Genomic DNA, 133,910 nt, shown 5'->3' with positions numbered 1-133,910 from the left:
GTAGAAATGTGAAGCAGGACATGACTAAAAAAGATCATGCTTGCTCAGCAAACTGTCCTCGGATAAATAAAGGTTAAAGAAATCTATGGGGGAATGTGAATTCTATAGGGTAGTAGCGATGCTATTCATAATCTTCTGGATAATGCAGTATGGTATTAGTTGCGGCAACTGGCAGAAAAATGAATTATGGGGGGACATTTGTATTTAAATCTACAGTATGTAGGACATAATAGAATTATCAAATCAATTATTCAGTAATTGTTTGATAGTACATTTATTCCACATAAATACAATTAATTAATAATGATTCAGTTATGTTACTGAATTGAATATGTATTCAGGTGTTTCCTGGCAATGAGATGTTTACTTGTGATTTATAAGTCATGATCATAAGGCAACTGATTCTGAAAGAAAAGCATACAAACGCTGTTTAGTGTGACCGACTGTGTTTTAGTGTGACTGACTATGTTTGAAAACATTTCTGAAAACATTTTGTGCCAGGCAGGGACCCCCGTAGCAGATTTGTGTTGTTAAAATGTTTCAAAAATATTTCCAATTCAGCATTTTTTTTCGACGCGTTGTGAGCTTGTGGATTGGCTATTTCGCCTATTCTAAAATGTTTTTAAAATAATATTAAAAAGCAATGGTTTTGCACATGCAAGGTTTGCACATACACCCGACAGGAACGATTTTGTTAAAGACGGGGTGCCGTGATTTTACCCCCCCCCCTAAAACATGATCATCAGGTATTATGGTTATACTAGGAGGAAGATTTTTTTCAAAAAAGTGTACAGAAAGTGTTAAAATTATGTTTTATGTGGACACGCCTCCAGTTCACACACACACACACACACACACACACACACACACACACACACACACACACACACACACACACACACACACAATATATATATACTTGAGTAAAATTCAAAGGTATGCCGCATTAAAACTACTTTTACAGATACAATATATTCAAAACGTTAATTAAAATGAGTACTACTACCCCACTACTATTACTAACAACCTCTGACAAATTTCCCACATGTATTGGACATTCCAGGCTTTAAATGCTCTCTGTTTACTCTCAACAATGTGAGGTTCGTTCAACATAACCGAACCTGTCATAAGCTTTCTATAGCAAGAATTCAACTGGCAGTCCAGAACGTCTAGGCAGACAAGTACACATTCTCTCAACCCCTTTCTCTCTCTCTCTCTCTCTCTCTCTCTCTCTCTCTCTCTCTCTGATGCTCTCTCTCTGATGCTCTCCTTAACACACACACACACACACACACACACACACACACACACACACACACACACACACACACACACACACACACACACACACACACACACACACACACACACACACACACACACAATCTTTGTGTTTTATCGTCGCTCACATTTTGTAGTGTGATGCGAGTTCATCCTTATCCCACAATGCAGACCCTGCAGGATGCTCTTTAATAACGCCTCCTTCAGTCCACAAGTCTCTGTCTCTCCACCCTATGTGAGTGCATGTGTGTATGCAATGTGTCAACCCTGTGTCTGCCTGGGTACACATCTGATACACAGGGTGGAGACACACGTGCAAACACCCGATAGCACGGAGCACAGCAAACAGCTCTTTTCTGGATTAAACAACAACGAAAACTGATATCCACATCGTGTGAGTGAAAGTTGGCCCAGTTTATTGTTGGCGTGGTCTGACTTGAATGGCTGAGTGCTGAAATTACAGATGGCCGTCATATTAGAATGTGCCGTCGCGTGCTGTGGGGATCCGTCAGCGCTAAGGCAAAGTGACAGTGTGCAGAGAGGTCCTAATTACTGCCTCAGCTGACTAATTGTTGTCTCCAAAGAATGGCTTCTCCCTGAGGACTGCAAGATCTTATTGACAGCGCAGCACAGACATATGGGCCTGTGTGGGCACTGGCAAACTATACTTAGTTTCAAAGGCCTTCACTTGTGAAATTTTGAATATATGTACAGTAATCAAAAAACAATCATTATTGTCTCCGGCAGGCCCGAAAGGCATGGCGAGAGAGTATGTTTTACCCCCTGTCCGTCTGTCCGTCCATCTGTCTGCGAGCGGCTAATCTCCGGCACCGTTGGCTCGGTCGCTGCGAAACTATGCACACACACTCCCTGGGCGCCAATTCAGAACCTCTGGCTCTGCCCCAAATTTTTCACATTTGTGCAAAACCGATTTTTGAATATTACTCCTACAGATTTTATCTGAACATCACGCAAATCGGTACACAGTATATCTATAGTCATGTGATCAAGACAGATCTGTCTGATATTTCATATTCCATCCTGATTGGCTAAGGTTGGCTTCCAAAGTTTGCAGGATTGGTCCGTTTTGAACAAAATGTCTCAAATCATGAACACAGCGTGCGCTTTCCGTGAAAATTTGCACACACATTCCCACTAGGCAGAGGAAGAAATGCCCCCCTTTTCACCTTGCCCTGTTATAGCACCACCAGCAGGTCTAATGTAGCAAAACACATTTTTGCAACAAAATGCCTCAAATCATGAATGCACGCACATTCCTACTAGGCCGAGGAAGAAATGCCACCCTTCTCACATTGGCCTATTATAGCGCCACCAGCTGTGCTCCGAGGAGCACTTTTTCTAGTTAAACTTGCAGTGCTGCATGGACTATAGTCATACGTGATGGCTGAATGAGTAAAATGTTATTTAAACCATCTGTATGGTACAGTATGCTAATGCAATATACTGTAACTAGCACATCAGTGGTTGAAGGTGGACTCCCTATACTCTTCCATTCAAAATTGTAGACCCTGGTGTCGGTTAGGTAGGGTTGACAGGTAGCCCTGTCTGAAGCTCATAATAAGTGCAATATCTTCCCTGGCAAGCGGTGATTGCCTTTTGCTTGAGTGGTAGAGGTGTGGTCTGTAATGCGAGAGACCCGGCTTTGACTCCCAAGTAGGACATGAAAGTTACAGAGTAATATTAATAGCTCGGATTTATATAGTGCTTTTCTAAGTACCCAAAGAGCAGAGCTTCTTTACCCCATCCTAACTATTAGGAAGAATGGGCATCTACAGGCCAGTGCCCATGGGGACCAGTTCCAGCTCATATGGCGAATGCCGTGGGGGCTGACAAGAGTATGTCCTCAAAATTGGGAACACAGGCAGTGGCTTAGGGGTTGAGTGGCCGGTAGAGCGGCCGGGTGGGAACCGGAAGGTTACCAGTTCGATCCCGGGCTCCCCCAGAGTTAGTGTCGAAGTGTCCTTGAGCAAGACACTGAACCCCTAATTGCACCCGATGAGCAGGTTGGTGCCTTACACGGTTTCCTCTGCCGTGAATGGGTGAATGTAATGCACAATCTATGTAAAGCACTTTGGATAAAAGTGCTATATAGATGCACACAGTGCATTGATATAGCGCCACAATGGGGTTCCAACTTATATATCCCTTATACTGTGCAGCAACAGTGCTTACCACTGAGCGCTAAGCCACACTGTGTGTGTGTGTGCTTGCTTGCGTGCGTGCGTGCGTGCGTATTACATGCGTCAGTGTACTCACCCTCACCAACTTATGCAGTCCATTTAGGCCTACTATACTATACTGTTACAATTAATTAACTGATTCTGAGGAGATTGGCTGATGGTTGTAGGTAATTAGTAGATAATTGTATTCATCTCAAAGAACATAGTGGAGCTGAGCATAACAGTAAACTGTACCTAAGAGAATAATTCTGTAGCCTAGAGACACAGCCTTTAGTGTGTGGGCTGGCAAAAGTGAATGAGCATCTTTGCTTTCAGGGTCTTACCATTCAAAGTGCATCATCTTGTTTCCATGGTTTCCTTGCCTTTGCCAGTCTTTCTTTTTCCACCAGCACCGGTGAGAGATCAGCAGAGGGCTTTTAGCACTCAGTGACTATCTATTTATTTGCTTAAAGCCCCTCAGCAGTAGTTGAATGGATATCACTGTACATTCAAATCTTGAAGCCTGCGTGGGTTATAAACGAGAATGGATTTGGAGTCTTCATTAAGAGTGACGCAGTGTCGTCGTCTCTGGTGTTTTGAACTGTGCCTTAATCACAACCTGCCATCCACCACAGCCTTTATTAGCCTATTAAACTAGGCTACTGTATAGCCTAGCTGGTTGGGAAGCTTAGCTAGTTGGAAGCGTGCATTCACCTCATCAGCATAGATCTAAAATCAGAATAAATCTGCCAAAAACTGATTGACCTGTTTATATACGCTTACAGCTGCTTTTATCTGGATTAAACAGTCTTAAACGTGCAAATAGCCTGGACATACAGTAGGCAACCCAGGTCACAATTCTGTCATAATGATGCTAAATTCATTGGTTTCACTGTTGCCTGTACCAGAACTGGTAATCAGCTATCACTGACTAGTCAAAGCAATCAGCAATTAGTAACTAGTCACAGCAATCTGCAATCACTGACCAGTCACAGCTTGGTTAAAGTAGTATTGTCAGCCTGTTGTAGACAGGTGAATGGTGTGGAGCACACACAGGAGCTGCTGCAGGTATTAGAGGCACAATTGTTTAAATCCTGAATTGACCAACTTTGATATATTGTATGATCAGTTAAAAACTGTTGTGATGCTGGTTTTTAGATTCCCAACTTCTCTGCTGATTGCTGGTGTCAATTCATCACCCTGTGACTGAAATCAAATTGCTGAATTGGTGAGTGAAACATGAGTTTGAAATGTTAAAGTTTTACTTCCAGTGTAATGTTGTGGTTTTGTTTAAAAACAATTAAGCTGGTTGTCATTTAGTTCAAACATTTTACATGCATGTATTTTACAAGTGGCCTTTATGTCATACAGGCCAGGTTTTTCTGAGACCACGAGTTCTCTGACTGCGGAGTTCTGATTTGTGTGTGAAGATGATGATGTCGAGCTAACCCACTAAGAGGGATTTCGAACGTGATCTTCAACACTACTCCGGACAACAGCTCTCCTTGTCCTGCCAGGGCGGGTAGGACAATCTGCAGCCAGCCAACACAGCATTCACCCAACTCCTATATCATACATACACAGCACATGCCCAGACTGAACACTGACTGACTTACTTAGGCTTGAGGATTGCAGTGAAGGCAGGGTTAAAGACTTATGTGGTTTCTTTATTGAAGGAGCAGTGGTTGGATTGTAGATATAGCCACGCCCTGAGGAAGACATTGTTTGTCCAAACCGGTTGGTGTCTAGTGGCATTTTATTGTTTTAATATGTAGTAGCCCTGTCCTCAAATTAAAGGCTTTTTAACTAAGTCCTTGCTCTATTGTGCTTGAAGTTCTCTTCATCACAGTGGTTGGATTTTGTTGAATATATTGAACTGTGAATGGCCATACTGTGTTGTTGTTGTCCTTATTTTTGCCTCTAATTTCAATACATGGAACAATACATATGAACGCTTGTTTTATTGTTGTATTGTTTATTGGATCTTGTTTAGTCGATACAATTATTTGTTTTAAGCTCCTGCTCATTTGATTGATTTAGCTATTGTCTCATCTGTTTAAGGAAATAGGTAGCTGATATATTGCACTTTTACCTTAGCGCTAGGTATACTCTTGGTTGCTTGTTTTTTCAGAAAATGCACTTAAAACCTCTGGTGATTAGTAGTTTTCGTTCCCTACCTATGTTGAATGCACTTATTGTAAGTCGCTTTGGATAAAAGCGTCTGCTAAAATGACTGTAATGTAATGGAACCATTTTTAACTGCATCAGTGTAATTTTACTCCATTATCACACCTATCTTCTGAGTGCAGCAGCTAGTTCAGTATTAGCTATCCTTTTCCAGTAAGCATATGCCTACCTTTTGTTGTAAACACATAGCCTGTTCAATATTTTCGACACTTGCGTCAAGATAAACAATGTATTACAATATTGCATTCAGTTTGGCGGCCTGTGATGCTACAGATTATCTGCACAAGCCTGACACAGAATCTGAGATCACTAACCGCCTGAAGCAGAGCCTAAGATACTGAGTTATTGCATGAACATAACATTGAACCCTTCAAGGGCACAAGTTAAGATACACAGATTTAACATACAATCCACACAATTAACATACTGACACAGTGAATAACTAAATACACAAAGGAGGAGGCTGGGGAGGTGGAGGGGGTTTGATCACTGATAAAGCTGCAGAAGAGTGCTGTGACCTATGCTAAGCATGAAGAGTGAACAGAGAACAGAAGAGTGCTCAAAAAGACCGCCTAGATTGAACCATTGAGGGTGTATGTGTTAGCTTGGTAGTGAATGAGGTTGGAGGGTGACTAAGCGTGGGGACCAGCCTGACTGTCGTGATGCTTGATACGGTATGTGGTAAGGATACAGGATAGGTGCGCACTAGGGACATCTGCACCTCGATATAAAATTGGCTATTCTGTCCAAAATGTTAAATTTAACATTTAAAAAATGGTCTTAAAGGGATAGTTCACCCCCAAAATGACTTTTCTTTTCTATTGATTAGTCACCTCACGGACACTTGAATTCATGGTTATTGTTTTGTTTTTGTCACATTCCTAAGCCAATCATTTGATGACCGGCAGCGGTTCCGGTAGGCGACACAAAGAGTCTCCTTTGTGTCTCCTACCGGAACCGCTGTCTACCGGTCCACTGTTCATCAAATTATTGGCTTAGGAATGCGACAAAAACAAAATGTCCAGTCTCCATGGGGTAACTAATCGATAGAAAAGTCATTTTGAGGGTGAACTATCCCCTTAAGTAATGTAAAGTATACATAATGTGAACATGCACGGTACATCATTATCAGACTTAATTTTATCCTTTAACTTCTTGTGTATGCCCCAAAGTACAGTCCAGTTTCCCAATATAGGCCTAAACAATTATATTATGCACACCAAACACATAAACATCAGAATATTATAGTAACATATTGTTAATAATTATGTAGCCTATGCCATGCCTGATTTAGATATGCAAACACTTCTCTGGCCACAATTGAGATTGTTCAAGTTATGTTTTTGTATTGTTTTTATTGACATTAAAGTTTCAAAAAGACATAGGCTACCTTTTCTATTAGCCAGACGAACATAGAATGATGTGTCCTTACACACAGGCTTTCTTGGGTTCAAAATCCTCTTAGCAGACCTTGTATTGAACTGTGCTTTTTTTGCAAACTAATAAAGGCTGACATATAACAGCTGCAGCAGACATAGGCTTTAACTGGGAAATCAGTTTTGGATAGACAATCACTTTTGATTGGGCCTATCACTGTTTCTTAACATCAGATCAGGTCTGGGGACCACCAGGGGTCCAAATGGACACTTGCGGGTCTGTAACTCGGTGTACAAATGGAACCAAATAGACTCTTATGGGTCCATTTGGTTCCATATTTGTACACTCGGATTTAAATAAACCCTAAGGATTTTAGAGTGTAGATTATAATTATGGGGGTCTGTGGCCACGAAAAAAGGTTGAGAAGCAATATGTATGCAATATGTCAGATTTAGGCCAGAGGGCGCTGTAACTGTAGAAAAATGCCAACACGTCAGCCGAGTCTTCTCTCCAGGCTCATTCCTTTCATGCTAGGAGTGAAGCTCTGTCGGCTTGCTGCCTGAAACCCTGATCTTTTCCCCATAATTATGCTAATAGACCAGATGGCACGATGATGAGCGCCTTGCACTCTGATACTCTCACATTGCAGTCAGAGAGTCGGTGTTTGCGGACCCAGGCAAACCAAAGTGCACCTTCACATGCACAAAACAGTCTCCCTTCCCCTCTACTCCACCGTTGTGAAATGAGTCCACATCCCGTCTTTAATTTGTAAGATTTTTGATGGATTAAACACAATACGTAACAACGAATGAACGAGTGCCACAGAAAGTGAGATATAGGCCTACTCCCACACATCTGCGCCTAAGGAAAGCACGCACGCGCGGATGCACACACACACACACACACACACACACACACACACACACACACACACACACACACACACACACACACTATGCAGCCATTCACACTTGACTTATATAGGGTAGGCCTACACTGTTGATGATCCAATGCGATCAAAGACTAGACTAGAGGATCAGATTGTTCTTAAGTCCTATAGCCCTCCACCCACTCAAAGCGGGGGATTGCTGTTATACATGAAAGATTGGCTCTTTGCAAAGCGCCCGAGAAGGCAAGAAGGGACGCTAACATATGGTGCACACTGCACGTGTAGCATTTACGCCGACGGGGAACCATGGATTTTTCGCCAAACTCGAGTTGGATATTTAGATAGGCCTAGAACAGTGGTTCTCATACTTTAAGATTTCAAGGACCCCCCTTAACTCTGACAGTATACAAATGGAACCAAATGTTGGACCCATTTGGTTCCATTTGTATACTGTCAGAGTCAGAGACTTGTACGGGTCAATTTAGAACCCCCTAAAAGAACCCTGAGATTCCCTGGACCCCACTTTGAGAACCACTGCTATAGAAACATTATAGGCCAACATACAGCCTTGAGAGGAATTCAATATAGTTTCCCTAATCAGCTCTGAGATCTCATCTGATTCGCACCGACACGTTCGCATGCGTCGGAGAAAGGGTTCAAAGTAGCGCGATAGTCTGTTGCTGGAAGGCTTTCAAGTGTAAAGTGGAGTTATTTGCATAGGTTACATATCCGTGCCTTCGAGCAGAGCGACTGTCGATATAAAGGATGTTCTGTTCTGCCCATTTCAATGCTTTCTTCCAAATCTTCCCAGATTTCTGCAATGAAAGCATAGCACACAGGCCTATATGTTTAAAAGAGATGCCGCTTGAATTCCTGTAAACACGATTTAGATTAAATTTGCAAATAACCACACACAAACTATAAGCCTAACTCACGAAAGTAAGTGTAAAGAATAACTACATCAATAGAGTGAAAATGGTCGTGCCCTCTTTGCACCAACGACAATGCATGAATGCTGCACACTGAATTGCCTCTTAATAGGCCAGATACAAGAATTATTATAACATCCTACTTAACCGACTTTTTTTAGGACAGCTCAAGCGAAGCGAGCTGTCCTCTATGGAGAGAGATGAAAGGCAACTGAGGTATGTGGGATGTAACCTCTGCAGGCTTATAAAGAGAGGAGGTGGCTTAGGCGAAAAAGGGGCGTAACGGGGCGTGATTTGGTCAGGGACTCTCTGTTTGTGGGAAAAAGTGGGCCGGCTTGCTAAAAAAGGGTCTGGTTGCCACCGATTGGTTGCTGCAACTTGGATTCATGCAGGGAGACGCCCCCTCTTTGCTCCAAACACCGATTGGTTGCTGCAACTTGGATTCATGCAGGGAGACGCCCCCTCTTTGCTCCGAAAAATTTGGAACGGCTGCCTGTTGTCACAGGCACTCAGGCACTGCAGAGAAGTAGACACAGTGGTGGAAAAAGTACTCAAATTCTTTACTTAAGTAAAAGTACCAATACTGCAATATAAAAATACTCCGTTACAAGTAAAAGTCCAGAATTAAAAATGTACTTGAGTAAAAGTACAAAAGTATTGGCATTAAAATGTACTTAAAGTACCAAAAGTAAAAGTACTAAATATTTGAAAATAGCCGATCTACAAATATTTGAAAATAGCCGATCTACAAGCTCACAAGGCGTCGCGATGCGACGCGTTGTGAGCTTGTAGATCTGCTATTTTCAAATAGCCTATAGGTATGAAATAGGGCTAAAGTGGTTAATGTATATTTCATTATATCATAGTTTATATCTGAAAAGTAACTAGTAACTAAAGTTTTCAACTAAATGTAGAGTAAAAGTGCAATATTTGCCTCTGAGATGTAGTGGAGTAGAAGTAAAAGTATTGTAAATTGGAAATACTCAAGTAAAGTACAAATACCTCAAAACTGTACTCAAGTACAGTACTTTAGTAAATGTACTTAGTTACTTTCCACCACTGAGTAGACATGTAGACTATAGACTATGGAGGCATCAGAATTTTGTATTAAATTATAGAATGCACCAAAACATTAATAAGTGTTGACTTGAATCTATTTAAGCCACAATAAAGCCCCGCTTTTATTTTTGATTTTTATTTGGGGTTTATTTAGCATAGTTTTAGATGATTTTCTGTGCACATTTCTTCATTTAAGCATCGCGAGCTGCGAACGGCCTTTTTGCATGTAGTTGAAGCGCAAGGGGCGGCGGGGGGGAGAGAGTCGCAGATAGACAGCTGGAGAGTTGAATAACCTCCTCTTCAAATAACCAGATTTATTTACCAAAGTAGCCTATGTAGGCGACCTACATGTTTATGTTTTAGCTTAGACACGGGTAGCCTACAATAGTTGGTAGATGATTGGTAAATTATTAACCATGACAACGACTCAAAGACTTTTATTTTGTACTTTCTTGAACCACAAGCATATCGCTGCACCAGTAGGCTACATGAGAGAGAAAAAGGGGGGGGGGACCACTTGATACACAAAAACAAAGCTGGCAATGTATTGCTAATATCCAGGGATGCTTTGTTAGGCTACAGAGTGCAAAGCACTACATTTAGCCAGTGAGAATTGCAGTGTACATAAAGTGCGCTCGGAAAGGTTTATTTTAGGAGCGCTTTGTGATGCACCGTGCAGTCAAATCCGCGGTGTCAATAAATTCCACTGCCCGCTCTTTGATGAGTCCTCCATCCTCCATGAATCGAATACAAACTGCAACTAGTTCCCGTTTGGAAAGCGGGAAATCTTTATACGCGAGTAGGCCTATTGCAAAATATTGTCCAATGTCCACTGAGTTCAGCCTTTATTTTACCAAGCAGGACTGATGCTGCAGCCTGAAGCAGCTTGCCCTGAAAGTGGTTTAGGCGACCGTTCGTTTAGGCGTCCTCGCGTCGCTGAGTTTGCTCTGGACAAACTTTTTTTTTTTACGCTGGTGCCATTGCTGCCTCTCTGCTGTCTCAAGAATCAAACATGAAGAGAACGAGGCCACTCAGGCCAGGACATGTGTGTGGTGTTTATATTGTGCGCTTATGTCAATAAACCGGTTCTGTGAATGAGGGACACAGACAGACACATTTCACACTCGAGTGTGAAATGGGATTCTGAGAATACACATTGGCTCAATTGCTCAAAAGACCCAACATCCTCCAGACACGCAGGACGTAGAGAGAGAATGGATGTGTATTACGTTATTTGTCAGCCTTAAGTATAGGGGCGATATTCATAGTAAATACACAAAAAGCTGTCTGGTGGAGTTAAGGCACAGTGGCCCTCATTTATCAACGCGGTGTAGCCCGAATAATGAACGTACGGCGATATCACCGCACCTTTCGGCATTTATCAATATATCCTGACGTGGGCTTCATCCTACTTTACGCTGAGATCTCACGTCTGGTCGAGACCAATTGTTGACGTTGGCTGCGCCCGTTTATTCCATTCTAGACCTGCGGAGCAGACGGTCTGACAGGCATCTGGACACATATATCCACTCCAAAATGTATATCTACACTAATAAATAATCCCTGTGAAAATATAACATTTTATAAAGTAATTTAAACAAACTGCTTTAACAGTCATTCGGTTAGGCTTGCAGATCTGCATGGCTGCGTTGGCTATTTGAAAATAGCAGATCTACAAGCTCACAACAGGTCCCATCACTACGCGTTGTGAGCTTGTAGATCTGCTATTTTCAGCGCAGCAGCGATTCTGCGAGATAATTTTCGGGAGCCCCGAGTCCCCGACATTCTTTTCATGGACAGTGAGGTCCAGAGAGAGAGAGAGAGAGAGAGAGAGAGAGAGAGAGAGAGAGAGAGAGAGAGAGAGAGAGAGAGAGAGAGAGAGAGATAACCACGATAACGCAATGGTGATTATGAACCACGTACCCAAACCCGTTAAAGGCTGCTTTTCCCAAGCTGAACTATACTATTGTTCAATGAAAAGCATTGTAATCCGATTAGTGGCCACTTTTTCATAATGTATTCGAGTGCAATACACCTACCAACCGATAGGGTCACTCTGTTAAAAGCATATGGCCACCGATCAGATTAAAATGCTTTTTATTGAACAATACGGATGATACAGGTACTTTTGAGAGCCCATATATACATGTAACCTCCGTCGCCATGGGATAAGCACTTTATCTTTGAAATATGAACGTTTATGTAGATGTACGGGTCATAAATGGAGAAAGTGCAAACACTAGGTTGAAGTTCATCCATGACGGTCGTGACAGTCGACCGTCGTGTATCCGTGGCTATTACTCCCTCTAACATTTCCCATGTTTTTAGCAGTGGTGGAAAAAGTACTCAAATTCTTTACTTAAGTAAAAGTACCAATACTGCAATATAGAAATACTCTTGTTACAAGTAAAAGTCCAGAATTCAAAATTTACTTGAGTAAAAGTACAAAAGTATTGGCATCAAAATGCACTTAAAGTACCAAAAGTAAAAGTACTAAATATTTGAAAATAGCAGATCTTCAAGCTCACAACGGGTCGCGATGCGACGCGTTGTGAGCTTGTAGACCGGCTAGGTATAAAATAGGGTTAAAGTGGTTAATGTATGTTTCATTATATCATAATTTATATCTGAAAAGTAACTAGTAACTAAAGTTTTCAAATACATGTAGTGGAGTAAAAGTACAATAGTTGCCTCTGAGATGTAGTGGAGTAGTAGTAAAAGTATTGGAAATTGGAAATACTCAAGTAAAGTACAGATACCTCAAAATTGTACTTATAAGTACAGTACTTGAGTAAATGTACTTAGTTACTTTCCACCACTGGTTTTTAGTGTATTGAAATAATGTCATGCATATTTGTCCAGTGCATAGCCTACTGCAGGCCTTGTTGACTAGATTTAGAATAGATTTTTAAGCTCTTGCTCCTGAAATGATCGATTATTTTTTAAGGGGAAACGCCATCATTTAACATGCAAGTCAATGGGTGAGAAGGACATTGCCAGGCACAAGTGTAGGTAATTAATGTATTTGTGCAAGATGACCCTGCTACTGTATATAAAATGTGTATATTACTCGTTCATCATGGTTCATGTTCAAATAGCTCAATCCAAAATATAATGCTGTAGGCCTAAGTGTTAGGCTGTATTTACGCACCTGCTTAATTGTAATTAATGCTTAAATATAGTTATGACCGGTATTTTTTATCAGATGTCTGATACATTTGATTCATTCCGGACATTGGGACCAGCAGGTTACAATCCTATATCGTAACCCCTGGTATTGACCACATTGCTTAGCAGAGTTCAGTGATGCAAATGCATGTCAAGTGGATCAACAGATTGTATTATTCTCCAATGCAATAACAGTACTGAAATGAAGGCTATAAGGGCAATAATGGGAGCCCTTTCTTTTTAAAAGTAACTTCAAAGTTACTTTTCACAGTAACGCATTACTTTTTGGTGTAAGTAACTAGTAAAGTAACTGAGTTACTTTTACATGACAAGTAACTAGTAATGGTAACTAGTCACTGGTTTTCAGTAACTAGCACACCACTAGCACAACACTACAACGGTGTCTAACCGAGAGTTATACTTCTCCAGTACAACGGTGTCTAACCGAGAGTTATACTTCTCCAGTACAACGGTGTCTAACCGAGAGTTATACTTCTCCAGTACAACGGTGTCTAACCGAGAGTTATACTTCTCCAGTACAACGGTGTCTAACCGAGAGTTATACTTCTCCAGTACAACGGTGTCTAACTGAGAGTCCATGCAGATCACAGTTGACAAATATTATATATTATCGGAGCTATTATTAATGTTATCGGTTTTATCGTGATGACGTCATAATTCCTGATATCGAACCGATAATTATCGGGCCGATACTTATCGTGCACTAATAATTTTATCGCAAATTATTGTCTCCGCCAGGCCGAAGGCATGGCGAAAGAGTATGTTTTACCCCCTGTCCGTCCGTGTGTCTGTGTGTGTGTGTGTCCGTGTGTCTGTGAACAGCTAATCTCTGGCACCGTTGGCTTGATCGCAGTGAAACTGTGCACACACACTCCCTGGATGCCAGAGCAGAACCTCTGCCCCAAATTTTTCACATGGGCCTTTTATAGCGCCACCAGGAGGCTGATTTGTGCAAAAGACATTTTTGGACAGTACTCCTACAGATTTTATCCAAACATCACGCAAATCGGTGCACAGTATCTCTATAGTCATGTGATCAACACAGATCTGCCTGATTTTCCATATTCCATCCTGATTGGCTAAGGTTGGCTTCCAAAGTTTGCAGGATTGGTCCATTTTGAACTAAATGCCTCAAATCATGAACGCAGCTTGTGATTTATGTGAAATTTAACACGCATGTTCCCACTAGGCCGAGGAAGAAATGCCATTTGAAAATGTTCAAATCAGCCTCATGGTGGCGCTATAAAAGGCAGATTTGTGTTTTTAACTATCTGCACCGATCTGCGTGAAACTTTGCACACATACTCCCTAGAGGCCAAGGAAAAATATCTGCCCTGCATTTTTCACATTAGCCTTTTATAGCGCCACCAGGAGGCCGACTTATGTAAAACTTTTTTTTTTTTAGATTAAGCCTTCACATTTTTTCCAAATTTCACGCAAATCGGTACACATGATCTCTATAGTCATGTGATCAAGATGCATCTGTTTGATATTTCATATTCCATCGTGATTGGCTAACATTGACATCTAAAGTTTGCAGGAGTGGCCCGCTTTGAACAAAATGCCGCAAATCATGAACACAGCGTCCAATTGTGGTGGAACTTTGCACGCACATTTGCACTACGTTGAAGAACAAACGCCACCCTTTTAACATTGCCCTATTATAGCGCCACCAGGAGGCAGATGTTTCTTTTTTATATTACTTTTAATTTTGTCCAAACATGCAAATCAGTACACATGATCTCTATAGTCAAGTGATCAAGATGGATCTGTCAAATTTTTTATATTCCATCCTGATTGGCGAATTCCGAAAATTGCTGGCCCACAATAACCTACCTGACCTGGCGGAGACCTGTGCTCCGAGGAGCACTTTTTCTGGTTTTTATATTTTTCTCTGTTGTTGGTGACAACTCTAGTGCGACGCCACGACGGCACGACGGTGTCATGAATGCGTCCTTTCACAATATTGTGCGTCAGCGACGCAGGACGCAGGCCTATGAGCATCTCTGCTCAGTGCGGCTGCAGAGTTCATGTGCAACATCGCATGGCTGTGGCTTTACAGTTTTCCTTCGCCGTGTCTGTAGGTCACCCCCAGGGACCCCCAAGGGTCTCCAGGGACCCCTAAGGGGGGGGGACGACCGCGGACCTCCTTTTTTTTTTTTTTTTTTTTTTTTCATCCCATGCTTTTGTACCCCCAAAACTATTTTCTTTTTTTTTGGGGGGGGGGGGGGGGGGGGTCCTGCGCTGTCCATCATGACATCTATGTCATTCTTTCTTGTTTTAAAACTACTCCATGTGATGCCTTGCCGTTTGCTGCGTCGCTGTCCTTGGTACTGAAAGCCTGTCTGATGAGTACCAGCGCTTCCAAAAGGGAGTTGATAAAAGCCTCAACTTCTGGAAGATTTTGAGAACGAAGTGAGTGTGTGTGTGTGTGTGTGTGTGTGTGTGTGTGTGTGTGTGTGTGTGTGTGTGTGTGTGTGTGTGAGATACTATCTTAATTGATTAAAGCTCTGCCTAAAACATAGCCTACTAGCTGGGCGCCTTTGGGCTAGTCTTGGAGGAAAATGTATACACTTTTAGTCTATACTACCCTAATGACTGACTACACAGACAGTAGCCTATACCTAATTATGTTTAAATAGTCTAATAACACTGCAATCGTCCCTTCACTGGTTGCAAGTTGGGATACATCAACTTAATTACTAGGATGTCATTGCAATTGTATTTTTAATGGATCGTATATTAGCCTACGTGACATTCCCTCTACCTCTGTTACTCAACTCTGTGTTTCTCTCTGTTATTTCTTTCTCTCTCTTGTCTCTCTCTCTTCTCTCTAGTCTACAGTATAGGGCTATATCTCTGACGCGCGCACACAGCACTAACCTTGGCTCGACGTCAGAGCCTGTGCAGCAGTGCAGCATAATGGGAGCGTAGGCAACCCAAAGTGCCTCGTATGTCGCTGCTATCGCGATCCTCCTCTGATTGGCGGTCCTTTCCCTCCCTTGACACTCCTGTGCGGATCCGTGCTTTTCACCTCAGCTAGCCCATGCTTGCATGGGCCCCCACCGGATTGTTCACTTCTCGACATGGATGTCCCACCGTCCCTTGGACCGGAGGATTGTTTCTTGGCGCAGTGAAGAGGAGGATCATGCCGGGACTGCTAATGGATTTGGGGGAAGCGCGAGTGACCATGCCGTGATCTTGCGCGTGGGTTACCGTCCACCCTGCCGAACGACCGTAGACGAACGACCGTAGGGGAATCAAACGCGTACGGGGGATTACCACTGTGCATTTTGACAAACAACATGAAGATTACCTCCCCTGTGATAACTAGTCTCGTTTTCAGTTTCAACCTCAGGCTGCTCCCGCTTTTGCTGCTGTTTCTTGGATACTCTCGCGGGATGCCACACGTTTTAAGATTTGGTAAGATAGTCTATTTGTTTATTTTAAGATGAGGGATATAGCCTACTGTTAATGATCTTAGATTAGGTTGTCTATTGACGCCTAACTGAAGGCTTTCCTTTTTCCTCATCCAAATGACATTCACAGGATTCAACAGCTGACCTTTCCTTTCTAGAGTTGACAAACCATGTTTACACACTCTCACCACTGTAACAATGTAGGCTAATGGGTGTTTTATCCATAACATTTCTAGTTTACCTCTTCATATTATTATGAATCTATATTTACCCCAGGTATCAAGGATCATAACTTGCAATAACTGATAAAAGATAAACTGCAAACTGTAGCCACACAAAATAGTCGTGTGCAACAGCTGAAGGCAGCAAATGAACATATAGGATAAGGTTTTTTTTTCAAGTAATGCATTGGTTCCTTAATACAAACGTTCTGGCTGGAGTGTAGGCCTACATTTTTGGCATGCATGGGAGAAAGAGTGTCAGTTTCCTCATGGTCAGTTGCCCTGTCAGTGGCCTCAAACTGCTGACACCTCAACATGTCCTCTGCAGTAAATGTTTACATGTAAACATTACCACAGAGTAGGGATCAATCACTCAGCCATAAGGCCAATCAATACACTTGGCAGCACTTTTCAACCTCCATTCGACTAAACCGCTATTGATTTGGGAATCCCGTGCTTTCACTTATTTTATTCCTTCGTCTAAATCTAATGAAGATTTGTCCATGGTTGCTTGAACCCCAGTGTCCCTATTCTGGGGCAAACATTTGACAAAAATACAGATCTACAAGCTCACTGTGAGCGTGTACATTGGCTATTTTCGGGAAGAGCTTTGGTATAGAGGGAAAAGGGAGCAGACCTGGTACAGAGCCCTGGGGGACCTTGATAAACTAATCAGGGTTTAAGTAGTTAAGCTTTTCCATTGCTTCCTCTTTGTTTGCATATGTGATGAGCGTCTCGGAGTGACGAAAGGATGTCATCAAACGTTGACAAGACATTCTTACAACCCCAGTCCCCCTGAGGGTCCTGTTTAAAAGTCAGGCCGCGTCCGCATGAGCCGCCTCTATGGCAACGGCATGTGCTTGAGCTCCCTCTCTGCCTCCTGCCTGCTGCATCCTCCCACTGTCCTCTCCTCTCTTACCGATTTCCCGTCTCACACGTTGTCTGACAGGGACGCTGGCTCTGCAACCAGCTTGCATCAATAGCTCGCCCGAGATAGCCATGTGAGATACATCTCCGGCGACGAGGTGATTCATGCCTCTGATATTGGGCTCTGGGTGAAAGGACATGCTCGTGCGGTTTCAGACCTGCGGCGTCCAACAGACATGTTATTGGCGATGGCTCTTCTCTCTGTGGCCTGTTGCTATTTTTCCCACAACACCGGCCGGCCCAGAAATTCAGGACACTCATGGATAAACTGCAACATCACCTGAGCAAATCGACGTTAAACAAATTGAAGCGGTTGAATAGCCAGTGGCTAGAGTGGCTGAATAGCCATACCAATGTGCAAGGGGCTTCAATGCAATTGTGTTTGTTCAGTTATTGAAAACATGGACACTTTGCTAAGGACTAGTGTATGCCGTGTCCCCAGAAAGCTTTTTTTTTTTATTAAAATGGTTTTCTGCTTATATTTGATCCCTGGTAGTGAATTATCACCTACTTTAGTTCTACTACATACAATATTTAAATCCATGTAGTCATTCCATGAAGGAATATCCTTATCTGTCCATATTTCCTTACAAAGGAACTTGATTTCACAAGAGGGACTGAGTTAGTTCTTCTCTCTGATGATGATAATTGATGATGATGTGTGTGCGTGTGCGTGGGCATGTGCGTGTGCGTGTGCGTGTGTACCTATTGTACGAGAAAGAGAGCGAGATAAAGACAGAGAGGACACAGAGCGGTTTAAAAAGAGACCTTGAGAGTAATAGAACCCATTTCATTTCCTTGTACCCATGTCACAGTACTACACAGACCATGCATGCTCAGCATGTTATCCCAGCTGGCCCAGAAAGCCACTGGGTAATGAGGGGGTCAGCTCCCCAGGGCCTGTGTGTCCCCTTCCTGCTTCAGCTCCGTCTTGCCCGGCCCTGGACTTGCATTGTATAACCGCTGTTCTGCTGTCACTCTGAGACCTTTACACATTGTAACACTGACACTTATTCAGCCTTGTGTATTCCCATGCAGCCCCGCTCTCCCTCCGAGTGTCAACTAGAAAATGCCCCGGTCACCAGTGGCAGACAAATTCTAATCCTACTCTAAAAAGCCCAGCCCAGGTTTTCATAAGAAATGAACAAATCGTATAAATGATATATTACCAATTGCTGTATATACTGTACGTAACCTTCTCATTATTAATGCTGAAGTCTGGATATTTTGTGAACCTACTTGACCGTGATAAGAGAGAGAAATACGATATATGAATGTTGTACTGAGTGTTTTTATTGAAAAAACAATATAAAAAAATATTTTAAAAAGAAGCCCAGTCCACACCAATGTTTCGTAATTCAACTACTGTAGTTGCAACTGCAACTACTTGCAACTCCTTGCAACTACTTGCAAACATTATCCCCAAATGGCACCGGTCTGCAACTGGTCAGTCCAGACCGCTGCAATTTCGTGCAACTGGTTTTTGCAAGTTGCGACTAGTTGCATTGGTGTGGACTGGCCTTTAGAATGATTGAAATGGCATTTCTAATGGGCAGAACTTATGCACAAGAAGCCACAACCATTATAGCTGCAATCTGTAATTTTCATGTCTTAACTGGGACTTACAAAGAAGAAGCTGCAACCATTAAAGCTGCCATCCGTAGGTTTCATGACTTGTGCTCCCCAGGATTTTAACCTGGCAGCACTCCCATGTGGGAGATCAAAGATCTACCCGCAACGTTGCATGCTGATGGGGAAATCAGTGAAAGTGATCAGTGATCAGGCGTAACTCGGACAGTGCTGAGTCGGCTGACGCGGACTTCGCAATGTTCAACACTGCAACTCACTAGCCTAACGGCTCACACGTCGGTACCTCTCTTGGCTTAAGTCCGCTTGAGCATTCTTTAACTGGTTTTTAGCAGAGCCGTCAACCTTTCTATGGCTTGGGTTTGAGAACGTGCACTTCCACATTCCAGGACGGCCGGGGTTATCGGGACTAAAAATGACGTAAGGGGTATATTTGGGCTAATGATCTGCATTGCAAACATCCATACACTCTGTTGAAAGTAGGCTGAGGCACCACCAGGAAACCTTTTTTTTAAACGGGATAGTTTGCCAAAACCTTTGCCAAACAGGAAAGCTACTTTCATTAAGTATCTTAACATCCAATTTCTTGTTTAGCAAGCAACTTCTTATGCAAGCCAAAATGTAACGTACACGTGAAATACAGTGTACTATAATTGTACATACTGTACTCATGTCTACGGTCTACCCCTTGTCTGGCATCTACAGTATACTATACTAGATGCCCATATGCTGCTGTCAGCAGAGATATATAATGGCTGAAATAACCCTTGCATTGTTTCAGTACACTGTAACTTGCTGTTTCTGTGGAAGTTCACCTTCCTCTGTATTTGTATGCCAGCAAGCAAGTTGGAATTTAATAAGGTTGATAGTTCAGGGATATTTTCAAAGACTGCAGCACCATATGACAGCTAAATGGATTCTTGGGCAAGTTAACGGCCCTAATTTTATAGCCACTTTATTCCATGAAGATGGCTTATGCATACTCGCAGTCATATAATCACCTGGTTTGTGTTTCATGCACTCTGGCGAAACATAACAATTGCAGTGGGTGCAGACTCTTTGGGACAGCACATTCATGATCTAATTTAGTTATCCCCATCACAAATGTTTAGTCACTAATAGAAATGAGTCAGCACCTGCCATTATGTCAGTTTGTACGTGATATGTTTTGTAAGTCACAAACTGTCTGAATTGGAGAACAATCATTGTGGAAAAATCCACAATGAAATTGAATTATTGTTTTAATTCCTCAATGCGGCTGTGCTGCGAGAGTTGTAGTATTAACACCATCCGCTGCCATGTCCCGGGGCTCTCTACACCTTCTTACAGTATCATTGACTTAGACAAAATACTTTGTTTACTTCCTGCTCATGTTTATATTTTCCCTCACTAAAGCAAAAATATGTTTTATTCTATTTGTTTTGGAAAGGATCTAAAGTCATTTTCAAGTCCCCACAGCAAATAAGGCACAGCCCATTCTGTTGTTTACCTAATACCTACTGTAGCTATTTACACAAAATTGAGCCAATATACAGGTCCCTCCCTTAGTTTTTCTAATGTTTAACATTCTTGTAATCCCTTGGTTGCATTGTGGGAGTGAAACTGTGGGGTGGACACATACAGGTGAGAGAATTAAATCCAAGTTTTTTCGTTTTTACTTAATTCACTTTAGTTGCTTTTGCTTTCTGCCTGTCTGAATTATCAGCTTGCCAGAGTTTAGCTTGGGATTGCAGGAATTATGGATAACACCCTGTGCCCTGGCCTGCTGCCAGCGCGTTCACAGCAAACATTTAAATAGGCACAAAGCTGCTTAAAATATTCATGTGTCACTCGGTGCCCGCCGTAGCTTATAGAAATATGAAACTATCTCCCCTCCGCTTGTAAATGATTTTTCATGGTTTAAAAATACCCACCACGGGTCTCAAGAACAAAGAGGAGATCTGTCTTGTATTAGCATGCAGCGCCACACATGGGTTTGAAGCAGGGAAGTATCTAGATGGATTTCTAAAACCTGTTTACAGGCCTGTGTCTTGTCTTTGAAGGTCTTGCTGCCATGCCTCAGTTACAAAAGGCTTTCTCAGCGGTGATTAATTCAGGCCCGTGCTCACCGTGCCATTTTGAAATGGAAAATATCTGCGAGGTGTGAAATTAGGAGATAAGAAGTCATCTTTCTGTGCTTAGCATTTAGTCTCCTTGCGCCGGTTTATTGGTCTTGTGTGCCGCAGTGGGGGTTGTTTGCGTAACAGGAAGCTTCAGATGACGGACAAACTCCCTGGCTTGCTTGATGAACCCTGCCATAACATGAGAAGTCAAGTCGTCCAAACCGTTTCCAACAAAGTGGTTGTTCGGCCTCTCTACTGCCACACAGGCTGCAGTCATGCATGTATGGTACACTATTGGTTCTCAAAGTGGGGTCTGGGGACCCCCAGGGGTCCTTGGGGGGGGTTCCAGGGGGTCGCCAGCAAAATGTGTTAATATATAGCATCACAATCATTTTAATCACTTTAACCTTTTATACTTTGGATATTCAAAAATCAGATATACAAGCTGAAAACGTGGCACGAGTGGCACGCTATGAGCTTGTAGATCTTCTTTTTTTTTATTGTGAAAAATTGTGCAAAAGTTTGAGAACCACTGCGCTACACAAGGAGCAAGTGGTTTTGACCAAGACCCCACAGGAGCTACTGTATTGTGCGGATTTGTGTCATGCAGGGGTTCTCCTGCTGTCTTGTCAGTGCCATGTTCTGTGGACAAGACTTTCATTCTATTCACAGCCCATCGCTCTTTGTCACTGCCAATCACACATTTTCCCTGGTGCGTCTGTGGGGTCAGGGGTTATATGTGTAATTGTTCTGTGAAACTGTCCCCAGAGAAGAGCCCTGTAGCTTGCCTTTGCCGCCTCACCGCCTTTGAGTGAAGAAGCTCAGAAGCAGGCTGAAGGTCAGGAATGAGAATGCACTTGAGGAGTCATTTCCTGACGTTTTTTCCACACATCTGTCATCATTCTCACAATCCCAACAAGTGAGGGAATGGGCTACGTATCAGTGTCTAAAAGGTATGAGGCACAGGTTTTCAAAGGGGGAGGGGTTACCTGGTACCTGGAAACGAGAGGGGTGTGGAGGGGCGAGGGAATCATACAAATATATACACATTTTAATTCCAATTCAAATGTCATTATTATTAGTACAAGAAAATAGTTCAAAACAGAAAAAAAATCACACCTGTGTGAAGGTAGCGGCGCCTGTGATACATTTTGTCATCAATATGTGTTTATAATGTGTTTATAGCCATGTTCTGACCAATCAGAACGTTGACAGACCTGACCAATCAGAACGTTGATGGAAAAGCGAGGTATAGAGCAGGACTATCGCCGTTAAAAATACACAAAAAGAAGGGGGAAAAGCATGAGAAAATAAAACTATATACAAAAAAAAACATGAGAAAATAAAAATATATACAAAAACTTGAGGAAATAAAAAATAAACCTTGACATCATAGTGATGTCATGAATAGTCCCTTTGCCTGATAAATCAGAACCTTGACGGGCCTGACCAATCAGAACCTTGACGGGCCTGACCAATCAGAACCTTGACGGGCCTGACCAATCAGAACCTTGACGGGCCTGACCAATCAAAACGTTGACGGAAAAGCCAGGTATAGAACCCTCAAATTCTCAAATGTGAGAATAAACCTAGTGTATACATGTGGTACCAGAAAGATATTTATGTTTTATGAAATAATGTATACATTTTATAAGCCGTACCCAGAGTCTTTATATTGACCTTAGTGTTATTAGCAAAGCATCGTGGTCTTTTGCTGTGTAGTATGAACTGTACAGAGATGGATGTGCAGTGACTTGTCCGTTGTTTCGGAAGTATGCGTGGTCTATGTGTCCTCCCTCAAAGTGGGTTGCTTCTTGTATGAGTTGAGTGAAGCCTAGTTTCTGAAGAGATTCTGATACGTGGTTGTTGGGGTTTTCACCAAGGCATATGTTGAGATCACCGCATATCAGAGTTGTTTTGATTGGGTCGATTAACTGTGTCAAACTCTGGATCGAGGATGTATGTCCTTTACTTTTGTAGACACTGATTATGTCTATGTCTGTTGAGACCATCATGGTGATTTGCATCGTGTCACTCGTGAAATCTGTGTGATGTTTTATTCTTGCTGTTCTGTAGTAAGTGGCTAATCCCTTGCCATGTCCAATACTGTTTAGATGGAGTGAAAACCCATCAATCTGCAGAGATGGGACATAGTTGTTGTGTGTGAGCCATGTTTCACTGAGGCATATAATGTCAGCATAAGCCAGAACAGGGTCTGCTTTAATTTCTTCCAATTTCGGTAGTTGTATAAAGGTTATGAATAGTGACCAATCCCAACGTTGATGGACCTGACCAATCAGAACGTTGGCGAGCCTGACCAATCAGAACGTTGACGGACCTGACCAATCAGAACGTTGGCGAGCCTGACCAATCAGAACGTTGACGGACCTGACCAATCAGAACGTTGGCGAGCCTGACCAATCAGAACGTTGACGGACCTGACCAATCAGAACGTTGGCGAGCCTGACCAATCAGAACGTTGACGGACCTGACCAATCAGAACGTTGGCGAGCCTGACCAATCAGAACGTTGACGGACCTGACCAATCAGAACATTGGCGAGCCTGACCAATCAGAACGTTGGCGAGCCTGACCAATCAGAACGTTGACGCAAAAGCCAGGTATAGAGGGCTACTATCCGCTCTATACCTAAAGGTATAGAGCGGCTAGCGCCGCTAAAAATGAGAGAGAGAGAGAGAGAGAGAGAGAGAGAGAGAGAGAGAGAGAGAGAGAGAGAGAGAGAGAGAGAGAGAGAGAGAGAGAGAGAGAGAGAGAGAGAGAGAGAGAGAGAGAGAGAGAGAGAGAGAGAGAGAGAGAGAGAGAGAGAGAGATTGAGATTTAAGGGAGGTAAAACTGGGTGTTGAGACCAGCAGCAGATACCACATTAGTTTGCCTCAGAGCGGTCCACTCTGTTCACTTTCCATCATGGCCCACTTTCCTCTAGTGTTTCCTGTGTGATAACCACTGTGAATTGAGATGGTGGGGAGTTATATGGTTGAGAGAGCTGTGGAGGCATAGTGGGAGGCCAGGACCAGAACACATTCAATGCAGAATATCCACCTTAACCCTGGCGTCCCTATTGTGGGCAAATGTTTCAAAAGCTCACAACGCATCACAATGTGACATGTTGTGAGTTTGTAAATTGGCTATTTTTGCCATTTGTCATATGACAAAGTATATAGGGTGTAGTGTAAGTGGATATTGCATACACACTGCGTGCTGCCTCTGGTGACTAAATTTCCCCCATGTGGTCAATTATAACGGTCTATCTACACGGACAGAATGGCAAGAATGTTGCACAAGTGCCCTGCAGATACAGTATGGGGCTATGGGGGGAAAGGTAAAATTAGGCAAAGATTGGTTTTAGGTTTGTTAGCCTAGTATTAAATTGCATTAAAAAAAATCACACCCAGTGTGAAGTGGGCGGTGTGTGGTCATCACAACATGACTCACTTAAAAAAAAAGATAAGTAACTTTTTTTTAAGTCCATACTGCTATTCATAGGGCTGTACATGTGTCATGTGTTTCGCTAGCCAATCACAGTCCTGAATTTGCAAAGTCAGCCAATCACATTACAGCTAGTGGTGATGACACTAGCTGTAATGTGATTGGCTGACTTTGCAAAAGTATAGATTTGCATTGACTGTGGAAGGGTTAGGGTTGTAGACTGCGTTGTAGACTATTGGCCAATCACGGTGCAGGATTGGTCAGTGTCCAAAACTCACTTATAGGGGGCGGTTACACCGCCCCAAAAAACAAGACTGGCAGCATTGCTACAGAGCATAATAATGCATAATTGCATGGGGATCTTCTTTACCAGGTAAATGCTGTACCTAGAAAACTTGTGGCTATCTAGAGATTTGGCATGCCCAAGAGAGAGTGTGTGTGTGTGTGTGTGTGTGTGTGTGTGTGTGTGTGTGTGTGTGTGTGTGTGTGTGTGTGTGTGTGTGTGTGTGTGTGTGTGTGTTTATTTACTGTTTAGTTTAGGCCTTTATTGATCCCACGAGGGAAATTCAGAGCATCAAACACGCATGCCATGTATAGTGTGTTTGCATTTGTACAGTGTGTGTTTATGTGTTTACGAAGGGCATTAATAAAGAATGTTCCTGTGAATTAATGATGACTTTAAACAGCTGCGAGACGCACAGACCAGACTACATGCTCTTGGTTGTTGTTGTTGTCTGTTTGCCAAACGATCTGTCGGAGCAGACATTGTGCTCAGTCTCGACCCAGTGTGAACCACTCATGCATCAAGGATCACATTCTCCCCCTCGCTCTTTAACAACCAGCAGAGAGAACCGTAGAAAAACAATTTATCAGCTTTAATGTTATGGTGTCTGCTCCCCCCATCACTTCTGATTTCGATTGTTGATCTGTATGCTGTATGAGTTCACTCTCTTGAATGGATAAAATTGGTTTCCTGGCCTGAAAATGTATTTTCTGTTTTACTATTAGTAGTCAATTCTTTTTTACCCCCTTTTTCTCCCCAATGTAGTTGTTATGCCAATGAATTCCTCCCCACACATATTTCTGTGTTGTCATTGCTGTCCTACTGACTCACCTGCCAGTGAGGAGCCCCCACCAGGAGGATGTAGAGCCTTCGTCCTACTCCTCCCGCCCAACACTCCCCGCTGACAGGTGCCGCCCCAGCCCGTCGGAGTACGTGCAATGACCAATATCACCCTCTCCGCCGGTGCCCGGTTTCCTTCCGCCGAACACAGGCCAATTGTGTTCGTACTGTATAGACGCCCGACAAAGCCGGATGCACCACGGTGGATTTGAACCAGAAACCTCTGTGGTGGTGGGCAGGGACTTTACCGCTGCGCCACCCGAGCACTGTTTACTATTCTCTACGGTCTCTCCAGTAACTGAAAAAAAAACACACTCTGTAGAAATGATTGATAAGAATATAGAACTATTTAACACTTACAACAACAACAACATCCAAAATATCACTTACAACATCTTTAACTCTTGAGAAGTGTCACCAAATGGTCACTTTATGGGTCAGGGTCCATTTGGTCACATTTTGTATACCCTCTCAGAGTTACGAATGGATAAATCAACGCTGAGGATTTTACTGTGAAGAGCTTCCCATCAGTTTGGAATGTGATGCTTTATGCTTGAGGTGGGCGTTAACATGTGAGGCATTTAGCTTTTGTGGCAGTTTAGCGGCAGTAATTAAGAGCTGCCAACTGACTGTTCTGGGAGAGGGAAACAAACACAGCTTGTCAATGGGAGCCGATGACAATGCTAATTAGTGGTCAGCGTGCGTTGTGCTTACTGTATGTTGGCTCTGTTATTAATGTCTGCAGGAGGCTAATGGCCTTCTGCGTGCCCGCGTCTGATGCCAGGGCTCACTTTTAATTATGCATTGATAATGGCCTCTGTGATGTGGTCCTGTGCTCAGAATAGGCTACTGTAACACGGTGCGGAAACACTCTGTAACTGTAATGCATACCATTTCCAAACACCAACCTGACACATTGCCATCAGAACTACAGCAGACTTAAAGTTATACAGTGCAGGTCCACAAATAACAATTTTTAGCAGCCTCTGCTGGTCATTAGCGTCACTGCAGACCGTTCGTTTATTCCTCTGTTACCCAGAATTCCATTTGTTTTCACCGGAAACCGGAAGCGTTTCAAAAAGCGATCTTTTAATTGTTTTATACAATCTGTGGATCGTTTCTCTTAGCCAGTGGAGCTTTAGTTACCGTGAGCTGTGTTTTCTTTTTCTGTTGTTTTTCCATCTTCAAATCATACAATCTCTTAAAATCAGCTTGAGTTTCCTTTTTGTTATTAGCGCGGTAGTTCCTGGCCAAACAGGAAACCGGTGCGGTAGTTCCTGGCCAAACAGGAAACCGGTGCATTTCCGCTTCCGTTTTCCGGCCAGATGACGTCATTTTCGCGGGAAAGTCCCCCCCGACACCGTTCAATAGAAAATATATAAATAAAAGGCTTTTGGGGGTGAAATTCATGGAGTGGGTTTTTGCCACTCACAAAAGATATACAATTTAACTTTATTTTATTGAAAAACTTACTTAGTATTACTTTAAGTTGTGGCAACAGTCGATTAGTGAAAGCCTTTCACATTTTTGTCTGTGATTGACTGATTAACCACCTTCATCCCCATTTTGGGCAAATCCCCTTTTTACTTCTTTGCTAGTTCACAAAGCATCGCAATGCTCTGCATTGTGAGCTGTTTTCACTTGTTGTATGATGAAGTATATACTGTAGGGCTGAAGTGGTTAAAGCTGCAATCCATAACCACCAAATATTTTACTGTAGAGCTGTCACGAAGAACACAAGTTAATTTGTTTCATGCAATAGTGAGCAATACCTCTTGACCACCAGTAGTGCCCGGCCCACAGATTGAGAACCACTGCTCTACCATATTGGTTAAAATAAAATGTTATTCTCACCAAAAAAAAAGAGTTTTCAGCTTTAAAGTAGCTCATGGTGAATCACCTTCACTGCCACCTTAAGTATCATTCATAGTCGGACGTAAGGATACGTAACGAGCGCCGGCGCTCCTTGCGTTGTCGTTTTTTACTCCCCCTCCGTCACTTACGGCTCCAGTTGTTCCGTCCGTTCAGTCGACTCACCGTCAGCCCGACGGACGTTCACTACGTTTTGCCTGTAGTTTCACTGGGCTACAATGCTAGTTTCATAGCATTGTAGCGTGACACAACCGGTTGCCAGATTTTGTGAGAGAAATAAGTAACCAGGTCTATGAAAACAAGCCCAAAAGAATCGACTAGGCCACATGAACAGTGGTGGAAAAAGTACTCAAATGTTTTACTTAAGTAAAAGTATCACTACTCCAATGCAGAAGTACTCTGTTACAAGTCAAAGTTTGGAATTAAAAATGTACTTGAGTAAAAGTACAAAAGTATTGGTATCAGAATGTACTTAAAGTACCAAAAGTAAAAGTACAAAAATGTTTGAAAATAGCCGATCTACAAGCTCACAAGGCGTCGCATCGGATCGGCTATTTTCAAATAGCCTATGTATAAAATTGGGCTAAAGTGGTTAATGTATGTTTCATATTATCATCATTTATATCTGAAAAGTAACTAGTAACTAAAGTTTTCAAATGATTGTAGTGGAGTAAAAGTACAATATTTGCCTCTGAGATGTAGTGGAGTAAAAGTAAAAGTATTGGAAATTGGAAATACTCAAGTAAAGTACAATTACCTAAAAATTTTACTTAAGTACAGTACTTAAGTAAATGTACTTAGTTACTTTACACCACTGCATATGAAAATAGCAGATCTACAATATATATTTGAGAATCACTGGTTTAAATAATAATTGGCCCAAATAAGCAACTACACTTTAGAAACAAGACCAAATAAAACCGCAACCACCAATAAAAAATTGCTTGTTTGTTTACAAGCAACTACACAGAAGAATAAGCCCAAAGTCGCTTATAATAAGCAGACATGGCAACATTGGGTACGTGCAATCTCTCTCTCCTAAATAACGTGAGCGAACCATGTATGTGTCCGTAAAGAACGGACGGAATGCCTCACCCCATGACGTACGTTTAGACACATCTAGGGACTATGAACGGGCCTTTAGAGGGGTTTAATCTCATTGTGAAGCCAACACACAGGGGGAGACATGCTCAGTTCAGTGGGTAGAAAGCTCGGTGGAGAGCTTACTTAAAATGATGTTCCTTGAATCAGCGTGACGCCCTATTGTCCACCGTCCACCGGGGCTATGCAAAAACATCTCTGTCTGCGTGAACCTTGAATTACATTTTCTTCCACCCTTTTATGCACCGAGAATTTTCAGAGGGATATTCCCCCCCGTTTTTTAAATGAGTTTGTCGGTGTCTTTGTCAGAGGATGTCATGAGAGAGGTGAGGAGAGAGGAGAGGAGAGGGTAGCGAGGCGCACACGCTCAAAACATCACATCATGGCAGAGTAAGACGGCATTGGATTGATTTTCCATCTAGTGCGGTCTCAAGCAGTCTGCCCAGTGTGGTTCTAGATATTGAGGAGATAAATAAAGAATAAACAGGAATCCAATAGGCCCCTGCCCGCCCGGGCAAAGCTTCCACGGAGACATTGCCCACACCCAGCCATCGGCTTTTATACAGCAGACATCACATCAATGACAAGTGCAGCGCCTCGCTCGCTCGGCGGGGTGTGAGCGAGTGAAGGACTGAGGTAATTGGTGAACTAAAGACTACAGTTTACAGTTCAGAACTTTTGGCCTCAACCCCATTCAATCCGGGAATGCATCTCTCTCATTTTAGATGTGTTTGGCTATTCAAAAATAGCAGATCTACAAGCTCATAGCGTGGCACAGAGTGCCGCGCTATGAGCTTGTAGATCTGCTATTTTTGAAAAATATTTTGAAAAATAGCTCAAATCTAAAATGACACAGATGCGTTCCCGGATTGAATGGGTTGAATGTCCAAAAGTCCTTTTTTTTTATTGAGATCATCACTTACCACTACTTGTCGGTATGCCTCCCATTTCATAACATTTCAGAATCAACTTTATCATCACATCACAGGTTTTAGGTTGTGAATAGAATTTTTTTCCCGTCTCATTTTTCAGAGTCTGTGTTTTCTCATGTATGTATTTATTTACGTCCATCTACAGTATAGATACATCTCGCCTCATCTATTGAGAGAGGCCATGTGATTGAATGTCAGTGTGGGGAGGGTGTGTTCAAACTAAAGCACGGAGGACGGAATTGACACATTGTCCTGTAGTTAACTACTGTATTCCAATAACTTTAACCTGTAGCTACAATGATACGAGGCCTGTGTACTGTACTGTACTGTACTGTACAGCGGCCAGTAAGACTAAGGAGACTGATGAAACTCAACCGCAAGCTGACATTTTTTCATCCCTGGAGCTGAGACAGAGGGTGGGCGATGCAGGTGTCCATTCAGGGCTAATGGGCCATCCATTCACTCGTTTAATTGAGTGTCCTTTGTCTGCCTCTGGTGACCTCTTTTATTCTCTCTCTCTCTCTCTCTCTCTTCTCTCTCTCTCTCTCTCTCTCTCTCTCTCTCTCTCTCTCTCTCTCTCTCTCTCTCTCTCTCTCTCTCTCTCTCTCTCTCTCTCTCTCTCTCTCTCTCTCTCTCCCCCCCAAACCAAACACATCACCCTGCCTCCTTTTCTCTGTTTTCATTCGGTCGCGAGTCGCTATCTCTCTCACCCATTCACCTTCCCACCAGTTTAGACAGCATACTGTATGCCGTCACCTGTTGTTTTCTGAGCACTGTTGTTTTCTGGGCACATTGTGTGTGTGTGTGTGTGTGTGTGTGTGTGTGTGTGTGTGTGTGTGTGTGTGTGTGTGTGTGTGTGTGTGTGTGTGTGTGTGTGTGTGTGTGTGTGTGTGTGTGTGTGTGTGTGTGTGTGTGTGTGTGTGTGTGCGCGCGCAATGCGTGACAGCGAAGTAGACCTTCGCTATCACCCGTTTCACAGCAGACATTTTGACGGGTGATCACAGCTGAAGATAAATATCATTAATTGTGAGTGTGTGTCATTTAGGTGTTACCATGTGCCAACAGCTCCTGTACCGTTAATTTCATGCTGGCACACTGAAAGACTTCAATGAAATATACCCACAATTAACCTTATTACCTTCAGTTATTACCTTCACTTGTCAAAATGTCAGTTGTGAAAAGGATCCATGCCTGTGTTCCATAAAGTGAAATCTTATTACACCGGCTAGACCATACTATTTCCTTCCATGATTCATTGAGTCTGCCATTTCAAATCATGAAATACTTCTCCCTTTACTAAAACAGAGCACTGTTGCTCTATAGTTTACATTCGAGTCTTATCTTATTTATATTGACCTTAATTTTCTCTTTCTTTCTTTTTTACAATGCATTGTCTCAAGGATAAAAGGTCATTCTTTAACCTTTCTATTTCTTTCGTCTGCAAAGGATCTTCATAGTTGAAATGGCTTGAAGCTGTTGAAATCAATAAGGAATTATACATAGCTTTCAGCTAGATTGGTCTGGTTGGCTTATTTCACAGAAGGGCAGGTCGTTGTAATATTTCTTATAGATTCAGCGGATTGTAAGCCATAATTACCTCTATTACAGATTGAATTTAGTTGAGAGGTATGAAGTGTGACCGGTTGTTGTAGCTGTTGATATAGATTTAGAATTCGCGTATTGAAGGACTCGCTAGCCTATCTGTGCTCTATCATGATCATGTCCTGTATGACAATACCATTGTCAGCCTTTGCTATTCTTGTCTTGTCTGTATTCAGGTTTTTATTCTCAACACGCTGGATGCATTCACCAATGAACATACCAGCCAGGGTGTAATACTGCACAGTCCTGCACACCTCTATGGAATATAATTGAATAGCTATGTTACTGTATACGAGTAATATATGATCATATTTATCTAATCAATTATCTAATCAAACAAGCCACGAGGCAGGTCGCTTTTTTTTCTCTCCATATACATGTATTCAATACCAAACCCTTTTTTGGAATTAGATTACTGTGATTCTATTACATGCAATCTATCACTTACGGCCCAGCAGTGTACATTGAAAATCCCACTACTGAATTAACTTCTTGACCTTTGCCTTCTGGCACAAGATAATGTCTACTCCTCTGCAAGAGCACAGGTTTAATTCTACACTCCCTTTGTGCTGTGTTACAATGGGCAGAGAGTAGAGACTAGAGTGCGTATATGCAGGGACCTTAATGATGAGCAAGAAGAACATGGGAGAATGTGAATGAGAGCCAGACTTGGAGTGAAAAGGGAGCTTGACTCCATAACTTTAATTATTTACACTGTGTGTGTGTGTGTGTGTGTGTGTGTGTGTGTGTGTGTGTGTGTGTGTGTGTGTGTGTGTGTGTGTGTGTGTGTGTGTGTGTGTGTGTGTGCGTGCGTGCGTGCGTGCGTGCGTGCGTGCGTGCGTGCGTGCGTGCGTGTGTGCGTGCGTGTGAGAGAGTGTGCGCGCGTGTGACATATGTCACTGTCTATTCAGAGCTTTTGCCATATATTGTACGTAAAGCCCTGAGGTTATTTTTTTTATTTCACTAAAAGTTTATAATTTTGCCATTAACACCTTACCAAACGTACCTAGAACATTTTATCAATGCTGGCTAGACATCATTGTGCTGCAATTTTTCAGATAGCTTTGGTGTAGATGTAAAAAAAAAAAATGAGGGGGCCAAGTATAAACCCCTGGAACACTCCTCTAAATGAAGTCTGTAGGGTTTAAGTGGTTGAACATGCCCTGACCACCGGTAGGGTCTTTTAAACACTTTGAACCCCTGCATCCATATTCTGGGGGGAACATTAGCCAAAAATAGCACATCTACAAGCTCCTGTAGATCGGCAATCTTTGGCAAAGAGATTTGGTGTAGACAGAAAAAAGCGTCCCAAGTACAGAGCCAATTCAGGTCCACTTTACTAAAAGTCTAGGGGGTTTAAGTAGTTAAACATTGACCTTGAATGTAATGTGCCATAAATGTTGGCGAATGAGGAATTTCTGCTTATTCTAAGCTGTGCTCCAGTTTTGTAAGACACATAGTCTGGTCTATATCTAACATGAACGATGGTTGGGTGGGTTTTGCAGTATTCCCACCAGGCATTCTTGTACTAGGTGGTATGTTGAAACACTACTGGGATTCCCACTAAGTTCTCAGACATGCTCTCGTTTTTATTTCCAAACAAAAATAGAGTTCGTCCCGTATTTATTTAGGTGAGTGGTAGCGCTGGAGGCCTGCAAACTCCAAGGACACTAGAGACATCTAATCCATGTCCCGTTACTCACTGTGTACAGAGGTACAATATAAATACAATGTTCTGCTTGCTTTTACCACACTTGGGAAAAGCAAAAGGTGAAGAAGAAGAACACGCATGCACGTACACATGTGCGCACATCTACATACATCTACATTACATACATACATTCATTATTTGCAGTTAATTATTTGCAACTACAGTCTCACCCAGGACTTGTGCACATGGCATGGTACACACACACACACACACACACACACACACACACACACACACACACGCGCACACACGCACACACACACACACACACACACACACACACACACACACATGCACACACACATGCACACATACCATTCCTTGCGTTTCTCTTTGCCTGCAGCGGATAATTAGCATTTCTCACACACACGCTTCAGCTTGATTAAAACTAACGTTACAGTGAGCAGTGCTGTGAGGTTACCATCTGTCACCTGCCTATGCCACCATCATGAGATGCAACCTAGCCATAAGGACTAGAAAGTGTGTGTTTGTGTTTGTGGGTGCAAACGTGGGTGCGCACCTGCCTGCTTGACAGAGAGAGGGAGGGCGAGAGAGAACAACAGAAGACCGTAAAAAAAAACTAGCGCAGGTATTTGCCAGGCTGGGTGGCCTGACCAGGACTTTGTCAGTGATGGGTTACAGCTGGCAGGGCATGAGGAAACTGGAGGGGGAAATAGCGTTTCTATGGCATATGGTTACATCTTTGTGGTACCCTCTATGGGCAGAAGAGAAAGCACTTATATTCACAATACAATATTCAACTTCCAATTTGGGAAACTAATATTAATACTGTTCGTTGGTCATTGTCACATGACTCACAGCATCCTTTGTTTGTACCATAAGTTGGTGGGGGACACATTTTTCTGCAACAGTGATATTGACTCTGATCCGGACTTACTGTACTTACTGTACAAGAACATCACTGCTGCCTTTCCTCAATGAAGCAAACACTGCAAAATCCAGAGTGTCAGTTTAACTCTGAGAGGGTAAAAATAGAACCGCAAGGGACCCACTTTACTGTTAGCCTTTTGCAACTCTATAGTCTGTGCACAAGTTCTCTTTTCCAGTAGATGGTATAAACATTTCCTGTTCTCATGCTGTAGCTTCATTTGATTGGAAATACGCAACACCTTCATAGCCTGTGTTTCCAGTTCAAATCTGCTGCTGAGCCAATCAAATGAAGCCATGAGAAACGGACCCGGAACTGGAAATGTTTATGCCATCTTCTGGAAAAGGGACCTATAGTTATGCACAGAGCCTGTTCCCATGGTAATGTTTTGCACATTCTTCTTATTTCATATTATGAAACAATATTTCAGTTTAGATTAATGTGAAGATGTCAACAGCTTATCTTGAAGATGTGTGTGTGTGTGTGTGTGTGTGTGTGTGTGTGTGTGTGTGTGTGTGTGTGTGTGTGTGTGTGTGTGTGTGTGTGTGTGTGTGTGTGTGTGTGTGTGTGTGTGTGTGTGTGTGTGTGTGTGTGTGTGTGCGTGCGTATGCGCACGCACGTGCGCACGCGTCTGTGTGTGTACGTGCGAGCATGTGTGCATAGTCTACTTTCTGTGCTTGTGGTGTTGAATAGTTCTGCTTTAATATTCTAAAAACATTATGACAGATTAACTGTGTGTCTCCGTTTGTGTATAAATACCTTAAAGAAAAGGCTTTTATGGCTGTATTGCTGCGTGCATGTTGTGTGTGTGTGTGTGTGTGTGTGTGTGTGTGTGTGTGTGCGTGTGCGTGCGCGTGCGCATGTGTATTAATATGTGTACTGAATACTGATTGTATTTTACTCTGGGTCCCCATGTTTGTGTAAGTACTATACAGTAGGTATTTTAAAAAGTGTAATATTCTCCAGAGAGTGTGTGTGCTCACTTAAATGTTGTGTGCGCTCACGCATGTGCACGTGCGTGTGCCTGTGTATGTGTTTCACATACACACATAAAAATCCTCAGTGCTAATTCATCCATATGCAACTAATAGTGTGCAGTACCTGCACATTTTCACACTGAAAGAACACTGAGGATTTGACTGTGCATGCGTGGGTGCTCGCTCATCCTCAGCATACAGTAGAGGTGGGTGGTAATTCATCTCAGTTTCTTTGGCACTTTGGAAGTGGGACAAAGCTACAGTAGAAAACTGCGAGGAGACGGGTGCCACCGGGGACCTTCCGTTCCGGGCCTGTGTAAGGCAGCGCACTCACAGTTTGCCACAATTAGCGCCAAAAGGGATCCCTGTTTGACAAATTAGCACACAAAATGTCAGGTGGCGTTTTAGCACATCGCAGCGAGTGCTGGCAAATTAGCACATCTACCGAGGAGGGAGACTGACACATTACCACGAGCAGAGACAGAGCCTGGAAAACGAGAACACCTGTTATCCAGGCTCTGTATGCCACGCGCCGAAAATAGCTGATCTATAAGCTCTGTGAACTTGTAGAGCTGCTATTTTCTAAGTATAAAGCCCCTCGGGCTGGCACACAGTCAGATTTTTACACACCAAAAAATGAACAACGAACATTTAAAATTAACACGTGCTGTCCGACAAGTCTGCGAAAGTGCGTCTTTTCGTTTTTTCATGTATCCAGTTCGATTCCTGCAATCCTTTTTTTCGGATGTGTGTGTGTGTGTGTGTGTGTGCGTGTGTGTGCGCAGTGTTCATTATAAGTAGTGAGATTGATCTCTTGGCAATGGTGGAGCTAATTGTTGTCCTGGGTGTAAATGACCCAGGACAGGAGTCTCTGAGGGGTGAATGCCGCAGGCGCAGCTTTTAAATTCTCTCATCAGTCACAGCTTCCTGAGACTCAACTGGGTTCTACCTGTCAGGTTTGTTCAGGCTCAATCCTCCTAGGTGTCTGCGTGTGTGTGCGTGTGCGTAGAGCTGCAGACGTTGTGAGGACCTTTTTCCTGGTCCTCACAAGAAAAAATGGTGGTTTTATGGGTGGGAAAATTATTTTTAGAGATACTTTTACAGTTATAAAAAAGATTCAGGTTGGGTTTAGGATTAGACATTTAGAGGTTAGGTTTAGGGATCAGAAATACAACTGTAGAGTTATACCCGATTTATGCATTGCGCGCTGGTGTCGTGCACACCAAAAAATAGCTGATCTACAAGCACACAACACGTCACAGACGCGTTGTGGGCTTGTAGATCAGCTATTTTTCGGCTTTAGGCTTATGGTAAAAATAAAGTGCCATTCGTAAAATCCGAGATGTCCTCACAAGTAGTAGTAATACAAACCTGTGTGTGTGTGTGTGTGTGTGTGTGTGTGTGTGTGTGTGTGTGTGTGTGTGTGTGTGTGTGTGTGTGTGTGTGTGTGTGTGCGTGTGCGTGTGCGTGTGTGTGTGTGTGTGCGCGCGCGCGTGCGTGTGCGCGCTGTAAATGCTTGTGTCCTATCTTTGAGGTGGTGGCCAGCCTGAGGTTTATTGCAGTGCCTGGCACTGGCAGGTGACGTTCCAGTTCCACTCCACCATCAAGAGGCTTGGACAAGGATTTGGAGTGACTCAGTTGGCAGTAAATAACAAACACCAGGCCAGGTCACACAGAGCACTGGTTCTGTTCAACAGCTGAGAGTATAATTGGCCATTGTAATGAACACTCCATATTCATGGTTTTCATAACACTGAACCACGGATGAATGGGTGGATAGGTGGTTGGTTCGTTGCATTGATCGATTGATTGATTGATTAATTGATTGATTGATTGATTGATTGATTGATTGAATGGTTTATTGAGCTGGTTGTCATTTATATTTTAGTTAGTATAGTTCAGTTTAGGCTCTGGACCCCCATCTGAAAATATTTTTTGCCAGGGACCCACATACAAGATTTCTGTTGTTAAAATGTTTCAAAAAATATAAACAAATCTCCCAAAAAATTGTCACAATCTTTTTGAAAATGGCAGATCTACAAGCTCACAACACGTTGCGTTGTAGATTGCCGATGTATTTAGGGTTAAAGTGGTTAAACTGATTTTGATGCATTTTGCTAGGGACCCCCTGGATCCCCCTCAAGGACCCTTGGGGGTCCCCACTTTGAGAACCACTGTTGTAGGCTAGGGGTGGGACGATATGGGTACCTCACGATACGATATATATCACGATATTAGGCCCACGATAACAATATATATCACGATATTCGACAAGATTCGATATATTGCGATATCACGATATTCGTTATATATTGCAAGAAATTTCACCAACGATATATCACGATAGTCCTTGTATTCAATTCATAAACACATAAAATAGCACCAAACAGTTAAAAATCATTATTACAGAAATACAGAGTTGGAAAAACAACGTATCACAAACTAAAAAAAAAATACATTTTTTTTTTAAAATAACGATTTAAAAAAAAATAATATTGATTATTTATCGCGGGATAAAGTATCGATATATCGCGATATATCGATATATCGTCCCACCCCTATTGTAGGCACACAGTCAGTAGACATGTAGCACCTTTGGCTTGACTTGTTATTTAGCCCATTCAATCCGGGAACGCATCTCTGTCATTTAAGATGTCTTTGGCTATTCAAAAATAGCAGATCTACATTTTTGCAAATCTTTAAATATATATATTTTTAAAGCGAACATTTGTCATTTGTGAAATGTTCATTTGTCAAACATTTGACAATGTCTTCTAAATCCTAACAGTTTTTACTAAAAACTTATGTTACTATATCAATGGTTCTCAAACTTTTTCATGTCGAGGAACCCCAAAATGATATGTATTTGGCTGCGGATCTCAAAATATTCTGTACCAAAGAAGCAAAGATTTGAGTAAAACATTTTGTTAAAATATATGTATTCAAAGATTTGCACAAATGTTCATGTTCAAATGTTCAAATGAGATGCTTTCCTGGTCTCAATGGCTTAATGTAATTTTGTCTGCTGTCTGTCTTACACCATTTGCATTACCAACATAGAGTTAGATTGTAAATCATTAGCCATCACATGCTCCCTGTTGTAAGAACCCCAACTCAAGCACCAGAATGCAACAACCTTCTGCAGAGCTGCATGCAGACTGTATGCATGGTAGTTGGCCTGGTGTCGTAGACTGTACTCATCGTAATGTGTAGATTATCACTGGCATGGGGATCCTGGCCAGTTAGTGTATCCCCGTGCTGGGGGTCAGGACCGATTTGGGATCTCCTGGGATGGCGAAGACCGTCCCTGGCCTGGCGTGGGAAGGTCAGCCCGCCGCCAGGGGAGCTGCAGATTAACGAGCGGGGGCGGTGGCTCCGTGCTGGCCGTCATGCATCATCATCCGTTCGGCGCCAAATATGTCAGGGAGCCATTCCGCTGGGAGTTTTAGGGGAGATATTTACGGAGCGTTTGCCATCGCCACCGGCTGTTCCTCATTCTTGATATTTACGGAGCGTTTTCCATCGCCACCGGCTGTTCCTCGGTCTTAGCGGCTTTGAGCGCTGATGCTATCCGTTACAGACAGTATGGTTCTCAAAGTGGGGTCCGGGTACCCCCCAGGTGTCCTCAAGGGGTTTGTAGGGGGTCACCAGCTAAATTATCGATTTTTAGGAGACAAATGGACCCTTACAGGTCGGAAACAATGAGGAATTTACGGTGTAGATTTGGGTCCCAGAGACTAAAATAGACAATCAACTGGGATGTCTGTGGCCTAATCATGCATGTAACTGGGGGTCCTTGAAATTAAAACATTTGAGAACCTCTGCTTTAAGGTGTGTGTGTGGGGAGGTGGGGGGTGTCACAGGATGAGCGGGAGGGCAGGGGACATGTGGAGTGGACTGAGTGGCCGGCTGGCGAGTGTACCTGTGCCACCTGCCCTAGCGACGGGGTTGTTCCACTGTTGCCATGGCATCCAACCTTACCGCCGACCCCGTGGCCGTGCCTCTGGCTATTAGTCACAGCCACAGACACAGTGGACCCCGTCTTTGCTCGCAGCTGCGCGTCTCCTTCCTCCAATGAGATGCTCCGATTTGTTAAACTGCCGCGTGCCTCTCGCGGCCTTAGCGTGGTTGGATGCATAAGTCGCCATGGTAACCACGCACTCACCCCCTCCTTGTCTTGCTTTCCCAGCGAGAAGCATCGTTGAGTGGATCCAGCATAATTGTGCTCTCTTTCATAAGCCCACACACACGCGCGCACGCGCACACGCACACGCACACGCACACGCACACGCACACGCACACGCACACGCACACACACACACACACACAGCTAGCGGCGCGGCGCAGCATGGGTCCATATGCGATGACTAACAACTCTGAAGTAGCACCAGTACAATACCGCACGGTCACTGAGTCTGACATACTAGCACCGCCGCTGCATCATAGTATCACCTGTTTCATTTCACATGTTCTTTAACACAGCAGAGCGGGGCTATTGTACTGATTACACTGTCGACACACTGTGGTGATATCAAGGTTTTCTTTGAAGTCATAAGCACCGTCAGACTGGAACGACTTGCCCGTTTCATTTAGATCAATTACTTCATTCAATATTTTCAAGACATCTTTGCTTGGCTGACCTGAAACCCACCTGTACTTGTTTCTGAGTGTTTCAGATTTTATAAGCTGTTCTTATTTTTGGTACAATGATTGCTTTAATGCTTTAATGCATTAATACTTTATTATTATTATTATTATTATTATTATTACCCTTACCATTATTATTATTATCATTATTATTGGTTTATTTTTAGTTGGTGGGAGAGCCCCTACAGTATGTGTATGTCCCCTATATGTATGTCCTTGTTGATGTACAGTACATGTAGTTAAGTTGATTGTTATGTCTGTTGACATGTTCTATTTATTGTTATGGTTTGTGAAATGTGCTTGAGGACCCCCTCGAAAACGAGATGATGCATGCATCTCAAGGGGCTTATCCTCTAACAGAAATGTCTAAACTGCATCTCAAGGGGCTTATCCTCTAACAGAAATGTCTAAATGACGACACTGTGATTGCTCACAAACTCACAATACATCACGTTGCGATGCATTGTGAGTTTGTAGATTGTAGATTGCTTATAGCTTGTTGTTACCAGCTCAGTGGCCTTGTGGTTAGAGTGTCCGCCCTGAGACTGGGAGGTCGGGATTCGATCCCCGGCCGGGTCCCCGGTTGGATTGGGACATACTAGCGCCATGTCCTGGGGATGTACTTGTACTGTACATCAAGCTGCCTCACGCTATAAGGAAACAGGAGATAGGCTCCTGCCCTATGGACCTCAGGGCTCGGCAAGGCTTACTCGTAGCTTGTTGGTGAAGAGATTTGGTGTAGACGGAAAACGTGGTCAAAGTACAGTTGTAACACAAGTCCAGTTCTCTAAGACTACAGGGGTTTAAGTGGTTAAGAGATTGAATTCACAAAAATTGGGTCTTTTGCGGGGTCGCTACAGTATTTAAGTCTGTTGTTCACGCATCTCGATAACCGCCCGACCGTCTGACTTCAAACTCAGCGTGTGTGACTGTGACTCGCCGATGACCCGAGTGACATTTACTGTACATGACTGGAGTCAAGCTCACAATGCGTCGATGCGACCTGTTGTGAGTGGGACACATATGACTATGTAAATCAGGCATTAAACTACGACGTAAAAGGAACATAAAAGGGTAGAAATAACATAGACCTTTATACTCTATATGCAGGGCAGCGACTAGGCAATCTTCAGACACATGAAATAGAATTCATAGAAATGGGAATAACCTCATATGTGCTAATAGTTCCATTTAGAAAAAGAATTGCTAATGCCTAGTGTGGTGTTTTGAAGCCTTGCTCCTGTGGGAGAGGTGATTTCTTTTCACATGTGCCCCAATCAGCAAGTGGTGCACTAATATTAAATGGCTTTCATTTCTCAGGGAAGTTACTCTACGGTTACTTTATAATTCTCAATCCAATATGCAACCTTGATTAATTTTCAATAAACATTAAAAGGCAGTGAGTGTGCGTGGGTGCCATCCTCCCTTGCTGTGCTTTCATTTTCACTTGCTGCTCAATCACAAGCACTAAACACCGTCACGCTTGCACACACACACACACACACACACACACACACACACACACACACACACACACAGGCGCACGCGCGCCTACGCAAACTTGCAACTCTCTCAGCATACACAATCACATGCACTCTGAGCTCGGCGGACCTGTTTTTTCTGTGTACTGTAAGCTCATAACTCCTTCGGTGCTTTCATTTGCTGTATAATTTACGCCGGTCCTGATGAGGGAGGGCTCTATAATTCACACACACACTGATTATCTCAGCAGTAATTCACATGCCTGCACTCAGTCCAACCATGGATGGATGGAAGGATGATGGATGATAGATGATGGATGGATGGATGGATGGATGGCACATAAAATGGCTTTTAGCTAGGGGTGCAATAGTTAATTGAAGATCGATAATTAAAACATTTTAATAATACATTTACAAAAATACTGAAAATAGCAGATCTACAAGAGATCTCAATTATTTGATTAATCAAAAAAGTAATCATAGCATAATTCATAAGAACAGAATCGATAGTTGCAGACCTACTTTCAGCTAAATCTACATTATATCCAGCATGTATATGAAGCCTCAAGGTCAATGAGAAATTCCAAAATGTGCAATTCCAAAAATTTGTTTAGTGGTTTACTTAATTAGGGTTCCACTGAAGCAGGAGTTTGTTAAAAAGCTATGTTGGTAAGGAATTGACAAATAAAAAATTCTACAACATATGTAGAAGAAATAACAGCCATTTCAATACCATACAGGTAGCAAAAACACTCCATATAGGCCATGGGCATAAAAGGAACACAGAGAGGTACCGAAATCTCCATTTGTGCATAAAAGGGACCCAGACAGACAGACAGACAGACAGACAGACAGACAGACAGGTACAACAGGTACTCTGACAACAGGAACAAATGGTATTACATAACTAGGAGGGACATGCATTTCCAACTTGAATCGTCCCCGAGTCGGCCGGTGCCTTACAGGCACCAGTCTAGTTACTGTATGTTTAAAAACGTTTTTCTTCTTTCTTTTTTTGTTCTTTTGTCCAAATACTCGACGTCTCCCATGTGGAACAAATCTCTTCAATATGGTAGAGAAATAACATTTGCACATGAAAGAAGCATATTAACACACACACACACACACACACACACACACACACACACACACACACACACACACACACACACACACACATCACTGAATGTCAGCATCCTAATACGTCTTCTCTCTGGGGCACTGACAGAGTTCACCACGTCTTAATAGCTAGCCAGACCGAGCAAATTTAAGCTGTACAGTGTGCTAAAGAATACTGATGAGCATAAGTTACTGCCCCCATGCTCATTTTCTGATTCGTTGAGCACGGCCCGCCGAGGTCAGCCCGGTCCCTGAGGGTAAGGGTGTAATAATTATCCAGAAGGTTGGGATGACATGATTCCTATCATCTTTTACGGTGGCTCTCCGGAATCTGCTCTTTTGAAGATAAACGTGCCATCTCAATCACACGGAGATGCTCAAATCAAATCTCATTACACAGTAAAATCCTCAGTGTTATGTGAACTCGGAGTGTGTACAAGTGGAACCAAATGGACCCTTACGTTATATACCCGTTCTCTGCAGGGCTAGACGTATACCGCAACGTTCTCGGTTATGATGACAGGCATGGTTGGTGACAACTGCATTCTGTCTCTTTCTCTACCAACCAGTCCTCGCTCTACGCGGGGAGGCGGGACATGGGAAGTGGAGCATTGTTTGAGAGAGGAAATTTAGCTTTACTAAATGATTAAAAATGTTAAACGGCAGCGCCGATCCGAGCGCATTAATGCAGATTAACCGCGGTTTAGTATTGCTCTTTTTGGTACCTTTGAGAAATCTCTGCAACTTCCCAGCGACGAGCTATAAGCCCGAGACGAGACAGTGGTACCCGCGAATATGAGAGAGAGTGCTTTGAGCGTCAAGGGACCCTGGTTACCGTCTTCCCAAATACAAAACAAGGTAAACAGGGTCCCGAAAGGGGCTATCCTCGCTCTAACAATAGCATTTTTGTGCGTACAATATGCTAGTATGCTGCAAAGCTTTTTGATTGTAACAGTTTAATTAATTTCTCTAATTCTGATGAGAGTTATGTGCAGTGCTGGACAGTAACTGTAAAAGTGCCCGATTGGCCAAGGCTCCGAGAACAGTCAGAGATGCTATTTTGTTTTTTTTATTTGTACCCATTACCAACCAAATCGTCCAACAACAGTTAAAGCGCAGCAAATAAGGGAAGGCCTTAAATAACAAAAAATGAAAATAAGACTTTACAAAAATATAGAAAACGAACATACTTGACAGCAAACTAAACTAAAGAAAACAACCCAGGAACTTAAGAAACTTAAACAGGCGACAGCCTTAAACAAGGGCCCTTGTAGCTCTCCCCTAAGTGCTTACAGCTTGTTGCTCCAAGTCTAACTGAACTCCTCATACCTGTAGCATGCCTGGATTTTAACCAGGTGGGATAAACCAAGCACCATGAAAGTCATTTGTATCTATTATCTCAAACCAGGCAAACCAAGGCCAATGAGTTAATCTACATTTACATAAATTCTTCTTAAACATATTGTCAATGAATACCCTTCAATACCTATTTCAGGCACCAAACACATACAAGCAAACTGCTTCATAACATTAACAAACACCCCTCCTCCTCTACAGTACTTGGCACGTTACCCCCCTTCTTAAACCAAATGGACTAGTCCTGTTCTGTTTCGGCAGTTACAAGTCAGATTCAGAGGGTGCCAGTACTGCAGAGGAAAGACCAGGTGACAAACAAACATTTCAGATCAGTTCTAATAAACAGTGCTTAAATAAACATACTGTCCCTTCCCACTTAGTGTGTCTATGTATAGGGCACGGGCTTCCCCGTGACAGTAACGAAGTACATGTACTTGAGTACTGTATTCAGTATCTGTACTTTACTTGAGTATTTATACGTTTGAAAACATAGTACATTATGAATGAACCACTTAAGCTGTATTTCAAATATAATGAAAATAGCAGATCTACAAGATCACAACGCATTGTTGATATTGTTTCATTTCTGGGAAATCTTTGAATTTTGGTGGGAAATGTCTACATTTTAATACAGCAATGATAGTAAAAAAGAAAATGTACTTTGTAATTTGTACTTTTGCATACTTATGAATAAAATGTAATTTTGCCCAATCTATGTGGTAGAGTATGTTAATACAATATAACTCATACATTTGGGGTGGTTGTATTTTGTCTCCCTGCTCTTCTATTGAGACATTGAGATTGTGTCAAAGTTTGTGTCTCACCTAGACACAGGATCTGACATGAATTTCGACCTGATGTCAAGATTCATTTTATACCCTGAGAAAGCAGGCAGGCTCTATTAGCTCAATGGTAAAAATGGCAGCACTTGCGCAGATAACCGGGTTCAAATCCGTGGTAGAAGAGGAAAGTTACATAGTGCATCTCTAAGTATACTGTACAAATTTGACTGAGCAACTTTCACTGTAGTTGAGTAATGACCAGGACTGGAGTATCTATATGTTGACTCAAGTAATCCACCAGTGATTATGACAGTAAATCTGAACCTGAACTGAAATGAAGTTGAACTTGAGCTACTGGCTAAAGAGGCACGTGTGATAATGTGAGGTTTATGTTCAAATAAATAAAAGCTGAACTGCCGTCTCTTGGACAGAACAGAATGAAAACATTTGCCAGCCAAAAGTTTAAGCCTGTTCTTCACTATTCCCTCTCCTGTGGGGCCTCACACTCTCTCTCTGTAATTGAATCAATAAACAGGCTTTAATATCTGGTGAAACTTTAGCCGTCAAACCTGGCCCCCGGAGAGGATGAGGAACTATAGGCTTATGAACTTGGATCGTGCCTCCAAAGCGTTTTCTCAGGGGCCCATTCAGCCTTCATTCATTTTCTTTTAAGTCTGACTTCTACAAAGCTTTCAAGCGGGGGGGAGAGGATCTCAGGATTTAGTCCAGCCTCAGAGATGTTTTTTTCTTCTTTTAATTAGAATTGATTGAAACACTTTTTTTGGTTGACTATACAGCTGAGGCTGCCGTTATATCGGGTGATGGGTAGAAAACTTGTACCTCCATTAAAACATTTTATGTTTTTTTGTGAATTAATGCCCTACTTTGTCGAACCAGAGTATCGTGCTAAAGAAGCGAAAATAGCAGATTTACAAGCTCACCTATGAGCTTGTAGATCTGCTATTTTCGCTTCATTAGCTATTCACTATTCTCACTACCGTTGTAGTGAAAGTGAATTTTGTTAAGTATGTCTGTGGGTTTTGTAAATGTTATTTAGTCACAAATGCTTGTGACTAAATAATAACTACATTGGATCCAATGGAACTCCTGAAAAGTAATGGGTTTGGACATTCGGTTTCCATCCAACAGCGACGATTATATTCCTTGTGAAAATCTCTACCACTGAAATCCATCTAGCCTCTCCTTCCTTCACTTTCTCCTTTCATTAAGGAATTCCGAACAGCAGGATACAGCTAGAACAGTTATCACTTTGTACAATGCTGATTATGAATAATTAACCAGTTTGAAGGGGCAATCGGTTCACGGCTGTTGAGATTGCCATAGCAACCACTCAACAGTTGCATGGTTTGGGGTGGTGTGTGTAATGAAGCAAGTTCAAATTAATTTGATAGTTAATTGTTATTCCAAAGTAACTTTGATAATTAACACGCATCAAGAGGGGCGATTTCTTTGTTTAGCTGTAAAACAACACCATTAAAAATGAAATAAACAAAGAAACGTAATGTGAGTAATGTGATGGAGAAAAAAAAACATGTGGGCGCAGCACTGATTTTGAATCAGGTTGTCTGATGTTTCTTTCGGCGGTGACAATCTAATTTGAGCATAAGGATCTATTTTGAACATACTTTCTCGTCCTCATTTCACACTTGGCTGGCTTGCTGCTCTTATACGAATGAGAACGAGAACTTTACCCCATTTCCCTCCGTCTCGTTTCAACTTCATTCCAAATCGATGAAAACCTTGCAGAGGACTGCACCTTTCTTGTTGAGGTTGGGCAGGGGAACAATAGATGGGTGACGACCCCTGAACTCACCTTATTGGTCTACTAATTGCCTCTAATTACACAGACTACGAGAATGGAATCCAAATCAGCCACGTTCGGCTCACCTCATCCGCACTGTAAAGTCTGTTCCATGTTCATAGGATTGCGTCGTCATCATATCAGAGTGGAACTGTTTCAAAGTAGAACAATGCCTGGGGCTGTAATTCTGGCGCTGCTTATCAATCATCTATGCCAGTGGTTTTCAACCCTTTTCATATGAAGGTCTATTATTTATTTGGCATTTGAGCCATGGACCACCGTTTGATGAGATGTAGACTCTCAGTACATTCCATGCTGTATTGATGTGGCTGCCATAGGAGAGATAACAGGCAAAACGTTGATCAAAACTAACAAACTACATTCTCTAATTGTGTGGACTTCTTGTACATTAAGTAATGCAGATGTTTAACAATAATTAAATTCTTGAGAGCGTGAAATGAAACCAAAAATGACCCGTAAGGGTCATTCATTTTACACTCATTAGTTAAAGATCTATAAGGGTCCATTTGGTTAACAACTCTCCATCATTTAGCTGGGGGCTACCTGGAACCCCCTCAAGGACCACTGGTGGTTCCTGGACCACTGGTTGAGAACCACTGATCTATGGCAATGGTTCCAAAGCCTTTTCATGTCCCCATCTGACCCTCATACAAATGTTAAAATGTTTTCCATTTTTTTTTTCCCAAGATGTTTTGAGAATAGCAGATCTACAAGCTCACAACGGGTCGCAGTGAGCTTATTTTAAAATAGCATTGTATAGTGTTTTATAGATTTGACAGATTTGAACCTAAAACACATACAGTACGAAGATTATTGTGAATTTACTGTTGTTCTCATGTCTTACTAAATAAAGTACATCAATCAATCAATCAATCAATCAGATGTCATGTGTTTCCAGTTCAAATCTGCTGCTGAGCCAATCAAATGAAGCTATGGGAAACTGACCCGGTAACAGGAAATGTTTATGCCCCCTTCTGGAAAAGAGAAGTGCAGTTATGTACAGTCTATAGGAGCCATGCTGTTCCAATGTGGATCCCGAGATCCACATGATTACATTTTTGCTTACAATTTTCGACTATGCCATAACATGCCAAGAATAGCGACACCAGGTCGAAAGTGCTTAAGGAATCTAATTCAAATACCAGACGAGGAAGGGTCTGTTTAAACCTCTTTCTTGTTCTTTCTTGTTGTTTTAGGAGGAATATTTGAATCCATTGAGAGCGGCCCCTCTGGAGCAGAGGAACTAGCCTTTAAATTTGCCTTGAACACAATCAACAGGAACCGAACCCTCCTCCCCAACACCACGCTCACCTATGACATCCAGAGAATAAACATCTTTGACAGCTTTGAGGCCTCCAGGAAAGGTGAGACATCGGTGCGCTCCATGAACAGGCTACAATATCACAATCCATCAGGCTTGTGACGAATTGTACTTGCACTGCTCGTAGATGAAAACCATTTATTTTCAAAGTACATTTTTAAGAAACAAATAACAAAAATCATTGACACCCATGTGATTGTGAAATTAGACTTTTTTTTTGGTATTTTCAAACTTGAATTCATTCAGTTAACTAAATAACTGACTGAAAACGTTCTATTGAAGAAGAAGAGATAGGGGGCATGGTGGCGCAGTCGGTAGCGCTGTCGCCTCACATCTAGAAGGTCCTGGGTTCGATTCCTGCAGGGGACACTGTGGGCGCTGGGGGCGTGTTCTCTCCTCTGCGTCATCAGTGCCCATACCCTAGGTGGGGTTGGCGAAAAGGCCTTTCTGTGTGGAGTTTGCATGTTCTCCCCGTGTCTCCTAGGCTTGGTACCCTCACAAAAACATGCAGTAATCCTGGTCACTATACTGCCTCCCCCTGGCCAGTCGGGGCGCCTGATGGAGGGGAAAGGAACTGGTTGGAATAACGTGTTCCTTCCATGCGCTACGTCCAACCAGGGAAACTCTCCCCTGTCAGGTGATAAGAAGGTCAGTTGGCTCTCATGCATTGAAGGAGGCATGAGTTCGGCCCTGGCCTCCCTAGGTTGGCAGAGGGAAGGTAGTGCCCAGGATTACATAGACAATTGGCACTGGGCGTAAAAAATGGGGTTACAAAATCGTGGGATAAAAATGTAATTAAAAAAAATAAAAATAAGAAGAGATAGATGCAATTGTGCAAAGACTCCATAGCATCCTTAACAACAGCAACACACATTGGATTACTTGTTGCTTGCTTGATTATGAATGACATGAGATGGCTTTTGGAAGTATAGACGTTGATGTAGTTAAAGGTAGGGTAAGTGATATCTTTTGGTAAATTATTTGTTTTGGTTAAAAAGGTTAAAGTACTATATGCTGATAGTAATCATTGCTACAGAGTGTTTGTTCAGTCACAGGGGTCTCTCCAGCTCTTTAGTAAACAGAATATACAATAGTACATTTTCAGGTAGGTGACACATTTTAAGCCAATCAGGAGAGAGCACTGAAAATGCATTTTCTGTTTAATAAAGAGCAGGAGAGACATGGGAGATTCCTTTTACTGAACAAACACTCTATAGCAATGAGTACTATCAGAATATAATGCTATTTAACACTTATTTTAACCAAAGTAAGTCACTTACCCTAGCTTTGACTGTTGGTACAGTACATCTCTCTTTATCACTATCTTCCTCCCTTCCACTTCCTCTCTCGCTTCCTCCCGCCATCAGCCTGTGACCAGCTATCCCTGGGGGTGGCAGCCATCTTCGGGCCATCCCACAGCTCATCGGCCAACGCGGTGCAGTCCATCTGCAATGCCCTGGGCGTGCCCCACATCCAGACCAAGTGGAAGCATCAGGTGTCGGACAACAGGGACTCGTATTATGTCAGCCTCTACCCGGACTTCTCCTCACTCAGCAGAGCCATCCTGGACCTGGTGCACTTCTTCAAGTGGAAGACCGTCACCGTGGTGTACGACGACAGCACAGGTACAGGTACAGTGGGTGTCGTCTATGTATTTATTTATTCATCCAGCAGAAATGGTGTGTGAATTGTGTGTTGGTGGTGATGGTGATGGCAGTAGCTGTGTTGGTGATATTAAAGATCGCGCAAAAAAAACTATGCAAACTCCCAACCATGTAAAATGAAAGTAATGGCAATGTCTGAGAGCGAGAGAGAGAGAGAGAGAGAGAGACACAGAGAGAGAGAGAGAGAGAGAGAGAGAGAGAGAGAGAGAGACAGACAGACAGAGAGAGAGACCGGCTTTCTTCAGAGTTTTGTATCCTGTCAACTTAGCTCAGGAATCAATAGCTTAGCGTTCCGCCTCAGTCCTCCAGGTGAATCTCATGTCAGTCTTCCGTGAGAGTGAGCAAGAATGTAGTATTAGGGTGGGAGGAGGGGAGCGAGGGGGGGCATTACCTAGAATGACCCTATGTCACATAAGATCAATGCCATTCAGAAGTTTTGTGTGGTAGTAAAGTAAGTAGCGGCTGACAACAGCCATCAATAAACACAGACACACATTCATCCACTGAGTTATGTCATCTTGTCACGCACGCTGCAGGTCCTATCTTCATTATGTGTATTTTACAAGATGAGTTATCCTTTATCTTGAGTGGTTTAGAAGTAAAGTTAGAAGTGCAGCGAATCTTGAGGAAGCCGGTGTGCATTGCTAGCCGCTGAGAGAGCTGCAACTGTCCACACACTCGGTAAGTTCAGAACAGATAGCTATGGTTCAACCTTAGATTATTGATGACTAAGTCCTTCAGGCAGTTGAGCAGCGGACTCTTACTGCAACCAGCTTGAAATTAATTGCTGCATTTACAAGAGAAAAAGATTTACCTTGCTCTGCGTTTGGATGCCAGACCTGACGGATGCTTCCCCTGTGATACTCTATTCAGAGCAGTTCCTCTCCTTCGCCCTACCATACCAGACAACACCCCAGACTATTACTCCCCAGAGCAGAATTATCTAGCCATGATTCAGAGTCTCGTTACATACGTCCTCTGCCCCCTGTTCATCAGAGATGCAATGAGTGGAACAACAATGACAAACTGGCCCAGGGTCACTCCCCATTGCTTCCAGTACTCCAGGTATGGTGACCATGATGATGACCCTAAAACACATGCAAGTGATGTGTAAATCTGATCTAATCACTTGCAAACAACAGTGTGGACAGTCAGTCCTAAAGATCAGATTTGAGACACAAATCAGATTTGCCTGTAATCTGAACAAAGCCTTGCGGGCAAGTTAACAATTGGAATCAGACTTGAAAACGGGTATGGTAGCAAGAGTTTGAAGTTCCCTTTCTGGAAAAACACCATGCCCTCCTCAATCTAAAAAGTTCTGGGGGTGCCAATGACCTAGTGGTTAAGGCCCACACCACATATACTGTAGGCTCTAATGCAGCCTGACAGTGAGTTGTGGGTTCGAGTCCCGACTTTGAGTATCTCAACTGTACTATCCAAATAAAGGATTAAAAAAGATATCTTAAAAACAAGATATTTAAAAAAATATATATACCAGGTTGCTTATTTCTCTCACTAAACATGGCAACGTTTGTAGATCCCATATGGTTGCTTATTTCTCTCACTAAACATGGCAACGTTGAAAGGCCAAATGAGGAACAGCGCCACAGTTCATAGAGATACATACAGTGGCCGAACACAGTATAGCGGGTCGACTTTAGATCCCATATTCTGAGAGGACATTGAGCACTCATTGGCTAAAGGACCAGCCAATGAGGAAAAAGTCACGACTAGCAAACAAAGCCAAACATCTTATCCACTAGCCTAAAGGAAAATCCTCCCTTGGCCAGGGGAGATATTAGGCTTTTGGTCTTCAGGCAGAAGCTCTGCTACACTAGCACCCACTAAAATTCCAGCTACAGTATGGGTGTGTGTCAGCAGTTACAGTACACTTGCTTCTCCTATGCTAACTGAATAGTGTGGTGTTCCCATCATGCCCAACCCAGCCTGTGACATCATTGTGCCACACTCTCTCAGTAAAGTTCAACATGGCACTGTTGTTTGACTTTTAAACCCCTCTAGACATTGAGATGCATTCTGGACACCTTGGTGAGTTTCATTCCGTTTCATCTGTTGATATGATACCAGTTGAAGAGACATGTTTTGCGACCTGACCTGTACGATCCAGCTCCATCTCTAGAGATAGATGAGGCAAGCTTGTCATCTTCTCAAGTTCAGTCTCTGAAATTGCAGTTTTATAATAGTCACCAGGATTCAGTAAACAGTCAAGAGGACAGAGGTCAAACAGGCATAATCGAGCACCATATTCACACATGGTGATCCCACACCAACTGAACATCGAGCCTACAGAGTAATACCATAACAGAGAGATGAAAAACAGACTCAAGTTGAAAACCTGTTCAAAGTAGATGTCATTGTAGAACGCTACAGTCCCCGGCCTGCACCAGCGGTTTTGCTGAGCAAGACAAACTGCACAATTGCATTGGTGTTGCTGTCTGGACTATACAGTAGGAAACTCTACAGTGACTATCTAAGATTCACACCCTCTTCCCGAAGTTGATGAAGCACTGTATGGTATGTCAGGCTCTGCTTGGTTCTCCACAATGGACTTTCAGCATGGATATTGGCGAGTTGAGCTAAAAGAGAAAGACTGTGAAAAAACAGCTTTCTCAACAGGCAGTGGAATTTATCACTTTAAAGTCGTCAATGTGACTAACAAACTCTCCAGCCACATGCCAAATCTTAACGACAATTTATACTGACTGGATCTTTGTAGCCGTGTCTCGTAGCTGCGTCGTACAGTATGTCATGAATCTTGTCACCATCTCATGTCTTTTAACTCACACAGTGACAAGTACACTGACTGCACATGACTAAAAGAAAAGAAAAATGTTGAGAGGAGATCCATCTTTACTTAATTTGGGGTCTCTTGTGTGTGTCTACTACCAAAACAAATGTGAAATTTGACATTGATTGATTGAATTTAATCGATTGAATAACTGTTTACAAAGACAAGCACAGGGAAGTACAGTTCAATACAAGGTCTGTTGAGAGGATTTTAAACCCAAGAAAGCACTATGGCTTGTTTCCATTGGGGTCCTTTGTACTCAATTCATCAAAAACATTTAATGACAGACAAATGAACAACAACCCAGTCATTTTCTATGTGCGTGGCAATTTTTTATTGGAACTCTTTTGTCTTCTCTCTTTTGGCTGATTGTTGCATTTCACATTATGATAGACACCTCTCTCTTGTTAAGCTACAGTATTCAGATGTCTATCAAGTGTATTTAAAAATGTAAATATCGTTTTAGATTATGGATTTTGTAAATGTTTTTTTGTAGATCGTGGGGTTTGTAATACGTTGTCAATGCTTGATATTTGGTTGCCCCTCCTTAGTTGGGTCACCCTGAATTGAGGACACGTACACCTCTCTAAATGGAACTCACCTACGTACTTCCCTATTTAATGTGAGGTTCACTCTTGCTGTTGTCAATCCCTGAAGAAGACCTTTTGTCAGACTCAGGTTGAAACGTTGGTTTCTTAATAAACCTTTTGTTGTGGCCTCGAGTCGTGCAACCTCTTCTTTCCACCCAAGTCCGAAACCTTGGTTTCATCCTGGACCCCACCCTTCCAGTCCCATGTCAATCAGATCACCAAAACTGCCTTTTTCCATCTTCGCAACATTGCCTGCCTTCCTCCCATTCGATCACACACTATGTCGTGATAGAATGTCGCTGTGCATCATTGCGATTCCCCAGCCCAGCATTATTCCCTCTCGATCTAAATAATAATGAAGCAAAAAAATAATGAAAAAAAAACACTGCAGTAGCAGTTCAAACAGTGTGTGTATATTATATTGTCTCACTCTTAGTTTTGCTGCTGTATGTCTTAACAAAAAAAACAAAAATACAAAGGACCAGTTAGACTGTCTTCCCTGTCTTGCAACGTGCCTGTAGCTAGCATTTCAGGGGATGACCCCATCATACCACCCTGTCGTGTCGGCGCCTGTGTTGGACGAGACCCCTGGGAGCAGTCCCACTCGTTTCCCTCCTCGGACTCATCTCACTGTCCTCTCCAGTTCATTTCCTTCCCTCGTCTAATCCAACACCTTAATGCTCCGATGCACCAGTGATTGTTCTGATGACATGCCAGAGGTCTTTTTAAAAGTTGTAAGACACATGTGAGTTTTGAGCTTCGAGGTGTCCTCTAGGGGAGCGTTTCCGCTGTAACACATCCGGAGACCCCAAGAGTGTAACAGTTGGTATGAGACTTCCCCTTCCGTCCCTCTCAGCCCTGTCCCAGGCCAGTCCCTGTAATCACACGGCTTCATGCTCCAGGGCCTCAAGTGCCACTGATTGGAGCCTATCTGACGGCTGGCAGGAGAAACTATCGGAGGGGATAAAATATTCACTCACGGCCGTTGGGGGATCCAGCAGAAAGTCTGAAGGCATTAGCCAGAGCCCACAAACATCCACACCAGTGGTGGAAAGTAACTAAGTACATGTACTCAAAACCTAAGTACAATTTTGAGGTACTTTTACTTTACTGGAGTATTTCCAATTGTCTATACTTTTACTTCTACTCCACTACATCCCAGAGGCAAATATTGTACTTTTACTCCACTACAATTATTTGAAAACTTTAGTTACTAGTTACTTTGCAGATATAAATTATTACATTATAAAACATGCACTAATCACTTATTTTATACATATTTGAAAATAGCCGATCTACAAGCTCACAACGTGTCACAAAGCAACGCGTTGTGAGCTTGTAGATCTGCTATTTTCAAACATTTTAGTACTTTTACTTTTGGTACTTTAAGTACATTTGGATAGCAACACTTTTGTACTTTTACTCAAGTACATTTTTTATTCTGGATTTTTACTTGTAACAGAGTACTTCTACATGCAGTATTGAAACTTTTACTTAAAGGTAGGGTAAGTGATTTGCTTTGGTTAAAATAAGTGTTAAATAGCTCTATATTCTGATAGTACTCATTGCTATAGAGTGTTTGTTCAGTATTAGGAGTCTCCTTGTCTCTCCACCTCTTTATAAAACAGAAAATGCATTTTCGTTTCAGTTTCAGTTTCATTTCCAATTTTATCCAATCAGGACAGAGAACTCAATCAGGATACAGATTAAACAAGTGAAATTGGAAGTGATGACACTAAGAAATGAGCATGCAAAATTGGAACTGGAACACTATACAAATTAAGCTTAAAAATTGGTACTTTCTCCTGATTGGCTGAGATTTTGACACCTACCGAAAAATGTATTTTCTGTTTATTAAAGAGCTGGAGAGACGGGGAGACTCCTGTTACTGAACAAACACTCTATAGCAATGATTATTATCAGAATATAGTATTTTAACCTTTTAACAAAATACTTTTTGTTTTAACCAAAAAATATCACTTACCCTACCTTTAAGTATAAGATTTGAGCACTTTTTCCACCACTGATCCACACTGACAGTGTATCCCAAAGGCTGAGCGTCCCACCCCAACAGAATTTTCTTTTGTTTTTTTGTTGCCAAAAACACTCCTCCGGAGTAAGGATCTATCAGGATTACTTGAGGGGAGATCCGGGGGAGCGTCGGGACGACTTGCTGCTCTGCACAGCAAAGGCCTGCACATTCCTATTTCACAACAATCTTTCTAGAACCCCTGGGAGACTCAGCCCCACTCACAGTTATAGACCGCTAAACTGCTCACACTGCACTTCATCTAAAAAAGAAAGAAAGTAAGAAAGAGGCTGAGCCATCTTAAAGTGGTTATATACAAAAAGTAAAAGAAAATCCTATCTCTCTCCCACTCCCTCTCCCAAACCATCCTCTCTCCATCCATTTTATAACCATGACAAGTAATCATTTCTCCCATCAATCCGGCCCCTTTCATGCCTGGTCTCTGAAGTTCTCTTTGGAGGGAGAAAGTCATTGTAATCTCATCACAGCAGAGAGAGAGAGAGGGGGGGGGGGGAGAGAGAGAGAGCTTTCTACCTGACAGTGAGGGGGTTGAAAGGTGAAGATAGGAGCACATGCACTATGTGACGGCACACCGTTGGTCTCCCTTTGGGGGAGCAGCCAGGCAAACAAAGCCCCTTTCTTATCAGAACAGATCTGAAGTGCATGTGAGAGAGATCTGAAGTGCATAGAGCCTGGCTTTCCATCAAGATGAAATTGAAAACTATTCAGTGCTACTGGTTATAGTACAGCCTTGTGCGAATCACTGGTAGCCAGGATGAAGGTTCTGTACGGGGGTGTTTGGGGGGCTTTTGGTGTAAAAGAACGTGATGCGTTGTGATGCATTAGTGTTAAATTATGTTTATAGGACTGTAGCGCTCTGTGCTTGCTTGCTTAAGTGGGAGGATCAATTGACTATAAGCTTTTACAACCTCCTCGCCATCACCATTACTTCTAAAACGGTGATAGATTAACTCCCATAATGCTGCATACAAATACTTTAAAAAAAAAAAGCTATAGCTACTGTGTTTCCTTTCAGCACATGTCATTGTGTCTGCAGGTCTCATTCGACTGCAGGAGCTGATCAAGGCTCCGTCACGATATAACATTCGCTTGAAGATCCGTCAGCTGCTCGTAGAGACCAAGGATGCCAAGCCACTTCTAAAGGAGATGAAGAAAGCAAAGGAGTTCCACGTGATCTTTGATTGCGGGCATGAGATGGCCGCCTGGATTCTGAAACAGGTTTGATGCCGTCTGAGGTGTGCCCTTATGAACCCATGGAGACTCATTAGTTTGACTTTCTTTGTACTGTAACGTCTGTCTCAATTGAATTATAATCCCATGTTTAATGGGAATAGGGCAATGGTATCATGATGATAAAAGTCCTTTTTTTTTAATGGACTGAAATGAATCTGCAATGACTCCAGCAGTAATAATGACATACAGTATAGTATACAGTACCTACAGTATGTCATGTTTTGTCTGATATACAAGATTACAAAATTCACTGGAATCCTCAATTAGTTCCCTCTAAAGAAATAAATCATTCCGATTTAGATGGCTAATTCCCACCCTGGGCATCTTTTATCTCTTTTTATAACATATTACAGTACTGTAGATTGCTATTACTGACCGATCATAATGGATGCTCTCCATTGCACAACAAAGGTTTTTAATTTAAAAAAATCAAATTCTGTTCACAGGCATGTAGAATTAATTTACTGTAACTGAGTAACATTATTTACGGGAATTGTGAATGGCCCTGTTGAATTTGAAGGCATTTCACAAAGCAACATTTGAATAGTCTATAATACTGCTCCCATGGGAAGGAAATGCATATTTTTACTGTTCACTTGGAGACTCTCTTTACTTAATCACTTAACCCTATACAGTATACTTATTTGACTGGTGTCCCCCAGGGGCTATACTAGGCCTCCTCCTTTTCCCCCTATACACCAGTGGTTTTCAACCTTTTTTGCGTCAAGGACCCCCAAATTGACACATATTAGCCCAGGGAACACCATTTGAAAAGATATACCAGGGACTCAACCATTTTGATTTCTTGGGGGTCCCATCTACACAGTAGTATCATCATCATCAGTGTTCATTTAACTCAAATGGACAAATGGAACCAAATGGACCCGTTAGGGTCCATTTGGTTCCAAGGTGGTTACACACCGCCGATTATGCGAATATACAGTACGCAAAATTCGCTTTTTCGCTCCATCGAAGCTTGCATTGACTTTATAAGGTTTTTTTAAAAAACATATTATTCGCATGAAAAAATCGCCCCCGGTGTGTAAGGATCTTTAGAGTTACAGACACACAAGGTTCAATTTGGTTCCTAACTATTAATTTGTCTGGGGACCCCCTGGAACCCCCTCAAGGACCACTGGTGGTCCCCGGACCACTGGTTGAGAACCAATCCTCTACACCAAACCTCTACACCAAACCTCTTTGGCGAAAATAGCGTTGCGACGCATTGTGAGCTTGAAGATCTGCTATTTTCACCGAAGGTTTGCTTTTTTTCGCAGAATATTCCCCTATTATCTTTACACTCAGTAAAATAAACACTGAGGATTTGACTTGTCTGAACAGGACAACAGACAAATCATCACGTCAAGCATGCATTCGCTCCGTTGCTTTGGTTCATGAATGTTTTAAGTTAATGTGCTTTTATGTGAAACCTTTCAGCTGCTTCCCTCCTCCCCAGGGTACATTTTGCTAAAGAGATGTCAATCTCAGTGTTATTTAACAGGGAGCAAAATAAAGTGTGTTGAAAAGTGTTGAAAGGAAGCATTCTGAAGCTTTGTCCTTGCTGTTCTTTCCTCTCTGTAGGCTCTGGCTATGGGGATGATGACAGAATACTATCATTATATTTTCACCACCCTGGTGAGTTCTCTAGCTTCTCAACGGCCTGTTGACTTCTAATAACAATCTACTTTTATATGCTCTCTGTATTGCATTGACTACTACTACTGTAAAATCCTCAGTGTTAATTTAACACAACGAAAAATTTACATTCAGGATTTTACTGTGTGTGAATAGATACTTGAGGCAATCCATGTTCACATCCATACCTTGCTGAAAACATGCAATTAGTCTGCCTTACAATATAGAACATATACTATATCTGGGGTTTTCAAGCCAGAAGTAACAGAGTTACATACCTCTTTCTGAAGTGGGTACTTTCAAAGCCTGCCGTGGATTTAGGAGAGCACAAAACTCTCTCTCACACTGTGAGGTGCCTGTAAGGTGGCACTGCAAAGTGAACGACGCGTCACGCTAGACGTTCGGGCCGCTACAGTATACTATATCTGGGGTTTTCAAGCCAGAAGTAACAGAGTTACATTTAAGCCCACTAGCCTTAGCTAATACATTATATCATTGCCCAAAACAAGCGGGTCGCAAATGTAGTGGAGCCAAAAGTACAATATCTGCCTTTTGAAATGTAGTGGAGTCAAACATCCAAAAATATAAATACTCAGACAAATGTACTTACTGTCCACCATTATTTCCATGTCAACTAATCTACTTTTGTTTCTGCTCGGAAATCTGTATAATTAGATGAGTTGTCCAGAAAACAGAAACAAGTGTAGATCACAGGACACCAAAGCAGTTCAATATCATATTTTATTCGGACACGCTGGTGGCGATTGAAGTTCCCCAGAGTTCTTTGATCTAGCCACTATAAAGATTGCATGCTGTGCGCTCCGGGATGAAGAGCAGTGCGTCTTTCCTGCGCCGAGTGGACTGAGAGCTCTCATAAGAGCCTAGCACCCATTTGGACTATTATAGTCTTAACAAGATGGCACGCTGTGTTTGGAGCACAAAAGGGAATGAATGGGCTGATGGAAAAAGGCTGCGGGAAATCTGACCTGGAATCTGTTGGGGAGGAGTGGTCATGTACAAATACACAGCATCTGATGTAACTACCTGTGGTGCTATTTAGAGTAAGTGGCCACCCAGAAGCCTGGCTTGGATGTTAGAGGCAAGCGGGGGGGCATTGTCCAGTTTTAGGCCAACTCCTCTATTCTGGCCAGTGCCTGGCGGCGAGGAGGCTGGCCAAGGATGCTGTGTACTGGTACCAAGCCATGATGCCTTCACAGTGCTGCGGCAAACATTGACCATTGCACCGCAACCCCCCCCCTCCCCCCCCCGCCTTTACCTGTTCTCCTCGCCCGCTGTTCCTCTGTCAACTGTTCAGTTGAATCCCAGAGACATCTGCCTGGTCAGAAGCCAGACACTCTGCACAACCGGACGATTGGGATGTCCTTTCACTTCCACATGATAGATGGCGGCCCACCAAAAGTCCGCCCGTAACCTTGAAAGCCGTGGCTTAATCAAGGCCACTGCCTGAGTGTGAGATAAAACGCCTCCCTAAAATACCCTCAAACACGCGCCTTCACTCTCTCGCCTCTTGCTAAATCCAGCCCACGAATGCTGCTTTAATTTATTGCAGGTGAGAGCAGGTGCAAAATAAGCAGTCTACGGCCAATGATGGGCAATTAATTATCTCCTTGTACTGTAGGCTACAGCATACACTTCCATCATCTAGTGCAGTGTTTCCCAAACTGTGGGTCGGAACCCATGTTTAGGTCACGGACCCATTTTTGTGGGTCACGAGTAAATATCCCTTTTTTCGTTTTCTACACTTTATTATTATTATTATTTCAAACGAGTATTTAAAGAGAATTTCATGTATTTTCAAAAATACATTGTGAACTTGTAGATCTGCTATTTTTACTAGTTAAAACGTTTGGGAACCACTGATTTAGTGCATTATGATCATACAACACTGGCTTGGTTCTATTTGAGTGTAAATACTCTAAATGCGTGGGGTAATAAAGGTCATCTTGGTTATTCTAGGATCTTTTTGCCCTGGATATGGAGCCGTATCGCTACAGTGGGGTGAACATGACCGGATTCCGGATCCTCAACACGGAAAACTCCCAAGTGTCGTCAATCATTGAGAAGTGGTCCATGGAACGGTTACAAGCCCCGCCCAAGGCGGACTCTGGCCTGCTGGATGGATTCATGACGGTAGGTTCAATCTGCGTACGCTGCCATACTGTGCTTGCAGCCATTCACAAACACGACGGCTACAGTATATACGTACTTTACCGCTGCGAGTTTCAACAGCCAAGTAAACTGTAAGCCGTGTATTATATAACAACGTTTGTGGTGCTTCTGTGCCTCGAGCACTTTCGCTATGCATGTATGCAGAATAACTCGTAAAGACGGAAGGCAATAGTGTAAATAGCCTGAATCGATGCTTTGAAATATGCCACGGCTAAGGAATTGGCTATGAGTGTTCTAAGTTGCTTCACAGATGGACTTGCAATGACTCTAGCCAGAGAGAGGGGCTCTTGGGATGGGAGAGGGGCAGTTGGTGCAGCAGGTGGAGGGTTTTTTGGGGTTGTAACTCCTGCGTCTAAATGTTCAGTAATGAGTCAATGTTAAAGGTAATGGCCGTTTATCTGCCCTGCCACCTCTTGCAACTCTCCTCTGGGAAGGAGGCCAGAATATGACAATCTGTCTGTGTGCATGCTGAGAGAGAGAGCAAATTGGATGGAAATAATGGCCTTGGAGTTTTTTTTTTTAGGATGCCATCCAAAAAAGCGTGCAACGAGGTGATTTGAAAGTGAAAAAAAGGGAGTAGAGGCGGGCATGGACTTTCAAGGTCTCTCTGTGGCTCCATTGCCACAAACAACAATTTACAGTCTGAACGCCTTTGTTTTTTTTAACCAATTTATTTTCTGTCTTTTTTTCTCGCTCTCGTGTAAAATGTTTGTGGATATCAATAGCCTGAGATATATGTGTAATGAGAGAAGTGTTGGAACCATATAAGCCCTATAAATCAGTGGTTCTCAACCTGGGGGTCGCGACCCCCAGGGGGGTCGCGACCCCCAGGGGGGTCGCCAAATAATTTGGGGGGGTCACCAGATTTTTTGGTGAATTTGAAAAAAAAAAAAACGTTTTTTTTTTCTTTTTTTTTACAAAATATTTTTTTACGTTATCATTAATTCATGTTTTATCAGTTAATTTACTCAATTTACCCACTTTTTGCAAAAATGTTTTGATAATAAACAATTATCAAATAACCTATTATAATTAAATAACCTTCGCGCGCGCGAACGGGACCGCTCGCACGCGCGAACGGGACCGCACGCGTGCACGCGGGGGGTCGCGGGAAATAATATCATTGTTTTGGGGGTCGCGGCCTGAAAAGGTTGAGAACCCCTGCTATAAATAGCCCATCTACAAGCTCACAATGTGTCGCCTCGTGACACGTTGTCAGCCTGTACAGTAGATCGTCTATTTTCACTGTTTCAACATCAATGACTGAGAGATAGGCCTTTGAATTAGACATGTGTTTCACAACGGCTGTCTATTATTCATATCCGTATGTCAATCAATGGCTTAATCCACTCTTAGAAAAGGAAAAAATAACAAAAATATTCTTGAATCTACTATGCATTAGCCAGTATTCACCCCGTCCCCCACCAAGATTTTTATACATTATCACAGTTTGCTGTGATGTCTTGCCAGAGATTCATTGGTGTAATTAAAAATAATAATAAATGTAGTTTCCCCTCAACCATCAGCATGCTGATTCTATTGCATTATGCATAAAAACAAGCAGTATAGTTATGAATGCAAAAGATTAATGAAATGCACAAAGAGGTTAAACGTCAGCTGATGATATTTCTTCTCTCCGCCGGAAATTAATGGATATGAGTGGAGGATGTTGAATTGATTAATTAGCGCGGCATGAATCATTTTGTCAGATGCTAGAGTACATATTGACAGATCTCACTGGACTAGAACCGCCTTTAAATAATAAATAATATGTCCAACGGGCTCATGCAAGCTTGATAAAGTACTTCATTAGCGCGCTCTATTTATAAGTCCAAGCAGTGATCTTTTTCCGGGAATGTTCCTCCCTAAGAGGATTCAATATAACGACGGAAGTAAAAATGCATAGGAGGATGAAAATTCATAAAATATGAATCAGATGTTTTGGCATGAATGGAAAATTCCTCTGGTATTTAAAAAACATTGCAAGGTTTTTTTGTTAGAAAAACAATTCACACCTGCTCCGTTTGCCAGTATAACGTGTTGCCAGTTGCCAGTATCTATACCTCTAGATATATTTGTGTCACATTCACACCACAAGGCCATCTCGCAGCAAATCATTATATTATGAGCTGGCCGAGGGGGGTCTGCGGCATCCGGGAGCGCGTGACCTTCCGAACAACGCTTCCCACACCTTGTTCTCATTCTGTTTTTGACGCTGCTGAAGCCTCGCTGAGGCTCCCGGGCTTGTTTTGCACTCACTCGTTCCTCGGTGACCAGGCAACAGTTTATGTAGCCGTCGTTGGTTACCGGGACAACGGCATCTCTGTCACACAGCAAGGTGACACGGAGGATTGATTGACTGAGGTGGGTGGGGGGAGGGGGGGTAGGGTGGTGATGGATGATAATAAAGGAGGGATAGAAGAGGTGGAAAGAGGAGGATGAGCAGCGGGAGAGGAGCAGTGAGGAGGTGGAGTGAAACGCAGGAGGAGAAGAGTGGGGTATAGAGGGGAGGTGGTGGAGATGTAGGACGTTAAAGAGGGAGAAAACAAGGGAGGTGGGGAGGGGTCAGATGATGAAGACAAAAAGGAAGGAGTTGAAGGAGGAGGAGGAGGAGGATTTTAATAACACAATTATTTTGTTATGGGGGTCCCTGGCACAAAATCTATCCGGATGGGATCTGCGGCCAAAAATTGTCTGGGAGGAAACATTTATTTAAACAAACGGGACAAAAGGCATATTTACTTGTTGCGACCCGTAAAACCTGGTCCAAAACACAGATTCAATGCATAATCCCAGTGGCTCTGGGTGACACCCAGTGCTGTGTGAGGGAGAAGCCTTATAATGAGACATATAATGAGACGTACGTAGTCAGCCTGGCCAAGAAACCCACTCTATCCCAGCCTCTTAATGCTGTTTGTCAGAGTTCTCTCTTACAAGGAGCAACGCATAACAAGAGCAGGGATAATTAGTGTGGTTGGCGTGTGTGTGTGTGTGTGTGTGTGTGTGTGTGTGCGTGTGTGTGTGTGTGTGTGTGTGTTTGTGTGCGTGTGCGCACACGTGTCGTGCATGTGTGCATTTGTCTGTGTACAGTCACCACATTACGTTCCTATCTCCAGAGTAATTATTATCAGTCCAAACTGTTGCCTTCATCCTCAATTTGCCAAGTGGCTGAATTGTAGTGTCAAATACATATAATTGTGGGGGTCCTTGACATGACAAAGTTTGAGAACCACTGATATATTATAGAAACAAGTGTTTCAGAAAACTGTTAGGATTTAGAAGACATTTGTAGAATCGGCCTCAGGTCTTAATGGGTGAACGCAGTCTATCTGAATGTTATTTTTTCCCCAATGCAGCATGTACTGTAATTGTTGCCTGCAGCTAATTAGATATTTGGTTGTAATCCTTTGTGATGTGAGTGCTGTTAATTCCCCATCCACTCAAGACTTAGTCTTAATTGAAAATTATGTTTTCCCAGTAGTTTCCCTTGTTAAGGCTTGAGGCCAATAACTCTTTCCTCGTCTATAACGTTTCACTGAGCTGTGTAACCTCTGCACATTCTTGTCTATCTATTTTCCTTTACTTTTACCCATTTTCCCCCCACAATGTAGCGATTGCCAATTCCCCCTGTGTGCTGTGGTCCTTGTCAACGCCCCCTCCCCCCTTTGCTGACCCGAGGAGTGGAAAACCACATGCCTCCAAGCCACAGGGGTCGCTAGTGCAGTGACAAGGACATGATCCCTTCACGCCCACTGGGGCTGGCACTGCCAACTGCGTTCTGGTGGAGTGGAGCGCCCGGCCAAGCCGGAGGCACAGCCAGTCTGCACATTGAAGCTATAGCAGCGATTCTGAACCTGTGAGGATATTGCAGGTGGACCCCCAAATAATTGGCAAAAGACTAAGGTTTTATTGATAATAATAACATTAATATAAAAAAAAAGATTATGTAATAAAATGTAATGCTATTTTGGCCTTTAAAAAAGTGAAACAAAAGATCATTGTGATACCGATAAATAGGGAAGTATACTATGTTAGTTCCATTGATTCAAACTGGACAATCGTTTGATCATTAAAATGAACATGCTCTTCAGCTGCCGTGTTAAGTGGTCAGATGGGTGGGCCGCTTATTTCAAGTGGGCGATCCAGACAAGGTTGGGATCCACTGAGCTATGACAAAGACAGTGGAACATTTTACTGTAGTGCCATGTTTCTGTAGTAGTTGGTATCCATCAGAGTGAAGATAGCATCAATGGGCAAAGTAAACGTGAATAATATTATTTACTATGGTGATTAATTGAGGTGCTAAAATAGCGTGATGTAAATAGCAGGCTCACAGTGACTCTAACAGCTGTTTATACTGCTAGCAGTGCAAACCAACATTTAAAGTATGAAGACTGTCTCCAATCACTGCAGATGTGCCATTTTATAGTGTTACCTACAGTGCTCCGCCATACAGATGCATACAATAATAAATCCTGTATTGGAGCTTTAGGCGTTTTCATTTGTCATTAATAACTCCCCTATTCAGAACAGCAGTTTCGCTGAGATATGAGGTGACAATGTGATGTTAAATGCTACTTTAGCCATCTCTCGGCATGCGGTAAGAACACATCACAATCACATGATGGGAACATGACACACGATAAGAACATCTCAGAGAGTTAGATTAGCATACAATATTTAGCTGTATATGCATACACAGCTAATCTCCTCTTGGATAAATCAAGCAATTAAACAAAACATTTGTACACAATGCAAGCTTGTAAGCCGCTTTTGTTCTCCCCTCTCCAAAGCAGTCCAGTTGTGAAACACTGTGTGCCTCGGCCGCCTCCACTGACTGTAAACACGGAGAGAAAGTTGGCCGCTGGCCGCCGGCTTTTGGTAACCCACACAGATGGCGAAAGAGAGAGAATGAGCGAGCTCAAAGATCTGGAGAGAGGCAGCAAAATTGAATGAGAGATGATGAAGACAGAGAAAATTGAGGAGAGAGAGAGAGAGAGAGAGAGAGAGAGAGAGAGAGAGAGAGAGAGAGAGAGAGAGAGAGAGAGAGAGAGAGAGAGAGAGAGAGAGAGAGAGAGAGAGAGAGAGAGAGAGAGAGAGAGAGAGAGAGAGAGAGAGAGAGAGAGAGAGAGAGAGAGAGAGAGAGAGAGAGAGAGAGAATTAAAAGCATTTAGAACCATTCTTAGAGGCAGGAGGTAACCGAACATTTATTAGAGAAGAGAAATCTACAGGGTTGTGGTCTATTTTTATAGTGCAGTTGTATCATCATGGATGGAACATACCTCTTATCAGTATTTCCACAATCAGTCATTTGATTTGGCATTAATCAGTCATATGATTTCGGGTCGTTCTGTACCGGGTTGTAATGATGTGGTGATACATATCCAAATTACATACAGTAGGTGTAACTGAACTTGTTCTAGCAAAGGTGACAGAATCCTCAATAACAATTTACCAATACTTCCGGTGCTTTTTCATTCCTAACAGCAGTAGATTTGGTGAAAACAGCATGTATCTGCGTGTGCGAACGTGCACTCTCTATGGTTCAACGACCCCTTCATTTTATACTACGCCACAGCTGTTTAGCAAAGAGACTGAGAGACATCCAGCACTGTGTAGTAACATCCGTAGTTTAGACCGTCTGGTAATCAGAAGGTCAATAGTGTTGAAGTGAGCCCCACCCCAGACGAGCATTATCATTATAACCATCCAAGCAGCCATCAGCTGGGTGAAGCTGAAACCTGTTAATCTTCCTGCACAAGATTAATAAGGAAAAATGGCATACACGATTAATATGCACGGTACGTATTTGTCATAGGTGCAGTACAGTCACTCTTGGGTGCCACCACATCTCTTTGAATCCTGAATCTTAGAGAGAGAGAGAGAATTTAGGCATTTAGCAGACCTCTTAATCCAGAGCGATTTACAGTAAGCAAGGTAAACATGAGGTAATACATCAAATGCATAGAGATAGTAATCTAGGATCATAGGTAAACCAACAGTCAGTCTAAACAGTACATTATATCAAAAAATAAATAATCTGTGCATTCAAACTATACAAACTGCCATCAATTTGTTAATGCCAGATCAACAAATTGATCTGGCATCTGTCTACATAACATGCTACTGTATCTAAATTACATTTTAGATAGATAGAGACAGAGAGACAGAGGGGGGGGGCAGCTTCAGGTGGAACAGCCCTTAACAAGCAGTGTTGGCGCCACTGTGTGAAACCCTGCATGCCGCCCACACACTGAGCAGCATGGAGCCACCTGGTTACAGGGTCTGTGTCTATTATTATACTCTGTGTGTGTGTGTGTGTGTGTGTGTGTGTGTGTGTGTGTGTGTGTGTGTGTGTGTGTGTGTGTGTGTGTGTGTGTGTGTGTGTGTGTGTGTGTGTGGAATCTGTATATTTTGTATGTGTAGGCGGCCTAATCGATTGCTTGATTGATTGATATGTTTTAATGTTCATTGATTGATTGATTGATTGAGATAAGATAAGACCTTTATTGATCCCGCTGGGGAAACTCATGCGCCAAAGACTAAATGCTTAATGGCTGCTTTAGAAAACAGTATGGCTGTACAGTTACAAAAGCTATGCTAAAAGGATAACACCAAAATCCCTTGTACTCAATTCATCATCCAGACATGTATAATACATACAATACATTACATATCAGCAACAATAGCCTACTAAAAGCATATGTTTACAGAAAGAAAGGGGGTGGGTCGAGGGGCAGATGATGACAGTCCCACGGGGCTCCTTCCATGGAGCTCGCTGAGGGAGTGCGTTGTTTGACTCTCTGGGGGCAAGATAGTGGGCCATAAGATTACCCAATTATAATTTGAGGACAGCCATGTTTTTAGGTCAGGTTTGGGAATCTTTAAAGAGTAGCCATTGGCTACTGGAGGTCCTGATAAAAGTCAAAACTCTGACATGTGTTGACGTGTGCAGCATGTGTTGCCCAGACCCAGCGCTCCTTTGCTCCTAGCCTGGCCTCTTCATGCGGAGCATCAACGTGGCTGCCTAGAATCTCAAAACAAGGAAAAAATACATTGATTCTTTCTTTCACCAGTGCAGTGTTTCGTTCTAATGAGGCGCCCAACGCAGGTGCTCGACGGGTAATACAAAATTTAACGAAGGCAGTACATTTCACGCAAGGAGTGTGTTGAAATTTTCCCTGAGGAACAAGTAATAGTTACTGTGCAGGTTTGCTTTATTTGTTCAGTTTTAACTTTAGTTTTGACTCTACTGCCAAGGTGCTGTTTTCACTTATTCACTTATTAGGTTCATCACGATTTCGATTGTAAATAAAAAATCTGTCGTTCAATGTCCAAACACTTTTGTGATTTACACAGTAGTTATTTATTTTCTGTGTGTGCGTGCATCTGAGGTAAGCTAAGCACGCTGTTATTCTTTGTCTGTATATCCCGCGTATGCACTCATCCGAAGGAAAAAAGGGAAATCATTTCAAAGACGACACAGCTTGTAGTTAATGTTGCGTATGCAAAGCCTGCATTTACCTTCAGGGATTCCGTCAGAGACCAGACCGGCGAGACCATTCAACTCAACAAAGTAGCGCCTATACCAAAACATTGCATATCATTGAAAAATGAATTACTGGAGGACATCTGAAAATACCATAATGCAGCCACTTAGAGGCAGGTGTCTGAATATAATTTTAAGTGCCCAAGCAATGCAAAAAAAATAAAATAAAACAAATTCAGGAGATGTGCAGTGGAGACATCAGTTCTAAGGGTTGAAATGGATACACAGTAAGATGAAGAAGATTTGACCAAGAGGGGCTGCCACTCACTCTCATCAGTCAGAAAGCAACTCTAAAGTGTACAAATGGAACCAAATGAAGCTCCGCTCCCCTATCCATTTGCGAATGCAATGGACACAGCTGGTAAACATAGTCTAATCAAATCTCACAGGAACAAATTTGTCATTCGTGTCTTATGCTTGGTTGAGAATTGAAGAGGGGGAATAGACGATAAAGCACACGTAAATGTTATCGACAACCTTTAAGTATTTATTTAACAATCATCTGTTATGTCGACTGGGTTAGGACTGCTTCCTACTCACTGTATTAACCTGAGTGTGTGACAGCTGAACTTTTGGATGTGTAGAGACAAACACAGAACATTAATTAACATTAGATCATGGCCGATTCTGTTGCCGGGGGGAGATTGACACACTGTGCACTCTCCTGTTGGAGATAGACATGACGTGCTGCTGTGCCAGTCACATGCCTTATGCACTGTAATGAGCCTCTCCTGTAATGTAAAGTGCAATGTTGTAATGTAACAATGACATGACAGTGAACGTGCATAACAAATCTGGTGCACTTGTAATTCACAGAATGGGAATAAGAGACACACAAATGAATATCTTTCTCATTATTATGGATTATTTCTTCTGTAGTACCTACTGTATGGGGTGTGTGTGTGTGTGTGTGTGTGGGGGGGGGGGGGGTGGAGCTGCTTAGGACAACAATGTTCACCGGTACCCGATTTACAAGTAACCAGCAAACTAAAACATGACACGAAGCCTCTAATTGTTTGTGAAATAATCTACTCCTTGGAAGACAAACTAGTTGGCAGAAGAGTTGTTCATCAGTGGGACGTCCATTATAGTTTGGAGGTCTTCCAATGATTTCCGTGAATAAATAAATAAATACTCTTGATTGCCGTCTGTGGTGGCTGATAGGCAGCCACAACATGCATTCCCTGCGGTTTTTAAAAATAACACTGCATAATGATGCCATTTTTCCCGGTCATTTGCCATCTTTCTGGGTATTGTAAAGAGGAAATGACTTGCGCCGGCATCTGCGTGGGAAAGACAGATCCCATTTCAGTGCGTGTATGGTGGGGACTGGGGATTCATTTGAATGTGATCTGTTTGACTGTTACCTGCAGTATATGTGGATACGGAACGCATGTTAAATGGGGCTGAAGATACATGGCCCCCCTCACAGTGTGTCATGTGTTACCAGACACAACATGCAGTCATAATAACGCGGGCCACAAACGCACACGAAGCAACACTGTTGAAGGGAAAATATTGTTGCCCTGCGGGTGCCGTGGCAACCTGCTCCCCCCCAACCCCCACCTTCCTGTTACAGTACCAATATTATTATGGCATTGCAGTCGCTTTATTCTTTTCAGTCCGACAGTCCGCCCCAAAAGCCTGGTTTATACTTTGTCTTACACGATGGTGTACAGTAGCATGCCGGAAATAGCAAATCTACAAGCTCACAATGTGTTGCATCACGACCACACTGTAAACAACTGTAAACAACTCCATCGTACAGCGGCGTAAAACCGATTTCAACCTGATTTTTTATGCATGTCCTTAACCCATTTAGACCTGAGGCCTTCTAAATCCCGACCTAAGTTTTCTGAAAAACTTCAAATATTTATTCAAAAATTACAACAAATGTATGTTGCAATATACTGTGTACATAGCAACAAGAACCCCAAAAGGGGTTCCCGTCTTAAAAGGTATAGTTACAAATAGGGGTTCCTGCCCAAAAGATTAAAAAAAAACTCAGAACAAAAATTAAGGCTTTAGTTAGGGTGGTTAAGCAGAATAGGATAAGCCTCACAGTTAACCCGGTGATCTCTCTCTCTGTATGTTTGTGGTTGGCAGAGGGAGAGACTTTTAAAGGCGGCGACTGTGACGAGCAGACACTCACTGCCCTGTGCCGGCCACCTCCAGCTGGGCCTGGCACAGCCTCAATGTTACTAGCGCCAACACTGCCCTGGTCCACAGGAGAGGTTCTGTGTGTGAAAGCAGGCAGAGGGCGAGCGAGGGAGAGTGGGAGGAGGGAAGGGGGGGAGAGAGAGAGAGAGAGAGAGAGAGAGAGATTAAAATCCCCCCCTTTGATTTGTTCTCTCCTCTTGCGGCTCTGTGGTTTCCATGGCTCTTTCTGTAGATTTTTCATTTCTGATGTCACATGTAGTTATTATTACATGATGCAGCATAAGGAAGTAATAACTAAACAGAGGGGAGAGAGAGGTAGATACAGAGAGAGAGAGAGAGAGAGAGAGAGAGAGAGAGAGAGAGAGAGAGAGAGAGAGAGAGAGAGAGAGAGAGAGAGAGAGAGAGAGAGAGAGAGAGAGAGAGAGAGAGAGAGAGAGAGAGAGAGAGAGAGAGAGAGAGAGAGAGAGAGAGAGAGAGAGAGAGAGAGAGAGAGAGAGAGAGAGAGAGAGAGAGGGGGAGAGCCAAAATGCATATCTAGCCAAAAACAAACAGCACAATGTGTATAGGTTAAAAAGACAAAAAACAAAGAGACTCCCTGCAGATGAACCCCCACATATGAACACACACACACACACACACACACACACACACACACACACACACACACACACACACACACACACACACACACACACACACACACACACACACACACACACACACTCTCTCTCCCTCTCTCTCTCTACAGTATCTCTCAATGATGCTAGAGAGAGAGAGGCTGCTGTAGGAACCTTGCTGGTGTTGTACACTATAGGCTTATAAAGCTTGTGCAACCAGAGGCTACAAGCACCATCAGATCGCTATCGGGCAATCAGCCCCCCGTCCCCCCTAGAGGGAGGTGTCACTGTCACGGTCACGGCCGTGGTCATGGATATTGGCTGGCCTTGGGACAGCGTGATACTCCCCTGAGATCATGGCACTTACACACACGCGCACGCACACACGCTTACACGCACACAAACACGCATCCATTCACACAATATGTGCATGTACTGTATGTCATCACTGTCGGTTGAAAACCTTGGATCTCCAAAACCATCACTCTTCAGGAAATGGAATGAACATGTTCAGAAATAGTGAAAATAGCACATCTACGACGAAGCAGGGGATTAAATGTAAAAAAAAACAATACATTGTCTCTGTCGGGTGGAAACCTCATATGTCCAAAACTGTTACTTCAAAGGATTCAAATTCAAAAATAGCATAAATAGCAGATCTACAAGCTCTTTCCAGCTTGTAGATCTGCTATTTATGATACTTTTCTGTGACGCTGTAGTATGATCAAGTAGTTAATTTACGAAAAAACACAACAAGTTAAAATATGGAGATAAGAGGTTTCTGCCCGACAGCAACGATATAAAGTTGAAATATGGAGATACCAGGTTTCTGCCCCACAGGGACGATATGCTGTGTGCAAACACCTACAGCACATACTGTACTACACACACACACACACACACACACACACACACACACACACACACACACACACACACACACACACACACACACACACACACACACACACACACACACACACACACACACACACACAGTACAGTACATACTACCCACATACTGTACACGTACGTGACACGCATACTTGCATGACTATATCCACTCAAATGCTCAGAGGGAGAAATGTGCACATGTCCCCGGTGCAGGACGCACATGCAAAGGGAAACAGTGGAGCCCAGGCAAACACACGCTGCCCACTGTGGAGTGAATGGGAACCCACATCTAATTATCTCCGCCTCAGTTGTTTACAGTGTGACTTTAGCTGCCTGGACCCCCTCCCTCCTGCCTTCTCTCTCTCTCTCTCTCTCTCTCTCTCTCTGTGAGTCTCTCCTTTCTCATTCCCTCTCTCCCTTCTCTCTCTCTCTATTTCTCTCTCTCTCTTCCCCTCTTCCCACCAGATGGTAGGGGAGCAGTTAGCCATCCAACAGCTCTCTCTCTCCTCTCCTCATTCGCTCTGGCTCCATACGGACACCGCCAGTGACTGCCAGTCATTCGAGGGGGCGGGGGGGGAGGGGGGGGGGCTGCTGTCTTTGCTCATTTTCCTCGACTTGCCGAAGCCCCTCATTTATGCCGTTTCAGACAGCCCACGTCGTCGCTCGATGAAAATAACTGGTTTTCACCTGAAATGCGTCTAATGTATAAATTTGCTGTAAGACACCAGGAAAGCTGTTCTGTTCTGGATAAGACAGACAGCAGCGCTGGCTTGGTGGGCGAGGTGTAACTGGCGAGCAGTGGAGGAGAGTAATTAAGTACATTTACTCAAGCTGTATTTGAGTACAATTTTGAGGTACTTTTAGTTTTCCCATATTTCAGTACTTTATACTTCTGCTCCATTACATAAATATTGTACTTTTTACTCCACTACTAGCCTATATATATATATATATATATATATATATATATATATATATATATATATATATATATATATATATATATATATATCAAAAATAGCTATTGACAGATTTTGGCTGAAAATAATTGTAAAATGGGCCATTCTGAGTGAATACAGAGTACTTTAGTGCTTGGTATGAATGTATTTTGGTTGCCAATACCTTTGTGCTTTTACTTGAGATAATTTTTGGGACTTTTACATGTAACATGAGCTACATTGTGGTATTGCTACTTTTACTTAAGTAAAAGGAAAAAGAAGATTGCTTTTTCTAGCACTGTTGGCAAGCAGAGGAGTGGAGGCCTGTGCAGTGGGCATCTGCTGCTGCCCCCTTTGGCTTCTCCCAGCTGGGGGCTGGTTAAACATGGGGGGGAGGGAGGCCATCGCGTTAACTGGCCGCTTAATCAGACACAGACTGGGCAGCGTGGTGCTAATTGGGGCAGGCTGGGAAAGAGCGCCACTGCTGCCAGTAACATGCTGTCCCTTGAATGGTCTGAAGGGACAGTCCTCCTTGCACATGCGTATAAGCTCTCTAATAGGAGAGGTCGCCGGTGGCCGGATGGGCCTCAAGTGGTGGAAAATAACTAAATTTGCTGTTTTGGGGAAAAGTTTGACACATTTTGAAACATTTGAACACTTTTACTTTGGTACTGTACGTATATTTTGATGCCAATACATTTCAACTTTTTGTACTTTTACTTGTAGCAGAGTATTTTTATATTTAGGTATTGCTACTAACTTAAGTAGAAGTATTTCTTCCACCACTGCTCCGGTTCACCTGCTCTGATACCCTCCCGCGATTATCGCATTTGCCTCAGTGGCATTTTGTGTGCTGTGCAGAAAAACAGGGTGTCCTCACTGTCCTGAAAGTCTCTCGAATCAAAGGGAGCTCCAGGTGTGTAAGCAGGTGAATAGGGCTGGCACACGTGTGTTTGGTCTTCCTGTGGGCGGGAATCAGCTGTTGGTTCTATTTTTAATGCCCCCCTAGTAACTTGCCCCCTCCCCTCCTCAGCATTTCATGAACACATCATTTTTTGTAGTTTTTGTGTCTCTCTGTCTGTCTGTCTGTCTGTCTGTCTGTCTAGCATTTCAGTGTGGCGTTTAATCTCTTTTTATCAACCTTACTAAGCTTAAATCCACAATAATAATCTGTAAGTCCGGCACTAGCAGAACATCGGTTACCCAGGGGTCCTTGCACAACGAGCCGGTTTTCATTTATTTTCCGTGGTGTAAAGAACCCAAATACTTTTTGCACTAAAATATTATATATCCTGGGTGAACAGACAATGCTTTAAGTTGGTATCCTTTTATTTTGTGTTTTGAGCCAAATGCTTTTATTTTGAAAATACTTTTGGACGACGTTACTACCTGCGCGTTGCGCAGAGAGACAGTTTGACACAACAGCAGTGTGGAGACGCATGTGCTGTTCCTTGCTGCAAAAAGATCGCATATTGTTTATCTTTTGAGATGATCAATTATAGTTTTAGCACCCCCCGAAGAGGCATAAGGTTAGTAGCCATGGACTGTGCTTACTGCATACAAAACAACACAGGGTTTTTGGTTATAAAAGGACAGGTCTTTGCTAAAAATGCAGTGCTTGTTTTGTTTACATGCTGTTCAGCATAAGGTATATTGAAGGACTTTGAATGAAAGAAATGTATTTCTGCAACAAAGGCATATGATGCTATGGATAATAATAACTAACTAAACCAGAGTTAGAGTTAGTTAGTTTACTACTCTTTCTGTAAAATGTGTTGACATTGAAAGGTTTGAATTGTGAATTGCAAAGGAAAGTATTTGATGTTGCAGTATTTCATGCACCTTGGTTAAAAAACGTAATTATTTCATGTCATTATATGCACTTAAAAAAGGTTACAAAAAGGCATTTCATTATGTTTATATTGAGTTAAAAACAACTGCTAAAAAAGGGAAAACAAGTTCATTAGAAGTGATGATGTTGAAGTCATATTGTGTCTTAATTCATTGTAATAATTAATTATAGTAATTACAGCAATGCTGACTGGTCAAAGCCATGTTAAAAAGTACTTTGTGTACAGTTTTTGCTTATTTACATTGTAGCTTATGTGAACTAATGTTATGGTATGGTTGTTCTTTCACAAAATGTGGGAAACTAACAGAGTATTTTTGTTTGTGTTTTTGTACTGTCTTGTCAGTTCTTACGGTGGTCTTTGGATTTTAATAAATTCATAATCATCAGTTCAAGTCTTGACCATCTTTCGGTGGGGGCCGCTACACGTGGTATGACATGAGACAACTTTTAGGAATAAAATAAACCAGCGTGCAACTCAAACGCATTGTGAGGAAAAAGGATTAACCGTCCAATGCAGCAGAGAAATGAGTAACAAACTGCAGAGACACATACAGTACTGACCCTCAGTTCATAAAACACTGAAGATGGAAGATGGAAATAAAGCAGTATGGGGGAGGGGGCGAAGAGAGGGACAAAGAAACAACAAATGTGATGAAAGACTAGAACTTGTGTGTGTGTGCGTGCGTGTGCATAGGGGGGTGTAGACAAAAAGGGAGGATAAGACGGGGACAGAGAGAGCAAGGGGAGCATGGCAAGGGTATGGAGACAGATAAAGAGAGACTGCTGCTGGCACGCCATTGAGTTCCTGTCACCCGAGGGCTGCTGCTTCCCACCAAAACATTCTGACATAGCCAATGGGACCGATCTCCCGCCTCGCTCTGTTTTATCTGCAAAGACGCCTGGAACAGCTGTAGCATCCCACATAAATCACACGTGTCAGCGTGATTTCAGTGTTTTCGCTCCGAACCGCACCTCCCCCCCCCCAACGACCCCTCCTCCCCCCATTAGTTGAGTTTGATCAGTTTCTCTCACAGCAGTGCCACGAAAGCGCTGGAAGTTCTCTAGGTGCTGAGTCATTCCCGCCTGGCATGTAATCTCACAAAACCCCTTTCAAAATGTAATGTGATTGTCAAAATATATGACTATGTTTGTCATAGTGTTTGCCTATTGAATTTATAGGCTATTTAAATTGTTTACTCGGCCGTCTTATCTGGTGTATAAGTGATCCGGTGCAGAAAATAGATGGTCATCCTGCGGCAGCTGCACGCTTTACAGCAGAGTAAACAAAACTGTGTTAAAGTACAGTTTTGTCAAAAATGAATTAAACTAGCAATTCTCAACCTGTGGGTCCCGGCCCACTGGTGGGCCGTGAGGATATTGAAAGTGGGCCCCCAAATAATTGGCAAAATACTAAGATTTTATTGATATTATAACGTATTCAGTGGTGTGTTCCATTTTTTTTCCGGAGAGATACGATAATCATTCCCTGCACGACATGCCGTGTCTCCATGCATGTCGTGGAGAGACGCTAGCGCGTTTTTAATGGATGAAATGGTTAGTAGAGGGCTACGCTTGGGTACGAAGATTTTCTGCAGGTCACACTACGTATATAGCGTAACCTGGTAGAACACACCATTGACCGTATCATGTATATTTTAAATGTGTTTTTTCTTAAAAACTTGGAACTACTGAGTTTTCATTGTGATACCGATAAATATGAACTTAAAGTATACTATGTTAGTTCCCTTGATCCAAGCCGGAACACAATCGATTGATTGATCATTAGAATAAACATGCTCTGAAAATGCACGCGGCCCACCCATCTGACCACATAACACGGCAGAACCACTGGTCTATCATTCACCGAAACATCAGAACTGAAATTGACATGTAAATGGTAAAATAATACATAACCGTCAAGTCAGGTTATTTCTCCTTGTCCATTATTTCACAGGGGAAACTCAATAACGTTGTAATGTAAAATCATGTCAGCTGAACATGCTGGATTTAATACAATCATTCAGTAATGCTAAGGGATGAATCCATTGCTGCTTCAAGTCAAATTTAAAATCATTTGGCATTCTTCGAGTCTGTGAAAAAAGACATCAAACAAAGATGTCCAGGAAGTGTTGCTTAACAATGGAGATAGTTTTTAGGGGACTTTGTTTGGACAATATTTTGTTTCTAATTAAGTTCCCGATTCCCTGTGTAGTATTCTAGTCCCTTGTCACCGCTATACCTCTTACAGTTGGTTCTAGGGAGAGCACAGACAACCATTTGTCTTATCCGATACTCGTCACTTCAAAAGAAGTGTCACTGTCAGGTGACTCTTCTTTTCACCTGACAGTGAGGAGTTTTACCGGGAGAATGTAATGCATGCAGCGTTACTGTACACACTGTTCTTCCACACCAGACTGAACAGACCAACCTGTAGGAGTCATTAGTGCAGCAACAATTGGTCAATTGCGTTCATTGGAACACTCGGCCAAGCCGGATGAACCATGGAGGATTCACATCCCTATAGTTTCCGCGATAGTGGGCAGGAGCTTTACTCCTGCGTCACTCACGCGTCTCTGCGGATAAAGTTATGAACTTCATCTTAAAGTGTGAAAGTTTGGGTGAATTAAATTCCAGTTAGGCTATATCTCTCTGAGTTATACTGTGAGCATTGTAATGGAACTGCATCCTCCATCTTCCTCCCCATTGTCACATCAGCCAGTTACTGTGATCTGTTCCTTTCTCCAAACTCAAAAGAGCAATTCTTCTCACCTTCAGTTCAATGGGCCACATATTCACACGCAAGGAGTTATGAGACAGGGCTCTGGCTAGACATTACTCAAGACAAAGCGACTTTTGTTGCATTTGATTACTTCTATTCTTGTTCTAAAACAATAGGGAGTGCGCCTGTAAATGTTTTAATAATTCAGACTGATTAAGCACATCTTAACTCTAGCATCCCTTATTCAGGGAAAGTCAAAATACTGTAGGCGAACATTCATTCATTCAAGAGATTTGGTGTTGAGGGACAAAATTGTGTTTGAGTGGTTGAGAAACATGGAAGGATTGTTGTTCATATAATATATATACTGTGTGTATACATATATGTTACAATTGTAATATTCATCAATGTAGGTCGGATAAATCCACCATTTTTCATTTGTTGTGTAAAATATGAACTAATATGAAACAGAAAAAGCTGTTCTTCCAAAACTCTACGGATCAATCTAAGCAATTGATACCGCATTTTGTAGCTCTGATCGCCCCCTTCAGTAATTACTGCATTTGCTCTTATGTAAGAGAATAATCTAGAAGTGATTCTCAACCTGTGGGCTGTGAAGATATTGCAAGTGGCCCCCCAAATAATTGGCAAAACACTTTAGATTTTAATGATAATTTAACATTAATATATGTATATTAAAAATGTCACGGTATTTTTTCTTTAAAACCTTGAAATGGTGCTGCTAATTTATATTATAATATGTTACTGTAGTTCCGTTGATCCAAGCCGGAACACAATCGATTGAGTGATCAATCGATTGTGTTCAATCGATGCTCACGGCCCACCCATCTGACCACTTAACACGGCAGCCGAAAGGCTGACGCCTTAATTAGTCACATGGGTGGACCGCAAACACTTTCGAGATGTTCAAGTGGACCCTGATGGCCTGATCCAGATAAGGTGGAAAATAACCCATTTAATAGTAAAGTGTTGAGCAACTGCATCTGCAATAAAGAAAATAAACGCTAAAAAGATAAATGGTTTTGTAATGTAAGAACGCTCCGGTGGCAGTTTCTAAAAAAGCATTCTGGAGATACGTCTTCATCTGACAGCAGTGCATCGTGATGCAACCGTCCGGGCGACATATGGATTATGTGCGCATAGAAAGAAGTCATTAGCTCGTTCTTCCATGAATGTGTCAGCTCTCGTGACTCTCTCTCCCTTCTGAATACGACTTCTAGCGGCAAGATAAGAATGAGCTTCTCGCTCTCTCTCGCGCGCCTACACGTTGTGGTGCCGCTCTATAGCGATGGTGATGTCAATAGTAGTGGTGTGTGTGTGTGTGCACTTTATCTGTGCAGTATGTTTATGTATGTATACATATGTGCTCTCTGCCTGAGAAGGAAAGCCTGGTGATTCGGGGTGAATAACTTGCCAGCACTGATCTCATTAGGCCTAATCAGATGTATGGTGATATGTATGAACACGTACTGTACATGCACTGGAGTGCTCTCCCTTCTGTGGGAGGGGAATACTCTGTGTGTGTGTGTGTGTGTGTGTGTGTGTGTGTGTGTGTGTGTGTGTGTGTGTGTGTGTGTGTGTGTGTGTGTGTGTGTGTGTGTGTGTGTGTGTGTGTGCGTGTGTGTGTGCGTGCGTGCGTGCGTGCGTGCGTGCGTGCGCTTCATGTGTTGTTGTTTTTTTTACTATAAGTGTGAGTGTGTGTGCATGTGTCCACAAGCATGGGTGATGATCCTCGTGTGTGTGTGTGTGTGTGCGCACAAGCGGTGATGTGTATGTTCGAGAGTGTGTGTGTGTATGTGTGTGTGTGTGTGTGTGTGTTTGGGGACATAGAAGAGTGGAGGCATGTCGTTTTTCAGCTCGCCACATTATCAGAGGAATTATGGAATTATGCACAGGTGGAGCCGGGGAGAATACTGATGCGACGAGAGTGTGTATTTGTATAAACACAAGCACACACACAGACACACACACACACACACACACACACACACACACACACACACACACACACACACACACACACACACACACACACACAGGTGCACGCGCATACACACAGACTTGGCAAGCACCTCAGTGGGGTTTGCGGCAAATGAGGCAAGCATCTGGGAAGTGCGCCTTGTCACTGTGTGTGTGTGTGTGTGTGTGTGTGTGTGTGTGCACGTATGGCACACATGGACATGCTCCTAGGCAGACACACACGCGCGCCGTGTGCCTGCCTATGTGCATGTCCATGTGTGCGTTTCCCCCCTGATGTGCTAGTGAGGGAGAAAAGCTAGAGGAAAAAAGACATGGAGATGTGTAAAAAGAGGATCTCAGGCGCCGTGGAAAAGTGAGTCATTGCATTTTAGTTACCGCTATCTGTGCTCGTATTGTCACTGAGGCATAAAGAGGAGCGGAGTGGTCCTGTGATATTACACGCTTCCTCAGACAGTAGTACAGAAATGCATTTGATGTAGGCAGAGAGAGAGAGAGAGAGAAGAGAGAGAGACATGCAAACTGACAGCAACAAAAAACAGTGGAAGAGAGCAGAGAGAAGGGGGGGGGGGAGAGTGATGGAGAACAGTGGTTTGGGGCGTAGTGTTTGAAAGCCTTCCTCTCTGTGTCTACATGTCTCTGGGTTTCAGGATCAGTTTCACTTAAAGCGTTTAAGATGCCCCAAAGGAGCAGCGGCTGTCTCTGTACTAACTATCAACATGGCTCCCGGATCGTTTTCAGTGTTGCCAAGTCTGCTTATTATAAGCGACTTTGGGCTTGTTTTTCCGTTAAGTCCTTGTAAATAGTGGTGGTTGGTTGCAGGGGGGGGGGGGGGCTTGTTTCTAAAGTGTAGTTGCTTATTTGGTCTTGCTTCCTAATGTTGTTTAAACCAGTCGTTCTCAAACATGTTCATGTCAAGGACCCCCAAATTAAAATGTATTCGCCCGTGGACCCCCATCTGAAAATATTTGTGCCAGGGGATTTGTGTATTTAAAATGATTAAAAAATATTCCAAATTGTAATCATTTTTTTCAAGACAGTTTTTTTTAAATAGTCGTGTATGTGTGTGTGTGCTCCATGTGTCGCTTCTTTTGGGCTTGTTTTCGTAAACGTTCGTGCGAAATCTGGCAACACTGATTGTTTCTTTAGTTTTTTTCCCTTTTGGAATGGAATGCACTCTGTGCACCGTGAGACATCATCTGTGTCTTCTGCTCCCCTTTATCTCTGCCTCTCCTCCTTCATACACACATTCTTCTTTGTCTCCGTCACAGAGGGATTTTCAGCAGCGCTACTCCTCCTGTTCTAAAAGGGAGGCAGAACCAGATCCGCGCCATGCAAATTGTCTTGAGCCGGATGGCGTCTCTCTGATATATCATGGCAATCAAAAGTCAGCAGATGGGTCTGGTAATAGATGGATATGAATCATTCAAACAATGAGGCTCATGGGACTTAAGTCAAAAAGTTGGCTTCAAAGCACTTTCTGCTTAAATCATTTTGGAATGTAACAAGCATTCTGATTGGCTGAGGACATATGCAATAAGGCACAATGAAGCAGCAGTGTTAGGAGAGTAGAGTTAGGCAGAAATGTCAATTTGCCCCAAAAATGGCAATTATGCTATGAGGCTAAACAACTAGTGACTTTTCTGTTTGCGCTCTGCATTCGATATCTTTGTTGACAATAGCCGATTGCGTTGTGAGCTTGTCGATTGGCTATTTTCTGCGAAGGTTTTCCCCACAATATGGATGCTGGGGTCTAAGTGGTTAACCAATTTGTCATTCTATTATTGCTAAGACTGGAACGGGACTGAGTAAGGTAGAATATTATAAGATTAAGTATAAGGTGAAGCAGAAAAAAAGAAAATGAGATGCTTATGCAGCATCCTCAGGCCTGACACAGCAGTAAAGTCAGCCCTCAATCACAGATTGTGCTGAAACCCCCCGACTGGACTGGATTTGATATAAGTAGAGAGGAGAATTGGGAGGTCATATCGATGTGATTCAGGAGGAGAATGAAGGGCGGATTTGGACGGGGGGGACTGAGGCAGAGAGGTGTGTAGCCGCCTGGTGATATGGCCGAATGGGTATAGCGCAGTGATTGGGTGATTCGTTGATTAAATGTGACCAACCTCACCACCGGGAGGAGGAAAGAGGTCTGGGGATGTGTATGTGTACCAAATGGGATTAGTAGAATATGAGAATCTCTCCTCTACTTTTGCTGTGAACACACACACACACACACTCTGTACCTCGCACACGCACTTTCACATTCACTCACACACACATAGACCACACGTTGTGCACATGCATACACACACAGACAGACAGACAGACACGTGCACAGCTTTCCCCAGGAGATGTGAAATGAAAGGGAGCTGTGGGAATTAAAAAGCAAGTGGTGAGGGGTGGATGGAGAGATGGGGGGGAAGAGGGGAAGAGGATCTCCCATCCTTTGATCTTCTTCTGCCTCTCTGACAGCAGAGGTCTCCAACTCTAAAAGCTCCAGGGACTGGTGGAGTGACGAAATGACAGTCAATATCCCCACATACACACATACAAACACACAAATGCTTCTCCATCTCTCTCTCTCACTCTCTCACCTCTCCACCTCGATGGGTGAATTTCCTTATTCGTGCCGTGAATACAAATGTTATCTATATATCTTTGTGCGTAAACAACGGCTGAATGAATAAAATACAAATAAAATCAACATAGTATAAGAAAACTCTCGCGCTCTCTCTCACTCTCCGTGTCTGTATCTCTCTGTCTCAAGCTCCTTCCATAGCCTTCAATATATTCATTCAACCAGCCCCCAGATACCACCCTAACCCCCCCCCCGGCCTCTGGCCCGCAGCGAACCTCGGGTGAATAACTAGCATGTTCTACCATGAGCATGGAGATACAGCGAAGAGGAGCGGAGTTCTCCGTGCAGTTGGATCCCACTGTGTGCATGACCCCTGACCCTGCCCTCCCATGATGCACTTGTGCTCTCATGCGCTCCGACAGGCAGCATGTACACAGAGTCCCCTATAGCTCCAGCTGTACTGCGGAAGCGGTCGTTTCCCCCATTTCTCCTCACCGGTTTTGTCGTCCAGCAGTTGTCAAATAAGATCACGGCGCCCGTCTGTGGGCCCGCGGTGAGGAGAGAGAGAAGTTGAACTTGTTAATATGCTGCTATACCCGGGGGGGAGCTTGAGCCGTGTTGTGGTGCTGTGCGAAAAAATAGCCACGCGGAGTACAGAGACGGCAACATTTTCGTGTGACAAAATCTCACAGTGAGCACTTGTCTCCTTAATCCATTAGGACCGGGAAAGCATCTGTGTCATTTTTTGAATTTCTTTGGCTATTCAAAAATAGCAGATATACAAGCTCATAGCGTGGCACCGAGTGCCTCATGGATTAAAATATTTTCAGATGGGGGTCCGCGGCCAAATACATATAATTTTGGGTGGTCCTTGACATGGAAAAGTTTGCGCACCACTGACACAGTATACAGCAACATTATTATTAACAGTATAATAGTATTAAAAAAAAAAAGTATTTAGAAGACATTTGTAGAATCCCCAGAAGCAAGGATTTGAGTTACAAATGTTTCGCTCTCTTCAAAGATTTGCACACATTTTCAAATATAGCATCTGCAAGTTTGTATATGAGCTTGTATATCTGCTATTTTTGAATAGCCAAAGAAATCTACAAATGAGTCGACACAGATGCGTTGCAGCGTTCCCGGATTGAATGGATTAATGAGCTGTTCCTGCGATCATAATGTATACAGTATGTGCCTCTCAAAGCCAGTTAGCTGTTGCTTCAGCTATGTGTTGAGCACTTAGCATGTTCCTCCTAGTCAGTCTGGCAGCAGAGGTGTCAGCGACGGCATTCCATCTGCAGCGGTGCCCGCTCTGCCCTATCTCTCTCTCTCTCTCCAGGGAGTGGGCACGCCCATCAGGAACCATTAGTCTCCACGGTGACAGGCCAGCCATCCACAGAGACCATGCCTGGAAGAGGCTTCTGATTGGCTCAGAAAGTGGCCAGGCCTTTTTGCTAATAGGCTAAAGACACTGAGCCGTTTGTGCTGGGAATCTATGGCTGGCATTAGATCAGTGATGATTCTCAACCTGTGGGCCTGGGCCCACTTGGTGGGCCGCAAGGGTATTATTGCAAGTGGGCCCCCAAATAATTGACAAAACACTAAAATAAAAATGAAAATTTTACATTTATATTAAAAAAGAAAAATCAAACAAACAAAAAAACAAACAAGAAGTATTTTTCCTTTAAAACCTTGAAAAACATGTTTTCATAGTGATACCAATAAATAAAATGAATGCTTTCCAAGTGGGCCCTGATCCATAAAGGGTTGAGAACCTCTAGCATTACATATTCTTGCTTCTGGCCCCGAGTCTTTAAAGGGCAGAAGAGGGATCAGTAATCCAGCACTGGGGTTCCATTGGTGTTAGTCAAGATGTGCTGAGCGTTTAGCCTACAGTGGTTCCTGGTCGGAGCAGAAATTGATTGTTGAATTACCCTCTGACCTCAGTGTTGGTGATGTCATAGGTTATGTTTGATTGGGGTTTGTGGCGTACATCAGACGGCTCAACTATTGATGTCTCTCCCACGTACACACAAAGGTGATTTATCCCACACATAAATCAAATGTATGCCACTCTAGGAAATGCTATATATACGTGTGTGTGTGTGTGTGTGTAATATAAATATGTATATAAATGTGGACATAAGCAAGGAGCAGGTTGATCAATACAAAGACAGATGGGTGGATGAACAGACAGAGAGAGAAAGCTATACACACAATGTAAACACCCTAATACAGTAACAACGATCTCCCATTCCTCTCTCCTCCTCCGCTCCGTCCCTGTGCTCCTTGTGTGTGTGTGTGTGTGTGTGTGTGTGTGTGTGTGTGTGTGTGTGTGTGTGTGTGTGTGTGTGTGTGCGCGCGTGCGTGTGCAGACGGACGCGGCCCTGATGTACGATGCGGTGCACGTGGTGGCCGTGGCGGTGCAACAGGCCCAGCAGATCACCGTCAGCTCGCTGCAGTGCAATCGCCATAAGCCCTGGCGCTTCGGAACCCGTTTCATCAACCTCATCAAAGAGGTACGTAGGGCTGTAATCATCATCACATTCTTTTTCTGGACGATTACTACTTGTGATAAACGATTCAATTGTGTTTTTGGGGCGTTGAACATTGGGAGCGTGTAAATAAAAATTACATTTGTGTTTGGCTTTCAGGCTTCGTAAGCAAATATTGCATAGGGCAGATATGATAAATAACTTAAATATACAAAGAAATGACTTAAATGTGAATATTATAAGTTTATACTCAATGTTTTCGTTAAACTATAAACAAAACAACCGATCTACAAGCTCACAATAAAAAGAAGTAACTAAAGCTATCAAATAATTGTAGTGGTGTAAAAAGTACAGTGGAGTAAAAGTATAGTATCAAGTAGCATCAAAACATGACATGTACTCATACTCATACTTTCCACCACTGTTTGTAGCTACAGTACAGTATGTCACATTTATGCCCATTCGATTTGATCTATCATTTTGTTTGTTATTACATGGTACTTCTTTGTAGACCATGGTAACACTGTCTTTAGATGAAAATGCATCATCATAGCATATACTGTACATATAACAGTAAGTTACATTTCATTAACTGGTCCATTGATTATTCTTCTATTACAGAACACTGTATTAAAGAACATTCTCAGTTCTAATTTAAGATTTAGTAAAATATTACAAACCAGTGTTTGTCTGTGTGTCGGGAGCTAATCACACTGTCAGTAGGCCACAGAAGTACCTCCACTACTGTATATTTTACCACATAATGTTTTGTGCTTTTTTAGATATTCAACTTTATTTTGATAATGGGAGTCAAAGGGGCTCAGATGGGATGAAACCTTGCCCACATTTGGAGTCATAAATTATAGATTATGTCATAGAGGCGACACCTTTATTCAAGGTTCTTTACAATGATTGTGCATTACATTCACCCATTCACACACACATTCACACACACCGTTGGTGGAGGGAACCATGCAAGGCACCAACCTGCTCATCGGGAGCAATTAGGCATTCAGCGTCTTGCTCAAGGACACTTCGACACTAAATCTGGGGGAGCCCGGCGGAGCCCGGGATCGAACATTTCCCAAGCGTCCGTTCTACCTCCTGAACCACTCCTGAGCCACTGCCCCTGACGTCATAGACGTCATAGGCTGACCACATTAAGTCCGAGATGCACGCTGGAGCCATGCGGTTCCCATGTGGATCCACATGATTTGATTTTTCTTATAAATCCCTATAGTCAGTGATACTGCTTAGATGGCATCCTACAACATGTATCATGTTCTGTGAGCACGTACTTCATAGAAAGCGCTGCCTTTCTAAGTCACATTTCCCTGTGCGAGCCCAGCATGCACACTCTCTGAGTGCTGTCCTCCAAGCCTCTTCATGTATAAATCTATACCTGTGATTACATCAAAGCTTCTGTGTGCCTCCGTAACTCCAGTCGGGGGTCAGCCATCTGCTTTGTTCTAGGAAGCTCTTTTATTCGGGCGGATGGTATCATTGCAGGTAATTTGTGGAATGAGCTATTGTGGTGCTTTGATGCTGCCAGCCAGAACACCCCCTCCATCCCCTCCCCGTCTCCCTCCTCTTCCCCGCGTCTGCTATCGCTTCTCTCCCCCTAGCCCGTCTGTTCCTCCTCGGGCTTTGAAGTGAAACTTCAAGCACAATGAATTACAATGCATAATGAACTCTTACCTGTCAGCCCTGCCTGCATCTTTTTGGGGGGCCGTCATTGTTGTGGCGTTGTGTTGTGATAGACGGCGAGCGGGCAGAGCAGGACGGGAATTCATAATTGGGAGTGAGGAAACAAGTTGTGCGCTCGGAGATGGAATTGACTCGGGCGAGCGTGTGTGTGTGTGTGTGTGTGAAGACCGATTCGGTATGAAAGTTGCGGTTAATTGAATGATGGGCTGGGAGCTGAGAGCTGAGAGCAGCATTGCTCGTGGAGGGCTATTAATGTGACTGCATGTGGTCTGTCCGTCTGCTTCTCTTTCTCTGTCTCTCTGTTTCTGTCTCTCTGTGTTTCTTTCTCTGTGTCTCTTTCTGTCTGTCTGTCTGTCTGTAGGCCCACTGGGATGGACTGACTGGACGTGTCCTCTTCAACAAGACCAACGGACTGAGGACAGATTTTGACCTGGACGTTGTCAGCCTGAAGGAGGAGGGATTGGAGAAGGTGCGTGCGTGTGTGCTGTTTGTGGAGAGTACCAATGGGAATGCCAACCTGCCGCGCGTGCGCGCGCGTGTGTGCGCGTGTGTGCGTGTGTGTGCGTGTGTGTGTGTGTGTGTGTGTTAGCGTATGAGTCTGTATGGTAACACTTGCTATGAATCCCATGTCTACGATGCATTGTAAACATACTTATAATGTATTATAATCTGCTCATAACACTGTATAATATGGACTATAGGTTTATATAACATGGCACGGAGGATTCTACTGTGCACAAGCTCCATGTTGAATGTGATTTTCCTTTGGTCACAGATTGGAACGTGGGACCCTCCCAGCGGTCTGAATATGACAGAGACTCACAAGAGCAAGACATCCAACATCACTGACTCTCTGGCAAACAAATCACTCCGTGTATCGACCATACTGGTAGACGCACACGCACACACACACACACACATGCAAGCGCACACATGCATGCACGCACACACACACACACACACAAAGATGCTATCATGCAAATCGATGCAGTACGCCCAATAAATATACTTTAGATTCAAGCTTCAAGCGGTGCCTGGTAGCTCAACCAGTTAGTGAAGCAGTTCCCACACTTTTCCATGCCATGGACCTCCAAACAGCCATAGCCTCTGACTGCAGCCCCCCGACTGTGAAATAGTAAAAAGAAAACACACAAAGAAATGAAAATAGTGAAAATAGTCAGAACTCAGTACTTTGGAATGTTTTCTAAAAAAGCTATCTACTATCTCTACAAGCTCACAATCTCACAGCGCGTCGCATTTATAATGCATTATAATGCACTTCATACTAGGCTTCATACTAGTTATAAATGTTTATAATTATGCATAACAACATATAACAAGGTTTATGAAGTATTATAAGTGCTGGTCATAATGCATTGTTAGCTCAACGGAACAGCACATTATAATTACCAGGTAACACTTTACTTAAAGGTTGTCTATAATGCATTATAATTGCAGTAATGCACTTATAAGGCTTCATAGCGCTAAATGTTTATAATTATGCATAACAACTTATTAGGTATGGTAGTTATAATGTGCTCTTCTGCTGAACTTATCTCTCGTGTGTGTGTGTGTGTGTGTGTGTGTGTGTGTGTGTGTGTGTGTGTGTGTGTGTGTGTGTGTGTGTGTGTGTGTGTGTGTGTGTGTGTGTGTGTGTGTGTGTGTGTGTGTGTGTGTGTGTGTGTGTGTGTGTGTGTCTGAAGGAGGAACCTTACGTCATGTTTAAGAAGTCGGACAAACCGCTGTACGGGAACGACCGCTTTGAGGGCTACTGCATCGACCTGCTGAGGGAGCTCTCTGGCATCCTGGGCTTCCGCTACGAGGTCCGTCTGGTGGAGGACGGCAAGTACGGAGCGCTGGAGGAGAAGACAGGCCAGTGGAACGGCATGGTCCGAGAGCTCATAGACCACGTGAGTAAGAGATTCTCAGCCAAATGCTTCCATCATACAGTCTGAAAATGATGGGATAAAGCGGATGTGACGCCTCCTCCCCGCTTCTGTTTCGTCTTTACAGTCGCGCACATTTTTCCTACTATAAATTCAGATATTCGAAGCCTATATAGCTTGCTGCTTATCAGATAAGGACGTTTTTAAATGAAATGTAAAGATATTGAAGGAGTTGTATTTTGGGACTCGATAAAGCATTAGGAGATTGTGGAATAGTTGTCTGGCTATGTGAGACTAGGCCACGGACCACTGTTTGATAAACAAAATGTATCTCTGGGGCCCTAATCTACAGTATAATCTCCTCTTCAGTGCCAATGTAACTCTGAGGGTAAACACATTTGTATACCCTCAGGGTTATAGACCCTTGGAGTCCCATCCAACGCTGAAAATAACCCACATTTGTTCATTCTCAGGGTTACAAACGGATCAATTAGAGGTGCAGTAGGTGATATTTGTAAAATGAGTGTTAAATAACTGTATATTCTGATAGTAGTCATTGCTATGGAGTGTTCAGTAACAGGAATTTCTTTGTCTCTCAAGCTCTTTAGTCAACAGGAAATGCATTTTCAGGTCAGGATTATATGATTTTGTGGGTTCTCTCTCCAGTCATGAAAGAGTAGAACTCATACAGGATAAACAAGTGAAATTAGTAGTGATGAGACAAAGAATATTAAAACTGGAACACTATAAAACTGAAGCTGATAAATGAGTACGCTCTCCTGATTGAAAATGTACTTGAACAAACAGTCTATAGTAATGATTACCATCAGAATATAGAGCTTTAACCTTTTAACAAAAGAAAACAACCATGTTTTATCCAAGAATATCACTTACACTACCTTTAACACTGAGGACTTAACTGTGTACGAGACCAGTACCTCCACAATGCTGAGCCATATTCAAAATGATACTATAAAAGTTTTTCATGTACCATACGTAGCAAAATCCAGTGTTAGCGTTAAGCCTGAAACATACTCCATGCAAGTAAGTGAATACTAAACGCTCGAAGCTATGCCAGAATGATTGCACGCATTATTGCGCTTGTCGCCTGAAAATCATAACGCGAAACAAGCAGGTCATGGGTTGCAGCGAGGTTTTCTACAGCAGGCAACAAACAACAGAGTGAAGCTGTATTCTTGTTTGTTTTATCTTCCCTGTCTGTCATAATATTGCAGGCTGTAGTTTCAAATGTAACTCTATTAGTCCGGCGTCTTCACGCAGTATTTTGATGGAATCGTGCACTTTACGATGAAAGCATGAAATTTGGCACACAGTTAGAGCATGCCATAAGGAACATTTTTGGCTATAGGACCATCTCAGATTTTTCTTGTGGTAACCATGGCAGCCATTTTCCAAAATAGCCACCACCTGCTGTTATTTTACCAGTAACTCAGGTTCTAGACCACTTAGGATCATGATTCTGGTGACTAATCCTACATTTTCAAGGATGAGGAATACAGTGGTACTATTTAAATGTGTCCTGTGGTAACCATTGCAGCCATTTTTTTTAAATGGCCGCCACTTCCTGATCTGAAGGCACACCCACTTGTAGGCCAACGCTCACACGTTCTGAACGGGGCTCCCGACAGATTCAGTAGCGCAGCTCCGAATCTGTTCTTCAGAGATTAATAAATAGATGGATAAGGCGGTCTTGTGCATCCATTTGTCAACTGTTTTTGTGAAAATACGCTAGTCTCTCTCTCTCTCTCTCTCTCTCTCTCTCTCTCTCTCTCTCTCTCTCTCTCTCTCTCTCTCTCTCTCTCTCTCTCTCTCTCTCTCTCTCTCTCTCTCTCACCACTGTATTCCTCATCCTTGAAAATGTAGGATTAGTCACCAGAATCAAGATCCTAGGTGGTCTAGAACCTGAGTTATTGGTAAAATAACAGCAGATTGCGGCCATCTGATGTATAAGAGAGCATGTTGAGTATGTTCACCAGGGACCCGAGTTTGTGAGGAATATATTTCAGGCTGTAAACATATCATGTTCTGAAGTAATCGTTATCTCCCCAGCGTGAGATTTTTCAGGAATACAAAAAATAATAACTGATAGCTTTTTCAGCGGACATCCATCGGATTTTTGCGTTTTAATAATTTATTGTCAATGGTTTGTTGTGTTGCATAGGGACATGGAAATAACTCTGCAATGTCTAAAAGGGAGATATGATGTTTAGATACTGGCAATACAGAATGTAAACGGGAAACAAATAGAACACCATTCTTGGAGAATAAATATTATTTTCACCGACAGTACAGTACAACTCTGGATGCCTTGCCTCAGGGTAAATTGTACACGCAATAAGTTCTGTGCGCACACATACAGTACAGCTAATCCAAAGACGGTGTTCTTTAGTCACTGACCCACAGCATCAGATAAGAGGAAAGGAAATATCAGTGACCTCTGATTTCCACCCCAACACCACTTACTCCTTACCTCCTAATCAAGCTGAACAAATAACCACAACGGTTGTCGACTCTCCGCCGTGGCTCATCTTCCGCCTACATATTGACCGGTCAAGCTGTTGACAGAAATCAGATCCTAACTCGATTGGTTCCACTCTAATACCTCAGCCCCTCTGATTGGTCAATCTCTACCCCACCCCCTTCCCATTTGTTCTTTCCTTTGCAGAAATCGGACCTGGCGGTGGCTCCCCTGGCCATCACCTATGTCAGGGAGAAGGTCATTGACTTTTCCAAGCCCTTCATGACACTGGGCATAAGCATCCTGTACCGCAAGCCCAATGGCACCAACCCCGGAGTCTTCTCCTTCCTCAACCCCCTCTCACCTGATATCTGGATGTATATTCTGCTGGCTTGCTTGGGTGTCAGTTGTGTGCTGTTTGTCATAGCCAGGTAACATGCTTCTCCCTCCCCCCTCTCCCCCTCTTTCCCTCTTTCTCTCTCTCCCTCCATCCTGAACTCCCCTCTTCCCTCGTCACTCGCTCTCACTAGCACTTGGCGGTTTCTCCCTGAAGGCCCACTCAGACCCATATGAGAGAGAGAGTTAAGTCACTAGCATAGACTCCCATTGTAAGAATAGAATGCGGATGTTCTCTTTCTATCTCAATGAGGAAGTTCAAATGTTTGGAACGACAGGAGGCAACATCCCGCTTTACGGCGAGATCAAAGCGTGACGCAACACTCTCTCTCTGTGGGTCTGGGCCCACAGTGCCAACGTTCAATGAAAACCACAGAGCCCACTGAAGTTCTTTGTGGATGTTATCGCAGGGAGGCTGTGGGTGTGTGCGTGTGTGCGTGTGTGCGTGCGTGTGTGCGTGCTGAGAGAGTTTGAGTGTTGCAGACTGGGCCTCCACTGAGCAAGTGTGAAATATACATTTTATATGATGTGGCAACTAAGCCCTGCCACATCCATTCCAATTAAGTAATATATCGTTGTTGTCGGGCAGAAACCTCTTATCTTCATATTCTACGTTTTTGTGTTTTTTTTTGTAAATTAACGCCCTACTTGATCATACTACAGCGTCACACTAAAGCATCAAAAGTAGCAGATCTGCAAGCTCAGAACGCAGCGCGAAGCAACATGCTTTGAGCTTGACGATCTGCTACTTTTGATGTTTTTTTATTTGCATTGTGAAAAGTAACAGTTTTGGACATATGAGGACAGAGACAATGTTGTCGCTGTTGGGCGGAAACATTGTATGTCCAAAACCGTTACCATTTCAGGAAATAACCTGTATTCCAAATATCCAATGTGCCAAATAATAACTACAAATAATAAGTAAATTTACTCACAAGCTCTTGGTTAATACTTTTAATTGGTTAAATATTTATAAAAACCCACAGACTTAACCACTTTCAACCTGCCTGGCGTCCCTATTTTGGGCTTATCATCTTTCACAATTTGTCAAACTCTTTCAAAATGAGCAAGAAATGCATATCTACAAGCTCACCACGCATTGAGAGGTGATACATTGTAAGCTTGTAGATCAACCATTCTGCTACTTTTGCAGTATAAATAAGTGTAAATGAAATATGGAGATACAAGGTTTCTACCTGACAGCAACAATATGCATTATATTTGAACCACTGGCCACTGTATAGCCAAGCTGTTGTAAGGAACGTACCACTACAGTGCACTGTAGCTCCTGTGCATGTCTGAGGTAGAAAGAAAGGTGTGTGTTTATCCCAGATCTCAGAGTGCTCTGCTTTGACCCTGAGAGTTTTAGGGTTTTCATGCACTTTTCACCAAAATGTTACCGGCAATATGAACACGCAAGAGGATAAAAGCAGCAACTGTCACCTAAGTTAGTTCAGAATATGCAAATTGTTGTCATTTTGTTGTCATGGTTGGTCAGGGGTAAGTGATTAGCATGTATTTATACTGCTAGCATTCCTGGTCCGCCCAATAACGGCCTCAGCACTTTTGACTGATTGTTAAAATGAGTATTGTTTGTTTAACTGCACGGTACATATATTTTCTTGCATGTCAATGCACCAAATACTCTGAGTGCTTGCTCTGTCACTGCATGCCTGGTTCTGTTCAGCATCCTCAGTCCACCTGAAATACAGTAACCCCTCTGCGGTTTGCTGAGTTGAGTTCTCTCATAATTGTAGTATTGATCGTGCAGCCCCTGATTGATTGGTCGGAACCCTAAATGCCGAGTATATTATTTCCTTTAATCCTCTGCAAATAGAGAGAGCGGAGAAAGTCCCGCATGCACACAATAAAATGCATACCTCCAGCCCTCTAGGGATTCGCAATCTCATTTTTAAGCTCCACTCAAAAACACACAAATGTTTTTGGCCTTTTCTTTTGACTCAACTAAACGCTTTGGCTCCATTAACCCATACTGGGTCATTTTAAGATTTCTTTGGGCTATTCAAAAAATAGCAGATATACAAGCTCATAGCGCGGCACCCAGTGCCGTGCTATGAGCTTGTAGATCTGCTATTTTAAAAAAATATGTGAAAGATTTGGCAAATCTTTGAATACATATAATTTCTTAAAGCGAACATTTTTAACTCGAATCTTTGCTTCTGGGGGTCCCTGGAAGAACATATTTTGAGATGGTGGTCCGCGGCCAAATACATATCATTTTGGGGGTCCTTGACATGTTAGGATCTAGAAGACATTTGTAGAATCCCCAGAAGCAAAGATTTGAGTTAAAAATGTTAGCTTAAAAAATATATATATTCCAATATTTGCACAAATCTTCATGATTTTTCAAAAAATTGCAGATCTACAAGCTCATAGCGTGGCACTCGGTGCCGTGCTATGAGCTTGTATATCTGCTATTTTTTAATAGACAAAGTATAAGATAATGGTTAAAGTGGTTAAAATCTAAAGTGACAGATGCTTTCCAATATCATTTTGGGGGTCCTTGACATGTTAGGATCTAGAAGACATTTGTAGAATCCCCAGAAGCAAAGATTTGAGTTAAAAATGTTAGCTTAAAAAATATATATATTCCAATATTTGCACAAATCTTCATGATTTTTCAAAAAATTGCAGATCTACAAGCTCATAGCGTGGCACTCGGTGCCGCGCTATGAGCTTGTATATCTGCTATTTTTTAATAGACAAAGTATAAGATAATGGTTAAAGTGGTTAAAATCTAAAATGACAGATGCTTTCCCGGTCTTAATGGGTTAAGCTTCCAGAGCTGCACAATACGATTTCTGCTGCTCTCTCTTTATTAAGAAAACTGAATTCCCTCTGTACAAATTATGCTGACCTCAACCTGTGTTGATATTGCATAATACATGATTTAAAAGTAATTATGGGCTATTACTGTTTTGTGCAGTGAGTAAGTCTATTTTCTGGAGGTCACCTGTGCCTCTCTCTTCCGCCACCCACCTACAGCGCCAGTCTCCTCACTTGGCCCGGAGAATAAAGGAAATAAAACAGATCTATTACTGCAGCCAGAGTAATTGAATCCGATAGACAATTCACTGGTACAGAACTACACCTCAGCTGACGGTTTAATTTTGTATTGACAAGAGAAGGGAATGAGAATGTGCTAATGAACGAGGAACCCGGGTAAGGATGTCTTAGAAAATGGAGCTGAGAGAGACTGGGAAGAATTTGTTGTAGGAGGTTTGGTTGCGAGAACACAGCCAAACAAGGTGAGCCTGGAATTGCACAGGTGTACTGTATTTATGCGATGGTAATTGTTAACCACTTAAACAAAATATACTTCGTTGATCAGGGTCCCCCAGGGATCTATGCTTGGTCCCCTTCCTTTTCTCACTATGCCAAATCTACACCAAAATAGCAGCGTTGTGAGCTTGTAGATCTGCTATTTGTTCACCTAGTATGACATACCCAGAATAGGAACTCTAGGGTTCAATGGGTTAACTGATTGTGTCCACTTTAAGTTGAAGGCTGTCTGATCAGAGCACGAGGGGGAGGAGGAGGACAGAGCGAGGAATCCATTTATTATTCTGAATGCTATCCAGCATGTCCCCCGCACTCCGTGTGAGAGGGGGTGACCTTATGTCTACATGTTCCACATGTTCCCCGCTTCCCTTGTGATCGGTGTGCAGAACACGGCCTTGTCAGTGTGGTGCATGTCAGGCAGATGCGCGTGCTTCTGTCCATAGGGAGATCGTGGTGGGAATGGACTGGTTTGGTCAGTTTGGTAGATAACGAGAGAGAGAAGGTCTGAGGGCATTCAGGGGTGGAGGCGATTTGGAGAATGATCTCGGCACTGCCTAGGCTGGGCGGGTGAGCTGAAGCCGTACCTCAACGCTCCTCACGTGAGGAGGAAGAGGATTCGGGAACGGCGGCATCTGTGGGAATGTGGTGCGTTTGGACGAAGTTGCCGCCTGATCGTGGGAATTCGAAACGTCTGAAGGATTAAACTGGGGATCATGGTCCGGGGAGCGGTAATTTATTTGCGTGTGGCAGTCTGGTCTCTTGGCGAGAACAGAGTCAATCAGGTGAGGCTGGCAGGCACACGTGTATTTATGCAACGGTGATTGTTAAGTGGCAGCGGCGGATTCAAGTTTTGGCCGGTCTTTACTCCTTGAACTTGTGTTATTAACTTCATTTAATGGAGGGAATGTGTTGTCATTGTGGCTTGGGACAGACGAAGGGGATGATCGGAGAGAGAGGGAGAGAGAATGGAGAATCAATTCATTATTCCCTGTGCTATCCAGCATTTCCCACGTGCTCTGTGTGAGAGAGGGGGTGACCTTACGCTCCACAGGACCCCGCTCCCTTGTGATCGGTGTGCTGAACACAGCCCCAAGGAGTCCATGCAGGCAGCAGGCAATAAGGTCACATAGAGAAAGCATGGGCTCTGGATGCAGACAGAATACCCATGCACACACGCAGAGACACAAACAATATCCATGTTGCATATGGATCCGACACATGGTGTTCTTTTGACAATGCATTATGTGCATGCGCACAGTCAGAAGAAAGAAAATGTATAATCACAAGCGCTATTGGCGTTTTGATCTGGATTTGATCTGATCTAGCCATGTACACCTGCTGCCACACACATTCTGTATGTCCGCATTCACACACAGTCACACACACAAGCACGCACGCGCACATACACACACACACACACAATTAATTCCTTTCACATAAAACCACATGCACACACTGTGCATACAGTACATGCAAACTCTCATTCAAGCACGCAATGTACGCACAAACGCACATGCGTGCGTACACATACACTGCACCACACAGGTGCACGTTTTGTACATACACGTGCACATGCCCAGGCACACGCTCCCACTATACATTTCACACATCACCACAAGGCCATTGTGTGGTAACAATCACCTGTGGTTCCAAGGAGACATAGCTCATTGACATTCCAGCAAATCAGCCATCCTCATGTGGTTGACAGGAAGAATTATTGCCTGTCATCACATCCATGTCCACACAGGCAATTCTCAAGGGGATACGGAACAGAAAATAGCTGTATAAGGACACCCAACATGACAGAGATGTTGCTACATTCACGACACCTGTAAAAGAAGAGCGTTAATTAGGATGCCACCATCCATAAAAACAGATATCAAACGGGAATTACTACTGATATATGTTGTGGTTCCTGTCATGGTCCCTCTCTCAGCTCTGCTTCTGTGGCAATACTGCTACTATGAAGGAGCAAATTGTGCAGGGATTAATTTATGAACAGTAAGATATTGCTCTTTTTGGTGTCTTGTTATTCAATTTACTGTTTACACATTGTGGTAAGAACAACGCACTGTGAGCAAGTCAGTTATGACAAAATAACCACACAGGATGTGGTGCTTTTTCCCCTCTGAAGTGCATTTATGTTCTCATAATAACAGACTTTCTCACAGTGTATCCTGCTTACACCACAGCTACTGTAGCTTTTAAAGTCCCCAGAATTGCCATTAATATAAAATGTTACATTCGAAAATTGTGCCATGGTTCTCATTCATTCATTCATTCATTCATTCAGTATACTACAGTATACTACAGAAACTACAGTTACAGTATACCTACAGTTTGTCACCAGGTGTCGCTTATTAAGAACTGCTGTGAACACATTCTTCATGTCTGTTCTTGTTAGCATGTGTTATAGAGAATAAAAGTACTCCCACTTGACCCATCAGAACATCTTATTTGCTCTAGGTGGCTTGTTATTTTTCATTACCGTGTTATACAGTAAATAAATGTAGGCAGTGGAGATTCAACCGTCGGATCCACCACAGTCTATGCACATTAGTTCAGGGGCAATCAGACAGATGGTACTGTACAGTAGCTTGCAGCTGGTTCAGGTTAGGAACTGTTAGTTTGGTTAATTAAGACTAGGTAGTAGGCACGGATTTGGTCAATAGGGTAAGAATCTGGGAGGGCGTTCAAATTAACCTGATGGTTAATAGTATTTCCTCTACCAATGATGACCCAAGGCTGAATATTCACTGCCATAATAAAAGCAGTTCTGCTTGTGGTGATGCAGAAAAATACTGAGGCACCCGTCTTCAGGAGATTTATTTTATTTTATTGCTGAGCAAGGCAACCCACTGCCATGAATGTAATGTTTGCACGTTATATGTGAGTAACTGTACTTATGTATCTGGCATGTTCCCCTGCTGAACTTGGTCATCTAAGGCAGCGGGGTCCCCAAATAATTTTGGGGGGTCCCCAGATGATTAGCTTAATGTACAACATTATTTTCTCACTCAACAGTAAACAAACCAACATACAGTATAAGTGTATATACTGTAGGGTATCTGCAAATTACAATTTAATGACTTTTAAGACCAAATTGTCCAAATATTACATAAGAAAGAGGCAAACATTGTGAAAATAGCCAATCTAAAGCTCTTTGTGATCTTGTAGTTCGGCTATTTTCACAATATTTATCTGTAGAACTGAGTTAAACTAAATCTGTAATGCCCCCAGTTCAAATAGGATTATTTTGGGGGGGTTATTTTCTGGTCACGGCCAGAAAAGTTTGGGAACCCTTGATCTAAGACAAACCTTTTAACCTGGTTCATTGCTTATTAGCATGCAGCATATGTTGAGGTATAGCGCTCCCCAAGCAGCCCTGCCCCTCATCAGAAAGGCTGACTCCGCCGCTCTCCCACCTGTCTACTTCTGCTCCAAACTCAATCAGCCTCCTGGTACTTAATGCTAACCCGGTCGCCCAGTCCTAATGCCATGCCACGCTTACTTAAACGACAAATGCCCCCGTCCGAACCTCGATGGGTCTTACAGGTCGGCTGAGGCGGGGCATGTAGGATGATGCAGAAAGACTGTCAGACAGAGAGAGAGGGAGAGAGAGAGTGAGAGGTAGGGAGAGAGAGAGGTAGAACGACTGAAGAAAGAGATTGAGTGGGGGGGCTGCAGGGAGCCCAGAAGAGCCAAGAGAAGAGCGAGCTGATGCTAAGTTCAGAGGGCTTTGTGGGGGAAGTACAAGGGGAAGTAAAGCTGATTTATAATTAATTGTGCGCTGGTGTCGCGTCCCCGAAAATAGCTGATCTACAAGCTCACAGTGCATCCCAACGCGACGCGCCATCCAGTACAAATCAGGCATAAGGGGGACCTTATGAGGCAGTGAATCCCAGTGATCTCCAAAGACTACCAGGCACTGACCAGGACATTATCACTCGTGACAGTGTTATTCCAGCCCATTGATCCAGCTTCACAATAAACTGAAGGCATTTGAATATGCCAATAAGCTGATCTGAGCCCAAAGGATGAATGATTTGCTCTGGTCCCCCCGCAGAAGCACTGCATCCCTCAGGGAAGGCAGGGAAATACGGAACTGCATCGCATGCATTTGTATTCTCATCGTTCTTATTAAATAACCCGCCTCTCACTATGTTTATTTTGTTGTCCTTTTCTTTTAAATCTATGCCTCATTTGCCATTAAGTTCGTTCCAGGGAATTACAGCATTCCACAGTGGCTTTTCTAACTGATGTACCTTTGTTGTTTTATCTCTCTCTCTCTCTCTCTCTCTCTCTCTCTCTCTCTCTCTCTCTCTCTCTCTCTCTCTCTCTCTGTGTATAGGTTTAGCCCATATGAGTGGTACAACCCACATCCATGCAACCCAGACTCTGACGTTGTGGAAAATAATTTCACGCTGCTCAATAGCTTCTGGTTTGGAGTCGGGGCTCTCATGCGGCAAGGTAGTCTGCCTCAGCCTGTGGCTCTGTGAAGCTGGAGCTCTGTGTGTCCCACTGTCTCTGAGGGAGAGACCAAGGAATGGGATGTGCTGCATTTTTTATGGATTTACTGTCATATGAAGAATTAAGACTTTGACGTTTGACGGTGTCGCATGCCAGAAATAATAGATTGGCGCGCGACACCATCGTACGACGGAGCATAAATTTGGCTTTACTGTCATGAAGAATTTCTGTCATGTGGTAGTGGATAGCAACAGGATAGTAACATTGTGCTAGGACAGAAATAAAACTTGTTCATAATACCCATTCCCATTCTATATGGCTTCATATTGTTATGGAAATAATCATAACAATGAAGCCAGATAAAATGAAGCGTCAATGAAATATGTCTGTGAAAAATATATTTGTGTTAGGGATGCACCAATATGGCATTCTGGGCAGATACCAATGTTTAAAATAACAATTTGGCCAATAGCCGATACAGAAACCGATATTTGTTTTATTTTGTTTTTGTTGATATTCATTCCCTGTTTAGTGCCAGGGAAGCAAATACATCTCCATTATAAAACCTAACTGTTCCCAGCCTGCAGCTTGGCAGGCTGCAGATATCAACACACCAACATAGCCAGCGGAAGATTGATGTGTCACAACAACAGATAAACGTCGGCTACGGCCTTCAGTGAATGCAGACACGGAGGCAAATATCGGCCGATACCGATATACCTTCTTCATTTGCGCATATACTCATATAGCATCACAAAAGAACAGTGGTGTAAAGTAACTCAGTGCATTTACTCAAGTACTGTACTTAAGTACAATTTTGAGGTACTTTTACTTTACTGGAGTATTTCCAATTGTCTATACTTTTACTTCTACTCCACTACATCTCGGAGGCAAATCTTGTACTTTTACTCCACCACAATTATTTGAAAACTTCAGTTACTAGTTGCTTTTCAGATATAAATGATTACATTATAAAACATACATTAACCACTTTAGCCCTGTTTTAGACCTAGGCTATTTGAAAATAGCAGATCTACAAGCTCACAACGCGTCGCATCGCGACGCGTTGTGACCCTCTCCTCTCCTCTGTGGGCCTCTCCTCTGGTCCTTGACCTCTCAGAGATCAGTGGGATGTGGAATCGGAGTGTGAGGTTACCATGGATACATGACTATCCCAGCCATGACTTCTCCAGACTGTTTTCAGTGAATGATATATGAATGTCTTGCTGTGATTGATTTGTATGGATGAGTTGAATAACAGAAATACTTGAAACACTGTTTTTAGTCCTCTATTCTATCTGAAAATCTGACTTTTCTCAAAGTTAGTGTAAAAAATTGTATTAGTTCAGTGGTTCTCAAAGGGAGATCCAGGGACCCTTACGGTTCCTTGAGGTAGACTCTCAGTTATTGAGTTTTTATTTTAACTCCATAAAAAGTTTGAGAACCACTGGTTAATTCATTGGTTTCCAAGGCAACTCATTGTGCTTTGGGGCATTTATTCCATCAAGTGACATCATCTTGAAGCGAGCAGAGTTTTCTGCCTCGTTGTGAGTAATCAGTTTGGGTGAAACTCCAGTGCAATGATTTCATCCTATTGGCAGTCGGATGTTATCACTGGATATGAGATTTTTAGGATCTAATTTTTAGGATGACTACTGTTTGCCAACTTAAAGGAGAATTTCGCCCGACGGTTTTATTACCTTTCTTATCGTAGAAGGAGTGGTACAGTGAGTCGCGCTTTTGCGACACTTCCGGTCGGGCGCCGGAAGTGTCGCAAAAGCGTGACTTAAGGTGGAGCGCATTCAAGACAGACACGTTGCGTTCTAGCACTATTAACATCAGATCTCTCCCCAAAAACCAAAAAATATTAAAATACGCGATTTAGAGCGAGGACCATAGGCGCAGGTTTTTAACTGTGGCGGACGGGACCCGTTCTGGAGTTATGAAATTTCTCTACGGTACCACTCCTCCTAGGATATCATAGCATCATAAGAAAGGTAATAAAAACGTTGGGGCGAAATTCTCCTTTAATCCTGTTCTACAATGTCCATCCTCCCACCCACCGCAACCCCCCAGGCTCAGAGCTCATGCCCAAAGCCCTGTCGACTCGAATAGTGGGGGGAATTTGGTGGTTCTTCACCCTCATCATCATTTCGTCCTATACGGCCAACCTGGCCGCCTTCCTCACCGTGGAGAGGATGGAGTCTCCCATTGACTCTGCTGATGACCTGGCCAAACAGACCAAGATCCTCTATGGGGTGGTGGAGGACGGTTCCACCATGACCTTCTTCAAGGTAACCTCCCCCTGCTGTTGTGTCTGCCATGTTGAAATAGCTCGTAGCTTCTCTCCCGGTTTCTCTGACGAAGTGTCCAACATGTTTTTAAAATGTTTGAAAAAAATTAATGACATGCCCAAAATAGGGCTGCCAGGACAATAAGCATATGAATTTAAATAGATATTTTTTAGATATGTTTTGTAATGAATTTACAAACACACACTGAACTAAGTAGTGAAACTACTACTTTCTGCTCCTGTAGCCCAACCTGCCTTTTCTTTCTGCCGTCTGCTCGCAGAAAACCAAGATCTCCACCTATGACAAGATGTGGGAGTTCATGAACAGCAGGCGGCACTCAGTGCTGGTGAAGAATATCGACGAGGGCATCCACCGCGTGCTGACGTCCGACTACGCCTTCCTCATGGAGTCCACCACCATCGAGTTTGCCACGCAGCGCGACTGCAACCTCACGCAGATAGGGGGCCTCATCGACTCCAAGGCGTACGGTGTGGGAACGCCTATGGGTAAGATCTCTGCCCGACTATGTTCTGCACTCTAAAGCTCACAAAAAGCGAGCTTGCAGATCGGCTATTTTTGCTATTTTGGAACGTTTTTGAGAATGTTTAAAACATTTGGGATTTTCACCTATAATGACATGCCGAAAAGTGTGTGTGTGTGTGTGTGTGTGTGTGTGTGTGTGTGTGTGTGTGTGTGTGTGTGTGACATATGGATAGCTACAGATAAATGTGCGAGGTAAAGGTTTATAGTGTGGATAATGAACATGCATGCTGGAAGAAAGAAAGGATTCATGATGAGTGATGGTGTCATGGACATAACTGGATGACTGGAATGAATGAGGTGAAAATGTCTCAGTTTAATGAGATGAGAATGTCTGAAGAGGATGGACTTATGCATGACTGTGATTTGGGCTCCAGAAACATCCATCGTTTGAACTTTGCAGTGCCATTCATGGTCTACTTATTTTTGTTGGCTTGGTGTTTTTCTTAGACTTTTTCCAGTGTCCTGTGGCAGACCTTATTTGAAACATTATTTGAAAATAATAGTTTTGACTTACCAGAAAATTAAAGGGGCTGTAAGTGATTCTGTGAAGTATTTTTAGCGGTGCCAACCGCTCTAAGCTTGACTTTGTCCGTATGTCCGTGTGTCCGGATGAGCACGGGATCGTGTGTCCGGATGAGCACGGGATTTTAAACAGCTATAACTCCAGTTTGCATCATGCCACCATGGCCAAATTTGGTATGTGGACTTAGACCACCAATAGGGACGAGCATGCATTGCTGAAGTTATCAAAGAGGGGTCCAGGGACCCCCAGCGCCCGTATGAGCACGGGATTTTAAACAGCTATAACTCCAGTTTGCAGCATGCCACCAAGTCCACATTTGGTATGTGGACTTAGACCACCAATAGGGACCAGCATGAATTGCTGAAGCCACGCCCCCTCTGTCTTCCGATTGGCTGGCCTTCAAACAGCCATAACTCAAGTTCGCAGCATGCTACGGAGTAACAATTTGGTACGTGGACTCAGACCACCAATAGGGACGAACTGAAATGAGTTAAGCCCCGCCCCAAAGGCACCGCTTCCTTCACACAGGGTGTTATTTTTTCTTAAAAAGTAAAATCTCTATTTTCTGATAGTAACCATTGCTTACTGAGTGTTTGTTCAGTACCAGGTCGGTGTACCAATTGTATCAAGAGAGCCTCACAAAGATTTATCAGCTTTAATTTCATAGTGTACCAGACTAGTTTTGTCTATTGTTTTTGAGTTCTTTCTCCTGACTAGATAAAATTGGTATCCCAACATTAAAATGTATTTCATTTAGACACTTCAGCTCAGGATTAACCACTTACCATTTATTGCAATGGTATTGCATTCAGTTTGGCGGTGTGACTCTGCTCACGTGATAATACAGATTACCTGCGCAAGCATGACACAGAATCTGAAATCACAAACCCCCCCGAGCAGAGCATGAAATACAGTTATTACATGAACATAACATTGAACCTTCAATGCATAACTAAACTACCACATATCAAGCACAATCTATAGAACCACAGTACAATCCACAATCATCCTATTAACAATTTGAACTAAATGCCACAGGGAGGAGGCCGGGGAGGTGGAGGAATTTTAACACTGACAGCTGTACAACCGGCCTTGACCGTTAAGCACGTAGAATGAACAGAGAACAGAGGCTGCTTAAATGAAGCGCCTGAGTTGCACTGTGGGGAATGAGGGCGTGAGTGAGTTGGCTTGTAGCGAATGAGAATAACGTGAGGTTGAACCTACTGACTTGTGGGAGTCCGTATGAATTAGCTTGTCAACGAATGAATGGGGAGGTCCGGGGAGAGTGAGCTACAGTGGTATGTAAACATCCTGCCTTCCGTGCCTACATGAACTATATCGCTACACTGAATTTTCTGGGGGCACCAATAGCCAAATGGTTAGGGCGCATAACACAGGCTCTAATAGCCTGATAGCGAGTCACAGGTTAGATTCCCGAGCCTGACGGCCCTTGCTGCATGTCACTCCACCTGTTTCCTGTCTCTCTCCACTGTACTAGAAAAAATAGGATTTTGTATTTACTTAAGAGCTGGAGAGACGGGGAGACTGTTATTGAACAAACACTCTCTATACTACAGTATGTGAATATAGAAATATTTGACACTTATTTTAGCAAAAAATATAACTTACATCATTTAAACCATCAGCCAGGGAAGCACTTAAAAATCTATGTCTTTATACTGTACATCACGATAATTAACAATTAACATACCTGACATAATCTACATCAACCTCATGCAGTAAACTACCAATTTTGGATCCCGTACAAGATCAAACAAACATCGCAAATGACTTGCAACATGTTGTTTGAGACCCGTATATGGAATGCCTGTGTTGCGGGTAATAGGCCTCCGCAAACAGCGACATTTTTCCTCTTTCCACATTATGGTAACCACATTTTGTGGCACATAAAGCAATTTGGCACCTGGGTAATAAGTGTGCAGCTCACATCCCCGGCACTCCAGGGGCCGCCTGGCTGAAAGTCGTTGATGACGCTTTCCAATCTCGGTATTGCCGAGGTGAGAGCAGTCATGACGAAGCCGGTGAGACCGCCGCGACCCACGGTAATGGCTACATCCATCACCGGGGGATATGAAGGCCATCAAAACACGGCCACGTCTGGACCTGTCCGCCCGCTGATGAGCACGCCGGGCGCTTATGGATCTTCAGGGATCTGGGCTGCGTCCATGCAGGCTGACGTGATCGGCACTGTAAAATCCTGAGCTTTTTTTAACGCCGAATGTGACCCGTAAGGGTTACATTTGTACACGCTCAGAGTTTAAGAAATGAGTCTGCACTGAACCAAATGACCCTTAAGTGTTCCATTTGTAGACACAGAGTCAAATTGACGCTGAGGATTTTACTGTGTGCCTTTCATTTTCCCTGTCATGATTGTCACAGGGCTGTAACAAAGCTGAGGTGATGCGGTGAAATATGGTCCCACTGTGCCTCCTTAAGGACAGAAGGGCTTACACTTATGTCCGTGAAATGGGCTCCCATTACTGGTCATGGTGGTATAGGGCTATCAGTTGCTCCTTTCCGTTAATGTGCTGACACATGGAACAGCAAATATATGGCTGCCACCAATATGGCCCAAACAACCATATACTTGGTATTTATGGATAAAAATGCCTTGTTGTCACAATGCTTTTGTTGCTGAATTTAAATTCATAGTGCATCCAGAATGGTTCTATTCATACTCTGAAGTCTGTCCATTCTAGCACTCATTCATTCACTATGTAGAGAATATTTCCTGATGGTTCTTTTCTCTCAGTATTTCATAAATGTGTACTGTATGATTACATCCTCTACAATGCCATTGTTGTCTAACAAAATATTTTAGGGTAGATAATTACTCAACATTCTATATGGGAATGTGGGGAGATCGTGGACCTCATATTTTTGGAATTTGTGATATTCCCTTACGCTAAACAGAGGAGAGCCTGCATGTGGACATATTTTCTGAACAGCTCTTTAGCCATAACTTTTTGGCCGGCTGAGAATACCCATTCCATTCGGCCTAAAGACCAGAAGCCTAATATGCCTTGAGAAAGAGGGAATTCCTATTTCACTAAGTAGGATTGCACCTTATTAAACCGTAAAAATGAAAACACTTTAATTTCTTCACCAGAGGCCTCCTACAACATCTGAAAGGTGATTAAAAAATGCTAATTTCTTTCCATATCTGGGCTTTACAGAGCAAGTTGCCTTGGTTTCCCGCGTGGAAGATGCGGGTTTGGAACTCAGGTGCATACACAGGGGAAGTTCAAGGCCAGTCCAAGCCATTAAATAATACCTGCGTCCCAAGCTTTTTTTTACTGCCTGTTGGTTTCACACACCACTGTATTCCCGGAACGCAAATGTGTCCTCCATACGGCGGTCGATCACATTAACATTTGAGGCCAGACAGCGTAGGAGTGATGGATATCCTCTGGTGTAGAACATCTGTCAGGTGGTTCCGTGCGCGTGCACTGTGTCAAGTGCAGCGCTTTTCCATTCCATTCGCCCAGGCACCTTCTCTCCATATTCCGCGTCTCCAAGGACCCATCCTATTAGCATTTATCCCAGCTCTGCTTTGTTAGGCAATCATTAATCATTTGAAATATGAGCGTGGGCAGAATCAGGGGGGGGGGGGGGGGGAGGGCGCGGACACTTGATGGATCCCTCGTCCTCAACACTGCAAAGTCCTGAGTGTTCATTTAACTCTGAGGGTTTACACGTAACCAAATGGACCTGTCAGGGTTCATTTGGTTACATTTGTATACTCTGTATATACATAAAAAATAACACTGCGGATTTGACTGCATTGAAGCATGCATGTACACTGTGCAGTAGCTACACACGTTACAGTACAGGCAGATCAGTGCAGATAGAAGCGGTTCTCAACCTTTTAGGGATCAGGGCCCACTTGAAAATGTGTGAAAAAAAGTGTTTGCGGCCCACCCATCTTAACAGTGGTCAGCTGGGTGGGTCGCGTGCATTTTTATAGCATATTTATTTGAATGATCAATCAATCGATTGTGTTCCCGCTTGAATCAATGGTAACATAGTATACTTTAAGTTTTTATTTATTGGCATCACTATGAAAACACTCTTTTCAAGGTTTTAAATAAAAAAGAACATGTTATTTTTTTTACATTATTTAAAAAATATTTTAAATAATGTAGTGGTTATATTACCACTAAAATCTTGTTGTTTTATCAATTATTTTGTCTGCTTGCAATATTCTCGCGGCCCACAGGTTGGGAATCACAGGCATACAGCAAATTAACAAAGTGTACGAAGGCACATGTTTCTCCTCATGAACAAAGACAGATGAGAAAATCTGCGGCGCTCTCAGTAATTTCCAACTCTGTGTTAATGCCCTCTTTCATCAATCTGGACGCAAAGATGAGAGGATGATGTATTGCCGTACATAAATGATAGATGAAGAACAATGACCGAGGTGGAGAGAGAGAACCAAAGGGACCAGTCAACTGCCAAGTGAAGATTGAGAACAGTCCAGAGTGTTCAAACTTTTTGTGCCCAAGGCACCCCAAAGGCCAAGTCAAAATATTAAGGCCCATGTGTATCTTCTTGCAAAATAGCCTCTATAACACATAATCACTTGTATCACTATTTTCTTTTTAAATGTAGGGTAAAAAAAAAAGTATATTTATTTTTGCCAAAAAATGTATGCCAGGTAGAAAGTGGTTAAAATATGGTAACACTTTAGAACCTAAAGTATTAGATTCTAAAGTGTTAGTTAAACAGTTATTTTAACATTTAGAATAACTATATGTTATAGCTAGTTAAAAGAGTATGCACAAACCGTTAGTTAATGAGTTATTAATGACTTATGACAAAACTTAATGACAATAAAGTAGGATGTATTGTTAGCATGGCTTGTACTGAAAGTTGTTCAATCAATTAACAAATACTTGACAAGTAATTAGTAAGTAGCTTGTTCATGATCTATTAAATAGTTACGGCATAGTTATATATCATTAACATTCACACAAGTCATTTGTGTGATCCATTAGCTACAGTATATGGTATAGATAGCTTAACCAACTATTAAACATTTAACCAATCATAAATAGCTCATTAACTAACAGTTTGTGAATGATCTATTAACTAGTTGCAACGGATAGTCATTCTAAAGTGTTGCCCAAAAATGCCTAACTTTTCTATGGTTGGATTGCAATAATAATGTGAGGTTGTCACAAAATTCCAAGGCACACCTGGATTTGTCTCAGAGCACATAGTGTACCGTACCTCAGCACACTGCACACCTGAACCACTGCAGTAGAGGTTCCCTGCAGCCAGAGCCATCTTGTCCCTCTTTACCGAGTCCCCCAGTGTGCACAAAGTATCCCTAATGTCCCTAAAATGCTCTCTGTTATGCATGAACACACAAGGGTGACAGGAATATTTTTACATCTTTTATCTGGGTGCCGGGGCTTTGGCTGCTACTCTTTTTCAACTCTTGTCAGCTTGTAATGTTGGCAGTCTAGGAACACAAGCCCGTTCAACTGCTAAGTGGCTTTTGGATGAGAGTGCCTGCTAAATGCAAATGTGAAATGTAAATGCACAGATGGGTCGGGGTGCACAAATATCCCGTACTCCACTGAATGGTCACATAAATACACTAACAAGCTTTTAAAGCGGTGGACTATTAATGAAACATGAACACTCACAGTAAGCATTAATCTTTTCCTGGCTTGGTCAGGGACACTGTGTGTGTGTGTGTGTGTGTGTGTGTGTGTGTGTGTGTGTGTGTGTGTGTGTGTGTGTGTGTGTGTGTGTGTGTGTGTGTGTGTGCGTGTGTGTGCGTGTGGATGGGAGGGGAACCCAACCCCACTCAGGCACTCTGCAGCGATTATTCCTCCTTTGATCATGCAGTCCCCAACTGTGTCCTAATACCATGTCGCTAATTCCAGCGTCTTCCCACTGTCTGTGGATTTGGGCCATCTTCCTCATCACGCCGCTAAGACGTGCACAACCCACTCCGATAATCACAACCGTATCCCACATGAATATCCATGTTCATATTTCCAAACACTTGCACTTAACGTGCAGCTAAACTCTCACACTGTGCGAATGATTCCTGTTAACATGGTACGAACACATGTACAGTGTACACACACACACACACACACACACACACACACACACACACACACACACACACACACACACACACACACAGTGCACAATACAATGTCAAACCTAAGCTTCCTTGATGTTCTCTGTTTATGTACAACAATAGGTACAAGTACATACTGTATGAACATGCATACAGTGCACGCTCGCGCACACACACACACACACACACACACACACACACACACACACACACACACACACACACACACACACACACACACACACACACACACATGCACGCACATGTTCATTCTGTAAGACTCAACGGGAGCCCTGCTTCTATGTGCACACCGCCCACTCCTTGCTGCCAACTCTTTGTGCGCTGTGACACACACTGGAGAGAGGGATGGTAATTCTGGAACCAGGCTATGAATACAGGGATTAGCTGTACTTGAATTAGGACTTATATAAGAACGTCCCTCTTTGTGCATGACGCTAACATGACAGGTTATAAGCACATACTGTACAAGTTGTTACATATACACCCACTAGCATAGACACTCCACATGTGACTGTTCTGCCATTAATCTCTTTATCTGTATGTTGTGGATCTGGGTCATTTGACTTGAAGTCAACATCACGATTGTTTAAAATGTTTGCCTCGATTATGATTACGGTAATAATGAAAGATTAAACTCACAACGCGATGCAATGCAGAGCTAGTAGAACCGCAATTTTTGCCATTTTTGTAGGACACCACACAACAAAGTATAATACAGGGTTAATATTCAGACTAATCTATTTTTAGTCGATTATAAAAAAAAATCGATTGGAATGTTTTTCGTGTCTATTCGTTGATGTATAACAAATACAAAATAGTAAAACAAAACCTACTTCTCGATTATTCCATTAACCGACATGAGCAAGATTAAGTCGGTTATTTGTTCTAAATATCGGTTGCGATATATTTTTGGTTGATTGCCCAGCCCTGGTATATAGGCATTATCCAAATACACTCTTCTCACAGTTCCATACATCCCTCTTTGTCCCTGCAGGCTCTCCGTACAGGGACAAGATCACTATTGCCATCCTGCAGCTGCAGGAAGAGGGAAAGTTGCACATGATGAAGGAAAAATGGTGGCGAGGGAACGGCTGTCCAGAGGAGGAGAGCAAGGAGGCCAGCGCTCTAGGAGTGCAGAACATCGGTGGCATCTTCATCGTGCTGGCAGCGGGCCTGGTGCTGTCTCTGTTCGTGGCCATCGGGGAGGTCCTCTACAAGTCCAAACAGAATGCAGAGCTGGAGAAAGTACGGGAGTTGAAGCCTAATTCATAGTTCGTTGCACGACCGTGTTACTCGTCACAAATAACCGCTTTTCAGTTTAAATTCAGTTGCTTTTGGCGAATAGATATGATTATACATCAAAGTATGAATTTGCCATTATTCCTTCATTTTGAAGACTGAATTATCAGTACATTTACAACCACTTTTGGGCATGTCATTATAGGCAAAATAATAGACTATGTTAGTGTTCATGTTTGCGGTGAAGTGGTTATAGATGAGAGGATTTGTTAGGTTTTGAATGAATATCACTTAGTATTATTCTTTTCTCTGTGTGGAGCTGAAGGGGCCAGCCGTCTAGAACAGGGTTTGTCTAGTATCTGTGTCCCCACAAAAACAAACCAATCACAGCTCAGCTCCCACTGCTACAGCGAACCACAGTAACTTTGTATGTTTTTGTCGTAAATGAATGCCCTACTTTGTAATAGGCAACTACAAAGTCACAAAAAAGTAGCAAAGAGCTTGTAAATCCATTATTTTTGAATTTGAGGTGAGGAATCCAAGTGTTTTTGTAATTCTTTTGAATAATGAAAACTACTATTCACATAGCACACGCAGTATGTGACCCTGCTTTGCCGTCTACTTCAATTTGCTCCTTGCTGGCAGCAGGATGAATGTATTAATAACTTTTTTAAATTCCGTTCCATCTGAGTGGGTTTTATTTTTGGACCAATGCAATGTGATTCATCATGCAGTAATGCGGTCTACATTCTGGTATATTTATTTCTATAATTTCTTATAGGGATAATTGCTGTACTCCTTTTGATATTGTGTTCTAATTATTTACATCTACATAATTACCTCAGCATAGCAGCGTGTTATTGTGTTGTAACAGTAATTAATTTCTGGCTCTTTCACCCACTGCATACATGTCTCCCAGCACATCTTAGCTATCATTAATCACAAACTGCCAGACTGGGTCGCAACATTACCAACAATTTGCAAATGAGAAAAATGCCAAGTCCTCTTGATCTCCAAGGTGTTTGTAGACAAACAAAGAAGTTCTTCTCCTCCCTCTCCTCTCCGTATCCCCTCATCCTCCCATCCTTTCACCTCCATCTTTTCACTACCCCATTGTTTTACCCCCCCCCTCTCTCTCTCTCTCTCTCTCTCTTTCTCTCTACCTCCCTCACCCTGCATTTATGCCACTCTGTTTCTTTTCATGAATTGTGCACATTATTGAGTTTGCTTTTCCACTTTAGTTTTTTGCCAACATACAAATATCAATTCCTCAGAGCTAGTAAGCAAACAGAGGTGGTCAGCTACAAAAACAAGTAACACGCTTTAAAATTGCCCCTGTCTTCATCTACTGTACAGGCAGTACAGCAGATGAAGACAGGGGCAATTTTAAAGCTTGTTACTTGTTTTTGTAGCTCACCACCTCCACCCTTCCCCAGTGCCTCACCCCTCTTCTCTCAGTATCATTATCGATGTAACTGAAAGGTATAATGAAATGTTCATTCCTGTGTGTGTGTGTGTGTGTGTGTGTGTGTGTGTGTGTGTGTGTGTGTGTGTGTGTGTGTGTGTGTGTGTGTCCTCACAAGTATAGAACTTGAAAAGTAAGACATTGTGAGGACAATTTTCTTGGTTCTTGAGAAATGGTTGTTTTATGATTTACAAAGATTTGTGGATTTCGGCGTACTATTAGGAAAAGATTCAGGTTAGAATTTGGTATTTATAGGTTAGGTTGCACACACTATAGAATATATCAGATCTACAAGCTCACAACGGCGCAGAGCATTGTGATAGCTTGTAGATTGGCTATTTTTGGCTTTATGGCTAGGGTTTAAAATGGCCATTCCTAAAATGTTCATGTCCTCACATTAGTAATATACATGTATTCATGTTCAAATACGATGGCACAGAGCGATGGCCAGTGGCGTGCACAGACATTTTGAGGGGCAGGTGCTCAAGTAAATTATACTTTTTTTTGTTTACTTGGTCTGCTCTTTTTTCCCCTCTACACCTATACCTCTTTGCCAAAAATAGCCGATCTACAAGCCCACAACGCCTCGCAGCGCGAGGCGTTGTGAGCTTGTAGATCGGCTATTTTTGGCTAAAGTTCTCCTCAGAAAAAGGATGCTAGGTTTCGAGTGGTTATGGTAAAAAGAAAAATCATATTTTTTCAAAAGGGCACTTCTGGTCAAGAGGGCAAACCTAGAGTCTATCTGTGCACTTCCCTGCCGATGGCACAGAGCTAACAGTACAGCCTCTCTCTCTCTCTCTCTCTCTCTCTCTCTCTCTCTCTCTCTCTCTCTCTCTCTCTCTCTCTCTCTCTCTCTCTCTCTCTCTCTCTCTCTCTCTCTCTCTCTTCTCCTCTCCAGCGGTCGTTCTGCAGCGCCATGGTGGACGAGCTGCGGGTGTCCCTGAAGTGCCAGCGCCGCCTCAAACAGAAGCCCCAGCCACCTGTCATCGTCAAGACGGAGGAGGTCATTAACATGCACACGTTCAACGACCGCAGACTCCCAGGGAAGGAAACCATGGCCTGAAATGGCCGAACGAGGAAAAACGGCTACCCGAATCCGCTTCCTTGCTGTAGGATCAGGGAGGGGGTGTGGGGGGGGGGGGGGGTAGTTGGGGAGGGAGGGAGGGAGGGAGGGAGGGGGGGGGGTTGTTTGGAGGGTGGTGGTGGCGGGTGGTGCGGGGGCACGGTCAGATCAATGCTGACTTTAACCGCAATCATTGGTTAAAAAAAAAAAAAACTAAACTGAGCATTCCCGCAAGACAGAGACAGGGACGGTCAAATCAATGCTGACTTAAAACCAAGGACATGGGTTGATAGTCACAACGATATTCATTTTCCCCTGTCCAATTCTTTTTGTAGACAGATGTTTCCTGTGGAAACATGGATGATACCCGGGCAGTGTCACCTCACTGTGACGTTCAATTTTCCAGAGGAGATTTTGCGTGGCGACGAGCATTGGATGGCTCCGTCTGTTAGACTTGAGGTGGACCAAGATAAAGGCTTGAGACAGAACATACTGTAGGTTCATTCCTCACTGGCAGTGGATTCACACACATACTCTCATGTGGACACACACATGCAAAACAAACACACACACACACACACACACACACACACACACACACACACACACACACACACACACACACACACACACACACACACACACACCACATACACTCCTCCAGTACACCTCACACCTGTGCAGAATGGAGAACTCTTTTGTGACAGTAACACCTTGAGAATAAGTTTGGTGTTTGTTTCTGTTGACGTCAGTACACTTTTGTCTTCTCTTCATGTGCGTGATGCCATCAATACCTCCCTTCACTTGGAATTAGTTTGAAAAATATCCAGTCAAATGCTTATCTCACAACAGGAAACACAACTGTTGGTGCCAAATGTTTTTTGTTTTGTTTTTTACAGCAAAATGTATAAAAGAGCTAATTAGTTTGGAATCATTGATTGTGCCAAAGTTCTGCCGTTGACTAGAACTTGCTGCCATGCCTCTTACTTTGAATGCCTCTACATGCAATGTATAGCATCAGAATTCCCATCATGTCTGTCGTTATCCACAGTCAGCAGTTTTCACTCTATCCGCTGTCGTTTAAATGCAGGATTTCTACAACAAAAAAAAGTTTGTTTTTGTACAAGAACAGGTTTTGTAGTACTTTGTATTACAGTAGCCCCTTCTGTGGACACAATATGTAGCGGATGCCGACTCGGCCCACCAAACTCTGATAACCGGCGACTATGGTGGTCAAATGTAGCTGTGCGTTGGGGTTCATTTAGTCTCTCGAGCCAGACGGCTGCCTCCCACAATTTTCCAAAGCTTCCGTCATACGGTCTGTGTGAAGGAAGCGCTGAAAACGATCCGGGTAAAGCGGATGTCCGGCCTCCTCCCCGCTTCCATTTCGTCTTTGCAGTCGCGTAACATTTGTACTGTAAATCAGTAAATCAAATTAGTCGAAGCATATAGCTCGCTGTTTAACAGAAATGTGAATTCAAAAATATGTTATAGAATATTATAAAACAGATGAGAGTTTCCTTTCTCGGCTTTTGGGGAGGTGTAGTTCCATAATCTATATAGCATTTGGAGATCGTGGAATAGTAGTCTGGCTACGCGAGACTATAGGTTCATCTCACTCCTCTCTCAGAGCCTCAGTCTCTGGTCTGTGGGTGAGACGACAAGCATACTTGGTAGCAGGGTTCGATTTGTAAAGAAAAACAGAGGGGGAGGGGGCATTTTCTTAATCACTTAAGCCCTTTACTACTTCGTACGACAAATAGCGAAAATAGCCAATCAACGTATTGTATGAGCTTGTGGATCTGCTATTTTGGCTATTTTTGAATTAAAAAGCAACATTTTGACAAATGTTGACACATCTGCCCAAAATAGGGATACCAGGGGTAATGTGGTTAACATAATGTTTTTAATTGTGATATTTTCAAACATATAAGTCAACATTTCTCAAAAGGAAATGCAGGTATTTAATTCAGTCTGACTGAATATGACCAGCGGGGGGGTATCAAAAGCAGAGGCATGGACCCCACCCCCACCCCCCCCAGCAAATCCAACCCTGCTTTGTAGGTTACCTTAATAGGTCACCTTACCTTGGGAGGATGCCGTATCACTGCCCCTGTCTTTCTAGTCCACATAGCTTAGTTACTCAAGATGTCATTTTCCAGAAGAAATACACAGCGGTCCATGCTACTGACAAGATCTCTGCTGTAACCAAAATAATGAGTTACTTAAAACACACCACCTGTATACTTTGTGGAGAGTGACAGGGAAGGCGTTGTCTGTGTGGTGTTCTACCAGTATCGCTTGTCATTGCTTGTGTAAATGATCGAAAAAGATGTCGGCAATGATCCCAAAAGGCTGTCTCGTTGAAAACAAACAGGAGGTCATGGAAATTGTTTGACATTGATGCAAGGGTTTACAAATAATGCCATTAAAAAAGTCATGATTGTTTGTTTGTTTTGTGTCATTAACAAAACGGTATCATACAAATGGAACTGTCTCACAACGGCTTATTACAAGGATGGGAGACGCAATGCATTTTGGGGTGGATCGAGCGACGCAATCCGAGTATCATCTCTGGCATTTTGCTGTGCAATTTCCTCAAATGTCAGGTTCCCTAAATTGATTAGGTAACCAAAACCAGATGCATGTGCTCGCAAGAAGTGAATGCATCTGAGAATTGTTAAATTGCTAATCGAATTTGAGATGGTAATAACGCTGGGCATCTGTCTTTGTAGGCTTATGTCTTGTTATCTTGCTGTCGATTTTGCGCCTTGATCTGTCCATACTGCAAAAGTTTTATGAGTGTTATATATATATATATATATAAAATATATGTAATATATATATATATATATATATATATATAAAATACACACAGACACAAACACTGCATGGATAGATGGATGGATAGACAGTAATTCACCACACTACAACCTCCCTGATTGTGACGGAGAACATCTCTGTGTTTTTGTATATTGTTATTTCCCCTCCAAGCAGGCAGATAGCCCTGGGTTTGTGACAAGTCTTTCTGGGGATAATGAAGAAAACCATTTCTGCTGCCCAGGCTCAGCCGACACAACATAAATGGCTACCCTGTCTGCCCTCCAGTTTGACAGGGAAGGTCAGAGCATGCGTCAGTGCGTTCAACAGGGACCGCTTCGTCTGTCACACTTATTTCCATCATATTAAGACCTGTTCGTAAGTGCACCACTGAAAAGGTATCCTTGGATAAGGTCCTGCTCATTAGGCAATTAATGGATGAAATTGTTTTGTAGACAGAATTGCTTTCTGAATGTGACTTTGGCATGTCATACAGATATTATTGGCTCCTAGCCCTCACCAAGGAACATTTTCTCAAGAGCGAAATGTAATTCTCCATTCAAGGCCTAGGACACGGTAAATTCCTCTGTGTTAATTTAACTCTGAGTTACAAGTGGATAAATCAACACTGAGATTTGCAATAGGTAGCTTCATGCATTCATACTTTCAGGCAAAGAACCATGTTAATTTAGTTAACATATGAAAATCACCAGAGAATAGGCAACCTCTGTATATTTGAACTATGACTGTTCACAGCACAATTCTTACATCAGTCTTGGCAGTGTCCTATTTAATTCCAAATGACATAGTTTAAAGGACCACTTCACCCATTTTCAACCTCATTTTCAAACTATCTTAAAATTAGTTTTCACTAATGCTTATTATAAGATGGCACCATTTCTGTGTAGTCGCTCTGTGTCTTAGAGGAGGGCTTGTGGATAGTTCAGAAACCCACCAATGAGACGATTGCCAGTAGATGGAAATTGTGCCTTATAATGAGCATTAGTCAGGAACAATTGCACAAAGATAAGGTTGAAAATGAAGTGCTCTGATTGGCTTCCAAAGTTTGAGGGAGGGGCCAAAAAATATGGGGAAACAATAATAGATTATTTATGTTATGGGTAACTAATACAAGTGCAGGTATAGCACTTTACTTCCTGTGCAGGAGTGACTATAGTTATTTGTTAAACAGAGTTTACAAGACAAATGTTAACGCGTGTTTCCTGCAAGCACAGCCAATTCTGTTCATTGTAGCGCCAAGCCAGATGCACCATGGAGGAATCAAACCCCACATTCCACTGTGATGGGCAACTTGGGCAAGTACTTCACCCCTGCACGACCCAGACACCTGCCATCTTATCAATCATTGTGTTACAGTGCTCAGCCTGATGCCAACTTAACCCGAGCCATAACTTTGCGTCTCCCAGACATTTTGGAGTTCACACAGGGCTAGAAATGAGCGTTGACTCCTTTCTGTGGAGTTCAGCATGTATAATATGAAATCCTGGGAAATGCTTTGAAATTGGGAATTGCAGTATAGATGGCTGAGCTAGGCAGGCGTTGTTGGTTGAAATGTGATGATTTGGTACGCATTATGTAAGACCATTCCCACTGGTGGAGTGTGTCTGCCCAGAGATAGCATGTGGGGAGTGGAGAATTTACTAGGGTTAATACAGCACATCACACAGCGAAAGCTCTGGTCCCATTGCGAATGAAGTTAACCACTTTCAACAATATCAATATCAATCAATATTTGTGGCATGTCATAATAAGAGAAAATCTTCGAGACACATTGTGAGCTTATAGTGTTCGTAGGGGTGTGCCGATATATCGTCCCGCGATATATCGCGATACGTTTTCGCGACGATATGTATCGTTTTGGAAAAAAAAAATATCGTTTTTGAAAAAAAAAAAAAAATCTTTTTTTTTTGTTTTTTTTTGTTTTTACAATCATAATAATCAGGCATGCATGTTGCAGTGACAACATGTTTTTTTTTCGGGTCAGGTGTCATACTATTTGGATTCAAAACGGCTATTGTAGCTGAAAAGCTACAAGTTTGCATGTCTGAATAATGCAAAAACAGAATTATTTTTTTGCATTTTCTTTTTTTCTCCTCCATATATTTTCATAATAAAAAAAGTGCGTATCGTATCGAAATCGTATCGAAGTTGTGAGCCAAATATCGTATCGTATCGTTTCGTGAAATTAGTGTATCGGCACACCCCTAAGTGTTCGCTATTTTTTTTATTATATGGGGCTTAATGGACCACTTCACCCTTTTTCACACTATCTTCATAGAATTGGTCCTTAGTAATGCTTGTTAAAAGATGCCACAATCCTGTCTACTCAGTGTCTCAGAAGTGGGCATTGGTAGGCAGGTTTGGTCATTGTCTTCACCAGGCCGAAAGGCATGGCGAGAGTATGTTTTGCACCCTGTCCGTCCATCCGTGTGACCGTCCGTCTGTCCATCCGTGTGTCTGTCTGTGAACAGCTAATCTCCTGCACTGTTGGCCCGGCCGCTGCGAAACTGTGCACACAAACTCCCTGGATACTAAAGCTGAACCTCTGCCCCATTTTTTTCCAGATTGGCCAGTTATAGCGTCACCAGGAGGATGCTTTTTGCAAAACCCATTTTTTGACAGTACTCCTACAGATTTTGTCCAAACATCACGCAAATTGGCGGTACACCGTATCTCTATAGTCATTAAACGAAACGGGTCTTTCAGATTTGTCATATTCCATCCTGATTTGCAAAAAATGGCTTCCAAAGTTTGCAGGCGTGCTCCGTTTGAACAAAATGCCTCAAATCATGAACACAGCATGCAAATTCCGTGAAACTTTGCACGCACATTCCCACTCTGCTAAGGAAGAAATTCCACTTAAATGTTTTCAAATCAGCCTCATGGTGGCGCTATAACAGGCCGATTCGTGTTTTTACCTATAACTGCACCGATCTGTGTAAAACTGTGTATGCGCACTCCCTAGAGGTCAAGGAAAAACCGTTGCCCTGCATTTTTCACATCTGCCTTTTATAGCACCACCAGGAGCCCAACTTATGTAAAACATTTTTTTAAATATTACTCCTTACAGATAGCGGCTGCCATGTGATCACACACACCTTCTGTTATCCCCATTGATAACCTTAGTCCCAATTGATATTATCCATCGATGGCTAATAAATATAGTGAAACAAGCACAGTTAAAAAACTCATCATGACACAATTATCTTATTCGTATACAGGGAGTGTAGGTGTGTGTGACTCACCATGAGAGCCAGACTCCACAGCAGTGGCAAGGAGCGTCTGGTTTTACAGCTCTGCAGGCTTATGGGATGTAGCGTGTCCTTGAACACAGAGGAAGACAATATATTGTACAGATCCATTTCTACAAGCAGTTGTACATTGGTGAACATGTCACCACCCTCTCAGCAGTGCATACACCCAGCCTACGTCGTGGCTCACCTAAAGGTTTGACCCGGGTACGGTATTTATGAAACTGGACTTTACTCTCAATGAGGACCAGCTGGCTGCACCGGGGGTCTCCTTTGGCCTGGAGGACGGTAGCCTTCACCTCCTCACTCAACCTTTCAGCCATCTTCACCTTAGACACATGGGATGATGCTTGGACGCAATGGCCGGCAGCCACCTTAAGAGCTTCAGCCCACTAACTCAATTTGGTTACAAAAATACAGATACTACAGAATTGTTAGAGACAGATTCAAAATCGAAAACTAATATATATATATATTATAAATAAATAGATTTTTTGAAAATGAGAATCGATTCTGAATCGTTCAACATGAGAATCGCGATTTGTATTCAAATCGATTTTTCCTGCAGCCATAGACAGCTGTTGTGAACATGGTCCTTTCAAGCAGCGATGACATTCACTAAGCTTGCATCAGTCAGCATTGAAATTCCCAGGTAAGATATGTGTTGTCAACAAGTAATTCCTAATGAGCTGATTGTGCTTGATTTTTTTTACCGACCTACTGACCTGCAAAGTGGCTTAAACTTGCTACTTGGTCACACCTAAAAACAGGTGTGACAGGTGTGAAATCTGTATACGTGCAGTAGTATGTGTTTATGGTTTCGGCAGTAGCACTTGACACCAAGCCATGGTACCTCATGAGGGGATGCATTGTTTGCTTCACTGTCGTTTCTATAGCCAAATCTCCCTCAAAACTCGCTCTCCCTCTCTTCCTCCATCAGTCATTCATACTGTTGATTGCGGCTCGGAAGGAATACATCAAGCATAACTCCTTTCTTTCATCCCGCCAGCAGCTCTAAAGCAATTTTACTCTCACAGGAGCCAAATGGAGAAGAGGAGATGTGGATTCTCTCATCTTTTTTGTCTGTCCCCTTTGATCTTTTACAACATGGATTCCAAAGTCATTGAAGCAAATGGTGGGGGCTTTTTTCACTTCCTGCGGAGCATGGTGGATTATACAAAATAGACCAGAAATGGCTTCTAATGGCCCCTGTGTTTTACGCTAAAAAGAATACACAGACCTATAAAACACACTCCTGGCTATCATTACCATTCAGAGTGCATAATGAAGAATGAATTATTCAGAATGTACTGTAGTTCAACATTTTACATATAATAGCCCGGTGTGCCGCTGAAAGCGGCATGATGCGCACTTATGGATGCACATGACCATCTGTGAGTGAATGAGCGAGCGAGACAGACAGACAGACAGACAGACAGACAGACAGACAGACAGACAGACAGACAGACAGACAGGACCGAGCGAGCGAGTGAGTGGGACAGTCAGACAGACAGACAGACAGACAGACAGATAGACGAGGAGAAACTGAGAACTGGAAAGATTTGTGGGGAAGAGGTAAAAGAAAGAGTGTCTGCTGTGGTGTGTGTTATTAGCGGGCAGCAGTTGTGATTTATCATTTATTCCCTGTGCTTGGAGCCCTCTACCTCACTGGAAAGGTTAAAGCATACAGCCCGGAGGCAGGCCTACAAAGGTCACCACGCTATTTAGGAATGAGGGATAGCAACCATAGAGGGAAACAGAGACAAGGAAGTAAGGAGCAGTACTCTGCTCCTCTCATCTCCATGGCGTGGCCAGTTTGGAGATGGTGGCGGAGAGGCTCCCTGTACACACAAACAAATAACTTGGAACCGAAAATGGTTCTTTAGACCAGTGGATCCCAAACGTTTTAGCTTGAGACCCAAAAAAGAAATGTCTCCCTGTGACACAAACTAGTGAAAATAGCAGATCTACAAGCTCACAAGGCGTAGATCGGCTATTTTCACAAGATTTTTGCCATTTATTTATGAAATTGTTTCGAAAAATGTATGAATTTGTTATGAATTGATGAACATTTTAGTTTTTTTGGGGGAAAAAATCTTAAAAGCTAAATGTAGGAAATGGGGATATTTACTTGCGACCAATAAAAATGGACCCGCGACCCACAAATGGGTTCCGACCCACTGTTTGGGAACCACTGCTTTAGACTGATCTGATGCCACCATTTTTGGTTCCAGAAAGAACCTTTCAGACCAAAAGGTTCTTAAAGAACCATTCATTGTTTCTATAAAGAACCCAGAACCACCTTGCTTATAGACTTCATCGACCAATGTCTCCCTGCCAGGTGTCACTTGGTCCCCTCCTTTCTTCCCTCTACACCAAATATCTTTGTTGAAACTAGCAGATTGGTTATTTTCTGTTAATGTTCGCCTATTAAGACATGCCCAAAATTGTAATGCTATAAGTGGTTAAAGGTGCCTCAAAGAAACATTCTGGTTCCTCTACTGAACTTTGCAACAAAATAAATGATGGTTCAATAAGGAACATAAAGTAGGCCTATCATTCACTAAATAAAATGGTTATTTAGTAGGTGATGTTTCTTTGTGGAAGAACCATTCAAGAACCATTCATTTTCTGTACCATCCTCTATCTAGTTCTCCCCATGCTCTTCTCCTCCAACTGTCTTTTATCACCGTCTCTCCATACAGTAGGCTACACAATATACATTCTGCGTCGTATAGCTGACCTTGACGAAAACCATCGCAGCAGCATGTGAAAAAGGAAGCTGTAAAACAAATAATGTTGAGTAACAAAAAGACAACAATAAACTAGTAAGAACATTCCTTTTAATGTAATGTACTGTACCCTCACATTGCCCAAGCTTGGTGAGAAGACGTTGGTCTATAAAAAGCAAGATACTGGCCCATTAAAGAGGAGTAACAGAACACAGGCTGGGGAATAGAGAGTGTTATGAAGAAACACCAGTGTCTGGTGAGTCACAGATGTGTCGAGGTGATTAATCTGCATTGGCCGTGTCCTTCAGGAAAATGCAACAGCACTACGTTGCCCCCTGGTGGATGAAATAGAGAATGACTTAGTTATGAGTATTATATGGCAATGGCAGGGTGCCAGGGACTACAGCATACTGTGATCTGCCAACCGCAGACCGTCCGATAACAGGAGATTTTTTCCCAGGGGGGGGGGGCTATTGACCACGTTGGGAGTCCCCCCCCCCCCAGGATTTTTTTTAACAGAGTATGTCATTTCCAGTATTCTGGTGGATTTTGGGAGTTTGACACTTTTATCAGGCTTTACTTACATAGGATCCATTAAAAAGTTAAAAGTAGCAATAAAATAACCATATCTAATAATAACATTTTGATGGGGACCCCCTGGAACCCCCCCAAGGACCCCTTTGAGAACCAATGCTTAACGCTTTTTGAAAGTCCTGGGAAAAAAAATCACACCCTGTGTGAAGGAAGCGGTGCCTTTGATGAGTTTATTTAATTGGGCTATATATATGAACTAGAAAAACAATGTTAAATCCCTGTAAATTTATTCCAAAAATGTGTTTTACTAAACTCTGCCTCCTGGTGGCTGCACACTGCGTTTGCTGTGCTCAAACGGACGGACATAACATACGGACACACAGACACAGTCAAATGTAGAGCGGTTGGCACCGCTAAAAACAAGACTTGCACAACAAAAATCGGCAAGACACACCATCTCCGGTTTACTTCCCGTATCTGCATAGTCTCGCATCTCGCCTAGCTATCTGCGTGCAGTGGGCGGACGCCTTTTTAGGAGACCGGAAGCAGGTTGGCGTCCGCCCACTTCACGCAGATACGCGAGACTATGCAGATACGGGAAGTAAACCGGAGATGGTGTGTCTTGCCAAATTATGTTGCGCGAGTCTTGTTTTTTTTTGTCGATCTGCTGTTTTTGCTATTTTAGAATGTTTATGCTGAAAAGTAACAGTTTTGGCCATAATGAGGTTTCCGCCCGACAGACAATATATTAATATTTATATTGTACATGTAAAATTGATGCTATACGAAAACGTATTGTTACTGCACTGTTTCTTATTTTTATTTTCATTTGTAATAAAATGTCACTGACGTCACAAGGTATTCTTCATTTTACGTATGGTCCAGTATATTATTAATTCATATCAGTCACTGTATTCCAGTGGGGCAAGGCAGCCTACTGTAAGTCTTAAACAAAATATATAAAATATAACCCTAACCCTCAACTGAGTGGGATAAAATCAATATGGTAACGTCTTATGCAATGAAATGAGCCATGCGGTCGAATGTAAACAAATCGCTAGTGCAGTCTGGATCTGTCATGACCGTCATGGATGAACTTCAACCTGGTGTTTGCACTTTCTCCATTTTTGACCCGTTCATTCATCTACATAAACGTTCGGATTTCAAATATAACGTTTTTGACCCTGGCAAGGGTGGGAGTTGAAAGTGTGACATCTGCTTCTTTTGCGGCTGCTCTATCCATAGCATAGGTAATATCAAATACATTGTAAAAAATCACACCCTGTGTGAAGGTAGCGGCGCCTTTGAATACATTATGTCATCGATATGTGTTTATAATGTGTTTATAGCCATGTGTCATGTGAAGCTTGACCAATCACTTTGTTGACGGGTCTGACCAATCAGAGCGTCGACGACAGATAAAGTTAAATTGAGGATCTAACTTTAAATAACTTACCTAGAAGGAGACTTTAGCCAAATAAAAATATATACAAAAAAAAACATGAGGAAATAAAAAATAAACCTTGACATCATAGTGATGTCATGAATAGTCCCCTTGCCTGACAAATCACAACCTTGACGGGCCTGACCAATCAGAACCTTGACGGGCCTGACCAATCAGAACCTTGACGGGCCTGACCAATCAGAACCTTAACGGACTCTTGGATTCTCGATCGTCTCTATCAAACCATTCTGTCATAACGGATGACTGGGTCCCGAACTCAGACTTTCTATACATTCACCCTTCATCTGTTCTTGTATCTTTCTCTTTCTATTCGTCATATTAACTTTAAATAACTTACCTAGACGGAGACTTTAGCCAAATGAATAATAAGATGAAGTCATTGTCATCGTTTATATAGACATCGAATTCTATATTCATGACATCATAGTGATGTCATGAATAGTGACCAATCACAACTTTGGCGCACCTGACCAATCAGAACGTTGACGCACCTGACCAATCAGAACGTTGACGCACCTGACCAATCAGAACGTTGGCGCACCTGACCAATCAGAACGTTGACGCAAAAGCCAGGCATAGAGGGCTAATATCCGCTCTATACCTAAAGGTATAGAGCGGCTAGCGCCGCTAAAAATGAGAGACATGACGCTTTATTAGCAAGACAGTCTTTTATTATATTATTCCTCATTTTGCTGGTTTCCCCTGAAACCCCTTTAATGTTACAAAGCCTTAGAACCTATTCTGATGGTGTGGCCATAGCTGAATGGTTAGAGAGCCTGCCTGGCAAGCCACAGTTCCTAAGTTCAATTCCAGGTCTCAGCAATGTGTCAAAGTATCCCTGAACAAGACACTTAAAATAAATGTTCACCCAAAAAATACTTACTGTCTATCAATTATGATTTCTATGGAAACTCCATTCACAGTATGGAGTTTCTAGGTGAAAGTGTTTTTTTTAGGTCCCAAATTCTTCCATCGACCTCCATTATAAATCTCTGAACTTTTAAAGGAGTACAATTCTAAAACTATTAAACATTTCAAAGATTCCTTTTCAGGCAAACATGTCCAGTTGTCCACAGTAACATTTTAAAGTATGAATGGGGTTTCTATTCTATATATGACATTTTGAATCATTACAGTCAGTTCACCTTCTTTTGGGTCTTGAGTCAAACAAATTACTCCCGCAGAGACATCAAATTTCTCTTTTGGGCCTTGAGTCTTGGGACTTAAGGCCCAAAAGAGAAATTTGATGTCTGCGCGGGAGTAATTCGTTCGACTCAAGACTCTTTTAGGTCTTGAGTCTTGGGACTGTAGTTGGGTCATCTGTGGCACTTCCGTGACCGTGGAGAGCGAAGGTCCGTTTCTCAATGGATTTGTCATCTAGGAGGGTTATTAAACAAATTTAGCCAGGGTGTATTTTTAAAAGGGGCGGGGAAAAGTTTTGAGAGACCAAAATCCAAAAATGGCGACTGTGAAAATGAACTTTTTAATGGTTTGACCTACAAAGATGCACAATACATGGTTTCAGAGCTTATTTTGGTCAAGGAATACATATTTGGTGTTTATATAATGATTTGACCTATTGTTGACCTTCAAATGCAAGATGGCTGCCAATTATGAGCTCCAAAAGGTTTTTCTTTCAAAATCGTCACAGAGCCTTCTTATTAGGCTCTAATGAAAGCTCTGCTCATGATGAGTTGAATAAGATACAGTATAAGTACACAGAAGTCATCTCTGAGGTCAATACAGTCAATGTTTGTGTGTAAACAACAGTTACTGAGTTGCAGTTTCCCATTAAATAGTGTACAGTAGGCTACTGAGAATGGTGTAACTGTAAGTCAAGTGTCCCCGGTAACTTGGGGCAACGGATAAATTGACTGATATCCTTAGTGATGCTTCCCTTTGCAGACTAACTTCTAGAAAAACAAGTTAAAACCACCAGGAAACCTGTAGAGCGTCTGTCCAATAACATGACTTGGCTTGACTTGACTCGAGTGGGAATCGAACCCACTCAAGTCAAGCCAAGTCATGTTATTGGACAGACGCTCTACCAGTTGAGCTAAGCTGTTGGCTGAGAGTTACAGCCTTCCTGGTGGTTTTAACTTGTTTTTCTAGAAGTTAGTCTGCAAAGGGAAGCATCACTAAGGATACCAGTCAATTTATCCGTTGCCCCAAGTTACCGGGGACACTTGACTCAAGTGGGAATCGAACCCACTCAAGTCAAGTCAAGTCATGTTATTGGACAGACGCTCTACCAGTTGAGCTATGCTGTTGGCTGAGAGTTACAGGTTTCCTGGTGGTTTTAACTTGTTTTTCTAGAAGTTAGTCTGCAAAGGGAAGCATCACTAAGGATATCAGTCAATTTATCCGTTGCCCCAAGTTACCGGGGACACTTCACTCGAGTGGGAATCGAACCCACTCAAGTCATGTTATTGGACAGACGCTCTACCAGTTGAGCTAAGCTGTTGGCTGAGAGTTACAGGTTTCCTTGTGGTTTTAACTTGTTTTTCTAGAAGTTAGTCTGCAAAGGGAAGCATCACTAAAGATATCAGTCAATTTATCCATTGCCCCAAGTTACCGGGGACACATGACTCGAGTGGGAATCGAACCCACTCAAGTCAACTCAAGTCATGTTATTGGACAGACGCTCTACCAGTTGAGCTAAGCTGTTGGCTGAGAGTTAGAGGTTTCCTGGTGGTTTTAACTTGTTTTTCTAGAAGTTAGTCTGCAAAGGGAAGCATCACTAAGGATATCAGTCAATTTATCCGTTGCCCCAAGTTACCGGGGACACTTCACTCGAGTGGGAATCGAACCCACTCAAGTCATGTTATTGGACAGACGCTCTACCAGTTGAGCTAAGCTGTTGGCTGAGAGTTACAGGTTTCCTTGTGGTTTTAACTTGTTTTTCTAGAAGTTAGTCTGCAAAGGGAAGCATCACTAAAGATAACCAGTACATTTTGATACCAATACTTTTGTACACCAGACTTTTACTTGTAACAGAGTGCTTCTACATTGCAGTATTGATACTTTTACTTCAGTAAAACATTTTAGTACTTTAAGTCCATTTTGATGCCAATACTTTTGTACTTTTACTCAAGTACATTTTGAATTCCGGACTTTTACTTGTAACAGAGTACTTCTACATCGTAGTATTGATACTTTTTTTTAAAATGCTGGTGACGAAAAATGACGAAAAATGCTGGTGACGAAAAAAATGCTGGTGAAAAATGACGAAAAATGCTGGTGACGAAAAATGACGAAAAATGCTGGTGACGAAAAAATGCTGGTGACGAAAAATGTCGAAAAATGCTGGTGACGAAAAATGACGAAAAATGCTGGTGACGAAAAAATGCTGGTGACGAAAAATGACGAAAAATGCTGGTGACGAAAAAATGCTGGTGACGAAAAATGGCGAAAAATGCTGGTGACGAAAAAATGCTGGTGACGAAAAATGACGAAAAATGCTGGTGACGAAAAAATGCTGGTGACGAAAAATGACGAAAAATGCTGGTGACGAAAAAATGCTGGTGACGAAAAATGCTGGTGACGAAAAATGCTGGTGACGAAAAAATGCTGGTGACGAAAAATGACGAAAAATGCTGGTGACGAAAAAATGCTGGTGACAAAAAATGCTGGTGACGAAAAAATGCTGGTGACGAAAAATGACGAAAAATGCTGGTGACGAAAAAATGCTGGTGACGAAAAATGACAAAAAATGCTGGTGACGAAAAATGACGAAAAATGCTGGTGACGAAAAAATGCTGGTGACGAAAAATGACGAAAAATGCTGGTGACGAAAAAATGCTGGTGACGAAGAATGACGAAAAATGCTGGTGACGAAAAATGACGAAAAATGCTGGTGACGAAAAAATGCTGGTGACGAAAAATGACAAAAAATGCTGGTGACGAAAAAATGCTGGTGACGAAAAATGACGAAAAATGCTGGTGACGAAAAATGACTAAAAATGCTGGTGACGAAAAAATGCTGGTGACGAAAAATGACAAAAAATGCTGACAAAAAATGCTGACAAAAAATGCTGGTGACGAAAAAATGCTGGTGACGAAAAATGACGAAAAATGCTGGTGACGAAAAAAATGCTGGTGACGAAAAATGACGAAAAATGCTGGTGACGAAAAAATGCTGGTGACGAAAAATGATGGTGACGAAAAAATGCTGGTGACGAAAAATGACGAAAAATACTGGTGACGAAAAAATGCTGGTGACGAAGAATGACGAAAAATGCTGGTGACGAAAAAAATGCTGGTGACGAAAAAATGCTGGTGACGAAAAATGACTAAAAATGCTGGTGACGAAAAAATGCTGGTGACGAAAAATGACTAAAAATGCTGGTGACGAAAAAATGCTGGTGACGAAAAAAGACCAGCATTTTTTGTCATTTTTCGTCACCAGCATTTTTTCGTCACCAGCATTTTTAGTCATTTTTCGTCACCAGCATTTTTTGTCATTTTTCGTCACCAGCATGAAAAAAATGCTGGTGACGAAAAAATGCTGGTGACGGAAAATGACGAAAGTCATTTTTCGTCACCAGCATTTTTTTGTCACCAGCATTTTATTCGTCACCAGCATTTTTCGTCATTTTTCGTCACCAGCATTTTTTCGTCACCAGCATTTTTTCGTCACCAGCATTTTTTGTCAGCATTTTTTGTCATTTTTCGTCACCAGTATTTTTCGTCATTTTTCGTCACCAGCATTTTTCGTCATTTTTCGTAACCAGCATTTTTTCGTCACCAGCATTTTTTTCGTCACCAGCATTTTTCGTCATTTTTCGTCACCAGCATTTTTTCGTCACCAGCATTTTTTTGTCATTTTTCGTCACCAGCATTTTTGCATTTTTTCGTCACCAGCATTTTTCGTCATTTTTCGTCACCAGCATTTTTTCGTCACCAGCATTTTTCGTCATTTTTCGTCACCAGCATTTTTTCGTCACCAGCATTTTTCGTCATTTTTCGTCACCAGCATTTTTTCGTCACCAGCATTTTTCGTCATTTTTCGTCACCAGCATTTTTTCGTCACCAGCATTTTTCGTCATTTTTCGTCACCAGCATTTTTCGTCATTTTTCGTCACCAGCATTTTTTCGTCACCAGCATTTTTCGTCACCAGCAATTTTCGTCATTTTTCGTCACCAGCATTTTTTCGTCACCAGCATTTTTCGTCACCAGCATTTTTCGTCATTTTTCGTCACCAGCATTTTTCGTCTTTTTTCGTCACCAGTATTTTTTTTGTCACCAGCATTTCTTGTCATTTTTCGTCACCAGCATTTTTTCGTCACCAGCATTTTTCGTAATTTTTTGTCACCAGCATTTTTTCGTCATCAGCATTTTTCGTCATTTTTCGTCACCAGCATTTTTTCGTCACCAGCATTTTTCGTAATTTTTCGTCACCAGCATTTTTTTGTCACCAGCATTTTTTCGTCACCAGCATTTTTCGTCATTTTTCGTCACCAGCATTTTTTCGTCACCAGCATTTTTTGTCATTTTTAGTCACCAGCATTTTTCGTCATTTTTCGTCACCAGCATTTTTCGTCATTTTTCGTCACCAGCATTTTTTCGTCACCAGCATTTTTCGTCATTTTTCGTCACGAGCATTTTTCGTCACCAGCATTTTTTCGTCACCAGCATTTTTCGTCATTTTTCGTCACCAGAATTTTTCGTCACCAGCATTTTTTCGTCACCAGCATTTTTTGTCATTTTTCGTCACCAGCATTTTTCGTCATTTTTCGTCACCAGCATTTTTTCGTCACCAGCATTTTTTGTCATTTTTCGTCACCAGCATTTTTCGTCATTTTTCGTCACCAGCATTTTTTCGTCACCAGCATTTTTCGTCACCAGCATTTTTCGTCATTTTTCGTCACCAGAATTTTTTCGTCACCAGCATTTTTCGTCATTTTTCGTCACCAGTATTTTTCGTCATTTTTCGTCACCAGCATTTTTTCGTCACCAGCATTTTTCGTCATTTTTCGTCACCAGCATTTTTTTGTCACCAGCATTTCTTGTCATTTTTCGTCACCAGCATTTTTTCGTCACCAGCATTTTTTTGTCACCAGCATTTTTTTCGTCACCAGCATTTTTCGTCATTTTTCGTCACCAGCATTTTTTCGTCACCAGCATTTTTTGTCATTTTTCGTCACCAGCATTTTTCGTCATTTTTCGTCACCAGCATTTTTTCGTCACCAGCATGTTTTGTCATTTTTCGTCACCAGCATTTTTCGACATTTATCGTCACCAGCATTTTTTCGTCACCAGCATTTTTCGTCATTTTTCGTCACCAGCATTTTTTGTCATTTTTCGTCACCAGCATTTTTTCGTCACCAGCATTTTTCGTCATTTTTTGTCACCAGCATTTTTCGTCATTCTTCGTCACCAGCATTTTTTCGTCACCAGCATTTTTCGTCATTTTTCGTCACCAGCATTTTTTCGTCACCAGCATTTTTCGTCATTTTTCGTCACCAGCATTTTTTCGTCACCAGCATTTTTTGTCATTTTTCGTCACCAGCATTTTTTCGTCACCAGCATTTTTCGTCATTTTTCGTCACCAGCATTTTTTCGTCACCAGCATTTTTTGTCACCAGCATTTTTTCGTCACCAGCATTTTTCGTCATTTTTCGTCACCAGCATTTTTTCGTCACCAGCATTTTTCGTCACCAGCATTTTTTCGTCACCAGCATTTTTCGTCATTTTTCGTCACCAGCATTTTTTCGTCACCAGCATTTTTCGTCATTTTTCGTCACCAGCATTTTTCGTCATTTTTCGTCACCAGCATTTTTTCGTCACCAGCATTTTTCGTCACCAGTATTTTTCGTCATTTTTCGTCACCAGCATTTTTTCGTCACCAGCATTTTTCGTCATTTTTCGTAACCAGCATTTTTTTCGTCACCAGCATTTTTTTCGTCACGATTTCAAATGACGAAAAATGCTGGTGACGAAAAAATGCTGGTGACGAAAAATGATGGTGACGAAAAAATGCTGGTGACGAAAAATGACGAAAAATACTGGTGACGAAAAAATGCTGGTGACGAAGAATGACGAAAAATGCTGGTGACGAAAAAAATGCTGGTGACGAAAAAATGCTGGTGACGAAAAATGACTAAAAATGCTGGTGACGAAAAAATGCTGGTGACGAAAAATGACTAAAAATGCTGGTGACTAAAAAATGCTGGTGACGAAAAAAGACCAGCATTTTTTGTCATTTTTCGTCACCAGCATTTTTTCGTCACCAGCATTTTTAGTCATTTTTCGTCACCAGCATTTTTTGTCATTTTTCGTCACCAGCATGAAAAAAATGCTGGTGACGAAAAAATGCTGGTGACGGAAAATGACGAAAGTCATTTTTCGTCACCAGCATTTTTTTGTCACCAGCATTTTTTTCATTTTTTTGTCACCAGCATTTTTTCGTCACCAGCATTTTTCGTCACCAGCATTTTTCGTCATTTTTCGTCACCAGCATTTTTTCGTCACCAGCATTTTTCGTCACCAGCATTTTTCGTCATTTTTCGTCACCAGCATTTTTCGTCTTTTTTCGTCACCAGTATTTTTTTTGTCACCAGCATTTCTTGTCATTTTTCGTCACCAGCATTTTTTCGTCACCAGCATTTTTCGTAATTTTTTGTCACCAGCATTTTTTCGTCATCAGCATTTTTCGTCATTTTTCGTCACCAGCATTTTTTCGTCACCAGCATTTTTCGTAATTTTTCGTCACCAGCATTTTTTTGTCACCAGCATTTTTTCGTCACCAGCATTTTTCGTCATTTTTCGTCACCAGCATTTTTTCGTCACCAGCATTTTTTGTCATTTTTAGTCACCAGCATTTTTCGTCATTTTTCGTCACCAGCATTTTTCGTCATTTTTCGTCACCAGCATTTTTCGTCATTTTTCGTCACCAGCATTTTTTCGTCACCAGCATTTTTCGTCATTTTTCGTCACGAGCATTTTTCGTCACCAGCATTTTTTCGTCACCAGCATTTTTCGTCATTTTTCGTCACCAGAATTTTTCGTCACCAGCATTTTTTCGTCACCAGCATTTTTTGTCATTTTTCGTCACCAGCATTTTTCGTCATTTTTCGTCACCAGCATTTTTTCGTCACCAGCATTTTTTGTCATTTTTCGTCACCAGCATTTTTCGTCATTTTTCGTCACCAGCATTTTTTCGTCACCAGCATTTTTCGTCACCAGCATTTTTTCGTCACCAGCATTTTTCGTCATTTTTCGTCATTTTTCGTCACCAGAATTTTTTCGTCACCAGCATTTTTCGTCATTTTTCGTCACCAGTATTTTTCGTCATTTTTCGTCACCAGCATTTTTTCGTCACCAGCATTTTTCGTCATTTTTCGTCACCAGCATTTTTTTGTCACCAGCATTTCTTGTCATTTTTCGTCACCAGCATTTTTTCGTCACCAGCATTTTTTTGTCACCAGCATTTTTTTCGTCACCAGCATTTTTCGTCATTTTTCGTCACCAGCATTTTTTCGTCACCAGCATTTTTTGTCATTTTTCGTCACCAGCATTTTTCGTCATTTTTCGTCACCAGCATTTTTTCGTCACCAGCATGTTTTGTCATTTTTCGTCACCAGCATTTTTCGACATTTATCGTCACCAGCATTTTTTCGTCACCAGCATTTTTCGTCATTTTTCGTCACCAGCATTTTTTGTCATTTTTCGTCACCAGCATTTTTTCGTCACCAGCATTTTTCGTCATTTTTTGTCACCAGCATTTTTCGTCATTCTTCGTCACCAGCATTTTTTCGTCACCAGCATTTTTCGTCATTTTTCGTCACCAGCATTTTTTCGTCACCAGCATTTTTCGTCATTTTTCGTCACCAGCATTTTTTCGTCACCAGCATTTTTTGTCATTTTTCGTCACCAGCATTTTTTCGTCACCAGCATTTTTCGTCATTTTTCGTCACCAGCATTTTTTCGTCACCAGCATTTTTTGTCACCAGCATTTTTTCGTCACCAGCATTTTTCGTCATTTTTCGTCACCAGCATTTTTTCGTCACCAGCATTTTTCGTCACCAGCATTTTTCGTCACCAGCATTTTTTCGTCACCAGCATTTTTCGTCATTTTTCGTCACCAGCATTTTTTCGTCACCAGCATTTTTCGTCATTTTTCGTCACCAGCATTTTTCGTCATTTTTCGTCACCAGCATTTTTTCGTCACCAGCATTTTTCGTCACCAGTATTTTTCGTCATTTTTCGTCACCAGCATTTTTTCGTCACCAGCATTTTTCGTCATTTTTCGTAACCAGCATTTTTTTCGTCACCAGCATTTTTTTCGTCACGATTTCAAATGACGAAAAATGCTGGTGACGAAAAAATGCTGGTGACGAAAAATGATGGTGACGAAAAAATGCTGGTGACGAAAAATGACGAAAAATACTGGTGACGAAAAAATGCTGGTGACGAAGAATGACGAAAAATGCTGGTGACGAAAAAAATGCTGGTGACGAAAAAATGCTGGTGACGAAAAATGACTAAAAATGCTGGTGACGAAAAAATGCTGGTGACGAAAAATGACTAAAAATGCTGGTGACGAAAAAATGCTGGTGACGAAAAAAGACCAGCATTTTTTGTCATTTTTCGTCACCAGCATTTTTTCGTCACCAGCATTTTTAGTCATTTTTCGTCACCAGCATTTTTTGTCATTTTTCGTCACCAGCATGAAAAAAATGCTGGTGACGAAAAAATGCTGGTGACGGAAAATGACGAAAGTCATTTTTCGTCACCAGCATTTTTTTGTCACCAGCATTTTATTCGTCACCAGCATTTTTCGTCATTTTTCGTCACCAGCATTTTTTCGTCACCAGCATTTTTTCGTCACCAGCATTTTTTGTCAGCATTTTTTGTCATTTTTCGTCACCAGTATTTTTCGTCATTTTTCGTCACCAGCATTTTTCGTCATTTTTCGTAACCAGCATTTTTTCGTCACCAGCATTTTTTTCGTCACCAGCATTTTTCGTCATTTTTCGTCACCAGCATTTTTTCGTCACCAGCATTTTTTTGTCATTTTTCGTCACCAGCATTTTTGCATTTTTTCGTCACCAGCATTTTTCGTCATTTTTCGTCACCAGCATTTTTTCGTCACCAGCATTTTTCGTCATTTTTCGTCACCAGCATTTTTTCGTCACCAGCATTTTTCGTCATTTTTCGTCACCAGCATTTTTTCGTCACCAGCATTTTTCGTCATTTTTCGTCACCAGCATTTTTTCGTCACCAGCATTTTTCGTCATTTTTCGTCACCAGCATTTTTCGTCATTTTTCGTCACCAGCATTTTTTCGTCACCAGCATTTTTCGTCACCAGCATTTTTCGTCATTTTTCGTCACCAGCATTTTTTCGTCACCAGCATTTTTCGTCACCAGCATTTTTCGTCATTTTTCGTCACCAGCATTTTTCGTCTTTTTTCGTCACCAGTATTTTTTTTGTCACCAGCATTTCTTGTCATTTTTCGTCACCAGCATTTTTTCGTCACCAGCATTTTTCGTAATTTTTTGTCACCAGCATTTTTTCGTCATCAGCATTTTTCGTCATTTTTCGTCACCAGCATTTTTTCGTCACCAGCATTTTTCGTAATTTTTCGTCACCAGCATTTTTTTGTCACCAGCATTTTTTCGTCACCAGCATTTTTCGTCATTTTTCGTCACCAGCATTTTTTCGTCACCAGCATTTTTTGTCATTTTTAGTCACCAGCATTTTTCGTCATTTTTCGTCACCAGCATTTTTCGTCATTTTTCGTCACCAGCATTTTTCGTCATTTTTCGTCACCAGCATTTTTTCGTCACCAGCATTTTTCGTCATTTTTCGTCACGAGCATTTTTCGTCACCAGCATTTTTTCGTCACCAGCATTTTTCGTCATTTTTCGTCACCAGAATTTTTCGTCACCAGCATTTTTTCGTCACCAGCATTTTTTGTCATTTTTCGTCACCAGCATTTTTCGTCATTTTTCGTCACCAGCATTTTTTCGTCACCAGCATTTTTTGTCATTTTTCGTCACCAGCATTTTTCGTCATTTTTCGTCACCAGCATTTTTTCGTCACCAGCATTTTTCGTCACCAGCATTTTTCGTCATTTTTCGTCACCAGAATTTTTTCGTCACCAGCATTTTTCGTCATTTTTCGTCACCAGTATTTTTCGTCATTTTTCGTCACCAGCATTTTTTCGTCACCAGCATTTTTCGTCATTTTTCGTCACCAGCATTTTTTTGTCACCAGCATTTCTTGTCATTTTTCGTCACCAGCATTTTTTCGTCACCAGCATTTTTTTGTCACCAGCATTTTTTTCGTCACCAGCATTTTTCGTCATTTTTCGTCACCAGCATTTTTTCGTCACCAGCATTTTTTGTCATTTTTCGTCACCAGCATTTTTCGTCATTTTTCGTCACCAGCATTTTTTCGTCACCAGCATGTTTTGTCATTTTTCGTCACCAGCATTTTTCGACATTTATCGTCACCAGCATTTTTTCGTCACCAGCATTTTTCGTCATTTTTCGTCACCAGCATTTTTTGTCATTTTTCGTCACCAGCATTTTTTCGTCACCAGCATTTTTCGTCATTTTTTGTCACCAGCATTTTTCGTCATTCTTCGTCACCAGCATTTTTTCGTCACCAGCATTTTTCGTCATTTTTCGTCACCAGCATTTTTTCGTCACCAGCATTTTTCGTCATTTTTCGTCACCAGCATTTTTTCGTCACCAGCATTTTTTGTCATTTTTCGTCACCAGCATTTTTTCGTCACCAGCATTTTTCGTCATTTTTCGTCACCAGCATTTTTTCGTCACCAGCATTTTTCGTCATTTTTCGTCACCAGCATTTTTCGTCATTTTTCGTCACCAGCATTTTTTCGTCACCAGCATTTTTCGTCACCAGTATTTTTCGTCATTTTTCGTCACCAGCATTTTTTCGTCACCAGCATTTTTCGTCATTTTTCGTAACCAGCATTTTTTTCGTCACCAGCATTTTTTTCGTCACCAGCATTTTTCGTCATTTTTCGTCACCAGCATTTTTCGTCATTTTTCGTCACCAGCATTTTTTCGT

The 133,910-nt window shown here is 42.4% G+C and overlaps 1 protein-coding gene across 2 annotated transcripts; it reads left to right on the top strand.

The window, feature by feature from the left end:
• Positions 1–16,388: 16,388 nt before the first annotated feature.
• Positions 16,389–111,060, top strand: LOC311063535 (glutamate receptor ionotropic, kainate 2-like). 2 transcript variants are annotated; one of them, XM_084083017.1, is made up of 16 exons: positions 16,389–16,514; positions 47,425–47,592; positions 48,917–49,174; positions 55,699–55,880; positions 57,477–57,530; positions 59,508–59,681; positions 83,407–83,550; positions 85,595–85,702; positions 86,009–86,122; positions 86,937–87,143; positions 89,806–90,029; positions 97,649–97,767; positions 99,844–100,061; positions 100,342–100,567; positions 108,270–108,520; positions 110,878–111,060. In XM_084083017.1, exons 1-16 carry the CDS (start codon positions 16,397–16,399, stop codon positions 111,040–111,042), a joined length of 2,730 nt encoding a protein of 909 aa, XP_083939143.1. In that variant the 5' UTR covers positions 16,389–16,396; the 3' UTR covers positions 111,043–111,060. The 2 variants fall into 2 exon arrangements, with proteins under 2 accessions (XP_083939143.1, XP_083939142.1); XM_084083016.1 differs by having other exon boundaries at positions 48,917–49,180.
• Positions 111,061–133,910: the final 22,850 nt, after the last annotated feature.

This window comes from Gymnoscopelus microlampas, assembly GCF_963454915.1.
Source record: "Gymnoscopelus microlampas genome assembly, chromosome: 16".
Taxonomy (NCBI): Eukaryota; Metazoa; Chordata; class Actinopteri; order Myctophiformes; family Myctophidae; genus Gymnoscopelus; species Gymnoscopelus microlampas.
The sequence above is the reverse complement of the archived record's forward strand: the minus strand, read 5'-3'. Positions and strand labels throughout refer to the sequence as shown.

What these genes read in the sequence shown, in the direction of transcription:
- LOC311063535 (XM_084083016.1), top strand. Translation starts at nt 16,397, where the DNA reads ATGAAGATTACCTCCCCTGTGATAACTAGTCTCGTTTTCAGTTTCAAC. An exon ending in GCCACACGTTTTAAGATTTG is followed by an intron (nt 16,515 to 47,424) that starts GTAAGATAGTCT and finishes TTGTTGTTTTAG; the next exon opens with GAGGAATATTTGAATCCATT. An exon ending in CTTTGAGGCCTCCAGGAAAG is followed by an intron (nt 47,593 to 48,916) that starts GTGAGACATCGG and finishes TCCCGCCATCAG; the next exon opens with CCTGTGACCAGCTATCCCTG.